Raw genomic sequence first — 143,721 nt, forward strand, 5'->3', positions numbered from 1 at the left:
ACGGCACGGCACGGCACGGCACGGCACGGCACGGCACGGAGGAGCAAGGAGGAAGTGTTCGTGTCCGGGAGAGGCTAGAGGCTAGAGGCCCACGGAGACCGCGTCTCCTTCATTGTATTTAAGTTGTACTAAATAAATGCCTTTAGCGGCGTATCCGCACGCAAAAAATGTCGTTCATCCGTGGAACCTGGCCCAACCGAGCACCGGGTTACCACTGTGTGTGTGTGTGTGTGTGTGTGTGTGTTCATACCGTGATCAGCATTGAGATATTTCTTAATGTCTCCAAACCACACATGCATCACATTATTATTATTTGTTTTAAAAGGTCCATTCTTTTATAGTCATAAATACATGGCTTTGAAAGGATAAGTATCATATGTTGACGATACCTAAAGACCGACCAACCTCTCTCTCCTCTTCATGAATGTTAAACATGGTCAACATGTTACTTCACATAGAAACATTTTATAAATCCATAAAATGTGCACTACCTGCTAGTAGCACACTACTTGATCAGTTAACAAACTAAACTTAATACTGTTGAAGGCATTGCCTGTACTTGTGAACAGACTGTACATATAATTTGCCCTCTTTAACCTGATCAGCTTTGCGTAGTTGTAACAGGTTTGCCCCTTTTTTGTACATCTTCACAAGCGCTTGCAAGCGTCTTTTATTTGGTTAGGGCTGGTTTTATTCCATGCTGTCTGTTTCAATATACACATTGTTTGTCCTAATGCTTCCCTTGTGAAATGAAAAAAACTAATTTGGATTTTTGGGGCTAGCCAAATCTGTCTCACTCAGCCACCGAAGTCGGCAAGTCTGCAGAAACCAAAAAACTGCAACTCCCAGGGGGAGGGGCCGGCTGGTGATGACATCATCACCACCTTGGGCCCAGCCCCATTAATCACAGGTCCTGCTGTTGTTGTTAGTCATCTGAGCAGATATAACTGCACACACACACACACACACACACACACACACACACACACACACACACACACACACACACACACACACACACACACACACACACACACACACACACTAACACACACCCAAACAGCCACAGACACACACACACACACACACACACACACACACACACACACACACACACACACACACACACACACACACACACACACACATACACACACACACACTAACACATACCCAAACAGCCACAGACACACACACACACACACACACACACACACACACACACACACACACACACACACACACACACACACACACACACACACACACACACACACACACACACATACACACACACACACACACTAACACACACCCAAACAGCCACAGACACACACACACACACACACACACACGCACACACACACACACACACACACACACACACACACACATACACACACACACACACACAATAACACATACCCAAACAGCCACAGACACACACACACACACACACACACACACACACGCACACACACACACACACACACACACACACACACACACACACACACACACACACACACGCACACACACACACACACGCACACGCGCACACGCACACGCACACACCCGTGCCCGGATCCCTCTGTTGACTAAGCAAGAAAGGGTAGAAGCGTCTTCTTGTTAAATCAATGTACCTTTCCTGCTCTCAGATGATGAACAAATGAGACTTGTGCTTTGACGCGTGAACTACTTCATGCAAGATTTGATGGCACATTTTAAGTCTGCAAATATTTCTACCTGCATTAACATGAAATAATTGCACTGCAGAAACTGATAATAGGAATAATAGTGGTTGTGGCTGGAGGAGTGAATGCTAATATGAGCAATAATTGATTATATTATTCTATATTTACAGATATATATTCTATATATATATATTAGTGCTGTAGAAGCGATTGAAATATTTAATCGTGATTAATCGCATTAATGTCATAGTTAACTCGTGATTAATCGCAAATCTTTTTTCTACGCTAAGTATCTCTTGATTTCTTTGTCCTATTAATTGTTCTCATTTTAATGCTCTTATCAACATGGAGAAGTGCATCGGCTTGCCTTGTGCAAACGTTTTTTTATTGATAACATTGGCATATACTGATCAAAACAGGACGATACAAAAGAAAAGCCTATAGTGCAATTAAATGATGAACATACAAACATACTGCCTTGAACATAGCAGTCAGGCTACTGCCTCTTTGTTATTATTATTTTTAAATAATAATTTGCATTAATCGCGCGATAAAAAATTAACGCTGTTAAATTTTTTTTTAACTGACAGCACTAAAATATATATATCACCAACTTCATTTAACGGCTACTTCTTCATTGATTCACTTTATTTAATTTTTCTCCATTAATCTGTTGAGATTAGAGTAAACTTCAACATGAAGCAAAATGACTGATGTTATTGCATTGTCCTTGAGCTCAAATGAACACGTCATGAAGTTAGGGAAAGACGTGAGGTCGATTTAATCAGGACTTCGGAAAAGACAGACACACCTAAGAGTGTCCGACTTCAACACCAGGCTCCATAATGACGCGTTTATGGACGTGGGTCTGCGTGGTCAAACCTCAATGTTCCCAAGATGGACGACTTGTTGTTCTGTGTCCTTAATGGTCATGTTGATCGTTGGTTCTCGCGAACGACTGAATTGTGCCACGCTTTAAATGTTGCTGAAGCAAGGAAACATGGGACTGTATTATCTCCATCAGGGCCAGTGTGCCCTAAAGGAGATACAAGAGCAAGCATTGAATCACCTTTCCTCAGCATTTAGAAAACTTGAATAGCTCTTATTCTGCCTGTCACTTAGATCCTTCCGGGGCAATTCACCCAGTTAGGAACCTTCCTAAGCAAAAGACAATTTGATCATCACTGAAATAGTTATGCCCATTTTATTTCCTGTATATTTCCTGTCCCTTGATGCAAAATTCCCACGTAAGAAACACACAAAGCAACAAGTAACCAGACAGGAAGTTTCCAGGGCATTTAGAATATATTTATGCTAATTCACCCAAGCGTGTGAACATCCAATTACCTTGCAGGTAGCCGTGAAAGGTTGATCATGAAGGTGAGGTATACATCTGTAAGTGTGAAGTCTCTGTAGTACTGGTTGTCCTGAAACAACTCTTGTAATAAATGTTGCGCTCCCTCTCAGAACTCCCACTCTCAAACCGAACTCCCCTTCCCGTCCGCCTCAATCAAAGCAACCACTTTCTGTTGCCTTGGGGAACTAATTAACAAGGTTGTGTTTTTAAGACCCCCTTGCATAATGCCTGTCAAAGTGGATTTGTATATTTATTTATATTTCTCCCTTGCAGTTAGCCCAGAGTAGGAGGGCTAGTCACTTTTAGCCAGGGCTATAGCATTTAAATCATCTCTTTCATTTGCATTAAAATTTCTCTCCTTGCCGAAGACCACTCTAGACACCCTGTTGTCTCGATCTGTAACTAATGTAGAGTTTACTTTTATGAAACCCTAGCACAAATGTCTGATTTGTTTTGTGTTTTTCCTTTGCTGGTTTTTCTGCAGTACTTACTTTGCCGTCATTCTCTTAGTTGCTGTGCTAAAGATGATGCTGAAGAGGATGCTCCAAATCATTCAATTGAATGCAAAAGACAATGCTCAAGAATTTCCCTCTTCCTTTTTTATTTGCATTTCTTTCTGTATGATATATTTGTTACCTTGGCTTAATAAATATGACTTTAAACCTTTTTAATCATGTGTGAACGAGCCAGAGAGTGCTGGAATGATATTACAAAGTATCATCCATCTGTCTGTCTATCCATCCATCAACTCTTCCTGCTCATTGCTGTTTATGGTGAGGGCCTTTGGCATCATGCACACGCATCACATTATAGAAAACAGCATTGGTATCCTACCAATCATAAACTGCTACTAGTTTGACCTACTCCAGCAAGGCCTTTTGCTATATTCACAAAAACGAAACGCAAAAAAGTCCAAAAGCCACAAGATGCACAGTGGATGACTCCAAACCAGCCATCATATGAATGGAGCATATATCGTACCACATCCGATCTGAGTAACATTTTACCCCCAAACAATTTGTAACGCATTATGTCCTCCTTAACCCCCCTGGTCAAATCTAAAACTAATTGCCAATGCTATCACTCATTCCTAATTTGCTGTTAAACTTTACCTAGCCTAAACACAGAGCCTCTGGGCATGCCGCATCCAGAGTTCATTCTTCATCTGTGTCAATGCATGATAAGTCCAGAAAGGCTTTTGGAAGGGGCAGACAAGAGGAGTGGTTCAAGGTGAAGATACACTAAAAGGATACAGCATTAGCTGGATAAGGCAGCACTGCTCCATTGCCCTTATCTGTTATCTGAGATCAGACTAACATTGCTTATGGGTCCACAGGAGCCCAGGGCAGAGAGATAGAAAGAGAGGGAGAGACAGAGATAGAGATAGAAGAAGAGAAACAGAGAAAGACAGAGGCCATGTTTTTGATATATGATCATGTATGAAAATATAATTCAACATTGTACAGTATTACTTTGACATTGAATGTAGACGACCATGTCATAATGATGAGTCCCAGACCCCCGCCAGGAGCTCCATCACCTGCCTCTTCCAGGGTAACCTTTCAGTGGAGGGCCAGGTTCTGCATCCACATTGGAGTAGAGCCATGGTGTGTTCCTGAATCCTGGAACGCCTGACTTCCGAGTCGAAAGTCGAAGATCTCCCAGCTTTCTTGCGGCATTTCTCGAAGGTACGCCCCTTTTTTGTCTTCATCTTTCGAAAACCTTAGAGTAGACCAAGAGCAGTGATGACGCTCTCAACAAAATGGCAGCGTCCGTGGAGAGATAATTTTTTTGGGGATTTGTACCACGTAGGTCATTTTAATCTCATCTCATCTCATCTTCATCTGCTTATCCGGGGTCGGGTCGCGGGGGGAGCAGCTCAAGCAGGGGGCCCCATACTTCCCTTTCCTGGGCCACATTGACCAGCTCTGTCGGGGGGATCCCGAGGCGTTCCCAGGCCAGTGTTGAGATATAATCTCTCCACCTAGTCCTGGGTCTTCCCCAAGGTCTCCTCCCCACTGGACGTGCCTGAAACACCTCCCAAGGGAGGCGCCCAGTGGGCATCCTTACCAGATGCCCGAACCACCTCAGCTGACTCCTTTCTAAGTAAAGGAGCAGCGGCTCTAATCCGAGTTCCTCATGGATGGCTGAGCTTCTCACCCTATCCCTAAGGGAGACGCCAGCCACCCTTCTGAGAAAACTCATCTCGGCCGCTTGTACCCACGATCCCATCCTTTCGGTCATCACCCAACCCTCATGACCATAGGTGAGGATAGGAACGAAGATCGACCAGTAGATTCTTTTCGGTGTGGTAAAGCGAACGCAATACCGCCCCCGTTGCTCCGATTCTCTGGCCAATCTCACAATCCATCGTACCCTCACTCGCGAACAAGAACCCGAGGCACTTGAACTCCTTCACTTGGGCTAAGGACTCATTTCCTACCCGGAGTAAGCAATCCACCAGTTTCCTGCTAAGAGTCATGGCCTCAGATTTAGCGATGCTGATCCTCATCCCAGCCGCTTCACACTCGGCCGCCAGCCGATCCAGTGAGTGCTGAAGGTCACAGGCCGATGATCCAATGAGGACCACATCATCTGCAAAAAGCAGTGACTAGATCCTCAGACCACCGAACTGCAACCCCTCCCCACCACGACTACGCCTCGATATCCTGTCCATGTATATCACAAACAGGATTGGTGACAAGGCGCAGCCCTGGCGGAGACCAGCACCCACTGAGAACGAAACTGACTGGCTGCCGAAGACGCGACCACAACTCTCGCTTTGGGAGTACAGAGATTGGATGGCCCTGAGGAGAGACCCCCTCACCCCATACTCCCGCAGCACCTCCCACAGTTTTTCCCGGGGGACCCGTCATACGCCTTATCCAGATCCACAAAACACATGGAGACCGGATGGGCATACTCCCAGGTCCCCTCCAGGATCCTTGCGAGAGTGAAGAGCTGGTCCGTAGTTCCACGTCCGGGGCGAAAACTGTATTGTTCCTCTTCAATCTGAGGTTCGACGATCGGCCGAACCCTCCTTTCCAGCACCTTGGAGTAGAATTTACCAGGGAGGCTGAGAAGTGTGATACCCCGGTAATTGGCACACATTCTCCGGTCCCCCTTTTTGAACAGGGGAATCACCACCCCAGTTTGCCACTCCTTTGGCACTGTACCCGACTCCCACGCAATGTTGAATAGAAACACCATCAACCTCGAGCTCTGCCTCCAACATAGAGGGCGTGATATTCGGATTCAGGAGTTCCTCAAAGTGTTCCTTTCAACGTCCGACGACCTCCTCAGTTGAGGTCAGCAGAGTCCCATCCTTACTGTACACAGCTTGGATGGTTCCCTGTTTCCCCCTCCTGAGGTGCCGGATAGTCTTCCAGAAACACTTTGGTGCCGACCGAAAGTCCTTCTCCACCCGCTGCTTAGCCTCCGACACGGCGGCAGCTGTAGCGCTTCGAGCCTGTCGGTACCCTGCAACCGAGTCAGAAGTCCTCCAGGATATCATATCCCGGAAGGCCTCCTTCTTCAATCGGACGGCTTCCCTGACCACCGGTGTCCACCACGGTGTCCGAGGGTTACCGCCCCTTGAGGAGCCTAAGACCCTGAGGCCACAGCTAGCTGCCGCAGCTTCAGCAATGGAGGCTTTGAACACCGCCCACTTCGGCTCAACGTCCCCAACCTCCACAGGAATGCCAGAAAAACTCTGCCGGAGGTGTGAACTAAGGTCCCTTTAACCGATTAAAGGGACCTTAGTTTGAAGGGCCAGTGGTAGGGCTGGCCCTTCCCTTCTATCCAAACAGGAAGTAGGACACCCTACCTCAAGGCCTATAAAACAGAAGGGTACGGCTAATGGTAGGGCGAGGGGGGAATGTATAAAACAGAAGGGTAGGGCTAATGGTAGGGCGAGGGGTGAATGTATAAAGCAGAAGGGTAGGGCTAATGGTAGGGCGAGGGCTGAATGTATAAAGCAGAAGGGTAGGGCTAATGGTAGGGCGAGGGCTGAATGTATAAAACAGAAGGGTAGGGCTAATGGTAGGGCGAGGGCTGAATGTATAAAGCAGAAGGGTAGGGCTAATGGTAGGGCGAGGGCTGAATGTATAAAGCAGAAGGGTAGGGCTAATGGTAGGGCGAGGGGGGAATGTATAAAGCAGAAGGGTAGGGCTAATGGTAGGGCGAGGGCTGAATGTATAAAGCAGAAGGGTAGGGCTAATGGTAGGGCGAGGGGGGAATGTATAAAGCAGAAGGGTACGGCTAATGGTAGGGCGAGGGGGGAATGTATGAAGCAGAAGGGTACGGCTAATGGTAGGGCGAGGGGGGAATTGGGATTTGGCCTAAGTATACCCAGTGGGGTGAACACACTGAACGTAACAAGTGGTTCCACTGTCACTGGCTCCGCAGAGAGCCGTTGAGGGCACCTTGAGGCATGTACCTGTTATAACGTGTGACCTTCTACTGCAGGAACAGCTGTGTAATGAATAGTTATGCTTGAGGCGTTGGCACCAGTCCAAGTCCAGATGTGCACTTTTTAGATCAGGATAGGAGGAATTTATGGAACATTGAATTGACTACACTGACTAAAGATAACATTCAAATTCAATGTAGGATTTATTGAGTAAAGAATGTCGCCATTCATGAATGATCCTGCCACTCAGTCGAGTTTGTTGCCTGAAGCAGGTATTCCATATTTATATAATTGAGTTTTCTAGGTTTTTAACATCAATTTGCATATATTTGTTTATTTACAGACCGAAATCTCCAAAAGCAGAAATAAAGAAAACTAAAACCCTTCAATAACCCTGGGCATGCTAAAAGATCAAACTACTGCAAACATTGATACATGTACACAAACACACACACTTGCACACATACTTGCACACACACACACACAGACAAAGACACACACACACACACACACACACACACACACACACACACACACACACACACACACATACACATACTTGCACACACACACACACACACACACACACACACACACACACACACACACAGACAAAGACACACACACACACACACACACACACACACACACACACACACACACACACACACACACACAGAGACACACACACACACACACACACACACACACACACACACACACACACACACACACACACACACACACACACACACACACACACACACACACACACACACACACACACACACACACACACACACACACAATTACAAGTCCTGCACCTCAATAGTGCTCCTCAAGTCTTGTTTCCAAGACAACTGCCTCACAGTTAGCCACTTATGGGAATGCTTTATTTTCTTTGTTGGTACATCAAGGACACTGACATGTTTGAGCTTGTGCTTTGACAGATTTTTGTTCTTTTTTATTTAAATATCCAAATGAATTACAATACAATATCCCCTTGGTATCAGCCAGACTTCCGCTAACTGATATATGGGAGGAAGTTTGTTGCCTAGAAGCTCTTCTCCAAAATGTAGCCCATTGTGTTTAAACAACCCAGTCGCCAAGAAAAAACGTCAGTGGTGTACGTTTCCATGAACACTGGATACGCAGCATTTCAACGTAAAAAATAGCGTGTTATACCTACAGTATCCACGTGTGCCGCTGTGGAGGCGGGTTTCGGGGTTTGGGTTTCACGGCTTTCGCGGCAGATTGTGGACACGATTGTTTAGGGGGGGGGGGGGGGAGACTGTTGTTGACCGGGGAGGGGGGGGGGGGGGGGAGACACGTTTGTTGAGGGGGGGGGACGACACACGATTGTGGGGGGGGGGACGACGACGACGACACGTTAGTTGAAGGGGGGGGGGACGACACGTTTGTTGAGGGGGGGGGGGACACGTTTGTAGGGGGGGGCACGCTCGACAACGAGAGTTGGTTTTTATTTAACGCTCGACAACGAGAGTTGGTTTTTATTGAACGAGACTTCAACACGGAACAGCTGCGCGAAACGATGGTCACGTCAATCTCGGTGACGGTGTCGACAATAATGAACGCACGGACAATGTTAATAGAACAACACACAACCACATAACATCCCGAACCCATTAACCCCACTTAATCCTAACAACAAAACAAGTTAACAAAAGCCCCATTTGTCAACTGAGAACCCCAATTCCCAGAATCCCCCGCGGCTCCGGAACACGGCGTAGCTTATATTAATCTTTATTATCTGAATGGGAAATGCAATATTTTAGGACAGATACACCATTAAACGCGTTTCTAATGACATTTCTAGCGAGAAATGTACATTCTCCTTACATAATCTTCAGTCAGTGAATGTGTATGATCTTTATTAATCTTTATTATCTGAATGGGAAATGCAATATTTTAGGACCGATTCACCGTTAAACGTGTTTCTAATAACATTTCTAGCGAGAAATATACTTTTTAATTGCATAATCTTCAGTCAGTGATTGTGTCTGATCTTTAGTTTTATAGTTATTAGGAGTTGATCGGCTCGCTCGCATGTTTCAACGACGTCAGGTTGCTTTCGCTAAACTAGCAGCTCACGTGCTTCCTGCGTTTGTGTTATTAAACTGTTACTTTATGTAACTTTTAATGATATCATCTTGTTAGAAACACGTATATCTGAGAGCCAACCCAGTCGCCAAAAACATACCTACGTTGACAGTGTAGGCCTACGTTTCGTGAACACTGGATTACGTCACATTTCAACATAAAATAGCGTGTTATACACACACACACACGCACGCACATGCACAGACACACACACACAAGCACACACAAGCACACACACGCACGCACAGGCACACAGACACAGACACAGACACACACACACACACACACACACACACACACACACACGCACACACGCACACGGTGCATTTCGCTGCTAAAACAACAACAAAAAAATATTCCCTCAAATATTATTACTTTCAAAACGTTGGCCAAAATGGCCAATAATATCTTTTTTTTTTGGGATGCTTCTAGGACATTTTGGGTGGATTTTGAACGGTATGTGGGGGGCACGTTTTTTGCAGGACCTGGCAACCCTGCGCTGTTGCCCGAGATCTGGCTCCACCCCGGCGTGGTGCTGTCTCCTGTTGACCTTTTGACCCCAGACTTCTGGGGGAATAGCTGAATCAATTCATTAGTCAATCAGAAGCATGTAAATATCTTTCCGGTGGGGTAAGAGGACGAACAAGGTGTCCTTCAACATCTACGGACACCTTGTTTGCTCTGTTGCACCACCGGGAACATATTTTCATACTTCTAATGGATTGATTCATATTTTAAGGTTCTCGGAGTGAGACTGTAAGTGGCTGCAGCAGAAGTGTTGAGACGAAAGATGATATCAAGAGATTTATAGAATATTCCCATTCACATTATGATTCTTCGTCGTAACATCCGACCAAACATCCTTCACATTCACAGAGCGAAGATTATGAAAGTCCAGGCTCAGCAAGTGCTCCATCTCGTTGCACCTGCACCCAGCGGCTCGCTTGCAAGATTTTGGCCTGAAGTTCTTCCCAGACCAACACCCTAGCCATCCAACATGCATATCTGAGAATCAGGCCTCTCTTTAATAATGACATAAAGTTATGAGAGAAACACACATTAACTTTTTGTTATCTCATAAGCGGCGTGGTGCCGGCTCCTTTTGACCTTTTGACCCCCGACTTCAAAAACGTGGCCACAGGCCAGCTGTGTCTACACACCTTTAGCCACAAATGTACACCTCGATCCCACAAAAAATGGGGACTAGAAACTAACCTCTGTCTTATGTACATTTACTGTACTGTTGGAGGTCACGCCCCTTTGCCGACCTTTTCGAGATAGCTAGGGATGCTAAAATGTTTACACACATTTCCCGGGGCCCTGTGTACGACATATCCGAGATTTGGAGTTCTAGCCCTTAGAGAAAAAAAGTTTTCCCAAATGGAGTGTCATTTGGACAAAGCCCCTCAGAAGTGTAGCCTGCAAGACCTAATGGTTCAGAATGTGGTGGAAAAACAGTTTTTGAGATAGGAAGGTCCTACCGCCCTGAAATTTTAATACCTTATTCTAGGGCCTAACTGGGACCTCCGCACCGAAACTTGGCCCGGTCGGACCCCGAGGGGAGGAAGGGGGGGCCCTTCCTGCCCGAGACTTGGCCCGGTCAGACCCCGAGGGCAGGCCCCCCCTTCCTGCCCTCGGGGTCCGACCGGGCCAAGTTTCGGTGCGGGGGTCCCAGTTAGGCCCTAGAATATGGTATTCAAATTTCAGGGCGGTAGGACCTTCCTATCTCAAAAACTTTTTTTCCACCACATTCTGAACCATTAGGTCTCGCAGGCAACACTTCTGAAGGGGCTTTGTCCAAATGACAGTCCATTTGGGAAAACTTTTTTTCTCTATGGGCTAGAACTACAAATCTTGCATATGTCGTTCTCGGGGCCCCGGGAAATGTGTGTCAACATTTTAGCATCCCTAGCTATCTCGAAAAGGCTGGAAAAGGGGCGTGACCTCCAACAGTACAGTCAATGTATATAAGACAGAGGTTAGTTTCTAGGCCCCATTTTTTGCGGGATGGAGGTGTACATTTGTGGCTTAATGTGTGTAGACACCGCTGGCCTGTGGCCATGTCTTTGAAGTCTGGGGTCAAAAGGTCAAAAGGAGCCGGCACCACGCCGCTTATGAGATAACAAAAAGTGAATCTGTATTTCTCTCATTACATTTTGTCATTATTGAAGAGAGGCCTGATTCTCAGATATGCATATTGGACTGTTAGGGTAGAGGTCTGGGAAGAACTTCAGGCCAAAATCTTGCAAGCGAGCCGCTGGGTGCAGGTGCAACGAGATGGAGCACTTGCTGAGCCTGGACTTTCATAATCTTCGCTCTGTGAATGTAAAGGATGTTTGGTCGGATGTTACGACGAAGAATCATAATGTGAATGGGAATATTCTATAAATCTCTTGATATCATCTTTCGTCTCAACACTTCTGCTGCAGCCACTTAAAGTCTCACTCCGAGAACCTTAAAATATGAATCAATCCATTAGAAGTATGAAAATATGTTCCCGGTGGTGCAACAGAGCAAACAAGGTGTCCTTTGACATCTACGTTTCGAGACGATTGCAACAGTGCCACACATGATCATATTTGAATATGTTTCGGGGTAGTAATTAGCTGTCGATTTTGGAGGCCTTTATCAATAATGACCAGCTATAGATTTGCTTCCCGATGGAGATTTTTGACAAATTACATGTTAATTAGCATCTACACGTTAAGCTGAGTCCAATGAGATCAAGCTCGGCCTCTTGCTACACCGAGATCATGTCCTAGACCTAGGTGTACCATGTAAAATACATGTTACCATTAGCTAGAGTGTCGTTCTTGGTGTCATTGGACTCAGCTCAACGTGTAGATGCTAAATAACATGTCATTTGTGACAAATCTTTATCGGGAAGCAAATCAATAGCTGCTCAGTATTGATTAAGGCCTCCAATTTCGACAGCTAATTACTACCATTAAACATGTTCGAATATGCTCATGTGTGGCACCGTTGCAATCGCCTGGAAGCGTAGATGTTGAAGGACACCTTGTTCGTCCTCTTACCCCACCGGAAAGATATTTACATGCTTCTGATTGACTAATGAATTGATTCAGCTATTCCCCCAGAAGTCTGGGGTCAAAAGGTCAAAAGGAGACAGCACCACGCCGGGGTGGAGCCAGATCTCGGGCAACAGCGCAGGGTTGCCAGGTCCTGCAAAAAACGTGCCCCCCACATACCGTTCAAAATCCACCCAAAATGTCCTAGAAGCATCCCAAAAAAAAAAGATATTATTGGCCATTTTGGCCAACGTTTTGAAAGTAATAATATTTGAGGGAATATTTTTTTGTTGTTGTTTTAGCAGCGAAATGCACCGTGTGCGTGTGTGCGTGTGTGTGTGTGTGTGTGTGTGTGTGTGTGTGTGTGTGTGTGTGTGTGTGTGTGTGTGTGTGTGTGTGTGTGTGTGTGTCTGTGTCTGTGTCTGTGTGTATGTGCGTGCGTGTGTGTGCTTGTGTGTGTGTGTCTGTGCATGTGCGTGCGTGTGTGTGTGTGTGTATAACACGCTATTTTATGTTGAAATGCGACGTAATCCAGTGTTCACGAAACGTACACTGTCAACGTAGGTATGATTTCGGCGACTGGGTTGGCTCTCAGATATACATGTTTCTAACAAGATGATATCATTAAAAGTTACATAAAGTAACAGTTTAATAACACAAACGCAGGAAGCACGTGAGCTGCTAGTTTAGCGAAAGCAACCTGACGTCGTTGAAACATGCGAGCGAGCCGATCAACTCCTAATAACTATAAAACTAAAGATCAGACACAATCACTGACTGAAGATTATGCAATTAAAAAGTATATTTCTCGCTAGAAATGTTGTTAGAAACACGTTTAACGGTGAATCGGTCCTAAAATATTGCATTTCCCATTCAGATAATAAAGATTAATAAAGATCATACACATTCACTGACTGAAGATTATGTAAGGAAAATGTACATTTCTCGCTAGAAATGTCATTAGAAACGCGTTTAATGGTGTATCTGTCCTAAAATATTGCATTTCCCATTCAGATAATAAAGATTAATATAAGCTACGCCGTGTTCCGGAGCCGCGGGGGATTCTGGGAATTGGGGTTCTCAGTTGACAAATGGGGCTTTTGTTAACTTGTTTTGTTGTTAGGATTAAGTGGGGTTAATGGGTTCGGGATGTTATGTGGTCTTGTGTTGTTCTATTAACATTGTTCGTGTGTTCATTATTGTCGACACCGTCACCGAGAGTGACGTGACCATCGTTTCGAGCAGCTGTTCCGTGTTGAAGTCTCGTTCAATAAAAACCAACTCTCGTTGTCGAGCGTTCAATAAAAACCAACTCTCGTTGTCGAGCGTGCCCCCCCCCCTACAAACGTGTCTCCCCCCCCCTCAACAAACGTGTCCCCCCCCCCCCCCCCCCCCTTCAACTAACGTGTCGTCGTCGTCGTCGTCCCCTCCCCCCCCACAATCGTGTGTCGTCGTCCCCCCTCAACAAACGTGTCTCCCCCCCCCCCCCTCCCCGGTCAACAACAGTCTCCCCCCCCCCCCCCCCCCCCTAAACAATCGTGTCCACAATTTGCCGCGAAAGCCGTGAAACCCAAACCCCGAAACCCGCCTCCACAGCGGCACACGTGGATACTGTAGGTATAACACGCTATTTTTTACGTTGAAATGCTGCGTATCCAGTGTTCATGGAAACGTACACCACTGACGTTTTTTCTTGGCGACTGGGTTGGTTTAAAACACAGTCCTACATAGGCTATTATTAAATGTGCTCAGCTGTTGTTCCCGACACTTGGATTGTGTTTCTATTTGTCTGTATCTCGTGCCCTCAGGGCATAGGTACAGAGTCCCTTGCGTAAAGAAAAGCATCTATAAAAAATGTTTTGTCCCCGTTGCCGTAATCTATATTAATCAGTAAGGACTAATTCATTCACTGCATGAAGCCAGCCTGCTACTCCAGCACACAGCCGTCTGCCTCTGTTTCTTTACCCCTGATCCAGTCCAGCTCTTGGGCCAACGGGGAGCCCTTGGACCAGGTTGGATTTAAGTGGTGCAAGAAAAGGGGAAAGGACAATGAGACAACTTGAAAGAAACTGGATAGTTTCTTTCAGTCTCAATCACTCACAAAATTGTCCTCTATTGGAAAGAACACGACGTGGCAATAAATAAACTGAGTGTCTATTCGCGCCCCTGGTACTTTTAACCTTGGTCACACAGTTTGGCTAAAAACCCAACTGTGTGACCCAACTGTGTGACCCTTTGCGATGCGCATGCGTTCGCAAAGAAAATGTGTTTATTTATGTATTTTGGGCTTTATTACTGTATTGGTTAACACAATAAATTAATCTTTGTGTTGTAAGTACATTGACTTTGTCTTGCGCGTTCTATTGAGAAGGCTAACAATGCAAAATAGTATAGCTATTCCCTATGCTGTCCTAGGCAATCAGGGTTTTTAGAAATGCATTTGAGGAGTCTGATCGCCGCACTTAAAAATGTTCTGAGAAGATCTTGTCAGGGATACCTTGTCTGTTTTAATAGAACACATTTCTAGGCTATTTATAGAACACATTTCTGTGTGCATATATTGAAAATTGAACCCTACAAATAGAATTCACTTCTAATTGGACAGGGTACAAATAGCATACACTGATAATTGGACCAGAGGTGCAAATAGCCTCGCCCATAGATAAAAAACATATCGAGTAACATTTATGCATGTATCATCTATATATTATGCAGCATATTTCATATTAAAAATTACTTCACTGGCTGACTGGTTATTATTCATTAACCCAACAATTCCTTTAGATATTAATTATGAATATTTCAGGGAGTCGAAGAGTCGATTAAAAAATGAATGAGTGTTGGACTACATTAACTTGAAATTGAATACAAATTTTCTCAAATATGTTTTGTTTTGTGCCGTATTTTTGAGAAAAACGCATTCAATTAAAGAGTCGACAAAATGTCTCAGAATGATTTTAATGGCATGCATATTCATCTCGAATATCTAGCGCCATGCTGTGGTTGGAAAAGGTGTTACAAATACATGAGCACTGCCTTCAATTAGTATTGTTTGGTTATAATATGTAATGAAATTGAGTCTCAGTTTAAATGCTAATTTACTGTAATAAAATACAATAAAACCCAGGCCTCTTAATTTTAGCATATCCCTTTATGCATCAAAAGACACAGTTGTATTATTTTTCGTAGGCGATAATTCATTCAGAGTTTTTGTAAAATGCTTTATCCCTAGAGTAAGCTAAACACAAGACACAACCAAAACAATTTTTTGTATCTTTAAATAGGTCTTCTACAAAATAAAATTCCCCTCTTTTTAGAAAAAGAAACAAAATACAAATGCCACTCTTAAGAAAAAGAAGAAAAAACTGTGATTAAAGGGTTCAAATAGTATATTATTTTTGAACGTTACTCTCTGCTGTCTTTAATGACTTCTCGTTGAGTCGTCCCTCTGGCCTCGCGTCGGTGAAGAGAATAGACTCATTCCTGAGATACGAGGACCTTGGCTGCAGGTCAGTCTCTCTGTCTCTGGTCCACCTTTGTTGTCTGCATGCGGTCCCTCCATATCAGTCAGCACATCAGTGGAGGGCACCGTTACCATGGCGACGGTAACTTCAACCCATGCAGCTCTAATACTTCTTCTTTGACTTCTTCATCTTCTTCTTCAAGAAGCTTTACAAGGAATACTCAGGCCCCGTTATAATTCAAATAGAACGTTGAGTCTCGCATTATTACAATGTTTTCATGTAGCCATGCTTAGGCAAAGCAAGTTTATCTGTATCCAAAGACTCCCCCCTGAAGTATAAAACATTCAAAACACTTTAAAACAGACGTCTATTCTGTTATGACACGTGTTCACCGGAACCGTTCAAAGTGTAGTCAGATAACGAATATAAACTGTTATATATGCATATTAATAAAAACATAGGGTAGGGGTTATTGTTGGCTGGTCTAACCCGGGCAAGGGAAGACCACACCCCCGGCATTAGGAGTCTGTTCAGTTATCTTCCACAGCTTGGGGACCGCCACTCGGAGCCATCAAGGCTAACAGACAAGAGCAAAGCAACATAGATAATGGAATGGAATGGAATGTACATTGATTTATATAGCACATTTCATACAGCAAGGCCACCCAATGTGCTTCACAAAAGACATACAAAGCAGCAGAAAAAATAAATAGGAGAATCACAAGTATGAAAATGGATCAATAAAATATTTCAACAAATTGAATAAATATATACAATTATTACTACATCTATATTATTACATTATATTACATACATACATACATACATGCATACATACATACATACATACATACATACATACATACATACATACATACATACATACATACATACATACATACATACATACATACATACATACATACGGATACATACATACATACATACATACATGCATACATACATACATACATACATACATATACATACATACATACATACATACATACATACATACATACATACATACATACATACATACATACATACATACATTCATACATACACAAAAGATACATGCACAGAAAATTGGAGCTTTACCAAAGGATAGGTTAACATTAGGATTTAATCAGTAAGGAAACGAAAATGAAAATAATGATGTCATGAATCCAAGGCCTTCCATGCTGACAGTAAGATCGCGTTGCACGAAAACAACCACCAGGTGGCAGTAATGATCTCCTCGGGTGGAAGGATTAGAAGTGGGCGGATAAGGAAGTAAAACATAACAAGAAGAACTTGGAGACCACCGCTCGGTGATAACAGCACCCCGAACAACCTGAAGATCACAACTAACAAGAAGAGCCACGGGCTGAAGACCACTGCTCGTTACTTTATATATATATATATATATATATATATATATAGATATATATATATATATATAGATATATGGATATAGATATATAGATATGCCATAACGTTGTGAAAAATCAACTGACGTGAAATTGCAAGGATGTGACTTCCTTTCATTCTTCTAGTCTGGGTCTCTGCTGTTAGTGAGCCGTCAGCTTAGAGAGCAAAGCCACCAGTAGATGAGTCCTCACTAAGAGATGTGTCTAACTCTAACCCAACCAGGAGCCCTGACCCTGGGGGTAACCCCCGAACCCTAGTCCAACCAGGAGCCCTGACCCTGGGGGTAACCCCCGAACCCTAGTCCAACCAGGAGCCCTGACCCTGGGGGTGACCCCCTAACCCAACCAGGAGCCCTGACCCTGGGGGTAACCCAGGGATCTGCAGAGCTGTGATGGAGAGAACCCTGTCAGGTCTCCGATCTCCATTGGAAGGTATGAGAACTATGTACCTTATAAAGAACTATGTACCTAATAGAGAACTATGTACCTAATAGAGAACTATGTACCTAATAGAGAACTATGTACCTAATAGAGAACTATGTACCTGATAGAGAACTATGTACCTAATAGAGAACTATGTACCTAATAGAGAACTATGTACCTAATAGAGAACTATGTACCTTATAGAGAACTATGTACCTGATAGAGAACTATGTACTTTATAGAGAACTATGTACCTAATAGAGAACTATGTACCTAATAGAGAACTATGTACCTGATAGAGAACTATGTACCTAATAGAGAACTATGTACCTAATAGAGAACTATGTACCTAATAGAGAACTATGTACCTTATAGAGAACTATGTACCTGATAGAGAACTATGTACTTTATAGAGAACTATGTACCTTATAGAGAACTATGTACCTAATAAGGAACTATGTACCTTTTAGAGAACTATGTACCTAGTAGATAACTATGTACCTAATAGAGAACTATGTACCTAATAGAGAACCATGTACCTAATAGAGAACCATGTACCTAATAGAGAACTATGTACCTGATAGAGAACTATGTACCTTATAGAGAACTATGTACCTAATAGAGAACTATGTACCTAGTAGAGAACTATGTACCTAGTAGAGAACTATGTACCTAGTAGAGAACTATGTACCTAGTAGAGAACTATGTACCTAATAGAGAACTATGTATCTAATAGAGAACTATGTACCAAATAGAGAACTACCTTATAGAGAACTATGTACCTAATAGAGAACCATGTACCTAATAGAGTACCATGTACCTAATAGAGAACTATGTACCTGATAGAGAACTATGTACCTTATAGAGAACTATGTACCTAATAGAGAACTATGTACCTAATAGAGAACTATGTACCTAATAGAGAACTATGTACCTGATAGAGAACGATGTACCTTATAGAGAACTATGTACCTAATAGAGAACTATGTACCTAATAGAGAACTATGTACCAAATAGAGAACTACCTTATAGAGAACTATGTACCTAATAGAGAACTTTGTACCTAATAGAGAACTATGTACCTAATAGAGAACTATGTACCTAATAGAGAACTATGTACCTGATAGAGAACGATGTACCTTATAGAGAACTATGTACCTAATAGAGAACTATGTACCAAATAGAGAACTACCTTATAGAGAACTATGTACCTAATAGAGAACTTTGTACCTAATAGAGAACTATGTACCTAATAGAGAACTATGTAGCAAATAGAGAACTACCTTATAGAGAACTATGTACCTAATTGAGAACTATGTACCTAATAGAGAACTATGTACCTAATAGAGGACTACCTAATAGAGAACTATGTACCTAATAGAGGACTATGTACCTAATAGAGAACTATGTAACTGTGGAGTGTGTGTTTGTGTCCGTCTTAACACTGTGGAGTGTGTGTGCGATGTGTCACACTTTAAGCTGTATTTAAGGCTTTCAGTTTAATTGATCATTGCGGTCTTTGATTAGATTTTGAATATCTAGGCTTGAAATGATCTTTCACTTACACCGTAGTTTCCCCAGGCTTTCATAGGGAGGCGGTGTGTGTAAGTTGTGTGTAAGGTGTGTGTAAGTTACACGCGTTGGGTTGATCCTCAGGTAATCTGTGAACTAAGTACCTGTCAGGTGATCTGTGGACTAAATTCAAATCAGGAGTCTATGAGCTCTAATTCTGACTGTTCGGTTGGCAGTCTAAAGCTGTGTCCTCCTTCCTTTCTCTCTGAGTCCTAAAGCTTTGATGAACCTGTCACTGGGTAATTGTTTGGCGCTTTGTAGGGTAGCATTATTGGTTGCGCTAACTGAGCTCATTTCAACATGGAGATAGAAGAGCAGAGGGGCCCCGGCCTGAGACACAGGGTTAGGGTTAGGGTTAGGGTTAGTTACACAAACACTAATCCAGTGAAAGCCTACGAGTTAGTGTTCAGCAGGGGGTTCCTGGGAAGCCCCGATCGACTGAGGGAGCAGAGTGACGTGTGTCATCGAGGGGCAGGGTGTCACAGTCTGTGATCGTCCTCATGTTGCTCTAAGGGTTAGGGTTAGGACTAACTCGTTCTCCTGTGTCCTGATCAGGATACCGGCGCACCCGGGCGCCCATCACGTCGCCGGCCGAGCCGGAGGACGCGCGCCTCGTCCTCATCAACCGACCCCAACAGGGCCGCTTCTGCAACAACCTCATCTGGCAAGTGTTGGAGGGGTGTCCATGGAAGCACAAGTGTTAGGGTTAGGGTTAAAGCATCTAACCCTAACCCTAAACACAAGTGTTAGGGTTAGGGTTAAAGCATCAAACCGCATCGCAGTTTGATGCTTTAACCCTAACCCTAACCCTAATCCTAAACACAAGGGTTAGGGTTAGGGTTAAAGCATCAAACCGCATCGCAGTTTGATGCTTTAACCCTAACCCTAACCCTAATCCTAAACACAAGGGTTAGGGTTAGGGTTAAAGCATCAAACCGCATCGCAGTTTGATGCTTTGAATTGAGATCCACTGGATTATTATGTGTAGTGTGTTGAGGCTCAGATATGATGCCCGTTTACATCCAGATGAATGGTTCTGATGGACCCCTCTCTGTGTCTCTCCGTTTACATCCAGAGGAATGGTTCTGATGGACCCCTCTCTGTGTCTCTCTCTCTGCTCCGTTTACATCCAGAGGAATGGTTCTGATGGACCCCTCTCTGTGTCTCTCTCTCTGCTCCGTTTACATCCAGATGAATGGTTCTGATGGACCCCTCTCTGTGTCTCTCTCTCTGCTCCGTTTACATCCAGATGAATGGTTCTGATGGACCCCTCTCTGTGTCTCTCCGTTTACATCCAGGGGAATGGTTCTGATGGACCCCTCTCTGTGTCTCTCTCTCTGCTCCGTTTACATCCAGATGAATGGTTCTGATGGACCCCTCTCTGTGTCTCTCTCTCTGCTCCGTTTACATCCAGAGGAATGGTTCTGATGGACCCCTCTCTGTGTCTCTCTCTGCTCCGTTTACATCCAGAGGAATGGTTCTGATGGACCCCTCTCTGTGTCTCTCTCTCTGTGTCTCTCTCTCTGTCCCGTTTACATCCAGATGAATGGTTCTGATGGACCCCTCTCTGTGTCTCTCTCTCTGCCCCGTTTGCAGTACTGCCAAGTATAATGCACTCACCTTCATGCCTCGGTTCCTCTTCGCTCAGTTCAGAAGGGCCGCCAACTCCTTCTTCCTGGTCATCGCCATGCTGCAGGTAGGCTCATGGTCCCGCTGCTGTCATGGCAACCCAGCCAGCTCTGTAACGCCCTGATACCTGATTTAAAACAGTACGTGGTCCATGACAGAATGGCACCTCTCCAGACAGCGTTCCCACACGGTCGCTGCTCCTCTATTCGAACATGGGTTAGGGTGAGGGTGAGATCGTGAGAGTTAGGGTAAGGGTAAGGGTGAGGGTTAAGGTTAGGGTTAGGGTTATGGTGAGGGTGAGGGTGAGGGTGAGGGTGAGGGTTAGGGTGAGGGTGAGGGTGAGGGTTAAGGTTAGGGTGAGGGTGAGGGTGAGGGTTAGGGTGAGGGTGAGAGTTAGGGTAAGGGTGTGGGTGAGGGTGAGGGTTAAGGTGAAGGTGAGGGTGAGGGTGAGGGTTAAGGTTAGGGTGAGGGTGAGGGTGAGGGTGAGAGTTAGGGTGAGGGTGAGGGTGAGGGTGAGGGTTAGGGTTATGGGTGAGGGTGAGGGTGAGGGTTAGGGTGAGGGTGAGGGTGAGGGTGAGGGTTATGGTTGAGGGTGAGGGTGAGGGTTAGGGTTATGGGTGAGGGTGAGGGTGAGGGTTAGGGTTATGGTTGAGGGTGAGGGTTAGGGTTATGGGTGAGGGTGAGGGTGAGGGTGAGGGTTAAGGTGAGGGTGAGGGTGAGGGTGAGGGTTAAGGTTAGGGTGAGGGTGAGGGTTAAGGTTAGGGTGAGGGTTAGGGTGAGGGTGAGGGTTAAGGTTAGGGTGAGGGTTAAGGTTAGGGTGAGGGTGAGGGTTAAGGTTAGGGTGAGGGTTAAGGTGAGGGTGAGGGTGAGGGTGAGGGTTAGGGTGAGGGTGAGGGTTAAGGTCAGGGTGAGGGTGAGGGTGAGGGTTGAGGGTGAGGGTTAAGGTTAGGGTGAGGGTGAGGGTTAAGGTTAGGGTTAGGGTGAGGGTGAGGGTTATGGGTTCTCTGCCTGTGCGTCTCAACATCTCTCGTCGATCTTTCCTCACAGCAAATCCCAGATGTGTCCCCGACGGGGCGCTGGACCACGCTGGTGCCCCTGGTGGCCATCCTGTTTGTGGCGGCTGTGAAGGAGATCATCGAGGATACGGTATGGCCCTAACCCTACTAACCCTAACCCTACTAACCCTAACCCTAACCCTCAAAGCCCCCTGGGGGAGCCTCCATGAGGGGTCCTTCTAACAGTGTAACACAAATGTACTCAGCAATGCAACAAACTGTTAGTGTGTACTTAATATGTAACAAAGTTAAACCCTGACCACGTGCTATTCTATTACTCAGCATGTTGGGACATGTGGTTACATTTGGTTACGTTGTTTATGACATGGTCCTTTTTGACATGGTCCAGCACTGTTAAAGTAATTAAATCCCAAATAGTTGTTGTTACAAATAACAGACTTAGTGAGGGGTAAGATACAACAAAAAAAAGCTTGTTGATAGATGGCATTCAAATGAAATGACTCAATGTAACTGTGCCTTACAGAAACGCCACAAAGCCGACAACGTGGTCAACAGGAAGGAGACCAGGAGTAAGATCCTAACCCTAACCCTAAAATACCTAACCCTAACCTACCTAACCCTAAGATACCTAACCCTAAGATACCTAACCCCTACCCTAAGCTACCTAACCCAACCCTAGCCCAATCAACACCTAAAACATGACAATCCAGGGATAAGATCCACAGTCCTTTGTTTGTCTCTTTATGGTCACAGCGACCTGCTCCTACCAATCCATTAACACCTAAAACATGACAAACCCCAGCAATTATTGCATTTACTATGTAATGAGCATCCACTCATTTATTAATGTCACCATGAAATAAAATTAAGGCGTAACCAAACACACAGGGGCCAAAGAGGGAATCGTAGAAGCCCTTTTGAGGACCATGTTCCTGTCCTTCATGTTGAGATCAGCACCCTGTTTATGTGTTCACCTTTTGTCTTGTTATTCTTCTGATGACCATTCACCTTCCAGTCCTCCGGAACGGGGTGTGGGAGACCGTGGAGTGGGCCAAGGTACGTTTCCCAGCAGCGGTGTTAGCGTTCCGAGGAAGTGATACCGCACGTACACTATCTGAGTTATTTCCTTTTTGAAATTGTGTTTCTGCTGGTGTCATATAACCCTTAGGAATGTTCTTTCGCTAGCTTTAGATGGACTCTTTTCCTCTCATGCTAGTTCAGAGCACCATTCACCATAGACCAAGCATCTTCACCGATCCTTCTACAAGTGTTTCAGACAGCTGCACTATTGGGACTTGTAGGCCACGGGTCGACTATCTGTTCACCTTTCATTTGAATGTTAGCCAGTTGTGAGGTAAAGAACCTTGAACTACCTGCTGAATGTGTGAGCCAGTTCGATTTCACTGTGTGGATGAAGGCTGTACCTCTTGTATTTGATCTTTATCTTTCCAGGTCGATAACACATTGAGATTAAAAGGCCAAGCTTGTATTAGTGTTACAAGTGTTGCAACTGCAAACACTCCTTATCCCCAACCTGGTTCAGATGAACCTGACCGGGCTGTGGACACACCACGCAACGACCGCTGATCCACTTCTCAAGTCCCTATTTCCACCAGTTGTGCGTCCCCCTCTCTGCCTTCCTGTTGTCTCTGGATCTGTCTGACCCCCCCCCCCTCATGCTGTGGCCGTAACCGTAGGTAACGGTGGGGGACATCATCAGAGCTGCAGACGGCGACCCCCTCCCTGCTGACCTCGTCCTGCTTTCATCCAGGTCAGAGCTGTGTGCGTGTGCGTGTGCGTGTGCGCGTGCGCGTGCGTGTGTGCAGACGGAGCTAATGATTCACTTCCGTTTCACTTTCTTGTACTCATTCAAGTACTCATTGTCGCTTTGGATAAAAGCGTCTGCTGAATGCCCTAAATGTAAATGTAATGAGTTGTCAATCAGTTTCTACATTTAAATTAGCTTTTTTCTCTCTTAAATTAAGTCCTAATGTATTTAAGGAGTTTCCACCACAACCAATTCATTTTTCAAATGCTTCCTCGTTTATTGAGCCAATGTTATCCCAGTGGTGAATGGTGACCTGTCTGTGGCCCCACCAAACCCCATGCATAACGTACCTCCCATGCTTCGTGGTGCAGTCGCACCCCTAGCCCTCTTCCTGCTCTACTAACTCCAGAGGCTGATGGTTAGGGGGTAGCACCCCTAGCCCTCTTCCTGCTCTACTAACTCCAGAGGCTGATGGTTAGGGGGTAGCACCCCTAGCCCTCTTCCTGCTCTACTAACTCCAGAGGCTGATGGTTAGGGGGTAGCACCCCTAGCCCTCTTCCTGCTCTACTAACACCAGAGGCTGATGGTTAGGGGGTAGCACCCCTAGCCCTCTTCCTGCTCTACTAACTCCAGAGGCTGATGGTTAGGGGGTAGCACCCCTAGCCCTCTTCCTGCTCTACTAACTCCAGAGGCTGATGGTTAGGGGGTAGCACCCCTAGCCCTCTTCCTGCTCTACTAACTCCAGAGGCTGATGGTTAGGGGGTAGCACCCCTAGCCCTCTTCCTGCTCTACTAACACCAGAGGCTGATGGTTAGGGGGTAGCACCCCTAGCCCTCTTCCTGCTCTACTAACTCCAGGCTGATGGTTAGGGGGTAGCACCCCTAGCCCTCTTCCTGCTCTACTAACTCCTGGCTGATGGTTAGGGGGTAGCACCCCTAGCCCTCTTCCTGCTCTACTAACACCAGAGGCTGATGGTTAGGGGGTCGCACCCCTAGCCCTCTTCCTGCTCTACTAACTCCAGAGGCTGATGGTTAGGGGGTAGCACCCCTAGCCCTCTTCCTGCTCTACTAACTCCAGAGGCTGATGGTTAGGGGGTAGCACCCCTAGCCCTCTTCCTGCTCTACTAACTCCAGAGGCTGATGGTTAGGGGGTAGCACCCCTAGCCCTCTTCCTGCTCTACTAACTCCAAGCTGATGGTTAGGGGGTAGCACCCCTAGCCCTCTTCCTGCTCTACTAACTCCAGAGGCTGATGGTTAGGGGGTAGCACCCCTAGCCCTCTTCCTGCTCTACTAACACCAGAGGCTGATGGTTAGGGGGTAGCACCCCTAGCCCTCTTCCTGCTCTACTAACACCAGAGGCTGATGGTTAGGGGGTCGCACCCCTAGCCCTCTTCCTGCTCTACTAACTCCAGAGGCTGATGGTTAGGGGGTAGCACCCCTAGCCCTCTTCCTGCTCTACTAACACCAGAGGCTGATGGTTAGGGGGTCGCACCCCTAGCCCTCTTCCTGCTCTACTAACTCCAGAGGCTGATGGTTAGGGGGTCGCACCCCTAGCCCTCTTCCTGCTCTACTAACTCCAGAGGCTGATGGTTAGGGGGTAGCACCCCTAGCCCTCTTCCTGCTCTACTAACTCCAGAGGCTGATGGTTAGGGGGTAGCACCCCTAGCCCTCTTCCTGCTCTACTAACTCCAGAGGCGGATGGTTAGGGGGTAGCACCCCTAGCCCTCTTCCTGCTCTACTAACTCCAGAGGCGGATGGTTAGGGGGTAGCACCCCTAGCCCTCTTCCTGCTCTACTAACTCCAGAGGCGGATGGTTAGGGGGTAGCACCCCTAGCCCTCTTCCTGCTCTACTAACTCCAGAGGCTGATGGTTAGGGGGTAGCACCCCTAGCCCTCTTCCTGCTCTACTAACTCCTGGCTGATGGTTAGGGGGTAGCACCCCTAGCCCTCTTCCTGCTCTACTAACTCCAGAGGCGGATGGTTAGGGGGTAGCACCCCTAGCCCTCTTCCTGCTCTACTAACTCCAGAGGCGGATGGTTAGGGGGTAGCACCCCTAGCCCTCTTCCTGCTCTACTAACTCCAGAGGCGGATGGTTAGGGGGTAGCACCCCTAGCCCTCTTCCTGCTCTACTAACTCCAGAGGCGGATGGTTAGGGGGTAGCACCCCTAGCCCTCTTCCTGCTCTACTAACTCCAGAGGCGGATGGTTAGGGGGTAGCACCCCTAGCCCTCTTCCTGCTCTACTAACTCCAGAGGCTGATGGTTAGGGGGTAGCACCCCTAGCCCTCTTCCTGCTCTACTAACTCCAGAGGCGGATGGTTAGGGGGTAGCACCCCTAGCCCTCTTCCTGCTCTACTAACACCAGAGGCTGATGGTTAGGGGGTAGCACCCCTAGCCCTCTTCCTGCTCTACTAACTCCAGAGGCGGATGGTTAGGGGGTAGCACCCCTAGCCCTCTTCCTGCTCTACTAACTCCAGAGGCGGATGGTTAGGGGGTAGCACCCCTAGCCCTCTTCCTGCTCTACTAACACCAGAGGCTGATGGTTAGGGGGTAGCACCCCTAGCCCTCTTCCTGCTCTACTAACACCAGAGGCTGATGGTTAGGGGGTAGCACCCCTAGCCCTCTTCCTGCTCTACTAACACCAGAGGCTGATGGTTAGGGGGTAGCACCCCTAGCCCTCTTCCTGCTCTACTAACACCAGAGGCGGATGGTTAGGGGGTAGCACCCCTAGCCCTCTTCCTGCTCTACTAACTCCAGAGGCGGATGGTTAGGGGGTAGCACCCCTAGCCCTCTTCCTGCTCTACTAACTCCAGAGGCGGATGGTTAGGGGGTAGCACCCCTAGCCCTCTTCCTGCTCTACTAACTCCAGAGGCTGATGGTTAGGGGGTAGCACCCCTAGCCCTCTTCCTGCTCTACTAACTCCAGAGGCTGATGGTTAGGGGGTAGCACCCCTAGCCCTCTTCCTGCTCTACTAACTCCAGAGGCTGATGGTTAGGGGGTAGCACCCCTAGCCCTCTTCCTGCTCTACTAACTCCAGAGGCGGATGGTTAGGGGGTCGCACCCCTAGCCCTCTTCCTGCTCTACTAACTCCAGAGGCGGATGGTTAGGGGGTAGCACCCCTAGCCCTCTTCCTGCTCTACTAACACCAGAGGCGGATGGTTAGGGGATCGCTGCACGGTTCCCGCTGACGCTAACCGCCTGAGCCCTTGTGTCCCCAGTGAGCCCCACGCTATGTGCTACATCGAGACGTCAAACCTGGACGGAGAGACCAACCTCAAGATCAGACAGGCAAGGCAGCGCTCAGTCCCTCTCTGGGTTTCTTTCTTCTTCCTGTTTTCTGTCATTTGCGAACAGAATTAGCCTCAAGCGGCCAGATGTGCTTCACTCATGAGCTGTGCACCGTGGCGGTGTTCGTTGTCCGGCGTGCCCGGTGTTGTCATCACCCCAATCCCTTTTTGGGGTTCACTGATTGGCTGACTGTCGCTGCATTTGTTAGGCCGGTTCCAGATTAATATCTGCATACAAAACCGGAGGTCAGCTTGTGAGATTCTAGAAAAGCAAAAAAATTAACTGAATCTCGTATTCCATAGTCCTTTAGTGTCCCTCCTTTTCCCCTGGGATGAGGATGCAGAATTAGTTTAAACCTTTCTTTTTACCTTTCTTTACTTAAGCTAATCGGCGGAATGATTGCATCATGATGTCCACAACGACATTCATTGCGATGAAATTCCACCATACAGAATTGGTTCTGAAAATAACATCACATGACCAGTCGTAGTAATTGAATGCGTGGAATTTAGATAATGTTACAAGCACAACCCAAAGTCCCATTCTCTACTCATCAATTGTGGTGCCCTGTTTAAATGTTCATTCCAAAATGATCAAATTGGATTAGAACCCAAGATCCATTCATCCCAATGAATCAGTCATTGTTACCATGCGGGGCTATGTCGATTTGGCCTTGCCAGGAGCTCAGCTCGAATGAATTGGTGTCCCTCAGCCTGCCCACCAAGCACCTCTCACGTGCTCTACCAACGTGAACACACGTTAACACTACAGATTAAAAGATATTTTAAATATATTCCACTTCTTCCCTCCCTCAAATGTCACGTGAGGGCAACCACCTATTGTCATCCAGGCCATCGCAGTATAAAGAGCCTTTTGATGGTTATCTTCGTGGACAGGTCATTCGGTAACCCTAGTGCATGAGTCAACTTTTAATATACTGTTTGAGTCATGGTATTACTGCGTACAGTAAATCAACATGGCAGAAGTAACGTTCCTGCAGCACTTCTACATGCAGCTGTACTTCATTCCTTGAATTAGATGCATGTGCTGCACGAGTCTACATGAACACAGTGGTCTTATGTATGATCACACCATGTGTAATGAGACTGTTGCGTTGACAGGGCCTGCAGGTGACAGCCCGGCTGAAGGACCCAGAGAGTATGTCGGAGCTCTCTGGCCAGCTGGAGTGTGAGGGCCCCAACCGACATCTCTACGACTTTGTGGGTCGGATCCAGTTGGAGGGACGCTGGTGAGCCCCTGTACATTTACACTTTTATCCTAAGCCACTTACAATTTGCCTGACTATTGCCAGACCAAGCTCAATCCTAGATTGCATGTTGGTCTGGGGAAGCTGCTGTCATTTTCTTCAGCACAAGAGGCGTGATCAACGGGCCTAGTTCAACTGACTCTGTACGCAATTGGCTGCTCGCCGTCGCTTCCCTGTCGTCATTGTGTTAAACCAGCCAATAGCGCGCCAGGGGGATAAGCCAGCTTGGTGATTGGCTCCCACAAAAACGTATCAGAAGCAGAAAGAAATGCATTGCTCTTCTCCAGACCCTTGTGCAGAGCAAACTCAAATCGCCGGCAGAATGGGCGGGGCTACCCAGTCTAACTTACAATAAGTACGTTTGTCAGAAGAAAGAGAAACAACAATATATCGCAGTCGGTACAATAAAGATGTTCATTGAAACAAGTGGCAAGCACTTACAGTTGCTAGGTTAAGACCTTTGAAGAACCTTCTGTCTAGATGTTGGGAAATGGACGGAGAACCCCCCCACCGACTAAGAGAAACCTCACATTAACAATCCAACTAAGTTAAAGTCTTATGTTGGACGGCACTATCGCTGTTGGTCATCAGACACTTCCTGAAGGGGACATGTTGTTGCCTGTTATTTTCTTACAAAAATCCTCTATTAAAACTTTGCATATTGAAATGCCATATACTGTATAAAGGCTGCTATATTCATTATTCATTATATTTCATTGACCATACTACACATTTGCCATACCAAATGCTCAATACTATAGGGTACGTCTTAAAAATTAAACACAACTAGTTGCCAAGGCATTTGGCAACAACAGCATACTTTGTTTGACAGCAGCGTCCAAACGAAAGAGGCTGAAAGTGGAACCAATAAGGCGAGACAGGTCTGACCTAAACAACTCGTCTGAGTTTAAAGTTCACTGCTCACAGAACTGCTTTTGCACGTAAGACATTTTAGAACTGAGCCTTGAATGGAGTCCCTTATCAGTCGCCAACCCCCCCAGCCAGGTGCCGGTGGGCTCGGACCAGCTGGTGCTGCGAGGGGCCACTCTGAGGAACACCCAGTGGGTGCACGGCCTGGTGATCTACACGGGCCACGACACCAAGCTCATGCAGAACTCCACGCGGCCGCCGCTCAAGCTGTCCAGCGTGGAGCGCCTCACCAACCGCCTCATCCTGTTCCTGGTGGGCTGCCTGCTGCTCATCTCGCTGGGCTGTGCCGCCGGCCAGTCGCTGTGGAAGAGGCTCCACGGAGACCACGCCTGGTACATGGACCTCAACTGTGAGTCCTTAGGGCCACCAAGGCGTGCATGGGGATACATACCAGTATCTAAGGGACTGGACACTTTATATACTGGGATACCGACGGACCACCCCATGAATGGTAGTTGCAATGCCTTAGTTCGGCCACAGGGGTCGCTGTGGCTGAGGTTTGACTGGGGTTTGGTGACTAATAACAGCAGGCCTGCAGACCCGGGTTTAGCCGCTCTAAACAAGCAGCACAAGGAAACTTGACTGCTGGTCAATAAAGTTGGCTCAGAAATAGAAAAAGGCCTCAGGGTCTTCCATTTGTAATGCCTAGGCTATTCAAATACTAATGATGCTAAATGATAATAGTATAATGGAAAATATCTGTTTGGGGAAGTATTCTTAAGAGACTATCCTGATTTCACATTTATGTTTTGCAATGAATATCAGATTGGCTTTGGCTGGGCAGCGGTTGATTTCCAAATATGGTCACGGCCCTGCGTGGTTCAAACCAATCAGATGGACCCTTGGGCTCTCTTGGCTCTTGCCAGATCGAGTCTGAAGTTATAAACAAAGATTGATCAGAGGCATATTTTAAAAACAGAAACATATATAGGAGCACATATTTAGAGGAGCACCTATTGTGGACGTCATAAAACTCAAAAGGATCGATGTAAATATTTCTGGTTTGGAGTGTATGTTTAGAATTATACTTGAAACGACATTAATGTTTAAAGTGAGGGTTCAATCTGAATGCCATTTTTCCTAGTGATGTGACTTTTTGTTTTGCATTTCTGGGCCCTGGTATGTTAACAGCTCCAGGTACAGTACACAACAGTACAGTACTCCCCAGGTCCTTACAGTACAGTACTCCCCAGGTCCTTACAGTACAGTACTCCCCAGGTCCTTACAGTACAGTACTCCCCAGGTCCTTACAGTACAGTACAGTACTCCCCAGGTCCTAACAGTACAGTACAGTACTCCCAAGGTCCTTACAGTACAGTACTCCCCAGGTCCTAACAGTACAGTACTCCCCAGGTCCTAACAGTACAGTACAGTACTCCCCAGGTCCTAACAGTACAGTACAGTACTCCCAAGGTCCTTACAGTACAGTACTCCCCAGGTCCTAACAGTACAGTACTCCCCAGGTCCTAACAGTATAGTACAGTACTCCCCAGGTCCTAACAGTACAGTACAGTGCTCCCAAGGTCCTTACAGTACAGTACTCCCCAGGTCCTAACAGTACAGTACTCCCCAGGTCCTAACAGTACAGTACAGTACTCCCAAGGTCCTTACAGTACAGTACTCCCCAGGTCCTAACAGTACAGTACTCCCCAGGTCCTTACAGTACAGTACAGTACTCCCCAGGTCCTTACAGTACAGTACTCCCCAGGTCCTTACAGTACAGTACTCCCCAGGTCCTAACAGTACAGTACTCCCCAGGTCCTCACAGTACAGTACAGTACTCCCCAGGTCCTTACAGTACAGTACTCCCCAGGTCCTCACAGTACAGTACAGTACTCCCCAGGTCCTTACAGTACAGTACTCCCCAGGTCCTAACAGTACAGTACAGTGCTCCCCAGGTCCTTACAGTACAGTACTCCCCAGGTCCTAACAGTACAGGACAGTACTCCCCAGGTCCTCACAGTACAGTACAATACTCTCCAGGTCCTTACAGTACAGTACTCCCCAGGTCCTTACAGTACAGTACTCCCCAGGTCCTAACAGTACAGTACAGTACTCCCCAGGTCCTAACAGTACAGTACAGTGCTCCCCAGGTCCTAACAGTACAGTACAGTACTCCCCAGGTCCTAACAGTACAGTACAGTACCCCCCAGGTCCTAACTGTACAGTACAGTGCTCCCCAGTTCCTAACAGTACAGTACAGTACCCCCCAGGTCCTAACTGTACAGTACAGTGCTCCCCAGGTCCTAACAGTACAGTACAGTGCTCCCCTGTTCCTAACAGTACAGTACAGTACCCCCCAGGTCCTAACAGTACAGTACAGTGCTCCCCAGGTCCTAACAGTACAGTACAGTGCTCCCAAGGTCCTAACAGTACAGTACAGTGCTCCCCTGTTCCTAACAGTACAGTACAGTGCTCCCCAGGTCCTAACTGTACAGTACAGTGCTCCCCAGGTCCTAACAGTACAGTACAGTGCTCCCCAGGTCCTAACAGTACAGTACAGTGCTCCCCTGTTCCTAACAGTACAGTACAGTGCTCCCCAGGTCCTAACAGTACAGTACAGTGCTCCCCAGGTCCTAACAGTACAGTACAGTGCTCCCCAGGTCCTTACAGTACAGTACTCCCCAGGTCCTTACAGTACAGTACAGTACAGTTCTTCCCAAGTCCTCACAGTAGCCGTAGACCCTCTGTCTCCCGTGTTGGTCATACCTTGCATTAGTATTCCTAGTAGTGAGCAAGTAATCATGTGATCTTGTGTTTGTAGAAACACCTTACTTCGGCCCAAAAGGACATTTGTTTTGTAAATTAAATATGTAAAGATACTAATCTTTCTGTCTGGGCGCAGATGGCAGCGCGGCCAACTTTGGGCTGAACTTCTTAACCTTCATCATCCTCTTCAACAACCTGATCCCCATCAGCCTCCTGGTCACCCTGGAGGTCATCAAGTTCACCCAGGCCTACTTCATCAACTGGGTGAGGCGGACGCGCACGCACTCTCACGCACGCACTCACACACATGCACCACGCACATGCACTCACACACATGCACCACACACATGCACCACACACATGCACCACACACATGCACTCACACACAGCAGTGATATGAAGTACCCTAACAGGCCTTCTCTGGCTCCAGGACATGGACATGCATCATGAAGCCACTGATACGTGGGCTGTGGCCCGGACATCCAACCTCAATGAGGAGCTCGGACAGGTACTCGGATTTAATCCCTTCCATGGTCGTTTATATGATATGAATTTATATATTATATATATTGAAGACCAAAGATCTGTTCCATGTTCATGTCCTTCCGCTCTGTTGAACCTGACGGAGGACCCTTTTAAATACGACGGCCGTGTTTTGCAGGTTAAATACATCTTCTCTGATAAGACGGGTACACTGACCTGCAACGTGATGCAGTTCAAGAAGTGCACCATAGCCGGGGTCCCATATGGGTAGGTCGGAGGTCACCGGGGTCCCGTATGGGTAGGACCCTAACCCTAACCCTTCCTTCATCTGACTGAAGGTTATGTGCATCGTTGTATTGTATCCCAGATGTACCCTTTGGTTTTGGGACTGTTTGATGTGAAGTGTCCCTCAAACATCTCTTGTTGAAGACACAACATGGCGGCTAGGGAGCAGGAGGAAGAGGAAGGCTTTGACGACCCCATGCTGATCTCAAACCTCCAATCCGGCCACGTGAGTAGAGGCCGACCCTACCCCTACCCCTAACCCTCCCTCTACCCCTACCTCTAACCCTAACCCTAACCCTAATCCTACCCCTACCCCTAACCCTCCCTCTAATCCTACCCCTACCCCTAACCCTCCCTCTACCCCTCCCCGTACCCCTAATCCTACTCTACCCCTACTCCTACCCCTAACCCTCCCTCTATCCCTACCCCTAACCCCACCCCTACCCCTACTCCTACCCCTAACCCTCCCTCTACCCCTACCCCTACCCCAGCCCCATGTGAGCTTGTGCCCCCTGTTTCCCCCAGGCCTCGGCCCCTGTCATACAGGAGTTCCTCACCATGATGGCTGTGTGCCACACGGCCGTGCCAGAGAAGGTGGACGGTGTCATCGTGTATCAAGCCTCCTCCCCAGGTCTGACTCCCAGCTTCGGGAAGATGTTGAGCTGCTACAGCAGTCATTGTTGCATGGGCCCTGCCTGGAAGAGGATGCAAACGGTGCCAAGTTACAGTTCTTACAATGTCGGCCTTTGCCTGACTGTTTAATACCTCTCTCTTCCCTAGATGAGTCAGCCCTGGTGGAGGCAGCCAGAGACCTGGGCTTCGTGTTGGCTGGTCGGACACCAGATTCTGTCATTATTCAGGCTGTAAGTTTGCTCTTGTGAATGTTGTTGTGACAGGTTGTTAAATAAGCCACGTTAAGAGTTTCCCACTGCTGCTATCTACGGGTCTGAATGTACATTTATTTTCTTTTGTTGTTATAGGTGAATCAGTACGTTTATTAGGTTTTATTTATTTTAATATTTAAAGACGATCCATTGTATTCTTCTAGTGTTTACGCTGATCCTGATGATATGGAACAGGATTAGGGCCACGTTTAAAGTCAGAATCCTGTCTTTTATCTCCTTTATCTCTGTACAATGTAGTCAAACCTTCCATGAAAATACAGACCAAAACTCTGGGCCATTGTTACCAATTATTAGATACATTAAATATAATATATATAATAGATTAAACTCAAGTCTGTCCGACTGAATTTTCTCTTTGGAAAAAACCTTATATTATTCTACTGTATCTGTATGACATTGCTGCAACATCATGGTCCACTCGGTTAATATATTAATTCCTGTGTTCTATTTCACAGTTTGGGGCAGAGCAGAGTTTTGAATTACTGAATGTCCTGGAGTTCTCAAGGTAGGCACAAGGCATGGAGCTGTAAAACTAACGGATCACTTTGATGACAAACTAGCCATCTGCTAGGAAAATGCATCCTACTTGCACAACTCTGATCCAACAGCCTCTTTGTTTTTTGTACAATTTATTTATCTACTTATTGTTCAATATCATAACTCTTTGTAAGCTAAGTAGCTCATGTTCTTTCCATACCGTCGAAGCTGAATCCAAACTGGTCGTTAGGGTTAGTAATCCTAGGCCGTAGGCCCGTAGTTAAGGAAGAGGACTGCAGGAAGAGAACATCTACAGCTCTGTTTTCAAATACAATTGGATGCATCATTCACATTCCATCGTATGCTCATGCCAAATTTCCAGCCTATATCTGCAATTAAAATTGGATGCATTTGTTTGAAGCAGTCTTTCTGAACGGCGGGCTCTCTCTGACGCAGGCTGGGCCTTACAGCGGTACACACGGTAGTTGGGCTTTGACACAGTATGCTTTAGAAACATGGTTGGTGATTGTTTCGATATGTAAACTTCCAGTAAACCAGTGTTTAAGGCATACCAATGCCATATTACCATACCAACCAAGCTCACCATATGGAAGACTTCTAGTTCTCAATATATAGGCAAGGCAAGGCAATTTATTTATATAGCGCATTTCATACTCCAGGTAGACACAATGTGCTTTACACAGCTAAGGCATTACCTCAAATAGAAGTACACAAGTAAGAAACATATCACACGTATAAAACATATCACCGTAATAGTACAAGTAGAAAACATATCGCAATAGTAGTGATAAAAAGAGAAAAAGTAGAGATTAAAACAATGAATAAAATAAATTAAAAACAGGAAAATGCCATGGAGAAGAGGGTGGTCTTCAATTGGGTTTTAAAATTGGCAATGGTTGGAGCATTCTTAACGTGATCAGGGAGTTTGTTCCAAATCTGGACTGCATGGTAGCTGAAAGCAGCTTCACCCTGTTTGGTACGAGTATATGGTAAGCATAATACCTGGCTTTTCTGTGGCCTGAGAGGCCTGAGGGGGATGTAAAATGTAAACATGTCAGATATATATGTTGGCCGCATCCCATGTAATGCTTTAAAAACCAGTAGCAGTACTTTAAAATGTATTCTAAAATAAACTGGCAGCCAATGCAAGGACTTCAGTATAGGGGTGATATGCTCTCTTTTGCTGGTCTGTGTTAGCACTCGTGCTGCAGCATTTTGAACTAATTGAAGTTGTTTAATGGTCTTTTTTGGGAGTCCTGTGAAGAGACGGTTGCAGTAGTCTAGCCGGCTTGAAATAAAAGCATGGACAAGCTTTATATAGTCTAACCCTAACCCTATACAGTCTAGTAAATCCATGTAGCTTAGTGGTAATGCCCCCACTCATGACCATGGGGTTGGGGGTTAGGGGTTAGGTTAGGGTTAGGGTTACCTAACCCTAACCCTAAATCCATGTAGCGTAGTGGTAATGCCCCCACTCATGATCATGGGGTTGGGGGTTAGGGTTAGGGTTACCTAACCCTAACCCTAACCCCATGTAGCGTAGTGGTAATGCCCCCACTCATGACCATGGGGTCGCTGGTTCAAGTCGAACCTTGAACAACCATTCTCTGGGACATGGCAAGACATCAAATAATGTTGACTATCATGTAACCTGATGCCACCATACCCGCAGTGGCGTAAATGTCCTGGCGTAAATGTCCCCCGCTCTGAAGTCCTGTCGAGGGGCACAAAATAAACATATCACCATGATGTTACGCTACTGCTTACTCGTCATACTGTACGACCCCTTCATGGTTGCATGGAACTATATTTGTTATAATGCTTTTCCAGTTTGTTTACATAATTAGCCTGGGGCTAGCTTGTATGATTTGTGCCCCTCTTTTTTGCAGTGCAAGAAAGAGAATGTCAGTGATAGTGCGCACGCCCTCGGGCCAGATCAGGCTGTACTGCAAAGGCGCCGTGAGTACAAACAATCAAAGCCTTTTCCCTCTTCAGGTAGCATTTCACTTTCTTATTTGTATCTTGTAGGTCTGTGCAATATGCACAAAGTCTTCTATCACAACGTGGAACATGTCATATCTCGATAACGGTTTATATCACGATAGGGCATGTTTTACATAAATTCTATGTAGAACATTTCTATCCAAAATAATCACATACCTCAAGACTACTATTTTATAATCCTATTAATAATATAAAATGAAAGTCACAAAAGTAAAAGTAAAGTAAAATTGCGATAGATATACTGTATACATATCACATCGAACAGCCCTACAGTCTTGAGAATCAGATGTGATTTCTGAAGATATGAATATGCATATGTCTGGTTGTTCTTCTAGGATTCTGTGATCTACGAGAGGCTGTCACATGCCTCCAAGTACAGAGAGGTCACCCTGGAGCACCTCCAACTCTTTGCCACAGAGGGTAGGCTGTTAACCCTAACCCTGACCCTGACCCTGACCCTAAACCTGACCCTAACCCTAAACCTGACCCTAATCCTAACCCTAGCCCTAATAAGCTTTATCCATCTACACATTATTTTTTAAATCCCCCCTCTTCTATAGTTTACAATCTTACATATTTTCACACCTAATAATATAGATGTTCTTATTTTTGTTGAACCTTTATTTGATGTCATTGTGATCACAGTTTGGTCTGCCCCCCCCCCCCCCCCCAGGGCTGAGGACCCTGTGCTAACCTCATTGTGATCACAGTTTGGTCTGCCCCCCCCCCCCCCCCCCAGGGCTGAGGACCCTGTGCTACGCCGTCGTTGACATCTCGGACGCCGCCTACGGGGCGTGGAGCGAGGGCCATCGGCGAGCTGCCAGCGCCCTCATAGACCGCCCCCTGAGGCTGGAGGAGAGCTACCAGCTCATCGAGAGGGTCAGTGACCCCCCCACCCCAACACTAACCCTAACCCCAACCCCAACCCCAACCCCAACACTAACCCCAACCCCAACACTAACCATAACCCCACTGAGGCTGGAGGAGAGCTACCAGCTCATCGAGAGGGTCAGTGACCCCCCCACCCCACCCCAACACTAACCCCAACCCCAACCCCAACACTAACCATAACCCCACTGAGGCTGGAGGAGAGCTACCAGCTCATCGAGAGGGTCAGTGACCCCCCCACCCCAACACTAACCCTAACCCCAACCCCAACCCCAACCCCAACACTAAAACTAACCCTAACACTAACCCCAACCCCAACCCCAACACTAACACTAACCCTAACCCCACTGAGGCTGGAGGAGAGCTACCAGCTCATCGAGAGGGTCAGTGACCCCCCCACCCCAACACTAACCCTAACACTAACCCCAACCCCAACCCCAACACTAACACTAACACTAACCCTAACCCCACTGAGGCTGGAGGAGAGCTACCAGCTCATCGAGAGGGTCAGTGACCCCCCCACCCCAACACTAACCCTAACCCCAACCCCAACCCCAACCCCAACACTAACCATAACCCCAACCCCAACCCCAACACTAACCCTAACCCCAACCCCAACCCCAACACTAACACTAACCCTAACCCCACTGAGGCTGGAGGAGAGCTACCAGCTCATCGAGAGGGTCAGTGACCCCCCCCACCCCAACACTAACCCTAACACTAACCCCAACCCCAACCGCAACACTAAAACTAACCCTAACCCCAACCCCAACACTAACACTAACCCTAACCCCACTGAGGCTGGAGGAGAGCTACCAGCTCATCGAGAGGGTCGGTGACCCCCCCACCCTAACACTAACCCCAACCCTAACACTAACCCTAACCCCACTGAGGCTGGAGGAGAGCTACCAGCTCATCGAGAGGGTCAGTGACCCCAACACTAACACTAACCCCAACCCCAACCCCAACACTAAAACTAACCCTAACCCCAACCCCAACACTAACACTAACCCTAACCCCACTGAGGCTGGAGGAGAGCTACCAGCTCATCGAGAGGGTCAGTGACCCCCCCACCCCAACACTAACCCTAACACTAACCCCAACCCCAACCCCAACACTAACACTAACACTAACCCCACTGAGGCTGGAGGAGAGCTACCAGCTCATCGAGAGCCCCCCACCCCAACACTAACCCTAACCCTCACTTCTCCCTCACCATAACCCTCACCCTCAACTCACCATAACCCTCACCTCACCCTCCCCCTCACCTCACCCTCACCCTAACCTCACCATAACCCTCACCCTCACCTCACCCTCACCCCCCCTCACCTCCCCCCACCCTCACCCTCACCCTACCTCTCAAACCTCCCGACAATTCTTCTGACTTCACGGCCGACATGTTTGTCGTATTCTTACAAATCCCAATCTGATGGTGATGGTGGGTTATGTGTGTGTGAGTCTATGTGCGTGTATGTGTGTGTGTGTGTGTGTGTGTGTGTGTGTGTGATGGTGGGTTATGTGTGTGTGAGTCTATGTGTGTGTGTGTATGTGTGTGTGATGGTGGGTTATGTGTGTGTGAGTCTATGTGTGTGTGTGTGTGAGTGTATGTGTGTGTGATGGTGGGATGTGTGTGTGTGTGAGTGAGTGCATGTGTGTGTGATGGTGGGTTATGTGTGTGTGTGTGTGTGTGTGTGTGTGTGTGTGTGTGTGTGTGTGTGTGTGTGTGTGTGTGTGTGTGTGTGTGTGTGTGTGTGTGTGTGTGTGTGTGTGTGTGTGTGTGTGTGTGTGTCCCGGCAGCCCTCGGTTGTGTCCCCAGTGGAGATCTGTTTGGCCTCCTCAGAGAGATCAGCCTTGTGCTGTGGTTCTGTCTCAACAGGACCTCCAGCTGCTGGGGGCCACGGCCATCGAGGATCGGCTGCAGGACGGGGTGGTGGAGACCATCGAGACGCTGCTCAAGGCCCACATCAACATCTGGATCCTGACCGGAGACAAGCAGGAGACGGCCGTCAATATAGGTCCACACAGGTCCATTACTAACCTGACTCTAGCCTAACCCTAGCCTAACCCTAGCCTAACCCTAGCCTAACCCTAGCCTAACCCTAGCCTAACCCTAACCCTACAGGCCCAGCCTGTTGCGTGTACAGGTACACCCAGGTCATTGCTCTACATGCCACCCTGTTGAGAACAAGCCTCTCTCGTCTGCACCTGTGGGTTGAAGAACCCAACACGGTCTCAGAGAAGGAGACGTTTGTCCTCTAAACACACAGAATATATGACCCTAATTGGGTTAGGTATTACATTTTAACTTTTATTTTGGCATTGGCCGCCTCTACTCGTCAATTTGAGACTGCAACACGTTGTCATTGTGTGAGGGACAGCCACTATGTTGTTCTTCACATTGCTCTGTTGTGCGTTGTTCTTCACATTGCTCTGTTGTGCGTTGTTCTTCACATTGCTCTGTTGTGTGTTGTTCTTCATATTGCTCTGTTGTGCGTTGTTCTTCATATTGCTCTGTTGTGCGTTGTTCTTCATATTGCTCTGTTGTGCGTTGTTCTTCATATTGTTCTGTTGTGCGCAGTTCTTCTGTTCTGTTGTGCGTTGTTCTTCACGTTGCTCTGTTGTGTGTTGTTCTTCACGTTGCTCTGTTGTGCGTTGTTCTTCACATTGCTCTGTTGTGTGCAGTTCTTCTGTTCTGTTGTGCGCAGTTCTTCTGTTCTGTTGTGCGTTCCTTCCAGTCCTTTTGCGTCACTGAGGCCGCCATCTTGTCTCCTTGACCCTGGCCTCTCCAGGTCATTCCTGTGGTCTGCTGAAGGAGACCACCGCCCTCCTGATAGTGAACGGGGACACCCTGGATGTGAGTCAAAATCACAGCATCCCCGTTTGTGGAAACCTTGTCATTTAAATATTTTGACCAGGTGATTTACGTTACAAGCAACGTGTGTGTGTGTGTGTGTGTGTGTGTGTGTGTGTGTGTGTGTGTGTGTGTGTGTGTGTGTGTGTGTGTGTGTGTGTGTGTGTGTGTGTGTGTGTGTGTGTGTGTGTGTGTGTGTGTGTGTGTGTGTAGGCCACGCGAGACGCCTTAACCCAGCACTGTGGTTCGGGGGCGGGGCTCCGCGGGGGGCGGGCGCTGGTGATTGACGGCCGCACACTGGACCACGCCCTCAGCGCGGCGAGCCGCCGGGCCTTCCTCGACCTGGCGCTGTCCTGCTCCGTGGTCATCTGCTGCAGGTAGGTCTCTCCCCCGGGTTAGGGTGTGTGTATCTGCTGCAGGTAGGTCTCTCCCCCGGGTTAGGGTGTGTGTATCTGCTGCAGGTAGGTCTCTCCCCCGGGTTAGGGTGTGTGTATCTGCTGCAGGTAGGTCTCTCCCCCGGGTTAGGGTTTGTGTATCTGCTGCAGGTAGGTCTCTCCCCCGGGTTAGGGTGTGTGTATCTGCTGCAGGTAGGTCTCTCCCCCGGGTTAGGGTGTGTGTATCTGCTGCAGGTAGGTCTCTCCCCCGGGATAGGGTGTGTGTATCTGCTGCAGGTAGGTCTCTCCCCCGGGTTAGGGTGTGTGTATCTGCTGCAGGTAGGTCTCTCCCCCGGGTTAGGGTGTGTGTATCTGCTGCAGGTAGGTCTCTCCCCCGGGTTAGGGTGTGTGTATCTGCTGCAGGTAGGTCTCTCCCCCGGGATGGGCTGGCTTCAGTGGCAAACAAACCCTCCTCCAAGTAGGCGGGTCTAGACCCAGTGTGTCCCAGACACTGACTTCATCTAATAGTGAACTGGTGTCTCATAGTGAACTGGTGTCTAATGGTGTACTGGTGTCTCACAGTGAACTGGTGTCTCATAGTGAACTGGTGTCTCACAGTGAACTGGTGTCTAATGGTGTACTGGTGTCTCACAGTGAACTGGTGTCTCATAGTGAACTGGTGTCTCACAGTGAACTGGTGTCTCACAGTGAACTGGTGTCTCACAGTGAACTGGTGTCTCACAGTGAACTGGTGTCTAACGGTGTACTGGTGTCTCACAGTGAACTGGTGTCTAATGGTGAACTGGTGTCTCACAGTGAACTGGTTTCTAATGGTGAACTGGTGTCTCATAGTGAACTGGTGTCTCACAGTGAACTGGTGTCTCACAGTGTACTGGTGTCTCATAGTGTACTGGTGTCTCACAGTGAACTGGTGTCTAATGGTGTACTGGTGTATCATAGTGAACTGGTGTCTCACAGTGAACTGGTGTCTCACAGTGAACTGGTTTCTAATGGTGTACTGGTGTCTAATGGTGTACTGGTGTATCATAGTGAACTGGTGTCTCACAGTGAACTGGTGTCTCACAGTGTACTGGTGTCTCATAGTGAACTGGTGTCTCATAGTGTACTGGTGTCTAATGGTGTACTGGTGTATCATAGTGAACTGGTGTCTCACAGTGAACTGGTGTCTCACAGTGAACTGGTTTCTAATGGTGTACTGGTGTCTAATGGTGTACTGGTGTATCATAGTGAACTGGTGTCTCACAGTGAACTGTTCTCTCACAGTGAACTGGTGTCTCACAGTGAACTGGTGTCTAATGGTGTACTGGTGTCTAATAGTGAACTGGTGTCTAATAGTTACTGCTTAATAGTGTACTGGTTTCTAATAGATAGACCAGTGCTCCTTCTCGTAGTGAGTGAGTGTGAGGATTCATATGTCAGCAGAATTGTGAAAGGCCGGACAATGGGAAATAGAAGTGGTAGAGTGTGACTGTCTGTCCTCAAAGATACAAAGGATTATTTGTTTTAAAGGACAGCGTGGTGAGTAGTCCAGTGGTTTTGTGGCTCCTAAGGAGCCATCATTGAGAATCCCGGTTCCTTAAGGAAGCATGGGTTTTAGTTGAAGAACTCATATAAATCTCTAAATGAGTTAGTCTAATACAAGATATTACACCCATCGCGTTTGATTCCTACGATTCTGCCAGATAATCCAATATCAGCGAATCATTTTATGACTGATAGCCAACATTGGCCAACAATAGAGTGGCGAAGTCACGCCCCTTCCAGTAGAGCCCATGGGACTTATGAGATCGAAAAATATGAATGGGTTTCAATGGAGAGAAACCCATTCACAGGGGGTCACAGACGGTTGGATGGTGAGGGGGTTACAGACGGTTGGATGGTGAGGGGGTTACAGACGGTTGGCTGTGAGGGGGTTACAGACGGTTGGATGGTGAGGGAGGTTACAGACGGTTGGCTGTGAGGGGGTTACAGACTGTTGGATGGTGAGGGGGTTACAGACGGTTGGCTGTGAGGGGGTTACAGACGGTTGGCTGTGAGGGGGTTACAGACGGTTGGCTGTGAGGGGGTTACAGACGGTTGGCTGTGAGGGGGTTACAGACGGTTGGCTGTGAGGGGGTTACAGGCGGTTGGCTGTGAGGGGGTTACAGACGGTTGGCTGTGAGGGGGTTACAGACCGTTGGCTGTGAGGGGGTTACAGACCGTTGGGTTAGGGTCAGGGGAGGGGGTTACAGACGGTTGGCTGTGAGGGGGTTACAGACGGTTGGGTTAGGGTCAGGGGAGGGGGTTGCAGACGGTTGGCTGTGAGGGGGTTACAGACGGTTGGCTGTGAGGGGGTTACAGACGGTTGGCTGTGAGGGGGTTACAGACGGTTGGATGGTGAGGGGGTTACAGACGGTTGGCTGTGAGGGGGTTACAGACGGTTGGCTGTGAGGGGGTTACAGACTGTTGGATGGTGAGGGGGTTACAGACGGTTGGATGGTGAGGGGGTTACAGACGGTTGGCTGTGAGGGGGTTACAGACGGTTGGCTGTGAGGGGGTTACAGACTGTTGGATGGTGAGGGAGTTACAGACGGTTGGATGGTGAGGGGGTTACAGACGGTTGGATGGTGGGGGGGGTTGCAGACGGTTGGCTGAGAGAGGGTTACAGACCGTTGGCTGTGAGGGGGTTACAGACCGTTGGGTTAGGGTCAGGGGAGGGGGTAACAGACGGTTGGCTGACCTGGGTTAGGGTTAGGGTCAGGGGAGGGGGTTGCAGACGGTTGGCTGACCTGGGTTAGGGTTAGGGTCAGGGGAGGGGGTTACAGACGGTTGGCTGACCTGGGTTAGGGTCAGGGGAGGGGGTTACAGACGGTTGGCTGACCTGGGTTAGGGTTAGGGGGTTACAGACGGTTGGCTGACCTGGGTTAGGGTTAGGGTCAGGGGAGGGGGTTACAGACGGTTGGCTGACCTGGGTTAGGGTTAGGGGGTTACAGACGGTTGGCTGACCTGGGTTAGGGTTAGGGGGTTACAGACGGTTGGCTGACCTGGGTTAGGGTTAGGGTCAGGGGAGGGGGTTACAGATGGTTGGCTGACCTGGGTTAGGATTAGGGTCAGGGGAGGGGGTTACAGAGGTTAGGGTTAGGGTCAGGGGAGGGGGTTACAGACGGTTGGCTGACCTGGGTTAGGGTCAGGGGAGGGGGTTACAGACGGTTGGCTGACCTGGGTTAGGGTTAGGGGGTTACAGACGGTTGGCTGACCTGGGTTAGGGTTAGGGTTAGGGGGTTACAGACGGTTGGCTGACCTGGGTTAGGGTTAGGGGAGGGGGTTACAGACGGTTGGCTGACCTGGGTTAGGGTCAGGGGAGGGGGTTACAGACGGTTGGCTGACCTGGGTTAGGGTTAGGGTTAGGGGGTTACAGATGGTTGGCTGACCTGGGTTAGGGTTAGGGGGTTACAGACGGTTGGCTGACCTGGGTTAGGATTAGGGGAGGGGGTTACAGACGGTTGGCTGACCTGGGTTAGGGTTAGGATTAGGGGAGGGGGTTACAGACGGTTGGCTGACCTGGGTTAGGGTTAGGGGGTTACAGACGGTTGGCTGACCTGGGTTAGGGTTAGGGTTAGGGGGTTACAGACGGTTGGCTGACCTGGGTTAGGGTTAGGGTTAGGGGGTTACAGACGGTTGGCTGACCTGGGTTAGGGTTAGGGGGTTACAGACGGTTGGCTGACCTGGGTTAGGGTTAGGGTCAGGGGAGGGGGTTACAGACGGTTGGCTGACCTGGGTTGGGTCCCAGGGTGTCTCCTCTGCAGAAGTCTCAGGTGGTGGAGCTGGTGAAGACGGAGGTGAAGGCCATCACGCTGGCGGTGGGCGACGGCGCCAACGACGTGGGCATGATCCAGACGGCCCACGTGGGGGTGGGCATCTCGGGCCACGAGGGGCTGCAGGCGGCCAACTCCTCGGACTACTCCATCGCCCAGGTAACACTGGGTTTCTATATTCTACATGTATGCACTGGGAAGGAATGCTTTTAATCTCATCTGTGTATAGTTACAATAAAAAGCTTTCTATTCTATTCTTCTAACCCGCCCCAAATCCTTAGAGGTTGGAACGTTCTGTTTTTGCTAGAATATTATCGGAGACAAAGGCCATAAAGCCCATGAAAATGCTTGTGCCATATTCTTTTGTCTTAACTCACTTAGCCTTTCCTTTCCAATGCATTGTGTGGTTGCTTTAGGTCCATCCCTTCTCTAATGTTTGTTGACCATTGTCTTCCAGTTTAAGTTCCTGCGGAACCTGCTGCTGGTGCACGGAGCATGGAGCTACAACCGCGTGGCCAAATGCATCCTGTACTGCTTCTACAAGAACATCGTCCTCTACATCATCGAGGTTAGGGTAGAGAACATCACCCCCTACATCATCGAGGATAGGGTTAGGGTTAGGGTAGAGGACATTGCCCTCTACGTCATCGAGGTTAGGGTTAGGGTTAGGGTAGAGAACATCACCCCCTACATCATCGAGGATAGGGTTAGGGTTAGGGTAGAGAACATCCTCCTCTACGTCATCGAGGTTAGGGTTAGGGTTAGAGTAGAGAACATCCTCCTCTACGTCATCGAGGTTAGGGTTAGGGTAGAGAACATCCTCCTCTACGTCATCAAGGTTAGGGTTAGGGTTAGGGTAGAGAACATCACCCTCTACACCATCGAGGTTACCCTCACCCTATTCGTTACACAAGCTGACGTGATGAAGCTTCTGTCTGCTCTCATGACATGCTCCTCATTCTGTTCCTCAGATCTGGTTTGCCCTTGTCAACGGATTCTCAGGTCAGATCCTATTTGAGAGGTGGTGTATCGGACTGTACAATGTGGTAAGCCATCATTTCATCATTTTTTTTACTGGAAAATATTAGAGGCTTCTCAGCCAAATAGTTTGAACATTGGTAGAGAGAAAGGCGTCAGCGGGGGGGGGCTCCGGGCCCTGTCCCATGGTCATCCAACACCTCAGAGGGTTAGGCTAGACCGGAGACCACTCAGACAGACATCCCTCTGTAGTCAATGACATCAGTCTATTTCTCAGGTCCTTTAGATAATCAGTATACGTCTAAGTAAGCTTAACTTTAAGCATAAAGTATACAAGAATATAAGGTAAATATTGTTACAATGGAGCCAAATGTTAAACACTGTATCGATGTTACCAGGCCTTCCCTAGCCTGCATTCAAATGAACCCCCGAAGCCTCATTTACGTATAAATGGCCCCTAACAGAGACATCTGTTACCCCCTGTGGTTTCTCCTATCGTATGGTCTTAGAATGTTTATTCTGTAGGCTTCAACTTAGAAGTCTAATTTAACTAATCCATACCCCGGTTAAAATCAGACACTTCCAGCTTTATGATTGTGACTGTATATGCCACAGACAAATAAAGTGGAACTGTTAACCACTACAAATGCCTATTTTACTGTTTAAATTAATATTGCTTTCAGAGAACTCATCTCTTAAACACATGTGGTAAGTCATGGTGATTAAAGATCAGGTTAATAAACAAGGGATGAATGGATTTCAATCTAAGACCTCACTTCATATAACTAATGTATGATATGTAACTTCTTGTAACTATAATGTTTAATATGTAACCCCTTTGTACGTAATGAATGAATGCTAATGGAGAACGGAAAGGGCCTGTAGTCCAGAGCAGTGTGATTGGTCAAGGAAGTCACAGATGTTGGGGTTACCTCAGAGATCCCCGGTTTGGATGGGCCAGTTCTTTGCAAACCCATTCAGATGCTGCTGTTACTCTGTGCAGTGACAATAACGCCTTGATCATTCAATCCTAGTCCTTCTCAACCTCTCGCATTTAGTCAGAGTATTAGACCGTGGGTGTTCTCCCTGACACCAGCCTTTATTCACACGGTGAATTAATGTCTTCATCTTTGTTTAACTCTATTCATGCCACAGATATTTACTGCCATGCCGCCGCTAGCGATGGGTATATTTGAGCGCTGCTGCCAGAAGGAGACCATGCTGAAGTACCCGGAGCTCTACAGGACGTCTCAGGAGGCTCAGGGATTCAATGCAAAGGTTTAGATCTGAGGGAATGTGGAGGTCAAATGGACCTCTTGGCCATGAATCTGGTACCAAGGGTTAGGATTTTTTTTTTTGGTGTGCGGATTTAAAGGGTTAGGGTTAGGGTTAGGGTTAGCTAACCCTAACCCTAACCCTTTAAATCCGTGGGAATGTGGAGGTCAAATGGACCTCTTGGCCATGAAGCTGGTGCCAAACCCATAATGCTTGTTTTCAATGAAGTACTGTTTTCAGTATATTATATTTTAAACAATGCAAAAATAAATGTGTTCTAAGCAATGATTAGATAAGTTGACCTTCTCTTGTGCAGGTGTTCTGGTTCCACTGTCTGAACGGCCTGCTCCATTCTGCTGTGCTGTTCTGGCTCCCCCTGCTGGCGTTCAGACACGGTACACTCAGCCATCGGTTAACACCAGAGGCTTCCTATCGTGCAGTGCTACTGGAACTTTTAGTCATTCATTCACTTTATTCATTCTCCATTGAAACAGTAGTAAATATCTCTGTTATATCATTCAGACACGGTGTCGTAAGACCCTAACCCTAATCCTCCATTGAAACAGTAGTTAGGGTTAGGGTTAGGGTTAACCTTAACCCTAACCCTGACTACTGTTATATCATTCAGACACGGTGTCCTGGAATGGGAGGACTACCGACTACCTACTGCTAGGAAACATGGTTTACACGGTGAGTTTAAGAACGCCTGACCGATGACCGTTCATTGTCTCTCTCTAACCCCACTCTCTGCAGTGTGTCTGAACCCTCTCTCTCTCCCCCACTCCCTGCAGTGTGTCGTGGTCACGGTGTGTCTCAAGGCAGGCTTGGAGACGGCGTCGTGGACTGTGGTGTGTTCTGCTTTAAGCCGTCCCCTTCTGTTTCCTTAATATTGCCAAAATGTATAATTTGGAGAAATTATTATCATTAGTGATTATCATAAGGGTTTGACTTTAGGATTTACAATAGTATGTGCTACAGTCATCTTTAGTTTCACACATTTTCACATATTTCACATATTTAGTTTCTAGAGGCTCTTTAAAATATTGACAAAATGTGAATCACCATTAAAAATGACATTTTTACACCAATTTAGTATATTACTAACAATATTGGATTATATATATGTATCCCATTCTTATTACCAGCTTAAATCATATATCAAAGATCTATTTTCTTGACTGATAGTTGGTCGGACTCCGTGAGTGATGGACTTCAGGTGGGCTGAAGGCTAGCCCTAGCCCTAGCCCTAGCCCTAGCCCTAGCCCTAGCCCTAGCCCTAGCTCTAGCCCTAGCCCTAGCCCTAGCCCTAGCCCTAGCCCTAGCTCTAGCCCTAGCCCTAGCCCTAGCCCTAACCCTTCTCTCTGTAGTTCAGCCACGTGGCCCTGTGGGGCAGCATCGCCCTGTGGCTGCTCTTCTTCTGGCTCTACTCCAACCTGTGGCCCTCCATCCCTTTGGCCCAGGACATGCCCGGCGAGGTACGCCTAACCCTAACATTAACCCTAACCCTAAACCCTGACCCTAGCTCGGCGAGGTACGCCTAACCCTAACATTAACCCCAACCCTAACCTTAACCCTAGCCTGGAGAGGTTCTTCCAAACCTCACAACACACATTCATCTATAAAAAAAGGAACTGTTTATGTTTGGACCCTTTTGCTCCTCTTCCATGTAAAGGCATAATGTATGTGGTGTCTGTGGTGCTCCAGGCTGAGATGATGTACACCTCAGGGGTCTTCTGGATGGCCCTGCTCCTGGTCCCGGTGACCGCCCTCCTGCTGGACGTGGTCCTCACAGTGTGAGCCTCTCTCCCCCTCTCTGGGACATCTTGGGTCATCTCCATACACCTGTCATGGATAAACAATGTGGACCTAAATAGCTAAACATACACTTTATGGATTTATACTCTTAACAACTCTCGATTCTTAACTAAATCAGCATTAAAGGGTGAAAAAATCTGGTTGGACGTTATGGTTAAAAGATAGTATAGTACTTATGGTATAGTGTATATAATATGGTACAGTTCAGCATTACAACTACAATAAACTGCTCAGGACTACAATGAAGGCGAAAACGACTCTTGGTTGGAAGCAGTGTGGAATGTTGGCACTGACAGTTTTGGTTTCACATTACAAAGGAAGATAAGAGTGAATATTATTGATCTGTTCCTCTCCCAGAGTGAGGAGGTCTGTGTGGACGTCTCTGTCTGATGATGTAAGGCAGCTGGAGGCCAGCCGCCAGGACCCAGCAACTGTGGTACAAAACAGAAGGTGTGTGTGTGTGTGTGTGTGTGTGTGTGTGTGTGTGTGTGTGTGTGTGTGTGTGTCTGTGTCTGTGTCTGTGTCTGTGTCTGTGTCTGTGTCTGTGTCTGTGTCTGTGTGCTGTGTGCTGTGTGCTGTGTGCTGTTATTTACTTCCTGTTCCAGTCCTGGCCAGGCCATTATAATCGTTGTACCTGAGTCACTGCAGTTCAAGAACATGGCCTTAAAACTTGGTATTTCCAATTGGCACTTATGGCCAATCCTTCTATCATCAAGCTGTGTCAGTATGGGATCTACTGATTTTCCCGCCATAAGAAAAGCTTTGAGTACTGTCGTGGTCTACAAACCCCCATGTGTCACCATGTGTGATAAGAATTTGGTAACATGGCACAGCCAGCGTGGGATAAGGTTATCGACACATATGCTGCTTAACCTGTTTGGTCAGCAATTGTTCAGCTGAAACAAAGGTCCGAAACAAATGACCAAAGTACCAGTGGAGGATTACACGGCTAAGAGCAGTTTGGTGTGTTGGTAACATCTAGCTCATGTGTCGCCCCCCCCCAGCCTCTCAGAAAGAGCGCAGCTCCTGCGGAACGTGTTTGGGCGAGCGACAGAGCCCTCCTACAGCGAGAACTCCCAGCAGCAAAACCTTTTGCGTGAGTTGGACCAGCATCCTACGTTTAGTCTGCAAAACAATCCGACACCATTTACAATCCGCCACCTTGTGTTATTAACGTGTGACGGGCTACCAAGCTCATCTCCTGCCATGCAACTCTTGTTTCTCCCGCCACTCCGTCCACTAAAAGGCATGCAAGGGGTGACCTTGTCATCCCGGTCTAAAGGTCAGTCAGGTGGTTGCATAGTTGATGACGTCATGTGTTCAAATGTTTACTAAGGGGATGTAGACCCCCCCCCGTTTGTTTGGACAAAAACAGAACAGTCCGTAGAGTCGTCTGTCTAGTCTGTGATCTTCTTCTGAGTTTCGTCTCCCCCCGAGGTGTGTTAGCCCCCTTCCCTCCACCCTATAAAACTGGGATTCTCCACCGGGGTTAGGGTACCGGGGTTAGGGTTAGGGTACCGGGGTTAGGGTTGGGGTACCCGGGTTAGGGTTGGGGTACGAGGTGACCCTAGGGTTAGGGTACCGGGGTTAGGGTTGGGGTACCCGGGTGACCCTAGGGTTAGGGTACCGGGGTTAGGGTTAGGGTACCGGGGTTAGGGTTAGGGTACCGGGGTTAGGGTTGGGGTACCCGGGTTAGGGTTGGGGTACGAGGTGACCCTAGGGTTAGAGTACCGGGGTTAGGGTACTGGGGTTAGGGTTGGGGTACCCGGGTGACCCTAGGGTTAGGGTCGGGGTACCGGGGTTAGGGTTGGGGTACCGGGGTTAGGGTTGGGGTACCGGGGTTAGGGTTGGGGTACCCGGGTGACGCTAGGGTTAGGGTACCGGGGTTAGGGTTGGGGTACCGGGGATAGGTTTAGGGTTTGGGTACCCGGGTGACTCTAGGAGTAAAACAGCAGCTTCCATGGGGTACCTGTCAAGAATTAGATTTTGCTTTGTTAGACCCATAAACAAAATATATGATGTAAAGATTAACATTTGTTTAATTTGAATTGATTGTTTGCAGATCAATAAAGTATTCCCCAGCTTCTTCCATTTTACACGTCGAGGCCACTACAATATTGATATTGATACGAGTATATATACTAGTTTATATTTATAAAAGGAGGATCCTGGTTCAAAGGAAAGTTTTTGTTGTTTAGTGTCCACTGAATCTGTTCTGACGGGATATGGGCAGATATCTTTATCTATAGCTTTCCCTAATCTCTTCAAAGCATCCACCTATCCCTCGTTTTATGTTGAGGGGAATATTCTTTTAACACCAATTGTGTTGTTTTGTGTGGCAGACGGCTACGCCTTCTCTCAGGATGAGAACGGGGCGCTTTCCCAGTCGGACCTCGTCCGCTCCTACGACACAACGACGAACGACGCCGTACGGAGGTCAGCAGAATGAAGGATAAGAACCGTCCGCTCTCATTGCACTACTTTAAAGAACCCAGTCGGACCAGAGGTCAGCAGAATGAAGGATGAGAACCTTCCGCTCTCATTGCACTACTTTAAAGGACCCAGTCGGACCAGAGGTCAGCAGAATGAAGGATGAGAACCTTCCGCTCTCATTGCACTACTTTAAAGGACCCAGTCGGACCAGAGATCAGAGGAACAGTGTGCCTGAAGTCAGAGGCTCTTTTGTCCCTCCACAAGTGTTGCATACTGACCCCAATGGGTCTGTGTTTGAGCGCTCCACTTTTGAAGCTCATGCCAATGAAGGGTCAATCTTATCCACGGAGACCAGGATAATGTCGTACTACGCTATTTTTTTATTCAAAATGATTTTAACTCTTCTATTGTAGTTAAATATCTGTCACTGCTCTCTTAACTTCCAACACTTGACACGGACGTTACTAAACATGTCAGTTGGTTTTAATCACGTTGTTTCCACAGCTACTCTCTTCATACTTGAGTCCTTATGATGCTGCTTTATTGAAACGTTTTGTAACTGTATCAATGGAGGGTTAGGGTTAGGGTTATCCTAACCCTAACCCTCCATTGGTAGGGTAACCCTAACCCTAACCCTGTATCAATGGAGGGTTAGGGTTAGGGTTATCCTAACCCTCCATTGATAGGGTTACCCTAACCCTAACCCTGTATCAATGGAGGGTTAGGGTTAGGATTATCCTAACCGTAACCCTCCATTGGTAGGGTTACCCTAACCCTAACCCTGTATCAATGGACTTCATGATACTATTTCTATCTTGCACTTCAGGCACCAAGTTTAATATTTTAACGAGGAGTTGCCTCGTTAAAATATAATCATAATCAGCTCAAGTTACTAACCCTAACCCTAACCCATAATCAGCTCAAGTTACTAACCCCACTCTGACCCATAATCAGCTGTTACAGAGCATCTTTGAATTTGACTATATTTAGCACAATGGTGCTTACTAATAGTTTGACACATGTATATTGTACGTTTCTATGTTTTGGTTTGTTTTTAAATCATTTGCGTCCCATGTGAACTTGTATGTTTATTCACCATCATGTTTCCCCTCACGCATCCTTGATTTTAAAACACTAGCATACCAGATACATTATCATGAGGAAATAAATGATCACCCAATGACTGATCCATAACTTATTCACATTAAATGCATTCTAAAGCTGTAGTATAAAGTAACATCCTTGTATACAATCCATGTGTCAATAATACAAAAATATCTGTCATGTTTTTTGACCACGGTAACGCTGCAGCTGTTGTGGCGCTCTCGTGTGGCCACATACATTATTAAACGTTGACTACCGAGGGCTTTTATTGTGGTAAGACTTCCCATCACGGTAACCCGGAAGTATTTTTTCAGTAAACAAACTTATGAAAACTGCTCGAGACATATGGGCTTCTTTCAAGGAAAGTGACCAGCCGTTACAGGCCGTTTTGAAAATCTACCTCTTCTGGCATCAAAAGTGGGCGCGTCCACCTAGATGTGTGCTGGATCGATCAGTCTACCAGCCTACCCAGTAGCAAACGTTGCTCATCTATTCATCATACATCTAGGTGGACACGCCCACTTGATGTGAGAAGTGCTTTGTATCACTAATCACACTCACACCTGGTGGTATAATATGGGTCCTTTAAACAAAAACTCTTAAACCTTCTCAATCTTGTCCTGTATAGAATTGACCCATCATAAGGTTCCTATGAACATGTTGTAACTTCGTACTCTGGGATGTGTCTGAACTGTTCTAACGTTACAATCGTGTGTGTGTGTGTGTGTGTGTGTGTGTGTGTGTGTGTGTGTGTGTGTGTGTGTGTGTGTGTGTGTGTGTGTGTGTGTGTGTGTGTGTGTGTGTGTGTGTGTGTGTGTGTGTGTGTACTAATATAATGTATGTAGATCAGTTTCTACAGTTAGTTCTAAACACTGAACCAGCATTCAGTCTAGCCTAAGAGTTATCTATAGAAGCAACTCAATACTGGTAAGTCCTTATCTTTATTGATGGAAGCACTTGCAAGCACAAAATGTACAATCTCTTTATGATCAATAGTTCAAAGGTATGTGTTTTATCATTGACAGAATGTCTTCATTCTCCCTATTGTCCTATCAGCATTCCCCAGCTTAATTCAATCACACAGAGCAATGAGATTAATGTTAAATGTGACAAGTAAATAGTGTAAAGTAGTAAAGTGTCTCAAACAGCATATTATCATAGTATTTGTGGCGTCAATATTTGTGAAAAAATAAGGTTAATTACAGACACACAATGATGAAACTTTTCATTTCGACTGTTACTGTTAATACTGCTTAAATGCTCTACAAACCAACGTCCCAATAAGTTATTAATTAACAGCCTTTGAAAAATAAAGTCTCCTCAAGTTGCCCTCTCATAAATGTCAAAATGCCAGTTAGAATCCAATACTTTTGGATACTTATGGCACGTTTCCACCGAGCGGTATGGTTTGGTGCATCACGGTGCGGATCGGTACGGTATCGATGTCACTACGCTTACGTTGCTGCCGCGGCTATCGCCATCCGGCTTAAACCCCGCCGGCCATAAGGGAACTCTCTGCGGGGGAAAGGTGAGCTGCACCTAACCGCACCGGTGGGCTCAGTGGAAACGCACCACAGGGGTCGTACCTAAATAGTGTGTCCGCTATCCCTCATCCAAAAGCAGCCCAGCAGACGGCTCTGACTGCTGACTGCCAGCTGTGTGGGCAGCGGCTCTGCCACTGTCGCACCAAGGACTGGATCCTCAAACGACTCAAAGTGGCCTGCAGAGAGAGAGCCGGTTACCTGTTCTCCATCAATACAGAGCAGGGCCTGGCATTACAGACAGGGTTAGGGCTAACCCTAACCCTAACCCTAGCAGATGGCTCATTGGTTTGCCTTGGTGTAGTCTGTGGGTTAGGGTTAGGGTTAGGACCTGTTGTATGGACCCCCATAAGGGTCATTTGGGGGGTCGTTTTTGTCATGCAGTTTAGTATATGTTGCAACACAATTTTGCGAATAAAGTAGCTTAGAAGAAAAATCCCCATCATGACCCTTTGGGGTACCGTATATTCAATGTGGTCTTTTATTTTTCCTAATGATCAGAACTCTCCTGAAAATGAATTGTGAATGACAGATACAACAATATACAGTATATATATATATATATGACGGTCTCCTTATTCCACACTCCTCCTCACTGTCTTCAAATAAACATTGGGTTCTCATGGTAGTTGCTCCATCATTACACAAACCATATGACTCAATGATGCTGCCTTTCCATACTTCAAATGTAGTGTTTTCAAAAGTATATATATGATTTGAAAAATATATTTACAAATATCTTTTTAAGCTTATACATTGAGCCCTCTGTAATATTAGGGTAGGGGTTAGGTTACCCTACAGTGCTGAGAGCTATAGTCAATTTGAACTTTGAGTTGTCCGTTATTTATCTTTAGGCCTCTGCAGGATTTTGTGGAGGAAGGTGGGATAGACAGAGGGGGACGTTATAAAAGACCCGGATGAAGATGTTTCAGCCAGTAGAGTTGGAGGACGCAGAGAGAAGACAGCGTGCATTTTATTGAATGTTTTCCTTTCCTCTATTGCCCGTCATGGGGGGCATCAAGCTGTTCATGTTGCTCCTGCTGAGCAGCTATGCCTTAGCTCGTAAGTTTAGCACTATCCTCACCTCGGCACAACATGGCTGCCTTAACCATTACTGCTTACAATACTATTTTAATGAACACAATTTCTGGTAAATACTCAACACACTAATGGTAAATAATGATTGATGTGTAATGGAACAAAAATCTTTATATCTACATCTAAACTGGGCTGTTTATCCTAAAAAGATAAAAACATGTTTATAGTCATAGATGTCATATACGTATACATTGATTGGCATTGTCATTGCTTTAAATATATCAACTCAGTTTACATTTAAATTACTTTGTGGTCACATATTTAACTTTAGTCACCTATTTCCTAATTAACAAGCCTTACTTTTGTAATTCATTTTCTCATCTTCAAGAGCAAGGCAACGAGAATGCGGAGCAGACATCAACATGTGTCTGTAAGTCGATTTAAATCTGTTATCTGTTTTTCACACATATCTTGACATTTCTTAGGTTTATATATTTAAATATATATTTATGTATTTATGTGTGCAAAATTTCATGATTTCAATGCCGGTTCTCATTTTATGTTTGTAAAAATATTGGCTTTAGATTAGTTTTACAAATATGTGGCAACTACATGTGACACATTGACATCTGCTTGTGCTCTAAAGTAGACACAAATTGACCTGTTTTTTCAAGATTGCAGAGGCCAATGTACCCTGGTCCTCTCTGTAAATGGGTCAATGTGATAAAGCTTTAACAGTCAGTAGAGTTAGGGTTAGGGCTAACCCTAACCCTAACTCTAAGATAGAGCCTCAACAGTCAGTAGAGTTAGGGATGGGTTAGGGTTATGGACCCGGGTGAGGGTTATGGACCCTAGGTTGATAGTTAGGGCTAGGGTTATGGACCCTGGGTTGAGGGTTCATCAAATACATGTTATCATAACAATCAAGCTGACGGAAAAAGGGGTTTGATCACCACAGAATCTCCTAGATCGCAAAGGTGAAAATAAAAGACTGTTGAATGGAATATAAACAACAGATATGTAGAATACAATTAGTATGGGATAAAATACTGAGAAAATGAAGAGCAAAGAAAATAAACCATAAACCAATAATGCAATGATAACTGTGGCTCGTGACTAATTGTGACTGTGTTGTACTACAACAGTAATAGAATAATATTGCCCGTGTACCTTTTCCTTTATACAGTGGCCAGCCGATACAAGGCCTATAAAAAATATGTCTACCAGTATAGCACTCAGAGCCAGAATGGGGTGGTGGGGGCAGACAGCCTCAGGAACGGGCCCATGCTTACTTGTCAGGTAGGCATTCTTTTTTTATATAAAAAATACTATAATCATTTTTAAATCTATTTGATGATTTGACTTGGCTCAGTGAATTAAAACAGCAGTTATCTATCCCCCTGGTCCCCCTGGTTATCTCTCCCCCTGTGTCTTCACCACCCCCCTGCAGGTGGAGGTCGAAGTCCCCCAGGTTTGTAAATTCATTCTGCACACCAGGTCCTGCGCCCTCAGTGAGGTGTCCAGCATGGACGCGGGGGGGCGGCCCGTCTACGGCCCCGCGGCCACCTCGGACGCTTTTGAGGCTGCCATGGCAAAGTGAGTGCGATGTGTTTCTGAGGCTGGCATTGGACACACAGCAGGACACTCCAGTGCCATATCATTGACTGGTTTACATCCCAGATACGTTTTCAAAATGATCTCCCAGTAGCAATGCTGTACCACAAATACAATGAGTGGTGTGACTTATCTAAAATACTCTAGCAAATTGAATTTCTTCATATAATTATCTGGAACTCGATGCCATGATCCATTTAAATCATGGACAATGCAGTTCTGGTGTATAATGTTTGTGAAGAAATAGCATAAACAAAAGAGCCTAAGAACATTTTGAACGTGTTGTGTTGCTCCGTTCTCCATCGTCATCCAGGAACCCATTGAAGTTCACCGTGGAGCAGGTCACCACGGTGCACCTGTACCCTGAGCCAGATGAGCAGGACAACCTCCTCAACGTGAAGAGGGGCATCGTCTCCGCCCTGCTGGCTCCGGTGGAGGAGGAGCAGCACAACCGTCTCATGGTGAGGCATCCTTCTTCAATGTTCCGCCCATACTCATAAACATACATAAAAAACACCATACATCTAAATGTTCCACTTGATTTTCTTTTTTCAATATCACATATCATAAGTGAAATATTCATGCATTCACAGTATGTTCCTTTTAAACATAACAGACGTATCCTTTCCTCTCTCTTTGCCAGAACACTGTTCATGGTGTGTGCGCAACAGAGTACACCATAAACGCCCAGAAGGACATCGCAACTGACGTGTCACTGTCCAGAGACCTCTCTGGATGTGACCAGTTCTACGGCAGGGTGCAGGACAGCAGTCCCTTGGCCCTGATTCAGAAACTGGTAAACACACCCCCAAATTCAAATGAAGGTCAACATAAACATTAGACATGCAGCCAGTTGTGTCATATTGGGGGCGTATTAATTGATTCAAAACACATCATTGGGATCCTTTGCAATATGCTATTGCAGCAAGTGATGATACAACAACAATGTCAATCAACAGTGATTCAAGTGATCATACTTTACCTTCTCAAGGTTGCAGTGTTCATCCAAAGAATTTTAAATTATTTTGACTTGCACTGAAACTCACAAAACATAACATATCGAGTGGAACAAAGGTTTAATTTAGTTAGAAAAAAACTAAACATTAATTTCTGTATGGACCATTGTAGTTAGTAATATGTAAAATGTACAGGTGTTCTTCATATCAAATAGGCGTCAAGATATTGTACTCTGATTGTTTAACATTGCTAAATGGCTAACAATAGGGGGCCCTACAAACTTAAAATATACAAACAAATTATTTTACAACATAATTAATTTCAAAAGAGGAAAAAGACTGTTTCTTTATCTGTAGCATCAACCCATGGCTAAGTTGATCAGAAGCACCCAACATTGTAACTACCAGTTTGACAACCGGAGGAAGCACATGTCGGCAGCTGAATGCACAGAAACTCATGTCTTCCTGCCCTTCTCTCACAAGTAAGTCCCATCCACGTTAGAATCTATGTTGAGCATTGAGGCACAGAAAAAGGTCTCACCATTGTTGATTTATTTTTGGTTGCCTTGCAGAGACAATGGGATGTCATCTGTGGTCACTCAAAGGTTGACCTTACAAGAGTCTCAGAGGATTAATAGCAGAAACTTTGGTGAGGACAGCTTGGAGTCTTGATTAAACCTGCAGCATGTAACTTTGGTATTGCAGCTAAGAGGATGGATTAACATCCACGAGTCAATCCATCCAGAAATGTTCGCTAATGTTCTATGCTTGCATGGTCTGTTCTGCGTGCGTGTGTCTGTTCTGCGTGTGTGCGTCTGTACTGCGTGTGTCTGTTCTGCGTGTGTGTGTCTGTTCTGTGTGCGTGTGTCTGTACTGCGTGCGGGTTTGTGTACAGAGGTTGAGCCCTGGCGCAGCAGCTGGCTTCACTTCCAGAAGGCTGAGGGCAAAGCTCCGGTTCAGACCGGGGACGGTGTGCTCCGCACGCTGGAGGACTTGAAGGAGCTGGCTGGGACAGGCGGGGGCCAGAGGAGGGCGGGCCTGTTCCACATGCTGGTGTCTGGGCTGCGCGGGCTGCGGAACGAAACACTGAGCAGCGCGCTGCCCCGAATGCTGGACGCGTCCGCGGCACTGACCTGGCAGGCCCTCCTGCAGTGCGGCACGGCGGAATGTGACAGCGCCGCCCTGCAGGCGGTCCGGACCGTGGCAGGGATGCCCCTGGAGATGGACGCCCTGGTGCACGGGCTCAGCCTGCAGGGCCACGCTGACGCCGGCCGAGTGAGAGACATGCTCAGCACGGCCAAGTTCAGACAGAGCAAGGCCATTATGTATGCCCTGGCCTACACTGTGAGGAGGTACGGTACAACTAGCTCCTCCTCCATGTCTGTGCTCTGTGGTCAATGGGTTCATACACACACCGACACAGTCACTTTAACAGAGTTATTTGATTGGATAACAGCCCTGGGACTTTTAACTTTACGATATATATAACGATATAATGATCGTAAACTGTTAAACACATCTGAATCACACATGCCACCAAAACTACCGTAAAGAGACTCTTATTTTACTGGTTGGACAATAAATGGCAAACTACAGAAATGTACATGATCCAAAGTTGGGCTTCCCAAATCAGCAAGTTAAGGTCAGGAAAACGATTGTGTTGCTTGGTAACCCTAACCCAAATCCGTCTTTTTGCGGAATTATTTCTGTTGGCAGAGTCAAATAAATATTAAATAAACAAACAACTCACAATCTGTTCTCGCTAATGAATGGCACTTGTAGAACTGTTATTATCTGTGTATTAACGAATCACAGTATGATATTCAGTAAAACAGCACTCCCTCTCGTGTGATATTGCTTAATTGACGTACCTTACAGGTTCTACAGAAACAGTGAAGGACTCCGGATCCCAGAATTGACAGAAGTGTCAGACTTCATGGCGACTATATTAGAAGACTGCTCAGTGAACCCAGAAGAGTCCTTCCTTGCATTGCAGGTATGTGTTCAGACAATGTCTCATATCGTCAGGTCAACATTGTTGACAGGATGGTCCCGCGATATGTTCTCCCACTCATTGTTTTCTAATTTAAACACAGAAATCAACTACATTTGTCCAAGTGTTTGTTACATGTGAAATGAAGCAAAAGAATACGCTCTCTTTCTCCGGTGACAAAGTCGTTTCGCAACGCCTTTCTTCTTCGTCGTTTCTTCTATTTGTTTCTAACTCATGCTCCAATAATTGGTCGATCGATGCTTCGGATTTTGTGGATGCAACGGAATACATGACTTATCATTCTAGTAACATTTAAGATGATCGCAACGAGTTCTGCCCGTTCTGCCTCCATATTGTCCATGGTCAAATCAAAACAAACTACAGGGACAGCGGCCACACTTATCCCGCCCCTGGCAAGCCCCCCCCCAAACCCCCGTTGATTCTACTGATGTCTAAACAACATAGATGTCTGCATATAAAGCATCAAGTGGGAATCACCCTCAGGGACCACATCTCCTACAATTGAGGCAAAAATGTGTGAAAAAAAAGGCCTATAAGTGGAAAATTATTATGCTTGCTTCATAACCTAAGGAGGAAATTATTATGAGCACTTTATTTCGTAATACATGAACCAAAATGTTATACGTTGTAACATTATAGGCAAAATGTTATCATATTATGCAGTCAGAAATTTGTTACATTATCGACTGGGGTTTCCACATTATAGCTATGGGTTTAACTAGAAGTTGAGGTTGTGTAACCAGTATCAATTATAAAGTGGCCCATTGCCAGTATAATTCACAGTATAAAGTAAGAAATAGGGAAATTAAATACAGAACACAGGGAACAGAATAAGCAATCAACACAGATGACACATAAGTGAAGACACACTGGGAATGGGATGAAGAGTGACGAAAACATTGTTCTGAAATGAATCCCTTACCGTAAACTACAGGTAGTCGGTGTCATGGGTCGAGTCATTCAAAAAGATGGCGACCAACTGATTCCGTCCATCCTGCGGTGCGCCCAGAGCGACACGGCTCCGCAGTCCAACCAGAAGGCGGCCATCCAGGCCTTCAGGCGAATGAGCATCACTGATGAGGTACAGTAAGAAGATCACTGCATTAGCGTGCTCCACACCTTCTGTTCAATTCAAGGATGAGGATCTGAGCGTTAGCAGGCAAGACAACGCTGTTGCATAAATTAATTGTTGCACACACAGGAACAACATTAGGTTGAATTGTACATTACAGTGTCCTTGTTACAGAGTAGTTATTACACATGTTATGTGTGATGTCACAACACGTTATCACATGCACTTTTAACATGTAATAAAGTTATGGAAGAGCCCAACCTTAAACTTGTCATCTTGAAGTTCTCCATTTCCTTCTCTTTGGCTGTTCCTCACATTAATAATTTCCCCAAATGCAAAGGCTTTCATCAGTGGAGCATAGGCTAAATCACTATTGTGTTACATCATTTTGCGATAGATAGGGACTTAACTGACATGTATTAAGCTAAAAACGTTGGAGATCTTGAAGATATCCACTCAAACCATACTGGGAAACTTTTTCTCCCATTCCTAAACCCAGGGGCGGATCTAGCCATTTTGGGGCCCTAGGCAAAATATAGACATGGGGCCCTCATTTTTGAAACACGTACACAAAACAAATAACCATCCCAATACTCTTAGAATCGCAATAAACCCATAGTGCACTGCCACTCAACTCTCCACAGTAAAATCAGTTTCAGATTTCTCCAGCCTTTGCCAAAATTACATGTTTATTACTCAAACGAGAGAGAGAGAGAGAGAGAGAGATTAGAATTTCCATTCTCTGCCAGAGATACAAAATGATCTTGCACTTAACAGAACTAAAATACAAAATGGATATGAGTCTATGAAAACCACCATTTACATTTAAACAGGACCAATGAAAAGATTTTGTCTGTGGACAGGAATAACAGTGGCTGTGTGTGTGAGTGAGAGACAGGCAAAGCAGTGGTTCAGTGTGAGTGAGTGATTGACAAGAGAGAGAGAGAGAGAGAGAGAGAGAGAGAGAGAGAGAGAGAGAGAGAGAGAGAGAGAGAGGGGGGGGGGTGTTTAGGTGTGCAAGTGGTTAAGTTCTCCATCTTCAAATGTCCATTTTCCCTGTTGCCTTCACCATTTCATGTGAGTAAAACAGTGTGTGTGTGTGTGTGTGTGTGTCTGTCTGTGTGTGAGTGAGAGAGAGAGTATGTGAGTGAGTGACTGAGTGAGTGGCAAAGCTCTGTGTGTGTGTGTGTGTGTGTGTGTGTGTGTGTGTGTGTGTGTGTGTGTGTGTGTGTGTGTGTGTGTGTGTGTGTGTGTGTGTGTGTGTGTGTGTGTGTGTGTGTGTGTGTGTGTGTGTGTGTGAGACAGAAAGCATTTGTAAACACAAAGTCCTACTGTTGTCGTCTTCTCAAAAGGCTTCATATCAGAGAAAAGTGGTGAGCAGCAGTATAGAACCCCAACAGCAGAGCCTGTCGCAAGTTCAGCAGCGGCTGCTGTGGCAGCAGCAGGTGTAAAAAATGAAGTAAATTTCGGCAGTGTATCTGCAATTCTTTTCTTCTCAGCTTTTTGTTTTCGTTTAGCACAACCACTATCATAATTCCGCCGCTTCATTTTCACCGAGTCGCATCCCTCTGCTTTGGTTTGAAGTACGTTATTTCGCGCTACGCGCGTTACTACGTAATCATATTCTGGACTAGTCCAATGCACAATGGAGGGGGGCATGTGTGCTGGAAAATTATTATTTAGGCATTAGTTTGGCGTTATGTTGATATTTTTGTTTTTGTTTTTTACTAGAAATGTTGTTGTTTTTTTTACTTTACATAAGTAATGGCTGGGGGGGGTCAGATTTGGGGGCCCCTAATAAAGACAGATTTGGTTGGGGCCCTAGGCACTTGCCTAGGTTTGCCTAATGGAAGATCCGCTTCTGCCTAAACCAAACCCCTTACTGTCACTGTTGCATGATGCTGCAAGTTCTTATTAAAGGAGACATATGATGGTGTGTTCCCAACAAGTAAACATGCTGAATGAGTTCCAGAAAACATGTTTTTGATCGAGATGATTGCTAGAAATAGCATTTAGGAAGAAAAAAAACGCTATTCTCGCCTACCGATATTCCCCTCTGTTTCAGTCCCTTCAGAATGTTATGTTTCTGGCGTCTCTAGCTATAATGCAAATGAGCTGTCAGAGTGAATCACAGCGTGGAGGAGAAGTGATTGTTGCCGTCTGCGGACTCCCCGAGCTCTATATCCAAATAATATAACATAATATAATCTAATAATAATATAATATCTAACATTATATAATATATAGGTATCTATATTATATAATATAATATAATATAAAGGTATCCATATAATATAATATCACGGCCAAAAGCTATGTGTGCCTCAGATGATATTATGAATCATAAAGACTGCGTCTGACGTCTCTGGTACTTCCACAACAAGTGACCACAACAAGACTCGTAGTCGGGGTTATCTCGGCCATGGTGGAGAAGAATTGGGGGAAAGGAACTTTGGCTTTGACTCTCTGAAGTCCAGATTGAACCGAGACATGGAGGAGAAAGGGATTATACTCCCGGAGCTGATCCACAAAATCGTATCTATGCTGTGATTGGAGGGGGTGGGGGAAGTGGGTGGTAATATTCATATGTGCCTGCTTCCTACGCAGGAGTCGGGCCGAAACTGACTCGGCCATCTGGAGACTGTAGGTGGGGTACTTTCAGAAATGCATATCTACCTAAAAAAAATAATGCACAGACTTATTTCAAAGTTTGTATGCTTTTGGCTGCACGCATACAAACAATATAAATCGCCTTTATTTTTGTAAGTACTGACAATGGCACTCTCTTCCAAATACCTATGGAACACTAAGGCCGTTATGAGGGGCCTTTAACCCTCACCCTAACACTGAAACTGACATGACTTTAACAAACTGGTTGCAACCCTTGTGCCACAGATTCAGAATGTCCTCATGGAGATCTGCAGGAACCCTCAGAGCCCTGTGGAGCATCGCGTGGCAGCCTACCTTACCCTGATGAAGAGGGCAGATCAAGCCATGATAACACAACTCCTCAACTCCCTGGCAGGAGAGGAGGAGCCACAGCTCAAGAACTTCGTATTCTCTCACCTTGACAACATCCGCAATTCCCTCGACCCAGATATGCAGCGGTTAGGGTTCAATAATCATTTATTCATTTGTTCATTCCTTCTTTCATTGTAAAACAATGTTGTGAAAAGGCTATGAATAGCAAAAGATTAGTTTAATATAGATTGTTTTGTTGCCGTGGCCTAAATGTTTTGGTTACCAACTTCTCTATCCCTCCTGAAGAATGAGGAGCAACGTTGAGGCGGCCTGGCGAGGCCAGCCGTCCTCCTCGTTCAGGGGTCCCAGCACGTCGGGCAGCTACAGGCTGGAAACACCCCTGGGCTCAGTGCAGACTAACCTCATCTTCGATGGGGCCGACACGCTGCCAAAGGAGCTGATGCTGGAGACGACCCTCAGGGTCCTCGATTTCAGGGAGGATATCTTTGAGGTATGGCTGACATTTTATTACCACAATCATTTATTGTACAAGATTATTTTGGCGGGGCAAATTATTTAAGGCTATGATGTATTCATCTGTTAAGAATACTTATGTTTGTAAAACTATTTAAATATAGAAATTATGACTATGCTTATACCATTGCCAGGATGAATACTCAATTGTTTTTACTTTTGATAAATGCACAGTTTTTATGTAGTTGATGTACCAGTATATCTTTGTGCAGTAATGAATCACAAAAAAAAAAAAATTAAGGTCATATCTTCCAAAGTCTTCATCAGAATCTGTTATGAAGCCTGACAAAGACGAAGACCCTACAATGCTAACTATCTCTACTTACTGATCTGTTAAGTCACATTTTCTACGGTTCAGTATCTTGAATGAACAATACCACATACTTGTGGGAGTACATCAGTTACCAAAATCTTCCTTTTTCCACTTTACCCAATGGCATGGTTAATATTTCCTGATTAACTAGTTTTTATTTTCCTTTGATCCATTTTTGTAATCTTTACGTTGAAAGGTGGGCGTAGAGGGAAAAGGATTTGAGCCGACCCTAGATGCTCTCTTTGGAGAGAGGGGCTTCTTTCCTGAAGCCGCATCCAACTCCATGTACAACTCCGGAGCCTACAAAGTCCCCAAGGTGCTCCAAAGAATTTTCGACCGATTGGCCCCTGACGGAAACAGAATGAAAAGACAGGTAACGTGGTATCAGGGACCCATCATAACATCATTATGCAGAAACATAAGATATACATTAAACTCTGGGTAACCTCAACCTGAAACACCTGAAAGCCCACTCTTTATGATCCAGCTCCCACAGGACCTACTACTGGACATCAAGAACAGCTTCAATGCCCTTCTTCAAGACATCGGCTCCTACCCTCCCCCAGAGGCCACTGCCTACCTGACGCTCCTAGGAAGGGAGATGGGATACATAAAGTCCAGTGAAGTGAAGCAGATGGCTGATACTTTGTATACATACTATCAAACTTTCTTCAAGCAGCTACCCGCCAAGGTAAAAGCGTTTCAGCAGCTAATAAATATTACATTTTTTAATAAGAACATTTATTATTTATTGAAATTGGCTATGTTATTGTATATTTTCTCCGAACAGGCAATTGCTGCACTGACTTCAAGCACTGAAAATGACCTCTTTGCACACTACATCTTTATGGAAAATGTAATGTCATTGCCTACGGCTTCTGGCTTACCTCTCAAGTTCTCGCTGGCTGGGGTGATCAGCCCTGGCGCACGCGGAGGTTTGAATTTGGCTCCTGGCATGGTAGGTTTCTGCTGCTTGATGTAATCTAATGAAAATATCTGAAGATAGAAAAAGAGGGGTCGCAAAATACTAGAATCCTGTTTCTTGTATGTAAATTAATACAAAGCTAATATGATGTTATTATTCCTCTTTTTCACATTTTCTATATCTTACCATCATGGTATTCCTTGTAGCAGCAATTGTCTTTCATGCCTTCAGTTGGCTTGGAATTCATTACCCAAATGGGAGTGCATCTTCCAGATTTTGTTGTGGCCGGCCTCGAGATGCACACAAACATGCACCATGAGAGTTCCTTCAACGCCAAGGTCACCATGACCAATAACCAATTCAAGCTGTCTATCCCTGCCCTAAAGACAAACACTCTTTTTAGCTTCAGGTATGTGGTAAACCCGCTTCAAGTTATTATAAATGTGTTCAAGGAGCAATGGCATGGCTCAACCTCCATCCCAGAAATATGTAAATGTTGCTCATGATTTAAATGTAATTCTTCAAAATCAGCAACAAGGTACAATCAGTCTCGTCCAGTGGGATGGCCACTGTGCCTTCCATGGTGGAAGATAAAGTTGAATCTATGGAATGTGATGCCCTTTTCCCTGGTCTGAAGCTGTGCACTGCTGCGCGTTACCCTAACGTCAACTCCACAGATGAAACCCCCTACTACCCTCTTACAGGAGAAACCAGGTAAATGCTTATCTGTGTTATGATAGTGGATGCTTATTAACTTAAAAGTTTGTCAGAGAAATATTGACACACACTGGATGTGTCAAAGTATTGTCTACTAAAGGTTAGAAATACCCCCAGAGTCAAGCAAGAAGGCTCATCTTCATTTAATGTCATGTTAGTTTAAGACTTCTAGTTGGATAATCTCTGAAGATTTAATTAACCTAACACAAACAGGATTCACAAGATCAAACACTGAAAAGGGTTAGATGGGAGCAAACATAAAATAGCCTAGTTTATCCTTATTAAGATGTTCAATCGATGTCTAAACTGACCAAATGATAATATGATCTTTGAAACCTTTATTTCACTGTCAGGTTCGCAATAGAGATCCAACCCACAGGGGAAGTTTCAGAGTACATTGCCACCCTCACCGGAGAAACACTGCGTGAGGGTAAAGACGGTCGCCATAAAGTGGACTCTTTGAAGCTCTCTTTGAAGGCAGAAGGTAGGGAAATGGAATAATTAAACTCCAGCTTTTTAATATAATAGCACTGTGTACTAAATTCAAGTTTCAGCATCTACAGATATTTAAAAATATACCCTTTTTACATAGATTTCAACGTGGGACATTACATATTTTTTTTGCAGTTATTTTTTAAAGATGCTTATCACTGGGTATTAATGACGTGGTCAAAATAAATCTTTTCAACACTAAGGGCCCTATCTTGCATCCGGCGCATTGACTTACTCTCTGGCAACTGGCGCAGAGCGTTCTTTTCCCTCCTGCGACACGTGTCGGTAAATTAGGGAATGATCTTGCGCCCCAAGGGGCGGTTCGGCGAAAGGAGGAGGCGTGTTCTGGCGCAAACGTTCCCTGGTGCTATTTTTCAGTTTTTGAAACCACTTGCGCCACAAACCAGGAAATACCTGGTTTAAAGTCAGTGGCGCGTTGGTCAGATGCTATTTTAAGGGCGCATGCATAATGTTGCTTGTGCACCTCGCGCATACAGTTTGCTTCTCTCATCTACCTAGCCACACATTCTTGGGAAATTATTTGGGAAAGAACAGCTGATACCGCGGTAATGAGTTGTACTTTTAAATCAATGCATCTGCAAACACCGTACAGCAAACACATATTATCCTGACACAGTCATCGTGTACATGCCCATAACTGTTAGGATTGATGAGTATTTGATCGTGAGAAAACATTGTATTACCGCGAGTGAATGTTGAAAAGAATGAATGAATTGTGTGCATGTGTTAAAGAATTAATGAATGCGGGCGCGCGTGTGTGCATCCATCTGTTTAACAGACGAAAACTGAACACGTAACGCATAATACAGTCCATGGCAATGTATATTAACGGGGGGACACATATAAGGGAACTGAAGTCGATGATGATAATGCATACAATACTGATAAGAAACAATGTTTATAATGTATTGCGTATATCATTCCACAGTTGCCGCATATCATATGTGTGTTAAGTTTTCTTTGCTGAAATTTATTTAAGGACTTTGTATTTCTGAAGTTGTGAAAGAAAACCTTATTCTATGTGTGAATTAGGCCATATTATTTGGCAATTATTTGTAAACTGAGCCATTTGAAGTTTGAAATTCATGTGCATCTTTCTCATCGGAGACTGCAGACACGCTGTCGAAATATCAACTAGTCAGATTCAAATGTGCTCAAGGCTCTTAAAGGGGATGGGAGGTGGCACTCTCATTGGTTTATTGCACGTTACGCCCAAACCACACCTACGGGTAATTAGGCTACTTCAGACCAACCCTTTTTAGATTTGCGCCGGGCGCAAGAGTAATTTTTGCGCCGGTAAAAAAGCGACATCGCCTTGGAACCGGCCACAAAGCAACTTGCACTTGGCGCTTCTCACTTGCGTTTCAGACCGTTAAAATAGGGCCCTAAGGATGTGGTTGAAGAGCTAGTCACCTGGTTTGTTGCTATGATTTCTATGGATGTTCTGCCAGTACATGCAATGATTATTAAAACACATTTCAGAATTCCCTATGTCAACATAGATGGAGGAAACCTAGGCTTAATTTAAGTAGAGATTTTGTAATGAGTAAATATTCTCTGAATCAACCAGGCACTGAATCAAAAGAAGCAACAGCCATTCTGAAGTACAACCGCAACAAGAACATTTTTACAACTGAGGTCAACATCCCTGATTTTGACATGGAGCTTGGTATAAAGCTAGCTGTGACCGACACTAACGTTAAGGGCAAGAAGATGAAAGGCGTCACCTTTGACGTAACCAACAAGAACATCCCACAGCTGACCCTGGTGGCACGAACCAGGTAATTCTGGACTTCAAAGGTAAATTGACGGTTGGTATGAGATTTTATGACACTGTCTGACATGGAATGTCTTGTTTTGTTTTTTTTACAGGCTTGAGATGATGAAGAACGCAATGTTAGAACTCCAAATGGCTATTCCTTCCCTCAAAGCAGACAGCGCTCTCACACTGACCCTGAAGAACGACGATGCGGTGATCATGGCTGTAGAAGCTGCCCTTAACCTCCCAGAGACCACCTCTGTGCAGAAAGTGACCCTGATATATGGTAAACGTCAACCTGACTACGACAATCCGGAAATTATGAAAATGTATGTGCAAATCAATATTTCTTATTCATACGTTTTTTCAAATTTCCTTTTTTGTTCCTCTGTTGGATTGTTTGTAACCCTTCACAGATGACAACAAATTTGAGGTTGAAATGAACTCTGATACAAATTCAGACATCCAGAAACTGATTCCAAATATAGAGAACTACCATAGGCAACTGCAGCAACACATTGATGCCCTTCTGGACCAAAGGGTGGCCCAGACTGACATGAAGCTGCGTCACATTGTCACAAAAGGCATTGAGGTAAATTCTTGAATGAAGAATTATTACATTTTTTATTACAATTATCACTCAGTTTATTAAAAAAATTGTAATATTAGTATTTATTTAGTGATCTGTTATTTATTGTAATGTACCCCATAAAGGCAGGTAATATTTGGCTGGACAAGTTGTCTGCAAGCATCCCCTCGATAGAAAAACTACGGAGCAAGAGAAGCATCTCAGATCTTACCTTGCCTGCGCTGCCTGAAAGATTGTTTTTTCAAGCGTAAGTTTTCACTGGATTGAGCTCTTACAGGGTTATGTTAATACCACTTTGATGAATAGACTAACTTTGAAAAAACATAGCATGTTTCAAATACATGAATTGTTAATATTTGTATTGAAATGATGTGTGTTTTGACTTCTTAATAGAGACAGTTTATTCAGATACCAGTTCAACAAGGACAAGATGGATGTGAACATTCCTTTACCCCTTGGAGGGAAGTCCTCAGAGGAGATACATTTCCCAGCCACCTTATCCGTACCGAACATTAATATACCAACACTCGGGGTCCACATTCCTGCCAAAACCTATCCAGTACCAACGTTTACCATACCACGATCCGTGGACTTCACTGTCCCTCTCCTGGGTCTTTTTGAGGCATCCACAAAGATAAACAGCAACCTTTACAATTGGGAAGGCAGCATCGCTGGGGGTAACAACACCATGGATGTACCCAACTACATTGTCCAGTACAAAGCTATGGCCCAGTCCCCTTTCAACCCATTGTCATATACAATTGAAGGTAAGATAACACAGAGTTAAAATTAATAATTGAACAGAACCATTTGTGCTTTGTTACTCGATAGAAAAGGTTAATAAGATGTCAGCCTTAACCTTTTCTGTTCATTAATACTGACATTACTCTCTTTTTTGTTTGCTGTTGAAGGTACCGGGATGGTGTCTGGAAAGGTTGATAATGTAAAGTATATCTTGAATGGCTCCCTTAGCCATAGCCTCATTGATGCAAGCTTCAGCATTTCTGAAGGTTTAAGAATGATAGACAATCTAATTGCAAGGGTAAACTACAAGCTCCTAGTATCAAGTCCTCTGGGGCTGCAGAGCTCTCTTGATTACTCTGCCATATCGACCTCCACTGCAGATAAAGTCACAGGAGATGGCAAATTGGATGGATTGCTTGAAATAGGTCCATTGCATACCACTGCCACCTACACACAAAGCTACATCCTCCTTCCTCAGGTCAGAGAAGGCAGGGGAGAGTCCAGCCTGCGTATCAGCTCACCGCTAATCCAACTCAACAACATTATACAGGGAGTTTATGCAAACAATGAATTGAACATTGTATCCAAAACAAATGTACAGGATCAAGTACTGCAGCATGTGTCAGAGCTTAAGTACAAAGGTGCACAGGTGACCCTGAAGAGTAATGTGGTTGCAGCAGCTCTGGGTAAAATGCTTAACAACAAACTTGAGCTTGGCTTGTCCAGTCAACTGGTGATTTTCAGAATCGAGTCCCAGGCAGATGATGCAACAAATAGGGCATTCTCCCTCTTAACTGGTACTGTGACTTCATATGGACTCGAAGTCAATTCGGAAGGTTCACTAACCTCTAATGTAGGTCGCGCTCTGCACAAAGCTTCGTTAACAATTAACCAAAATGGTGTAACCACCAGTGGAACTAATAACATTCAGTGTAGTCCTGTAACATTTGAGAACGTCTTTAACAGCAACATAGACCAGAGTGGAGTGACCCTCTCATCTCTATCAAAGGCAATGGCTGAGGAAGCTAGGGGAGAGCTGAACATTGAAGTCAAAGTCACAACTACAGAAGCATCACTGAATGGCGTCTTCAAGGGCTTTGCACACGATGCAAGCACAAGAAACAACCTTAATTTCCTGTTAAACCGAAGGACTTTGAGCATTTCCAGCAACTCAATGGGATCACTGAAGCAGCGAAAAACTGAAAATAGCCACACACTAGTTCTCACTCTATGGACTGCAGATCTCCACTCCAAAACAGACAACTTTATCTGTGAAGATGTTTACTACAAACATGATATCAAGATTAATATGAAACCATTTGTCATGTCAATAGATGTAACCAATGATTTGAAGCTCCAAAGTTTAAATTTCAACAATGAGGGACACCTGCGACTGCAGCCAATAATGATGGACCTAACGGGAAGCTTGAAAGGAGCCAATGGAGAGGTAGATCAAATCAAACATACATACCAAATCAAATATGCAGACATGGCAGGGACCATGAATTCGAGTACATCTGGGAGAATAATGGATGTCAAGCTGAGTCACAACTGTGAATTTGAATTTGCTGGACTTGCCTCCAAATCCATATGTGAAGCACAAGTCACCTCTGAATCCTTACGCTTTGATGGCAATATTCGCACCATGGCTGTGCCATTTAGTTTCACCCTGGATGGACTTATCAATAGCGATGGAGAATTAAATCTATTTGGAAAACACACTGGACAACTTTATAGCAAGCTGCTGATCAAGGCTGAACCAGCCGCCTTGGCATATTCCCATGACTGCCAGGTATCAACCAAGCATACGTTAGAAAGTGGCGTGTCCTCTGCTCATATTGATAACAAATGTAATGGGCTATTAACGCCCAGCAAACAATCTCTGAACTGGAAGTCTCAATCCAAAATGAATAGGCACGATTACAATCAGGAAATCAATACTTACAATGACCCTGCAAAAATTGGATTTGAGTTTTCTGGCGTACTTCTTACAGACCTTTTCAGTCAATTGAATTACATTAGAGAAACAAAATTGCCAGAAATACAAGAGTTCAAGACCTCCGGTTTTCTAAAGTATGATAAGAACAGTGACTGCCATACTGTTGAGATTCCTTTCATAGAGAGCCTGCCTGCTGCGTTTGACATTGTGAAAGAAGCTCTTCTGAAAGCTTTAGAATCTCTGCAACAATATGTCAACAGAATTGATGTTAATTTGTTGATTAAACAATTCAGAACCAGGCTAAATCAGATACCTATGGAGGTGAATGATCTTATAAGACAAATGGATCTAGAGATCAAAGTAAAAGAGATAAAAGAAAAGGTAACTTATTTGACAAAGGACTTTTCTGTAACAATAGATGACCTGGAACTTGCTGTGGAAAAACTGAAAACCGACTTTGGAAAAACAGTAATTGAAATTGCCCACAAAGTCCAAAATGTAATTTGTACAATCAAAGACTTTGTATCATCAGGAGACTTTTATGATTTCATGTCCAATACACTCTCAAAAATCGGGAATAAACTCATGGACTTTGATCAAAACTACAAAATTCGACTCACACTTATCAAAGCATTAAATTCTATGGAGGATATTGTAAGCCAGATTGATTTGAAAAAACTTACAGAAAGCAGCCTTGCTTGGCTGCAGGATCTCGATGCTAAGTACAATATCTTGGAAAAAATTAAGAAAACCATCGCTACATCAAAACACATAGTTGAGACTTTTGATGTCAAAATGTTTTTCCAGGATTTAAGAGATGATATTATTTCATTGGATATACCTCAGTATGTTCAGCAACTTTCTTACGACATACCCTACTCTGATATAACAAACGTGATTGAGTCTATGAAAGATATTCTTATCAATTGGATTGATGAATATGAAATACCAAACAAACTCAATGCAGTGTATTTCTACATTAGGGATCTTATTGTTAAATATGATCTTGATGAAAAATTTAAGGACTTATTAGATCAATTAGTGGTGCTCATTAAAGAATTAGAAATTGAAAAAACTGTACAGTTAGCAGTTGATCATTTGAAAGCTCTATGCAATAAATGTCAATATATCTATGATGAAATTATGCAATTCATTTTTCGTGTAACTGAGCAATTTAAATTAATTGACTGGAAGCAAATCTTTCAGGAGCTAAATAGAAGCATCTCATCAATACTAAATTCAATGAAGAAATTTGATTACAATTCATTTGTTGACGAGTCTAATGAGAGGATAGCTGAAGCAATTAAGTACCTTAATGAGCAGATTAAAACATATGGAATAGTTGATAAAATAGAGGCCACTAGGGACTTTATAAGAGAAAGACAGACTTCAATTATCAAATATATTGAGGAGCTCAAAAACACTAAAGTTGCTGAGGTTCTACAGAAGTTCTATGATGTGATTAACACCACAGCTTACATTGACATGAAGATGAAAGTGAAGGAAATCTTAGAAGACACCAGGCAAAGAGTCCTTGGAATGGACATCAAAGATGAAATCTACATCCACCTTCAAAGGCTGAGTGAGTTCTACTCTAATATGATCACTTTCATCTCTGAAAAGTTGAGTAAACTAATGGCACAGATTCACAAAATATCAAATGAACAAGACATCATTCATCAAATTGAAGAGGGCATGCTTGGTGTTCTGGATGCTCTGAAGAGAGTTGAAATTGTAGCGCCATCTTTCAAAGTACCACTTACGGACCTGACCATTCCCCAATTCAAAATAAAGCTGAACAAACTACAGGAGATCAGCATACCAGATAGAATTTCAGTTCCCGGATTCACTATCTTCAATTTCGTAATTCCTTCATTTACCATTGATTTTAAAGAGATCAAAACAGACATAATTGCAATAATAGACCGCATCAGAGAGTATGAGATCCCAATGATTGAGCCTGATGAAATCTTTGGAGATCTTAAAGTTCTCTACTTGTTTAATCTGCCAGATTTGACTTTGCCAGAAATTACTCTTTCAGAAATCAAATTTCCTGTGATCAACATTCCCAAATTGAATCTGGGAGACTTTAGTATTAAAATGCTTCCCATTCCAGAGATCACAGAGATTCCTGAGATACCCAGTGAAATTTGTCTTCCAGTTTTTGGCAAGCTCTATAGTGAGTTTAGACTGGACTCTCCCTTTTACACCCTTGTAACAACAGTACTTATCCAGAACTCAACAACTACTTTCAAAACCCCGCAGTTTACTGCCTTTTTAACCTCCAAGGGAATGTCAAATATAGATCTCCTTGACTATTCCTTAGATGCCATGGCTCGTGTAGAAGCTCCCAGAATGAAGAAGTTGATGTTGACAGAGACTTTAAAAGTCACTCATGTAGCCTTTTCTATTGATCATGAGGGGTCATTGACCATAACTGGACCATCTGCTGAAGTAGCTGTAACCACCACTGCCAAGATAACTACTAAAATGAATTCATGTAACTTGGTCAACAAGGGAAAACTTACACTAAATAGTGGAGTCACAGCAGCAGTGGAAACCACCTACAATCATAACCTGAACATTCCAATGGCGGAAATCTCAAGCGAAGCAACAATGACACAATATATGGAAACCAAAATAGAATCTGGTATTGTTTCTGGAAATATTAAAAACATCGGAAATGGAAAATGGTCCATTCAAGACTATTCTGATGAAGGCACACATAAATGTGATCTGGAATTCACTGTCAATTTTGGCACTGCTACCTTAACCATAGAGGGAGAAACTAAAAGTAATGCCATACAATTTAAGAAATATATCACTGCTGAATCAGTAATACTAAGTCACATCATTGTTGATGCAAAAGCTGAGGCTGAACTTCCATTTCTTAAAAGCAGCGTCTTTTCTTTAAAGGGCGAGGCACATGTTGAAGACTTGAAAATTGCACTGACAACGTTTTATGATGCTGAACTCATTGGAAGATTGAGTGGACCAGTGTCTCACTCTTTGGAATTCTTGGTTCAGCCTTTTGAAATAGTGTTAAATTGTAAGAATAAATGCAATGCCAAAATCTCTCTTCCGCTCAAACTCACTGGAAAGTCAGACTTCCAGCATGACTTTGGCCTAATCCTTAATCCGGAACAGCAACGGCTTGGTTGGGCTGCTTCAACCAGATTTAACCAATATAAGTACAATCACAATTACACAATGGAAAACAATGATATGGAATTGTTCCTACATGCCACAGCATATGGTGAGGCTAATTTGGACTTTTTGACTCTTCCCCTCAGTATCCCAGAGATAACCGTTCCTTACCTAGAAATTAAAACACCTGAATTGAAGGAATTCTCTATTTGGGAACATGCTGGCATAGGATCCGTGTTAACCACTCCCCAGCAAACATTTGATATGAACCTGGACCTTCATTTCCATAAGAACCCACAAATGCAAAGCATCAATGTCGATTTGGGACCAATTTACAGTGCAATTGGTGATATTCTCCCTGGTACCTTTGAAGATTATAGAGATATGTTGGTTAATTGTCTGAAGGATTCCTATAACCAAGCAAAGAAACATTATACCAAGCACAATATTGAAACTCCTCGCCAGCCTCCTCGAAACTTCATGTTCCCTCAATATACAGTACCAATACTTAATATTGAAGTTTCTGCCTTTACGGCAGAGATGCCAGCTTTCAGCTACTTTGTTCCAAAAGCGTTCAGTACACCAAGTTTTAAAGTTCCAGTCATAGGTTTCTCTGTGCCATCCTATGCTCTTGTTCTGCCATCGCTAGAACTGCCTGTCATCCATCTCCCTGAGACGCTGAACAAACTTACCCTACCTACTATTACTCTACCTGCCATTCAAAACAAAATCTGGATTCCATCACTGGGTAATGTGTCTCATGAGTTCTCTTTTAAGTCCTCTCTGATTACGCTGCGGGTGAATGCTGACCTTTTTAATCAGTCCGACATCGTGGCACAATTCGGAGCTTTATCAACTTCGGTTTTTGATTTTTTAAATGGAAAACTGGACGGAGCTGCTAGTTTGACAAGAAAGAGGGGAATTGAATTTGCTACATCTCTGTCTGTGGTTCACCAAAATCTAAAAGCAAATCATGTCTGTGCTGTAAGCCTCACCAAACAAAGCATGGAAAGCTCAATGGCCAACACTGCAAAACTTGATCTACCCTTCCTTACTGTGGAAGTGGATCAAGAACTCCTTGGAAATACCAGGACGAAACCAAATGTAGCCTCCAAAATGAAGCTGAAATACATGTTTACAATTCCATTGATTCATTCTGTGGCAAAGGGTAACATAGATCATAATTTGATGCTAGAAGCTCTTACATCATATGTCTCACTGGACACATCTACTAAAGGAAAAACAGACGTTTTAGCGATGGACAGTTACAGTTTTGAAGGAGATCTAGAAAATGAAGCCAATTTCTACATTAATGCAAATGGATTGCGTTCAGCTTTTAAATTTCTTCTGATTTCAAACATTGACCGCCAACAAGAGCTGCGAAGCAGAACAAACATCTTTCATTTAGATATAGACAAGAGATCTGCACTTGAAGTGTCTTTGCAGCGGCTTTACGCGACAATGGAATACACCAGCCATAATAATGCCAACTTTGCATTTGTAGATACACTGGGGAAACACACTGCTAAAGGTACACTGGAGTTTGTTCCACTGACAACCCTAAAGGCTACATTGGACAGTGATGCACTTCAATCATCAGCTGCACTCATTCAGAACCTCAACCTAGCCATTTCAAGGGAGAAGCAGGCCTTCACCTGGCATAGCGGAAGACAGCTGGGAGCCTTCAGCAATGCCATTGATTTAGTGATCTCCAATGATGAGGCTGAAGTACGAATGGACATGACTTGCTCAGTTGAAGCGTACATACAGTTCCTGAAGTCCCTGAGACTGCCTGTGTATCATCGGTCCCTCTGGGATGTGCTCAGGTTTGATCACGCTCAAATAAACGATCCACAATTATTTAATGCGTCTTTCAGCATTGTGTACACAAAGAGCCAGGACGGAACACTGTTTTCCATACCATCTCAAATATTAGACAACGGAGTCACTTTCAGCATTCCTGAGCTTACCCTGGCCATGCCTGGCTGGGTTAAACAAATTCCATCTAGCATACGGAAAATTGATATGCGAATTGAAAATCTTGACTTTCCTGATCATTTTATACTACCACCCGGAATCTCAATTCCAGCCTTGGATGTCCCATTTACAACCTTGCAAGTGCAACCTTTCATTGTTGATATGAAGAACTTGAACATTCCAAAGACAATCTCTACTAAAGCTTTTTACATCACGCTGCCTGGCCTGCCAACAATTTCCATTCCCCGCTATAACATAGATACCCAGTTTCTTCCGGGAAAAATGTCCTTCCTTTCACTTAAGATACCCCAACATGAAATTTCCATCTCAGCCTTCCAACTCCCAAGTGAAAGTCCATTCATCACTATTCCACAGCAAACTATGGAAATTCCTGAAATTGCCATATTTCTGCCATCAAGTGTGTTCATCCCAATGTTTGGTGCCCTCACTGCCACATGGAATATTTCTTTACCCGGATACAATGTGGCAACAACCGCCAAAGTGGAGAAAAAGGATTCCCACCTTGTTACAGCAGCAAAGTCTACCTGTTCTTCCACAATGAACTTCTTGGAGTATGATCTCGATGGTATGATATATTTCTTTTGAATGATTGTTATAATCAGTTTTCATTCATAAGATTGAGGGATATTAGCCTGAATTGAATGTCATTCTATAATATTTTTGCAGCCGCAGCAACTCTTGGATTTGACAATGGACTCATGGATCTTAATAGCCATTGCAACTTCGTTCACAGTGATGTAAATGTAGCCTGGCAACACACATTTGCTCAAAATATGAGGTGAAAACACAAAATATACTGCAGATATGTTGGCCCTTAATGTCTTTGCTTTAAAAAAGTTAATATATTAATAATATGAATATGTATTGTAGTAGAAGGCATGTCCAAAATATTATAGTGAATATCTCAGAATTGAGTCCTAAAACATGATTTGAAGTTATATTTGTGTCCTGTGTGCATCTTAGTTATGAATGTATTTCTTATTGTGGATTATTTTCTTTTTAAGGGTTAAGCGTCAAACTGCTGAGGCTGTGTAAGTTCTCAAATTGCTGACTGTTGTGAAAAATAATTAGTAAAATTGTACATACAACATGAAGCTCATTTTACCATGTCAATGTAATTATTATGTTCCAATGGATGGGCGACAACCTCTAAGAATGTATTTTCCCCCATGTAACATAATTTTGTATTTCTTTTTAGGGTGTCTCATCATACAGTTAATGTTGACATCACCAGCCCAACCTTTGCAGATTTGAGCTTTCGCTATGCCTCACGCAAAGATGGAATCACAGCATCCATGTCTTCTCCATCATCAGGCTTCCTTGGACTGTATCTTCAGCGAAGGTCTCTATCACAGCTACATGGAAAATTGTTCAGTCGGTATTTGGTAAGATACAGTTAAAAAAAACTATGTTGTGGGCATTTCTATCAATATGCTATGCCTATCCTTTCTTTTAAAATCGATCTTTTCTACTTTTACAGAGGAATCCTGGGAAGGATATTGATATTCTGAGTGTCAAAGCCACTATTAAAAACTCAGAAAAGCTAAGCATGATAACCTCTTGGAACATAGGAGTCCTTGGTGATTTTATTGAGGGCTTAAAGGGTAGATTGCCTGCCATTACTGAAGCAGTTCTCAAGTTCATTAATAAATACCACACTGCCCACTTTGGTTTTGACCTTAATCGTGGTGGAATAAAGTTTAGGAACACACTCACTAATGCCATGGAACAAGCTCACAAGGACGTTGCTGAGTCTGTCACTGCACTTCAGGAATTAATTGATAAGCTTGGCTCTCAATCAATGGCTTTTGACCTCAATGTGCACATTTCTAACAGCATTAGAAAATTAAGCAAATATGCTGAGCAGGTTGTTGAAAACACAATTGAAGCCATTTTGACCTTCCTACGTAACGTGGAGATCCCTATGCCTGGATCTGATCAGAAGCAGACCGGTCTGCAGGTCTTCCAGCGGGCCTGCCGCTATATTTCAGATGGATTTGACAGAGCCATGCAAAGGTTTTCAAGGATAATGAACACTGTAACTAGTAACATTCGAGGAATAGAGTTTACAATCCCCGCAACTGATGTTGTTGTTAAGGGACAAGAGATCCGGGAAGAACTAACGTCTGCTTGGAAATCCCTGCTTGAACGGAGAGTGCAGGCGCTTCAGATCTGGAGGGAGATATCTTTGGAAAAGCTATTCCAGAGCCTTAGTGATTTCTTGCAGATGTTTGTTCAAAAGGCAGACGAGCTCATTGCTTCCCTCAGAGCTGAAAACCCAGAGTTGGCCTCCCGAATGGATGGGATCTATGCGGAGGGGGAAAACGCATTGATATCTTCAAAACAACACATTGAAGACGCAAAGAAACACCTAGCTCAGTATAAAGACCATGCAAAACTGAACATTCAGGAAGTATATAATGGCATGAGTATGGAACGTATAAACAGTGATCTTGAAGACCTCATTAACATTGTCCAGTTACATCTTTATGGAGGATTGGAGGAATTTCTCGTTTTTTTGGAAGATGTAATACAGGATACAGGAGCATTTAGGTTCAGTCATAAAAGTTTGAACATTGATATTCCTCTTCCTTTTCTTTGGACTTCTTTTGCTGAATGGCCGATGATATTTCGAACCATGAGATGATTTTATTTCAATTTATGGAAATAGAGAGTATGGATTAGGATGTAGCAGAGATTTTCATTGTTTATCATAATTAAGGGTAGGTAATTAAAGATGGTGTTATCTTGTATCACATTGTAATAAAATATGAATCTAAACTGAATTAGTAAATTTATTTAATGCAATCAAATAAGAAATGTATGTTTGTGCCCAGCCTTGGATCGTGAATGATTGATTAATATATCTCAAAGTATGAACTGTTTTCCTCTGTTGGTGATTGCTTAAATTTAAACTAGTCCCTTTCTTGATATCAGATATAAATGCCTCGCTCTTTAAGTTTTACTGAGGAATGCATTTCATTGAAAATTCAAATCCACATTTCTAGCTGGTGCTAGATAACAAACATTATTTTGAATACTATGACTATGACATGTTTGGCAAAAAGAAAGGTATTATTTAACGCAACAGTATAATCAGTACGTTTTTGTAAGGATTTAGACCTACCAGGTTTCGATAGACAGTTTATACAGTGGAACTGTGATGGCAAACATTTTTGATTAGTAATGATTTCTGTAAAACGCAGCGCAATGATTTGTGAGTGAAATAATGTAACGGAACCGGTCAGGAGTAAAGCAATATATATATATATATATATATATATATATATATATATATATACACACACACACACACACACATCTAACAAACATTACAATGCATTGTAAATCCCTACGACCCACCCTGGTCCCTGCCATCAACCAGTCATCTTCAGAGGATTGAAAAGTAGACCGAGAGAGGATCCTGCTTGTTAGCGTTATCCCGGACTACCTCAACGAAACTTCCGTTTTCGTCCTATGAGCTGTGTACGCCAGTTAACAGCCGCAAGAGCGGCTGATAAGAACATTAAAATAATCACAACAACCACAACGACAAGGACATTTTTAAACAAATTATTTGACAAAGCAATTCCGAAACATGTAACGGAACTGAGTATCCCTTTATCGGAGAGCCATCCCCTCTCTCACCACTATTGGCAGGCACTGAAAGTCCCGCCCTCTCCCTCGCCTTTCACCATCCGGTTTCCGGTTTGAGATTAGAACGCCTACTGGGTAGGAGTGGGAGTGGCCTATCTACCAACCAGGAAGCCTCTGCGCATATCATATAGTCACAACCTGACCAGGTGACGCTTTATATCTTTATAATCAAAACCAGAAAGGTAACGGTTTATACATAATATCTATATACAACCTGACAGGTAACGCTTTATATCTTTTTAGGCACAACCAGACAGGTAACGCTTTATGACTTTATATCAAAACATGACAAGGTAATGCTTTATATCTTTATAATCACAACCTGACCATGTAACGCTTTATATTATCTTGTTAGTATATGCTACACGTGAACCTCGGGCTCCGACAATTCTATGCTATTCCCCACTATTCACTAGCGCTTTATATTTTTAGAGTCATATCTGACAAGGTAACGCTTAATATCTTTATAATCGCAACCGGACAAGGTAACGCTTTATAACTAATCTAAAACCTGACTGGTCCACTCTGTGTTTGGTAGCCTACTTGGCTGAGTCATTTCCGACTGCTGCTTGATGACATAAATGAAAAAGTCTCACCTATAATCGATATATTAATGTAGCTGCTTCGTATGACATAAGTAGTATAAGATGTATGTACAATAACCTCCTTGAAGCGATTGATATATTAAGCTGGAAATATTTAATTCGATGTAACATTTGACAAACGTGTGATACCTCATCCTTATCTTTATTATCACCTCAACTAATTTGTACTTTACCATGTTCTGTAATAAATAGAATTGCACACTTTCGTGGAGATACTTGTTCTGTAATTAATAGTATAACACAACTGGACTCCTTTGTATTCAGACTATTACTATGTTATTAGTTGCAAGCTTGCATTATTGTCTTTCAATCTTCTATCCACCTATTAAACAATTGATTCACACCAATCCATGCAAATACTGGCTGGTTAATGAACACTCATTTATGATGTACTGAGCTGAAAACATAGATAAAAAAAGAAAAATCCTTAAGTGAGGAATGTTTCGTCATCAACCACTTACCAATCTCTTCTGTTGTGTAGGGTGGGTTATGGAGTCTGCTGGGACAGAGGGGAACAGCCTATCACAGACTGAGTTCATCTATTGCTGCGGTGCCGTCACAGAGGTCCTCCGATTTGGCCCGGCTCACCTGAACCATGAACACAAGGTTCTGTTTCTGGTCATCCCTGGTTAGTTTGCCCCATGTTTAGATTCTGACCTGCTGTTTGTTAACTCTTATTGCTACATGATGAATTTATGTATTTATTGTCCTGTTTATGTATTTCAGCATTATTTATTAATTATTTTTGCGGTCACTAAAAAAAAAAACATGTTTATGGCGAATGTCAAGAATCCCAGAAGTCGAAGTCGTGAATGGAAAGAATGGGAAATGGAAAGAATGGAAAAAATGATTCAAACGAGGTGGGTGGGTAGGTCTATCACAGGATGCAGTCTAGTAATTCCTACTGGATGATCGTTATTAAAGTGCATATTGATTGTACTGGCCAGTTGTTTCGTTGTCAGTTGTTTTAGAGGATTTAAACTGTATAAATGCATGCTATGGTAGAAAAATGATAGACAACTGTCTCCAAATGAGTATGCCGCATATCACACGATTAACATGGAAGCTGAGTTGTCTGAATAAGCTAGTCCTGAATGTGACTACTTGCTTTTTCTACAGTTGTATTTATCATGATAATGCCTGTTTACTCTTAACTGAACTGTACATAAGGGTTAACAACCCCGTCTGGGGACAAGTGGACACCATGCCTTACCGTATCCTCATGGTTTGACATCCATCATCTTGGCTTTAATAGTGAAGCCTTATTGTCTTAAGTGTGTCCTGATCAACCCATGGGAATTAGTAGACTTCATGAAGCTGCCCACCGTATTTGCATAATAACATATTTTTGACGGTCGTAATTCTTGTTATTCCCCATTCTTGACTTTCCGGATTCCCTTTGGCCAAGAAATAGACTACAGAACAAAAATAAACAGGGAATCATGCATGGGGAAACGTATACAAAAACAAAATGTGACTATATACCCTGCTTGGCTGTAAATAGTTTCTGTCATACATGCTCTATAACATGCAGTTTTTAAAGTGCAATGGTCAGACATTTAGCAATGTTGTCCAAATGTCCACCTCTAACTCCTCCAGGTAACCCTGGCATCGTGGGTTTCTACAAGACCTTTATGCAGGCTCTTCATGCTTCTTTTGGCTTTCGACATCCAGTGTGGGCTGTGAGCCATGCCGGCCACTGCGACCCTCCAGTCTCCATGGACATGGTTGAGGGTAAGGTACCACACATCGTTTTATCCTTATCAGAGTATGCATATCTGTGCCAGTGGAGTGTGAAATAAGCCCTTTATATCTATGAGGCTGGTTCAGGGGCCCTACCTCAGTGAGGGGGCTGGTTCGGGGGCCCTACCTCAGTGAGGGGGCTGGTTCGGGGGCCCTACCTCAGTGAGGGGGCTGGTTCAGGGGCCCTACCTCAGTGAGGGGGCTGGTTCAGGGGCCCTACCTCAGTGAGGGGGCTGGTTCGGGGGCCCTTCCTCAGTGAGGGGGCTGGTTCGGGGAGCCTACCTCTGAGGGGGGGCTGGTTCGGGGACACTACCTCTGAGGGGGGGCTGGTTCGGGGGCCCTACCTCTGTGAGGGGGCTGGTTCGGGGGCCCTAGCTCAGTGAGGGGGGGTTAACCTGTGCACTCTGGGTCCTCAACAGGTGTGCAGCCTCACCCAGCCCGGGTCAGTCTGACTCTGGCCAGGTGAGGCTGCATGGAGCAGCCTTCATCCACACACTCCAAAGTTACTGGTGCTTTTCTGTGTCTTTGTTTAGATGCCTCTATCATCGAAGAGGGCGACATATTCGGGATCAATGGGCAGATTGAGCACAAACTGGCCTTCCTAAGAAAGCATGTTCCCAAGGAAACCCGCCTGGTTCTACTGGGTCACTCCATCGGCTGCTACATCATTCTGGATATGATGAAGAGAAATCCTGAGCTCCAGGTCAGTTGAAGTTCTGCCATAGAATCACCACATGAAACTAGTTTCACTTCTTGTTCTTCATATTGCAGGTGTGTACAGTTATAAAAGCCTTCCTGCAATAGCATGCCCAGATTAAAATGGGCACCTAAACATAATTTATTTCATTGTAACATTGCTATAAAGGAGTATATCAGGGCTGCAATATTAATTGTTTGGCAAATTGAACCGATAATCTGTTAATCGCAATGAATAATCGTAATACCAATATCTTACAAAATAATCACAATCATTTTCGTCAAAATGGACAAAAATAACTCATATTTCCATCCTAACTTTTCCTATCAGGCTACAGCCAATCTGCACAAAGCAGCTCTGTAACCGTTGATTCCACCCCCACACATTGATGATGATTCCATATAATACATTGCACACATATACAGTGTTGGGAAGGATACTTTTAAAATGTATCCAGTTCTAGAATACAGAATTCATGCCCAAAAATGTAATATGTAACGTATTCCGTTTCATCACTCAATCTGAGTATTTTATTCCGAATACTTGGATTACTTCCACATTGAATTGCATTTTATAAGTGTAGGAATGCAGCACCAAATCCTGCTTACTAAACAGGCCTATTCTGGTGTGTTCTTCTGTTCAAACTGGCTGAATGTGTTAGGCCCAAGTCTCCCTGAAAGGTCACTATTTTATCTAACTTTCTGTAGTGGAAGAAAGACTATAAGGGTACGTTAATGCGAAAGATATTTGCTATTACATCAAACCTTTTTTTCACTGAAAAAAGTTATGAATCGTTCAATCATTGGAAAAAAAGGTCTGTGGCGGGTAAAGATAAGAAAGTTGGGGAAAGCGTCTGTGAAAGCAGGCTAAATAATCATGGATATCCAGTGGGTGGCACTCGTTGTGATAACCCTCAAACTCCTTCTCCCTCATTCTGTTGCTGAATGTGTGAAATGCATCGCCATTTTTATGTGTGTTTTCCGGCATATGTTTTCTGTTGGGTGTCTGTCCAAATTCCCAGACGGTCCGAAAATTTGCTGCTAGTCTTGGAGTTACCGCCAATCACACAATAATTCCCATAATGCGCGCAGATGAGTGGGTGCCTGTTGTGTCCAAAAAGGCGTATTCTTTGTAGAACTGGATCGGACCGAGGTGCGTTCGCTTTCACATCTCAAGCAAACCGTACCAGGGTTCGTTTGGAAGCAAACCGAGACCAGCTGTTCAGGGAGGTCTCGGTCGGCTGATTTGGTTCACATCGAAGTGAGGTGGCTGCATTCACACCAACGCAGACGTACCGAACCAAGGGACCAAACTCGTTTAGAGCGTACTAAATGCTGTTGGTGTGAAAGCACGAATAAACTCCTGAAACAGAAGTATCATCATGTATTCCATTGATTTCAACAATGCAACTGTATTCTAAATACCAACAATTTAAATTGTAACTAACGGAATACAGTTAGCTAGAATTTGTATTCTGAATACGTAACGCCGGTACATGTAATCCGTTACTATCCAGAACTGCACATATAATACTTAATACAATACTAACCCTAACCCTATAATACTAACCCTAATACTTCCAACAAACTGCATCAGTCCAACTCCAGAGTTCAATCTTTCCATTTCATTAAAAGGTTCCCAGACGGTACTGATTAAGATTGGTTTCATCCCCCTGGATCTAACCATGGCGGATAAAACCCAGAGGAATGTACTTGGCATAGTTGTAGAATATGTGGAATACCTGACCTTCCTCAATATTCTCCTTGATATCATCTCCCAGGTCCTTAAGGCTGTCATGCTGTTCCCCACCATCGAGCGCATGGCCCAGACCCCCCAGGGCCGCATGATGACCCCCGCCCTGTGCCACATGCGCTACCTGGCCTACCTGCCACTCTTCTTGCTCTCGCTGCTGCCTGAAAGGCTCAAGACCGCCCTGGTGAAGCTGGCCTTTTGCCGCATCCAATCCCTGGACAGCACCGTGGTGGCTCCCACCGTTGACCTGCTCAGCGGAGACTGCGCAGGTTGGTTTTATTACAACATAGCTTTCACTCCAGGGAATACAAAATGGATATATTTTTTTATAGGAAGTACAAAACATGGGTAAAGGCAGTAAAATAATAGCATGTGTTTTTATTGCTCTATTGATCTGTTCTGTCTTTTTCAGCCAATGCTATGTACATGGGCAGTCAGGAGATGAAAGGTGTTTTGGAAAGAGATAACCTGACAATTAAAAATAATTTGAAAAAGGTAAGGGAAACCCATTATTTCAGATTTTATGCCTGTGCCAATTTATTTAATTGCAAAACCTGAGTTTGGGACTTGGTATAAAATTGCATGATTCAGTATTCGTTTTGTGGTGGTCATTCCCCATGCATGTTTTACTGGTATCACACAGAACAATTGTAGTAATGTAAATAGTATAAAATCACAACTTATGGGCCACTGTATGTTACTGGCATAATATTGGAAACCACTTCTCCCTCTTCAGCTTGTCTTTTACTACGGGGCGGTGGACCACTGGTGTCCTGTCCAGTATTATCATGACATCAAGAAAGACTTTCCCAGTGGAGACATAAGACTTTGCAGAAATGGCTTCCGCCACGCCTTCGTACTGGACACGGGAAAGGACGTTGCAGGGATGGTTATCGAATGGCTGTCCAATGATTTGAGGACATGAGTTGGTCCTTGATACTAATATCATATAGGGAATATGTGACTGAGGAACTCGATGACTCCATGTACCGGATCCAATAGGAAAAGCAAACTTTGATTGCATCAATGATTACTCGCCTTAATGGGTTTTGTTATTTTTGGACTGTGCGGGTAAAATCTGAAGAAGTCTGATGACTGGAGACTGTTTTTTAAATACAGTGCTGTATAAATTAATTTATTAAATTATCTTCTTAAATCGAGAGTTGTAAAGAGGGAGAGAGCAGAAGAAAGAACGGAAAAACAAGTGAATCAGTGAGGGAATAGCTGATGGAGGGCAATGCCATTCCTAACAAATGATTCATAAATGATAGCGCCTAAATCATACAGTCAGACGTATTTACAGATTAAGATAAAATAAAATTGTATTTTATTAATCCCGAATGGGAAATTTGGATAATTAGGATGTGCATTATGATGATTATGGTAATGTGATAAACTTTGATAGACTGGACTGCCTAAAGATTACTGCAACCAAATTTATTACGCCAGTCAGCTCCAGCCTTAAAGGGGTAGTTAGGAATTTTGGACATAGGGCCTGATTCCAAAGTTAGCCTTGGTGTTCTTCATCATTGGAGACAGTTTTCAACACGTTTCATTCAGTCCTTTTAGTTGCAGAGTTCGCTCGTGCTAGGCTAGCTCACGGCAACGGGCAATACTGGCCTGCTAATAAAACAGTCTTACCCTCTCCACACTACACCCGAGGTAAATCAATTATAACGCCAGACTATAGATGTAAATGTCTGTGTTGATAGAATAATGTTAGAAATAAAACTAACCTCGCATCGCATGAATCATCGCATTTTGAGGGACTACTTTCTCAGCAGCAGCGGAATTTAACCTAGGTATCAGTCCGCCGCTGCCGTAGCCTACTACCAGGAATATAACACTGCTGCTGGGACACAGCAAGTCCCTCAAAATGCAACGCAATGCAAGGTTGGGTTTGCAACATACAGCTGCTGCCACCTAGTGGACCAGAGGTTTAACATGTTTTAATTACATTTTTATAAATATATATAAATTATAAAATGAAATGAAATGAAAGGCTGGGGTTTTGTTTTATATAATTTGTTTAGATTGTTAAGGAGTAGTAGTATTGGTGCGTTCACATCACTGGAAATTATGGTGAAAACATTTTTGCGGAAAGTTCTCGTGAACGACACCTTATGACGCTCTTATTATTCTACTTAAGTTCGGCTACTAGGGCCAGATTTTGATAACGGAGTTGCCCAGTTGGTGATGTATGGTTTACTAGTGACGCGTATGCACATGGCGGACAATGAACATTTTAGTCAATATAAAAGATTCAACCATCATATCACATCCTCTGATTGATTTACGTTGTAACCGTCTGTTGGCATCGACCTCGCTCAGTTTTAAACGTTGTGTACCCCTCCCCTACTGGTAAACCAGCTCTAGATAGGGCAAGGGCAGCCTTCCATACAGTGGCAATACAATGTGCTTTTTTTAACAGATAAAAAATCCCTGCGGTGAAGCACTTTTAGATTCCCAACGCAGTGCACATGAACGGTCACTGCCGGGAACAGCGGCCGTAAGCGTGAGCGTCATCACTGGCGAGCGGTCTCGTTATCACTATCACGATGAACGCGCCTATAATGCCTACATGAGGCCGTAGCACAGTTAATGCTGCCTCAAAACAGCTACAAGGTTCGGAAGCTCTTACGTGTCTTTACGTAAACCTTCCCTTCTTCCAAAATAATAAAGGCGGCTGCATGCTTCAGCGTTGGTGTTACGTTGTTGCGCAAAATGTACTCAAAGCAATTCATGCTCCCTTTTAGGTTGCGCGTGTTGCCAAGCAATTTACCGCCAGAACAGTAGGTGGAGTAATATGTGGAGTAAAGTTTTTCGTTGAAGACGACCTCGAGAATGACGTCTTTGTCTGTGGGAGTCGTTGGTTTGTTTATGTGCCAGATCGTGTTCTCCCCATACACAGTGAATGATGGCAACAGACAGAGGAACAGGGGTGATGAAGTTGTTGATCATTGGGGTTGTATACATGTGCATATCTCTCTACATTTTAAAACGACATAATGTGTTGGCAGCAAAGTTAACTTCACTTCACGTTAATACTTTTGTATATGAGCCTGCCGGGTCGTCCTTGCCTTCTGGCTTTTAAAAATGGCGGTATGAAAACAGGAAATGTGATACTCCAGACAGGAAATAGTAACCAGACCAGCAGACCAATCACAGCCTTGCAGGCTGCGTGGCTCGCGTAAAAGCTTACGTAAAAAATTACGTAAGTCGAGAAAAATCGCCCGACGCACGCAAGACGTGAGAAGTCGCGCAAGGGGTGCGCAAGGGCCTCTTGCGCTTGCGCTTACGTAACTGAGCATAAATCGGCCTTAACCCTTCATTTGATAAAAACGACAGTGTCACCCCTTATGTTTTTTTCCCATGATGACTGATTTAAAAAAAAAAAAACAGTGTTACCCCTTATATTTTAATTGACAGGAACAATTTTTTTTTTTTTTATATATGTTTTTTTTCATGACGACCAATAAAAAAAAAAAGTGTTACCCCTTATGGTTTTTTTCAAATGACCAAAGAAAAACGACAGCGTCACCCCTCATGTTTCATCTGATAAAACGACAGTGTTACCCTTTCTGTTTTTTTTCCTGACGACCAATAAAAAACAACAGTTTTACCCCTTATGTTTTTTTGACAACGACAACAGTGTTACCCTTTATGTTTTTTTTCACGACGACCAATAAAAAACAACAGTGTTACCCCTTATGTTTTTTTTCATGTCGACCAATAAAAAACAACAGTGTTACCCTTTATGTTTTTTTTCCTGACGACCAATAAAAAACAAGAGTGTTACCCCTTATGTTTTTATTCAAGACGACCAATAAAAAAACAACAGTGTTACCAATTATGTTTTTTTGACAACGACACCAGTGTTACCCTTTATGTTCTTTTTCATGACGACCAATAAAAAACATCAGTGTTACCCCTTATATTTTTTTTGAAAAAGAGAACAGTGTTACCCCTTATGTATTTTTCATGACGCCCAATAAAAAACAACAGTGTTACCCCTTATGTTTTTTTTCATGACGACCAATAAAAAACAACAGTGTTACCCCATTTGTTTTTTTTCGTCACGACCAATAAAAAACAACAGTGTTACCCCTTATATTTTATTTGACAAAAACAACAGTGTTACCCCTTTTGTTTTTTTTTAAAAAGTTAACAGTGTTACGCCTTATGTTTTTTTTCATGACGACCAATAAAAAACAACAGTGTTACCCCTTATGTTTTTTTCAAAACGGCCAGAAAAAAACGACAGTGTTACCCCTTATGTTTTATTCAATACGGCCCGAAAAAAACGACAGTGTTACCCCTTATGTTTTTTTCAAAACGGCCAGAAAAAATCGACAGTGTTACCCCTTATGTTTTTTTCAAAACGGCCAGAAAAAAACGACAGTGTTACCCCTTATGTTTTATTCAATATGGCCAGAAAAAAACGACAGTGTTACCCCTTATGTTTTTTCAAAACGGCCAGAAAAAAACGACAGTGTTACCCCTTATGTTTTTTTTTAAAACGGCCAGAAAAAAACGACAGTGTTACCCCTTATGTTTTTTTCAAAACGGCCAGAAAAAAACGACAGTGTTACCCCTTATGTTTTTTTCAAAACGGCCAGAAATAAACGACAGTGTTCCCCTTATGTTTTTTTCAATACGGCCAGAAAAAAACGACAGTGTTACCCCTTATGTTTTTTTCAAAACGGCCAGAAAAAAACGACAGTGTTACCCCTTATGTTTTTTTCAAAACGGCCAGTAAAAAAACGACAGTGTTACCCCTTATGTTTTTTTCAAAACGGCCAGAAAAAAACGACAGTGTTACCCCTTATGTTTTTTTCAAAACGGCCAGAAAAAAACGACAGTGTTACCCCTTATGTTTTTTTCAAAACGGCCAGAAAAAAAAACGACAGTGTTACCCCTTATGTTTTTTTCAAAACGGCCAGTAAAAAAAACGACAGTGTTACCCCTTATGTTTTTTTCAAAACGGCCAGAAAAAAACGACAGTGTTGCCCCTCACTCTACCTCCTGTGCTAAGCAGACCCTGACCTCACCTTTCAAATTGACATATATAATTACAGCATTACCCCTTACGTTTATTTCGAAACGACAGTGTTACCCCTTATGTTTTTTAGGGTCGTCGCCCTAAAAAACCCGAAGAGAGCCTCCCCGCCGCGCCGGAGGGTACGCTCGACCAGCCTACGGGGCCACGCGGCGCCCGGCGGCGACGTCAGCCGAGGACCAGGTCTCTGACGGGAACGGACCCACCCCTCCAGGTTCCCCGGTCCACGCCGCAGGGGCGGTAGTTTTTGGAAAGAAGGAGGAAAGGCAAAAGTACTCTGCCTTACTCGAAAGAAAAGGCCTAATAGCAAAAGGTGTGGTAAAAAACCTCGGTGTCCTTATAGATAACTTAAATTTTAGCAGTCACATTAAATCAGTCACAAAATCAGCATACTTCCATTAGTGGGCAACTAACACAGTATTAAAAGACGTTCCCGGAATTCAGCCGTGGTGCAGAGGTACAGCCACTCCGAGCTAGTGGCATATTGAGCTTCCCCCAAATGCGCTGTTTTGGTGTCTGTAGCTATAATGCAAATGAGGAGCGAGGCGGGTCAAGGAGGAGGGTGGGGGTGTGGCCCTGAGCGGCTTGCAGCCAAGGTACCATGCGCTCTGTCTGGATGTATCGCAATGGTGAGGCGCACACAGCCTTTAGCCGGCATGTCGCAGTTCATGTACTTCAGCGAGTCAAAGCCAAAGTTCCTCTCCCCCAATTCCCTATTCCAACCATGGCTCAGATAACCCCCACTACAGTCTCGTTGTGGAAGTACAAGAGACGTCAAAGAACCGACAAGAAACACTTGCGTTAAAGTGTGTGCATTCACACACACATGTGGCGCTCGCATGGTCGTGTCTCATTGGCGGGCCAACGTCTCTGGGCGGGCCAGGCAGAGTAAGGGGAGGAGCTTAGATGCTTTGTGACAACATACCTAAAGACATTCCAAATCAGCGTGCTTGAGCCTCCGTTTTTTCAAAGGCGAGCAGAACAGCTAGTGCTCGTTTTACACTAAACGTAAGTTTTAGCCACTGGGGGACCATAGGCAGGCTAGGGGAACTCATCTTTATGTTAGATAACTTAGAAAACATGAAAAAAATGTCATGTCATGGGACCTTTAAAAATATCAACAAACTTAGAGGATATATGTCTAAGGAGGATCTGGAAAAAATCATAGATGCATTCATCACTAGTAGGATTGATTATTGTAACGTTCTTTTCACAGGACTTCCCAAAAAATGTATAAAACCACTTCAAATGATGCAGAATAGTGCAGCCAGGGTCCTCACTAAAACAAGAAGGAGAGATCACATCACCCCAATCTTAAGGTCCCCGCACTGGCTCCCAATTAGTTAAAGAATTAATTTTAAAGCGCTAGTTTTTAAGTCTTTGAAGGGGGTTGGGCCAAACTACTTGCATGACATGTTTAAGCAATATTCCCAAATAAGGTCCCTTAGATCACAACATAAACAATTACTACTGAAACAGACCGTCAGAACAAAGCAGGGTGAAGCAGCTTTTAGTCACTATGGTGTCCATCTCTGGAACCAGCTTCCAGAGACCATCAAAAACTCCCCCACTGTCACCATTTTTAAAACAAGAGTTAAGACCAAACTCTTTTTAGATGCTTTCGGAAGTTAATGCACATTGTTTTTATACATCTTTTTTCTATTTTCTCCATTTTTACTTTTAAATCAACTCTTTGCTGTTGGTATTCCATCTATATTTTACATTTGACTTTGCTAAAATTGTGTATGGTTCCAAATTTGTACTTTATTTTATTTATTCATTTTATTTTTTCATTTTGCATTTGTTTGAAGCACATTGAATTGCCACGTGTATGAAATGTGCTATACAAATAAATATGCCTTGCCTTCCCTTGGAATGTCTTGCCATCAAGTGGGCATTGGACAGCCTTCGGTATTATCTACTTGGACGGAACTTTGATTTGGAAATGGACCACCGGGCATTGAGCTGGATCAACTCCATGAGGGATAAGAACTCCTGTGTCACCAGATGGTACTTGGCATTACAGCCATATTGCTTCAATATTACTTACAGAGCTGGAAAAACGAACTTGCTTGCCGATTACCTGTCCCGCCTTCCTGAACTTGCAGTTCCTGGAGAGGAGGGAGGTGATGTGACAGTTTGACCACTGTCCCTGTCTGTTTAACTGCCTATCAATAGCGCACATTGATGGATAGTGTATGAACAGCAAACCTTCAAGCATACAGTATATTCAAGCTATTTATTCAAGCAACACTCACAAACAATCTCTCCCTCTCATCATGGCTCTGTACTGCAGACTAAAAGAGTCAGGGTGGGGCTGAGGGCTTTAAATATGGCGTCAGGAAACACCTGCTGGCACTGATTGGCCCAATTTGGGCCAAACCAATTTTCCTTGTGTCAAAGGAGTACACTGGACATTGACATTGGACATTAATGAGCAACTAGCCTAAATGCACTTGTGAAAATCACTGATCTACAAGATGAAATGAACTTTAACACGCATGCTGTATTTTTGATGAGTTTATTCATGGTTGATTTGCAAAATGCCACAGTATTATAATCCCCCTGTTGATTGGGCCTGTCTAGTGGGAGGGGCCATGAGGTATAAAAGGGGTGAGCTGCTGTCTTTCTGAAAGTCTGCTGTATGCTGTTGCCAGAAGAGGTTGTCTGTGATGCTATCTACTGAGGTGATTATGCCATTATGTTGTAAATTATGGTTAAATGCATTCAGTGATTGAGTTTAATGTGCATTTATTTTACTCTGCAATAACTTGACTGGAACTTTAGATGTTTGGGTATAAACAGCATAGGAGTCAGGTAGCTATAATAAACCGTGTATTTCGTTTATTTAGATAAAGCATTATGAAAAAGTTTGAATGCGCAATAAAGCATCCACTGGGTAGGCTGGTAGACTGATCTATCCAGCACACATCTAGGAGGACACGCCCACTAGTGATGTCACAATGCTGCACATTTTCAAACCTGCTTGTAATGGCTAATCAAACTCACACCTGGTGGTATGAAAGGTCCCCTATAACCAGTGAATTAGTCTCTCTGGTCTCTTTGATGAAAGCTTCCTCCTCACTCACGCACACAAACACACTCACTCGCGCACACAGTAAGGTGAATTGAATAAAGATTTTTTTAGTTTTGAAGTATGAATCTAAATCAGTCAAATCCGACTCATCCCTTTAATTAAAATGAGGGAGTTCATTTAAAATCAAACACAGAGCTGAAATAGCCTCCCTGTGTTACCAAGGCGTCCAGAGGGCGCCGAACCTGCGTTGAGTTTTACTAATTAGCTCACCTGTCGCAGCTCGCCTGCCTGGTTTTCTTAATTAGTTAATTGGTTGCCTCTGGTGCGTTTAACTTGAGAGGGAACCGGACAGTACGTTGGTGTCCTCCACTGTTTGGCAGTGCAGCGTCTCCCAAACGTATGTTGTTGTGTTTCCAGAAACCAGAACGTGTGTGTACTGTTTTGAGGTCTGTTGTGACTTATTTAACATCTCTTCCTGTTTCACAGGTTAAAGACTTTTTGAAGTAAAGAGGAGCATCTCATTTGAAACTGATGTGAGTAGAATTGTGTGGAAAAGCACAACTGATGTGATGTGTATGTTGAATATAAATCACTGATAATGTGTGAAGGGGATTGTAGTGGTTTAACTCATTTGAAATTTGGACCTTGAGTAAACTGTTCCTTCCTTCAAAGGTCTATCATGGATATTTAACTGAAGTTCTGTGAGTATCCCAACTTAACCATGAAGATGAACTGCAAACTGTAAGTCATTAATTTCTCATTACTCTTGGGCACATTGATGTATTTTTGCTTCCTGGTGAGTTAACCCGTTGGCTAAAGGTTGATCTGAGTAGTAAGGATGTTTTATTGGTTCATTGGTTTCTTAGGTGTTTGGTTTATGTTGGTTTTAATGGTTTTTTTAAAATGGTTACGAGATCCAAGTTATTGTTGTAAGCTGGAGTAATTGGTTGGGTTCTGATGTCTTAAGTCTTCTTTCCAGCTACTTTCCTGAGCTCTGCATCTTCAACACACGAGTGTTGCTTTACTGATGAGGGTGTGGTCTGAGTGAGCGGAGGTGCATACTGGGATACAGAGCTGTCTGAATTCTACAGGTCTGTAGGCACGCCCCCTCAGGGGAAACCAAGTGTTTCAGAAACCGTCGTGACGTCAGTTACATGGACTGGAATTTTCTTTAAGATGGAGACGGGATTCAGAAGGAGAAACGCCAGGGGGAGATGAGGGGGCTCCTCATCTCAACAGCTGAAACACAACTTCAGTCTGACAGAGAGAACCATGGAACACATTCAACAGTCCCCTCCATGCATCGTGAGTCCTCATGAAAAGTTTAATTTCCAAGAAGGTCTTATTTGGGGCCATCCCCATATGGATCCTGCTCCTCAAGAGCCAACCCCCCTCCACTGAGTGGTCTTCTGAAGAGATGACTTCCTTCCTGTCCTCAGGCTGATTAAAGCTGCACTGTTTGCATCTGTGAAGGCCCCTCATTCAGGAAACCACTGGACTACAAAGAAATGACTTCAGAAACGTTGAATCAACCTGGGACACATTTTGGAGACGCCAAGCATAATCTATCACCAATGTGGGACGCCACTGAAAAATGTTGCACACAATTAACTTCTCTGGAGACATTGGTTGTTCTGTTCTGGGTGCCCTGGCAGGAGAGCTGGGGTTGGATGATGGAACGTTATTTGGCATGAGGTTTTTTACCCTGCATGATTGTTTGGCCTTTTATGGATCAGTGTTGTGTGTGTGTTTGGGTTTGACATGAGATGGATTTTTTCATCGCTAGGGTTCTACTGTGTGTGTGGGTGTGTGTGTCTCCCACTCACACCTGGTATGGGGTTCTACGTGCCTGTCCTGGGTTCTGTGTGTGTGTGTGTGTGTGTGTGTGTGTGTCCGGCTTGCTTTGACAGTGATAATGTTCATACGGGGGTCTGTGTGATTGGCTTGGGATATTGGAGTGGGCAAATAAATCATACCTGATGGACGGCCACACGTTTACTTAAGGGCCTCCAGTAGACATGAAGAGCCCTGAGCGATGCTCCGGAGCGAGATCCAACACACTGGGCAGGAAGGAGAGTATCCAAATCAAGGGTAAAGGATGCAAGCGGCGTGTTCAGATCAGTGACTTCAAACTAGGACTACACCAATCAGGATCAATGGAGGATGGACACCAAAAGGAATTCCACAAGGAGAGTGTGACGTTGGAAAGGGACCTAAATGGATATTCAAGATGACCTTCAGACCTGTAATGAGACGGCTCTTCCTACCAGCCTGGATTGATGGAGAGCCCTGTGGATCTTGTCTTGCTCTCAGTTGCACGTCTTCTCAGGCTGAACTCTAATTGTCTCGGACAGGACTAGCTGAACAATTGGTTCCCTTAAATCAGAACCAATCCGGGAACTCCATCTAGTGCGCTCTTCGAGCTGAAGTTGTGCTCTTCAGCTGAGGAGGTAAGGAAACCTTCACTGGGGCTTCAAGATGTAAAGAGGAGAATGTTTCAAAGTGTTCCATGGTACTCTGATGAAGACCGTTGGTGTGTTCCACTGGCTGAGAGGAAGAACCCACACATCTTCCTCTTGGCCTTTCTCCTCTCAGAATCCTGGCGCCATCTTGAAGGATATTCCAGCTCATGTAACTGATGTCACGACAGATTCACAAACACTTGGTTTCTCCTGAGGGGCGTTTCTATAGAACTGAAGACTTCAGACGGCACTGTATCCCAGCATGCATCTCTGCTCACTCAGACCACACCCCCATGAGTAGGATGCAACACTCTTGGGATGGAGATGTAGTGTTTTATAAGTAACGAGGGAGCAGACTAAGGGGATTAGAACGTAATGGAATGTCAAGTCTAAATCTTTAAACCATGAAGATGGTTGGAAAAGTCAGGAATTTGGCTTATTTTTAATATGGGCAGTCCTTTCACTCGGATGCTCACTTGAAATGTACATGCGTTGGCTGGCTGGCATGATTTGCTGTCGGCTCTCTGTGAGCTCAACGTTTAGATTTTCTCTGGTTTGTACCCTGAATAATCTAGATAATTGTAAAATGTAGACACGGTTTTGCATTGAATGATTCCAGGATTTTAGGTTTAAAGTTGTTGTGCATGGTAGTTTGGTTCTTCGTATGGTTTTGAGTGATTATAACTTGTACACACTGGGTGCATAATAATGTAATGTTACACTGAATAGTATTAATGACCAACAGCAACAAACAGATCCCCTCAAGGTAAGTCTGTTGGCTGTATTTTAATGAAGACCATCGCTGGACTTCAGGATCTTCCTCCGTTCAGCTCAAGGTGAGGCACTGGTTACGTTTTTTCTTTGGTTGGTTCCGGCTGGAATGTTCGGATTCCAGTCGGACGGTTTGTGCTTCCCGCCGTGGAAGGTTCTGAGTGCGGTCACTTGATTTAGTCCCAATGGTTAGCATAGAAAGTTGTAGTCTTGACAACCATAAGAACACTGACACGAATTTCGTACAATATGTTAATTTCCGATGGTTGCGCCGTACTTTTAACCACGTTGACGGGACTCTCGCTGCGTACAAAACGGCGTTCTACTTGCGGCCCAATTTTTGGTGAAGGCTGAAAATCATTTCAAGGTGGAAGACAAGTTGAGTAAATTTGATTTAATATTGATACTGCTTAGTGTTCATTGTTACTTCACTGTTACTTGCTGATATAAACCTCCTGCTGTAGCTCAAAGGTGAGGCTGAGAGGCTTGGGACCGGAGGCTTGTGGTGCCAGGATGGACCGGAGACTGAGGCTGGAGACCAGGGGCCTGCAGCACCGGACCAGAGGGTAACCATCACCAAGCTCATCTGAAACACTAAAATCCTCAGAGGTTTAGGTCTGGTTTTGATCAACTTATGACTTTACATCTGTGCCAAGCTGTGATTTGAGTTAATTCATACCGGTTTTGTGTAGGAGTCATATGAGCCATTATTGTTTCTGGTGCTGCTATGACCGTAGTGGATGAATTGCTGAACGCAAAAATCTGCAGACGTTGTCTAATTTAAGTGTTTAAATATGTTTTAAATTAGTCTTCCATTTTACAAGTGAACCTCAGATGCAGGAGGTGGGGTGTATTGCGCCCCAAGGTGATTTACTGCTGAGACCAAGTGTGTTTGTAACCAGACCAGGAATCCATGGCTGAAGGAGCTGATGGAGGCCCTGCCTGGTGGAGGAGCCATGCTGAAAGCCCTGCCTGGTGGAGGAGCTGACGGAGGCCCTGCCTGGTGGAGGATGTCTGTCGTGGGGTAGAAGTGACCATCACACTCACTGCCACTTCTCGTAGAATACCGCTACCACAAACCACCGGCGTTTGTACCAATATACCAGACGACTACATCCGTTTTACCACACATTGAAGCAAGACTTCTGCTCTTTGTTCCAGACCAGGACTCTTTCTGAGGAGAGCAGATGGAGGAGCTGAGACGCTGGAGGACAACTAGGAATAAACCAACAAGGATTCCTCGTAAGTTTGTATTTGCTTACATGGTTGAACTAAAGGGCAAAATAGAGCTGTTACTTTGACATGCGTTAACAAACTACCGCTGTGTTTTCTTACTAGAACGTGTTTCTGAAGCGGAGGCGAGCTGATGGGGGAGCCGTGAATCTGGAGGATGACGTCACTCTACCAACAAAGATTGTAAGTTTGTATTAACCTGTATCCACAAAGTGGAAATAAAGGGCTTAAAATTAAGACAAACTACAAGTTTGTTACCAGACATTGGGACCAGACTTGCGCTTTTTGTTTCAGACCAGGACTCTGGCTGAGGAGAGCTGATGGGGGAGCCATAAAGTAAGCAGAGTGGACTTAATGCAGGATTAGTTTGTCCAGTAGAAGTTAAGGCGTACTAGTACTGTGGTTGGTTACCAGACAAACTACAGCTGCTACTTTGTAACGCGCCATTAGATCCCAACTACTCCTGTGTTTGTGACCTTACATTAGAGACCAACTACTACTGTGTTTGTGACCTTACAATAGAGACAAATTACGTTTGTAACCAGACCAGGAATCTGGAGGACTGACGGAGAAGCTGTACATCTGGAAGGCAAATCCTGAGGACGATCAGGACTCTACCATCAAGGATTCCTCGTAAGTTTGCATTATCTGGATATAGTGGACTAGGTAGGGGGTTGGGGGTTCAACTCTCAAACCAATGGTGCCGGGTTCAAGTCCTCAGAATACAGTGATACGTCCTTGAGCAAGGCGCCCTAAAGCCTGCCTGCTCCTTAATGACGTCTCTTTGGTTCAGATAATGTTGCATCTTTTGAATATTGAACCTAATCAATGTCCTTGTTTGGTCCGGGCAGACACACATGAGCTGAACCTCACCTGATCCTGTTTGGTCGGGGGCAGACGCACCTGAGCTGAACCCCACCTGATCCGGACATCCTGCTGGTCCCGTCTCCTCAGTTCATCTGAGCCTCTTCCTCCAGAAGACATGCTGAGCTCGGCGGTCTGAGGCTGATGTATCAATGACCTCCAGTGGGAGTGATCTTCTTGACCCCACATGTAGCCGTGTGCTTCCACACGCCTTTCCCTCACGTCTGTCACTAACCTCATTACTTCACTACTCTCTACTCCTTCTCCTTCTTCTTCCTTCTCCGTGGTTCGAACCTTTACTCTGAAGGAGAATCTCCTTGAACCTTTACACTGAAGGAGCGTCTTCCTGTCCTCAGAGGGTTCAGCGTTAGGGTTGAGAGTCAGGGTTTAGAGTCAGGGACAGAGCTGGTCAGGGAGGGCTGGTTTTACATAAACCTTTTCACTTGCTTTCTGAATGGTGGTGACATTTTGAAAAGATTAATTTGGGAAAATGTTTTCCTCTTTTTTTGCTTTACAAAAATATGTATTAAACTTCTGTGTTTGTAACCAGACCAGGTATCCATGGCTGAAGGAACTGATGGTGGAGCCGTGCTGAAAGAGCGGATGGAGGAGCCGTGCTGACGGCCCTGCCTGGTGGAGGAGCCGTGCTGACGGCCCTGCCTGGTGGAGGAGCCGTGCTGACGGCCCTGCCTGGTGGAGGAGCCGTGCTGACGGCCCTGCCTGGTGGAGGATGTCTGTCGTGGGGTAGATGGAGCCTGACTCTGTGACATCACACTCACTGCCACTTCTCGTAGAATACTGCTACCACAAACCACCGGCGTTTGTAACAATATACCAGACGACTACATCTGTTTTACCACATGTTGAAGCAAGACTTCTGCTGTTTGTTCCAGACCAGGACTCTGTCTGAGGAGAGCAGATGGAGGAGCTGAGATGCTGGAGGACAACTAGGAATCGACCAACAAGGATTCTTCGTAAGTTTGTATTTACTTACATGGTTGACCTAAAGGGCAAAATAGAGCTGTTACTTTGACATGCGTTAACCAACTACCGCTGTGTTTTCTTACTAGAACGTGTTTCTGGAGCGGAGGCCAGCTGGTAGGGGAGCCGTGAATCTGGAGGATGACCATCACTCTACCAACAAGGATTGTAAGTTTGTATGAACCAAAACAAAGGGGAAATAAAGGGCTTAAAAATCACTCAAACTATATGTTTGTTACCAGACTTTAGGGCCAGACTCGCGCTGTTTGTTCCAGACCAGGACTCTGGCTGAGGAGAGCTGATGGAGGAGCCAAGACTCTGTAGGACGACATCACTCCACCAACCAGGATCCTCGTAAGTTTGCCTAAAAAAAAAAAAGAGTGGACTTGTTGTAACGCAGGATTAGTTTGTCCAGTACAAGTTACGGCATACTATCGTGTTTGTTTACCAGACAAACTACAGCTGCTACTTTGTTACGCGCCATTAGAGCCCAACTACTCCTGTGTTTGTGACCTTACATTAGAGACCAACTACTACTGTGTTTGTGACCTTACATTAGAGACAAATTACGTTTGTAACCAGACCAGGAGTCTGGAGGACTGACGGAGAAGCTGTACATCTGGAAGGCAAATCCTGAGGACGATCAGGACTCTACCATCAAGGATTCCTTGTAAGTTTGCATTATCTGGATATAGTGGACTAGGTAGGGGGTTGGGGTTCAACTCTCAAACCAATGGTGCCGGGTTCAAGTCCTCAGAATACAGTGATACGTCCTTGAGCAAGGCGCCCTAAAGCCTGCCTGCTCCTTAATGACGTCTCTTTGGTTCAGATAATGTTGCATCTTTTGAATATTGAACCTAATCAATGTCCTTGTTTGGTCCGGGCAGACACACATGAGCTGAACCTCACCTGATCCTGTTTGGTCGGGGGCAGACGCACCTGAGCTGAACCCCACCTGATCCGGACATCCTGCTGGTCCCGTCTCCTCAGTTCATCTGAGCCTCTTCCTCCAGAAGACATGCTGAGCTCGGCGGTCTGAGGCTGATGTATCAATGACCTCCAGTGGGAGTGATCTTCTTGACCCCACATGTAGCCGTGTGCTTCCACACGCCTTTCCCTCACGTCTGTCACTAACCTCATTACTTCACTACTCTCTACTCCTTCTCCTTCTTCTTCCTTCTCCGTGGTTCGAACCTTTACTCTGAAGGAGAATCTCCTTGAACCTTTACACTGAAGGAGCGTCTTCCTGTCCTCAGAGGGTTCAGCGTTAGGGTTGAGAGTCAGGGTTTAGAGTCAGGGACAGAGCTGGTCAGGGAGGGCTGGTTTTACATAAACCTTTTCACTTGCTTTCTGAATGGTGGTGACATTTTGAAAAGATTAATTTGGGAAAATGTTTTCCTCTTTTTTTGCTTTACAAAAATATGTATTAAACTTCTGTGTTTGTAACCAGACCAGGTATCCATGGCTGAAGGAACTGATGGTGGAGCCGTGCTGAAAGAGCGGATGGAGGAGCCGTGCTGACGGCCCTGCCTGGTGGAGGAGCCGTGCTGACGGCCCTGCCTGGTGGAGGAGCCGTGCTGACGGCCCTGCCTGGTGGAGGAGCCGTGCTGACGGCCCTGCCTGGTGGAGGATGTCTGTCGTGGGGTAGATGGAGCCTGACTCTGTGACATCACACTCACTGCCACTTCTCGTAGAATACTGCTACCACAAACCACCGGCGTTTGTAACAATATACCAGACGACTACATCTGTTTTACCACATGTTGAAGCAAGACTTCTGCTGTTTGTTCCAGACCAGGACTCTGTCTGAGGAGAGCAGATGGAGGAGCTGAGATGCTGGAGGACAACTAGGAATCGACCAACAAGGATTCTTCGTAAGTTTGTATTTACTTACATGGTTGACCTAAAGGGCAAAATAGAGCTGTTACTTTGACATGCGTTAACCAACTACCGCTGTGTTTTCTTACTAGAACGTGTTTCTGGAGCGGAGGCCAGCTGGTAGGGGAGCCGTGAATCTGGAGGATGACCATCACTCTACCAACAAGGATTGTAAGTTTGTATGAACCAAAACAAAGGGGAAATAAAGGGCTTAAAAATCACTCAAACTATATGTTTGTTACCAGACTTTAGGGCCAGACTCGCGCTGTTTGTTCCAGACCAGGACTCTGGCTGAGGAGAGCTGATGGAGGAGCCAAGACTCTGTAGGACGACATCACTCCACCAACCAGGATCCTCGTAAGTTTGCCTAAAAAAAAAAAAGAGTGGACTTGTTGTAACGCAGGATTAGTTTGTCCAGTACAAGTTACGGCATACTATCGTGTTTGTTTACCAGACAAACTACAGCTGCTACTTTGTTACGCGCCATTAGAGCCCAACTACTCCTGTGTTTGTGACCTTACATTAGAGACCAACTACTACTGTGTTTGTGACCTTACATTAGAGACAAATTACGTTTGTAACCAGACCAGGAGTCTGGAGGACTGACGGAGAAGCTGTACATCTGGAAGGCAAATCCTGAGGACGATCAGGACTCTACCATCAAGGATTCCTTGTAAGTTTGCATTATCTGGATATAGTGGACTAGGTAGGGGGTTGGGGGTTCAACTCTCAAACCAATGGTGCCGGGTTCAAGTCCTCAGAATACAGTGATACGTCCTTGAGCAAGGCGCCCTAAAGCCTGCCTGCTCCTTAATGACGTCTCTTTGGTTCAGATAATGTTGCATCTTTTGAATATTGAACCTAATCAATGTCCTTGTTTGGTCCGGGCAGACACACATGAGCTGAACCTCACCTGATCCTGTTTGGTCGGGGGCAGACGCACCTGAGCTGAACCCCACCTGATCCGGACATCCTGCTGGTCCCGTCTCCTCAGTTCATCTGAGCCTCTTCCTCCAGAAGACATGCTGAGCTCGGCGGTCTGAGGCTGATGTATCAATGACCTCCAGTGGGAGTGATCTTCTTGACCCCACATGTAGCCGTGTGCTTCCACACGCCTTTCCCTCACGTCTGTCACTAACCTCATTACTTCACTACTCTCTACTCCTTCTCCTTCTTCTTCCTTCTCCGTGGTTCGAACCTTTACTCTGAAGGAGTGTCTCCTTGAACCTTTACACTGAAGGAGCGTCTTTCTGTCCTCGGAGGGTTCAGCGTTAGGGTTGAGAGTCAGGGTTTAGAGTCAGGGACAGAGCTGGTCAGGGAGGGCTGGTTTTACATAAACCTTTTCACTTGCTTTCTGAATGGTGGTGACATTTTGAAAAAATTAATTTGGGAAAATGTTTTCCTCTTTTTTTGCTTTACAAAAATATGTATTAAACTTCTGTGTTTGTAACCAGACCAGGTATCCATGGCTGAAGGAGCTGATGGTGGAGCCGTGCTGAAAGAGCGGATGGAGGAGCCGTGCTGACGGCCCTGCCTGGTGGAGGAGCCGTGCTGACGGCCCTGCCTGGTGGAGGAGCCGTGCTGACGGCCCTGCCTGGTGGAGGAGCCGTGCTGACGGCCCTGCCTGGTGGAGGATGTCTGTCGTGGGGTAGATGGAGCCTGACTCTGTGACATCACACTCACTGCCACTTCTCGTAGAATACTGCTACCACAAACCACCGGCGTTTGTAACAATATACCAGACGACTACATCTGTTTTACCACATGTTGAAGCAAGACTTCTGCTGTTTGTTCCAGACCAGGACTCTGTCTGAGGAGAGCAGATGGAGGAGCTGAGATGCTGGAGGACAACTAGGAATCGACCAACAAGGATTCTTCGTAAGTTTGTATTTACTTACATGGTTGACCTAAAGGGCAAAATAGAGCTGTTACTTTGACATGCGTTAACCAACTACCGCTGTGTTTTCTTACTAGAACGTGTTTCTGGAGCGGAGGCCAGCTGGTAGGGGAGCCGTGAATCTGGAGGATGACCATCACTCTACCAACAAGGATTGTAAGTTTGTATGAACCAAAACAAAGGGGAAATAAAGGGCTTAAAAATCACTCAAACTATATGTTTGTTACCAGACTTTAGGGCCAGACTCGCGCTGTTTGTTCCAGACCAGGACTCTGGCTGAGGAGAGCTGATGGAGGAGCCAAGACTCTGTAGGACGACATCACTCCACCAACCAGGATCCTCGTAAGTTTGCCTAAAAAAAAAAGAGTGGACTTGTTGTAACGCAGGATTAGTTTGTCCAGTACAAATTACGGCATACTATCGTGTTTGTTTACCAGACAAACTACAGCTGCTACTTTGCTACGCGCCATTAGAGCCCAACTACTCCTGTGTTTGTGACCTTACATTAGAGACCAACTACTACTGTGTTTGTGACCTTACAATAGAGACAAATTACGTTTGTAACCAGACCAGGAATCTGGAGGACTGACGGAGAAGCTGTACATCTGGAAGGCAAATCCTGAGGACGATCAGGACTCTACCATCGAGGATTCCTCGTAAGTTTGCATTATCTGGATATAGTGGACTAGGTAGGGGGTTGGGGGTTCAACTCTCAAACCAATGGTGCCGGGTTCAAGTCCTCAGAATACAGTGATACGTCCTTGAGCAAGGCGCCCTAAAGCCTGCCTGCTCCTTAATGACGTCTCTTTGGTTCAGATAATGTTGCATCTTTTGAATATTGAACCTAATCAATGTCCTTGTTTGGTCCGGGCAGACACACATGAGCTGAACCTCACCTGATCCTGTTTGGTCGGGGGGCAGACGCACCTGAGCTGAACCCCACCTGATCCGGACATCCTGCTGGTCCCGTCTCCTCAGTTCATCTGAGCCTCTTCCTCCAGAAGACATGCTGAGCTCGGCGGTCTGAGGCTGATGTATCAATGACCTCCAGTGGGAGTGATCTTCTTGACCCCACATGTAGCCGTGTGCTTCCACACGCCTTTCCCTCACGTCTGTCACTAACCTCATTACTTCACTACTCTCTACTCCTTCTCCTTCTTCTTCCTTCTCCGTGGTTCGAACCTTTACTCTGAAGGAGTGTCTCCTTGAACCTTTACACTGAAGGAGCGTCTTCCTGTCCTCAGAGGGTTCAGCGTTAGGGTTGAGAGTCAGGGTTTAGAGTCAGGGACAGAGCTGGTCAGGGAGGGCTGGTTTTACATAAACCTTTTCACTTGCATTCTGAATGGTGGTGACAATTTGAAAAGATTAATTTGGGAAAATGTTTTCCTCTTTTTTTGCTTTACAAAAATATGTATTAAACTTCTGTGTTTGTAACCAGACCAGGTATCCATGGCTGAAGGAGCTGATGGTGGAGCCGTGCTGAAAGAGCGGATGGAGGAGCCGGGCTGACGGCCCTGCCTGGTGGAGGAGCCGTGCTGACGGCCCTGCCTGGTGGAGGAGCCGTGCTGACGGCCCTGCCTGGTGGAGGAGCCGTGCTGACGGCCCTGCCTGGTGGAGGATGTCTGTCGTGGGGTAGATGGAGCCTGACTCTGTGACATCACACTCACTGCCACTTCTCGTAGAATACTGCTACCACAAACCACCGGCGTTTGTAACAATATACCAGACGACTACATCTGTTTTACCACATGTTGAAGCAAGACTTCTGCTGTTTGTTCCACTTCTGCTGTTTGTTGGAGGACAACTAGGAATCGACCAACAAGGATTCTTCGTAAGTTTGTATTTACTTACATGGTTGACCTAAAGGGCAAAATAGAGCTGTTACTTTGACATGCGTTAACCAACTACCGCTGTGTTTTCTTACTAGAACGTGTTTCTGGAGCGGAGGCCAGCTGGTAGGGGAGCCGTGAATCTGGAGGATGACCATCACTCTACCAACAAGGATTGTAAGTTTGTATGAACCAAAACAAAGGGGAAATAAAGGGCTTAAAAATCTCTCAAACTATATGTTTGTTACCAGACTTTAGGGCCAGACTCGCGCTGTTTGTTCCAGACCAGGACTCTGGCTGAGGAGAGCTGATGGAGGAGCCAAGACTCTGTAGGACGACATCACTCCACCAACCAGGATCCTCGTAAGTTTGCCTAAAAAAAAAAAGAGTGGACTTGTTGTAACGCAGGATTAGTTTGTCCAGTACAAGTTACGGCATACTATCGTGTTTGTTTACCAGACAAACTACAGCTGCTACTTTGTTACGCGCCATTAGAGCCCAACTACTCCTGTGTTTGTGACCTTACATTAGAGACCAACTACTACTGTGTTTGTGACCTTACAATAGAGACAAATTACGTTTGTAACCAGACCAGGAGTCTGGAGGACTGACGGAGAAGCTGTACATCTGGAAGGCAAATCCTGAGGACGATCAGGACTCTACCATCAAGGATTCCTCGTAAGTTTGCATTATCTGGATATAGTGGACTAGGTAGGGGGTTGGGGGTTCAACTCTCAAACCAATGGTGCCGGGTTCAAGTCCTCAGAATACAGTGATACGTCCTTGAGCAAGGCGCCCTAAAGCCTGCCTGCTCCTTAATGACGTCTCTTTGGTTCAGATAATGTTGCATCTTTTGAATATTGAACCTAATCAATGTCCTTGTTTGGTCCGGGCAGACACACATGAGCTGAACCTCACCTGATCCTGTTTGGTCGGGGGCAGACGCACCTGAGCTGAACCCCACCTGATCCGGACATCCTGCTGGTCCCGTCTCCTCAGTTCATCTGAGCCTCTTCCTCCAGAAGACATGCTGAGCTCGGCGGTCTGAGGCTGATGTATCAATGACCTCCAGTGGGAGTGATCTTCTTGACCCCACATGTAGCCGTGTGCTTCCACACGCCTTTCCCTCACGTCTGTCACTAACCTCATTACTTCACTCTCTACTCCTTCTCCTTCTTCTTCCTTCTCCGTGGTTCGAACCTTTACTCTGAAGGAGTGTCTCCTTGAACCTTTACACTGAAGGAGCGTCTTCCTGTCCTCAGAGGGTTCAGCGTTAGGGTTGAGAGTCAGGGTTTAGAGTCAGGGACAGAGCTGGTCAGGGAGGGCTGGTTTTACATAAACCTTTTCACTTGCATTCTGAATGGTGGTGACAATTTGAAAAGATTAATTTGGGAAAATGTTTTCCTCTTTTTTTGCTTTACAAAAATATGTATTAAACTTCTGTGTTTGTAACCAGACCAGGTATCCATGGCTGAAGGAGCTGATGGTGGAGCCGTGCTGAAAGAGCGGATGGAGGAGCCGGGCTGACGGCCCTGCCTGGTGGAGGAGCCGTGCTGACGGCCCTGCCTGGTGGAGGAGCCGTGCTGACGGCCCTGCCTGGTGGAGGATGTCTGTCGTGGGTTAGATGGAGCCTGACTCTGTCACATCAAACTCACTGCCACTTCTCGTAGAATACTTCTACCACAAACCACCGGCGTTTGTAACAATATACCAGACGACTACATCTGTTTTACCACATGTTGAAGCAAGACTTCTGCTGTTTGTTCCAGACCAGGACTCTGGCTGAGGAGAGCTGATGGAGGAGCCAAGACTCTGTAGGACGGCATCACTCCACCAACCAGGATCCTCGTAAGTTTGCCTAAAAAAAAAAGAGTGGACTTGTTGTAACGCAGGATTAGTTTGTCCAGTACAAGTTACGGCATACTATCGTGTTTGTTTACGAGACAAACTACAGCTGCTACTTTGTTACGTGCCATTAGAGCCCAACTACTCCTGTGTTTGTGACCTTACATTAGAGACAAACTACTACTGTGTTTGTTACCTGATATTGGAGACAAACTACTCCTGTGTTTGTTACCTTGCATTAGAGCCCAACTGCTGCGGTGTTTGTTACCTTACATTAGAGACAAACTACTACCGTGTTTGTTACCTGATATTAGAGACAAACTACTACTTTGTTTGTTACCTTACATTAGAGACGAATTACGTTTGTAACCAGACCAGGAATCTGGAGGACTGATGGAGAAGCCGTACATCTGGAAGGCAAATCCTGAGGACCAGCAGGACTCTACCATCAAGGATTCCTCATAAGTTTGCATTATCTGGACAAAGTGGCCTAGGTAGGGGGTTGGGGGTTCAACTCTCAAACCAATGGTGCCGGGTTCAAGTCCTCAATACAGTGATGTGTCCTTGAGCAAGGCGTGCTAAAGCCTGCCTGCTCCTTAATGAATTATCTTTGGTTCAGATAATGTTGCATCTTTGGAATATTGAACCTAATCAATGTCCTTGTTTGGTCCGGGCAGACACACCTGAGCTGAACCTCACCTGATCCTGTTTGGTCGGGGGTAGACACACCTGAGCTAAACCCACCCTGATCCTGACATCCTGCTGGTCCAGTCTCCTCAGTTCTCCTGAGCCTCGTCCCAGGCTGATGGATCAATGGCCTCCAGTGGGAGGGATCTTCTTGACTCCACTTGTAACCGTGTGCTTCCACACGCCTTTCCCTCACATCTGTCACTAACCTCACTACTTCACTACTCTCTACTGCTTCCTCTTTTCTTCCTTCTCTGTGGTTTAAACCTTTTATACTGAAGGCGCGTCTTCCTGCCCTCAGAGGGTTTAGCGTTAGGGTTGAGAGTCAGGGTTTAGAGTCAGGGACAGAGCTGGTCAGGGAGGACTGCTTTTACACAAACCTCTTGACTTGCTTTCGGAATGGTGGTGACATTTTGAAAAGATTCATTTGGTAAAATCTTTTCCTCTGCTTCCCTTTACAAAATTGTATCAAACTTCTGTCAAGTGTTTTTGTTTAAATATTAAAATCCCACATTGACTTCTACATGTTTGGTGCGGTTCATTTATTTGTCCTTTTAACTTGGTTAATGTCAAGCTAAACTCCTGCAATACATTGATATACATGATTGTTATTCAACAATGTTCACATAATCCATTTTGTAAAAATAGGAAACCCCAATATTACTACTAAATTCAAGCCTATTCATGTATTTAAAGGCCCACTATGCAAGATCGGGAATTTCTTCGCTGTTTTCTTGGTTTGGCACGCACCTTTCTCTACACAGCGCCCCCTACAGCTTCGTAGTAGATATTTTACAACACTGTCGTAACAACTCGTTGACGACCCTTCCCCATGCACTTCTACGCTAGCCATGTGCATTTGTTTTCAAAGAAGCCGGCGAATGCGTGGAGCTGTCATGCCAAATTGTACCGGCTGCCAAATTTGTACCGGGCGCGTCATCCATACGTAATCCATTCCAAACCTGCCTGGCAACAGATGATCGCGTTGTCCGTTGCCTGGCAACGGACGATCGCGTCGAATGACGTGAAAGGTTCCCGAACATTCGCGAACCTTCAAGCTCGTTCATTCGCACTAGTCCGTTATCTGTATTGTGCTATTTCGTCCTTGACCTGCTTTAAACACTCAGTTTACTTGGTAAATTTAATTAAACAATTAAATACAATACAAATATAAAGTAAAAACAAGTGTTATCTAGCGATCCGTTTTCTGTATTATGTTATTTCGTCTTTGGCAACATGAGCGCGAATGTTTTTTGAAACCCGCTTTAAACACTCAGTTTACTAGCTAAATTTGATTAAACAATTCAATACAATACAAATATAAAGTAAAAACAAGTGTTATCTAGCCATCCGTTATCTGTATTATGTTATTTCGTCTTTGGCAACATGAGCGCAAATGTTTTTTTGAAACCTGCCCGGCAACGGACAACCCTTACGTAATCAGTTGTCCGTTGCCTGGCAAATTTGGCAGCCGGTACAAATTTGGCATGACAGAGCCATATCCGAAGTAGATGAAGTGCGGACAAGGTTATACATTGTTAAAACTGTATTTGTATTGCAATAAACATAAATCCATCCTTTTTTATAGTTGACGGGGAGAATTTATATCCTAGATTATAATTGTTTTATTTTAGGTTGAACAGAACAATCAGTGTAAGAGTGTTGGCCAACGTAATAATCTAAATAAACAAGAACCTGGATTCGGGGATTCAGCCTGTATCTGGGGGACGAGACAGACGAACGGCAAACACCCATGGAAACAAAGGAAATGAAACACACAGGGCTCACAACAAAATGGTTGAGCAAACACATTTGTACAGAGACTATCAACATCAAGAACACCACGAAGACAAAGTTCGCAAAGTTTGCAGACTTCTTTTCCTTTCAGTTCACTCTATTCCTGAAAAGCTTGCCCAATGTTTACTCGTGTCTGGCCTCTCTGTCGGTCAGTCTCCCTTTTCTCTTATTCTGTTCCGCCGACATTGGGTTTCTCTGTCTCTTTTTAGTCGGCTGATCTATGATGAATGTAACAATCCCATTTAGTTACTTGTATTTATATCGAGCCGGTTCCGTGTTTGGGGGTCTGTGCCGTAAAGCAATTCGTTACTTCGCGAGACCCGAGACTCCCACGAGAGTGGGCGGCGGGTTGCCGGCAGAAAACTATTCCATTGCTCCGCCAAGATGCGCAAGGGGGAGTCGAAACAACGAACAATCGAAGAAAAATGTATAATAGAACCATCGCAATGACTCTTAGCCTGTTATATTAAGGTAAATCAAGCCAAAGAAGTTGCATAGTTCCCATTTCACTCGTGTCTGGTCTCTTTTCTGGTCCAACTTCTTTTTATTCTTCTTTTGTTCCACCGACAGTCGCCTCTTGGGTCCCTTATCAGTCGATTGATCCATGATGAATGCAACAATTGCCTCGCAACTGGCTGTTTATATCTAGCCGGTGCCATGTTTGGGGGTGTGTCTGTGCCGTAAAGCATTTTCGAAACTACAATCTGACTACATTTTCGAGGCGCGATTGGATACTTCCGCTGCGTCACATCCGGATTGTGTCGGTCCGAACAGAGCAAGTTCCATATGCGCTTTTTCCTTGGAGAGGCGACATGGGGCAATGACACACCCACCAAACGACCCAGAAATAGTTGCAGAACCATCAGAATAACTCTCAACCTGCATAATTAATGTAATTTTGGCTAGAAAAGTTGCATAGTGGGCCTTTAACAATGTACATACTGCCCCGCAGGCCATTCTCTGCTACTACAACACGTTCAATCCAACAACCCGTCTCACATCAACGTACTATAGCTAGTTGGTTCAAACGGAAAATGTAGTTTGGTGTGAGACTGTTGTCCAGCAGAGGGAGCTGTCATACACCTTAATTATACAGGAATGTCTGTATTTACATTTTAAAATGTTCATGGGCGGGTCTAGTTTGTCTGCAAATAACTATGCCTCCAGCAACAGGATTGGTCGAAATATATGAAGTGAAAGAAATAAAAGCCCAGTTCACCAGATCTGAGGTCAGCTGCGGTCAGTTTTTGGCTCATGAATGTATTGAGTGAACGATGTCTGAGCTAAATATTAACCACCTGGAACTTGGTTTCCTGGAGCTCGGAGGACGGCAGGACGTGTGTTTACCTGGTCGAGTAGGCGCTGAACGCAGACATCCTAATCACAGACCCTGTGTTTAATTAGCCCTGAATATAATTTTTGGGTTAAAAAAATAAATAAAAGTAAAAATATTTATAAGTACTAGCCTAGTCTAGATAGTCCTTCTGGCAAGAGAATAAAAAGATTATGTTTAAAAACATTACCTTTTTACCACCTCAAGTGAATTAACCTATCCCCAGTCAGAATAGTGTGTGTAAAGTCTGTCTCACTTGTATTAATTTTACTCGATAACTCGAATAACTTGAACGGAACTTTAGACATTTGGGGATAAGCAGCACAGCAGTCAGGTAGCTATTTTAAGCTATAATAAACTGTGCATTTTGTTTATATAGGTGAAGCATTATGAAAAATGTTCATGCAAAATAAAGCATAGAAATCATTTTGGCATTTTCATTTTCCGTCTGGGCTAAGCCCCGGATGTTTATGAAACCTAGAAACACCCCTGGTGTTAGCTGAGAGTGAAAAGGATTTAAAGGATAACTACAAATAACCAATGTTAGGGAAATGGGTTTGTTTTGTTGCGCGTTTATGGATTATTTTTTTTATATGTATATATCGGCCGATATATCGGCATATCGGTTTTTTAAATCACAAAATATTCGTATCGGTATCGGCCTTAAAAATTCTATATCGGTCGGGCTCTAGTGAGGACCATTGAATCATGTAGGGCTTGTACTAGCAGTGTTTCATATTTAACAGTGTTCGTTTGTTCAACGTTGTTATTGCACGCTTGCTCTCTCTTTATGTTTTCAGGTGGTACTAAAGGACCAGTAGTTGTCTCAACATGCCCTACTCTACCTCTGTCATGAGTTTCGCTCCCTGCAGCTTCAGAGTACACTCTAAGTTTAGCAGCCATTACTTGCAGATCTCTCTGATTTTCCAGTCTTTTAAGTTCTTGTTTTTGAGCAGCTATTGCATCCTCCATTTGTACTTCTGCTTCTTTTGCGGCTAACTGCGCAGCATACTCTGCTCTTTTGACGGTGATGCTCTGCCGCTCTGATGAACAGCTTGACTTAAGGCTAGGGGCTGTACGGTCGATCACGGATGCCTCAAATATAGACTGTGCATACTCTCAATCAAGCACCATGTGAAGTCTAGCATTTTCACCCTTTTCATTGAACTCTTCTTGACCCACTTCAGTCATACGCACTTTCAATAGACCCATCAAATCTACTGTTACTGCTACACAAGAATCAATATTTCTTCGAATCTGATGAGGAGGTGCTAATTGCAATCGTATGTTTTCATATGCATCTTTAGATTAGATTAGATTAGATTCAACTTTATTGTCATTGCACAAGTAAGGACAACCAGTACAACGAAATACAGTTTAGCCTCTAACCAGTAGTGCAATCAATAAAACGTTTTTGTTAAAGCAGCGCAATAAGAATAATAATAATACATAGAACACAGATAGCAGATAGCAGCTGAATATAAAGTGCAGTAATACATAAATGGTTAATACAGTTAATACAGTTGATCCTCATTAATTGTAAAGTGCATAGGTAAAGTGCATAGGTGGTTTGAGGTAGTCAGACTGACCATAGTCCATGTTCTAGAAGGGGGGGGGGGGGGGGGGGGGGGGGCTAGTGTAGGGTCTTTGTGTTGAGCAGTGTTGTAGTGTTGTGGAAAAAGCTGTTTCTGAGCCTGCTGGTGCGACTCCTGAGGCTCCTGTAACGTCTCCCGGACGGGAGGAGAGAGAACAGGGCATGCCTGGGGTGTGTGTGGTCCTTGATGATTTTGTTTGCACGTTTCAGACACCGTGAATGATGAAGATCAGTGAGGGCAGGGAGTGATGTGCCAATTATTTTCTGAGCAGTTTTAACGACTCGCTGTAGGGCTTTCCTATCAGCCATAGTGCAGTTACCATACCACACCGTGAAGCAGTTGGTGAGGATGCTCTCAACGGTGCAGCGGTAGAAGTTCCGGAGGATCTGAGGGGAGAGTCCAGCTTTTTTCAGTTTTCTGAGGAAGAAGAGGCGTTGTTGAGCTTTCATGATCAGAGTGGAGGTGTTGAGTGACCAGGAGAGGTCTTGTGAAACATGGACACCCAGAAACTTGAAGTTGGTGAACCGTTCCACTTCAGCCCCGTTGATGTGAATGGGTGAGTGTATGCTTGCCTTAGATTTCCGGAAGTCAACAATGAGTTCTTGGGTTTTGGTGGTGTTGAGCACAAGATTGTTACTAGCGCCCCAAGCTGCCAAGTGCAGGACTTCCTCCCTGTAGGCTGATTCATCATTATTCCTGATCAGGCCGAGCACTGTTGTGTCGTCTGCGAATTTGATGATGGAGTTGGAGTTGTGAATGGGGGAGCAGTCATAGGTGAAGAGGGTGTACAGTAAGGGGCTGAGCACGCACCCTTGTGGCACACCAGTGTGTAGAGGAAGTGTAGTGGAGGAGAGGTTGTTTAACCTTACCGTCTGTGGTCTGTTGATCAGAAAGTCCAATATCCAGTTGCAGGTGGATATGCTGATGCCAAGCTTGTGTAATTTCATGATCAGATCAGATGGTACGATTGTGTTGAAAGCTGAGCTGAAGTCGATGAATAGCAACCTAGCATAGGAATTGCTATTGTCCAGGTGGGTGAGGGCAGAGTGAAGGGCTGTGGATATGGCATTCTCAGTCGATCTGTTGGCACGGTATGCATACTGGTGGGGGTCTAATGCAGGAGGAAGGCTGGGCTTGAGGTGAGCTAAGATTAGCTTCTCAAGACACTTGGTGATGATGGGGGTCAATGCTACTGGTCGATAGTCATTCAGACACGCTGGGTTAGATTGCTTGGGCACGGGGACGATGGTGGTGGTCTTGAGGCACACGGGAACAACATCCTGGGCCAGTGACAGGTTAAATATGTTGGTGAAGACTCCAGATAGTTGCTCAGCGCACGTTCTCCAAACGCGCCCAGGGATGCCATCCGGGCCAGCTGCCTTCCTTACATTCACCCTGCTCAGCACTGACTGCACGTCAGAGGCAGTAAATCTGAGGGGTTGTTCGCCAGGTGGTGGGGTAGTTTTGACAGGCGTAGTGCTGTTGTCACGGTCAAAGCGGGCATAAAAGTGATTACGCTCGTTAGCAAAGTCGGTAGTGGTGGTAAGGGGGGTTGAGTTTGCTCTTCTGTAGTCTGTGATGGCCTGTATTCCTTGCCACATACACGTAACTTGATTTACAAGTCCCTCTACCGCATCCATCATGTCTGTGCGTCTTCAGTACAATCATTTTTAAGTTTGTCACGCGTAGTTCTAACTTCCCTTTTCGAGCATTCATATAGCTTGGTGAATTTGTGCTCCCTTTGACCTATTTCTTGTTCCTTTAGTTCTAGCATTTTGGGGGTTGATTTTCTTTCCCTACTAGATTTTCTTTGCTCTGGGCCAACTGTTATTGAAGTGGCATCAGGTTGTAAACACTGTTCACCACTCTTGAGAGGATCTTCTAATTTATCACCTTCTGACTTTTCTCCATGAACTGACATCTTAACTTAAGATATCTATTTTAAACTTGTATAGGGTACACTCAAAATATCTTAATGAACTACATAAATGCTTAACTTGTATAGGCTACACTCAAAATATCTTAATGAACTAGTTAAACGCTTAACTTTAAATCAAAATGCAAAATAATGTAGGAACAATCATTAAGCTATTAATGTCTCTGGTAATATCAACTGATGTATCAATCAAGTCCACTCTAATTTACAAATGTCCATTCTCAAACTTCAGGGCAGCATGGTCAAACCTGATGTCGTCCGTTGTAGCCTACACCGAAGATCAGTCAGAAAGACCTTGTAGACTAGACTGGCATTGCTTGGCTTACTGCGGCGAGGTGGGATGAAGTCGTGCTGTTTGCGAACGTCGTTCTCAGCTGGCTGAGCCGAATCTTATCCTGGTGCAGGGTAGCTGCTTGCGAACGGTGCTCTCTGCTGGCCGAGCCGTGAAACAGCCGCGCCGCCTGTGGACGCCGCTCCCCGCTCGTCGAGTCGTGAAACCGGTGTGCTGCTTGCGAACGTCGCTCTCTGACACACGCGCCGGTCCTCTGCGAACGTGTCCCGTGTCCTTGCTCTCTGTCCAAGAGCCAACAGCCGATGAAAGCTGCTGTAGGCTAGGTCAACTCTGGAGCCGTGGTGTGAATGTTAGCCGGTTGTCAGCTACGTCAAAGCTCTCCTCCTTCTCCGATAGTAGACCACTCTCTCAACGTCTCTTACGCGCTTTTATTCTGGTCCACTTGTTGTTGGCTTGAACTGAAAGCTAGGCTAACTCTTTCTACCTAGCCTAGGCCTACTTAGCCACATTCGCGGGTTGTTGTCACTGTAGCTGCATTGGTTCAATAAACGGCCACGCTTCATACTGATGTCTTTTTGAATATTTATTCTCTTTTAAACTCTCTCTCTAAAACGGTAAACTTTAATAAGCAGAAAAAACACCGTGACAGCGTTAGCGCCATAAACCTAATACAGAGTCCATCTTCTGAAACCCATGTGTCCGTGACTGGTTTTATATCTCTGATGGCGCGTTTTCCCATAATTCCCTGGGATAGATATTTAAACAAACTCTTAACACAAAGCAATGACACAATATCTATTTTTAACAGTACAACTTAAATCATGAATTCAACAAATAATAAAATCATGAATTAAACAATTAATGTAAATACATATTTAAATCTCTGTAATGTCCAGACTGTCTCTGAGACAGTTACACAGGTACTATCTGCCTCAGGGAAGGAGCTTTCTGAGCCGGTTGTAAACAGTCTACGCTGATTGGATACGGTTGAGGCGGGAGCCAAAACAATGAGCCGCTTTCCAAGAAGTCCCTCAGTTGGAACGCGCCTATGATGAACACACAGATACACACTGAACTGGTGCTCATTTATACCTCCTAGTTCAGCTGGACACAGTATTTATACATAGATATATATATATATATATACAGCTCTCTAGTGGTAGGAGAAGGGGCCACCTCCTGCACCGCTTTAAGGGACAGGCTGCAGCCTGGCAGCCCACGTGTGGGAGGAGCCTAACCCGTCCCCTGGAGGACCTTTAGGAAGGTGGAGCTCCTCCTCCGTCCGGACCTCCCCCTCTCCTCCGTCAGGACCTCCAACTCACATCCAACAGGACCTCCACCTCTCCTTCGTCAGGACCTCCAACTCTCATCCAACAGGACCTCCACCTCTCCTCCATCAGGTCATCCACCTCTCCTCCATCAGGACCTCCACCTCTCATCCATCAGGACCTCCACCTCTCATCCATCAGGACCTCCAACTCTCCTCCATCAGGACATCCACCTCTCCTCCATCAGGACCTCCACCTCTCCTCCAACAGGACATCCACCTCTCCTCCATCAGGACCTCCACCTCTCCTCCATCAGGACCTCCACCTCTCATCCATCAGGACCTCCATCAGGACCTCCACCTCTCCTCCCGTCCCCTGGAGATCCGTTAGGAAGGTGGAGCTCCTCCATCATCTTTCCCACTCTAGTTGAAAGCATCTCTTCCCGTTGAGAGTGGGGATCAAAACGACGAGCGGTATCGTAGAGGTATGTGTTCAATGCCAGGCGGTGAGTGTAATGGTACATGCGTTCTGTTTAAGGGTTCTTGAGCCTCCTGTAGGCCACTGAGTAGAATGCAGCCTATTCCTGTGAATTTAGAGGTTTGCATTCTCATTGGTTGTTCAGGTCAAATGTTAATTGCTCTATTGATTGGTTAAGAGTTTGCCAGCCTTGTACTTGTCAAGCCAGCCATGTTCAGGATCTATGTTCATTTGGCTCTACCTGCCTGTGTAATTTTTTGAGAAGCTTTGTTTGTAAGTACATAAGTTCATCAATGTTTAAGGCCACGTTTATACATAGCAGGGTATTTCTAGAAACAAACATTCCCCCCCTCCTTTTTCAAAAATAACATTGTGCACACAACATCGTTTTCAAACTAACCCTGAACGTTTTCAAACATTTTCCACTAACCCTGATAGTGTAGTGCGTCGTACGAGCATCGTACAGCTTTCACACCGTTTCCCGAAAGCATCGTTGGTAACGAACGTCGTGAAAACGCTCGTAGCTAACGAGGACTCCAGGGGTACTCGTAGGACGCTAAGAGCATCGTTGGCCTACTATAGCCTCAGTGGCGTCACCAGCGGACATTCCTAGTATTGGATGCGTTTTATTAAAACACATCCAATACCACGGAATGCCCAGCTTCAGCCATTTCGCAACCAAAAACAGTGGTTACCGCCGATATATTACTCATAGACTACTGTTAGATTTTCTTTGGGGGGTCTATGACGCTAACAACAGAAGCCTTACATCTACGGAACCTGCATCACCCACAAAGCAACCAGCCTTGTGCGTGACCCCAGCCACCCCTCCAGCCCCTCCAGCCTCCTGCCGTCTTAGAGACGGTTAGCAGCCTCCGGGCCGGCTCCAGCACACTGGGAAACAGATTATTTCACCAGGCTGTAAGGAGGCTGGATTCTCTCCCCTCTCTCACTTCCCTCCCACTTGTCCCCATTAACTTTAACCCTAACATCCTCTTTGCCAGAATGTGTGTGTGGGACACACTTACTAAGATGCATATTAATAAAGACATTTCCACACCCACACCCACCCACCCATACCCACCCCCCCCACCCACCCATACCCACCCCCCCCCCCTAACCCACACACACACACACACACACACACACACACACACACACACACACACCCCCCCCCTAACCCCCCCCACACCCACACACACACACACACACACACACACACACACACACACACACACACACACACACACACACACACACACACACACACACACACACACACACACACACCAGCTGAGGAAAAAAACTTTCATGTTTGTGTTTTGCTGCCTGAATCAAGGCTAATATTAACTAACCCTAACCCTATCCCTCCCCCTAGCCTTTACCTCTGCTATCCCTCTCTCTAACCCTAACCTTATTCTCTCCCTAACCCTAGCCCTAACCCTCTCCCTAACCCTAACCTTAATCTCTCCCTAACCCTATCTGCACCTACCACACTGACCTCCAACACGCCATAAGCACACTTTTCTCAGCACTTAGGACACGTGGTTCCAGTAAAAGGTTTCTCAGGTCAATCAAAACAAGCACACTATCACAACTCGCTCCCACTCGCACCCCACCCTTCTCACACACCGTTCCATACACCACACCCGACCCTCTAGGCACCTACCCCAACCGCAATCATCCTTCCCCCACCCTCATTCCCTATCCAAACTCCCTCCCTCTCCCCAGACCCAACCCCGACCCCAACCCATACCCTAACCCCAACCCCGCCCCCTTCCCTAACCCCAACCCCTATCCCTTCCCTAACCCCAACCAAAACCCATCCCCCTCTCCCAAACCCAACCTCTACCCCCCCCCCCACACCTATTCCTAACCTTCCCCCTTTCCCTAACCCTAACCTTCACCCCTCCCCTAATCCTAACCCTAACCTCTACTCCTTCCACATACCTAACCCTCCCCCTTCCCCTAACCCCTACCCCTCTCCTAACCCTAACCTCTACCCCCTTCCCACACCTAATCCTAACCCTAACCCTAACCCTAACCTCTACCCCTTCCCTAACCCTAACCCTAACCCCAACCTCTACTCCTTCCACACACCTAATCCCAACCCTCCCCCCTCCCCCAACCCCTACCCTTTCCCTAACCCTAACCCACTCCCCACACCTAATCCTAACCCTCCCCCTTCCCCTAACCCTAACCTCCACCCCTCCCCTAATCCTAACCCTAACCTCTACTCCTTCCACATACCTAATCCTAACCCTCCCCCTTCCCCCAACCCCTACCCCTTTCCCTAACCCTAACCTCTACCCCCTTCCCACACCTAATCCTAACCCTAATCCTAACCCTAACCTCTACCCCTTCCCCAACCCTAACCCTAACCCCAACCTCTACTCCTTCCACACACCTAACCCCAACCCTCCCCCCTCCCCCAACCCCTACCCTTTCCCTAACCCCAACCCTAACCCACTCCCCACACCTAATCCTAACCCTCCCCCTTCCCCTAACCCTAACCTCTACCCCTTTCCTAATCCTAACCCTAACCTCTACCCCTTCCCTAACCCTAACCCTTCCCCTTCCCCTAACCCTAACCCCAACCCCCTCCACACATCCAATCCTAACACACAGATTCCCCTCACTATCATCCTACCCTTCGTCACCACCTTCTCCCATAGAACCCTCTCCATACACCGCAGCATCAATTCCCACTTCACCACCACACAGCAACAACACACACCACTCCAACCATACAAAATCATCTCTGCATACAGGAAAAACAAAAATCTCAAGGATCTCCTGGTCACCTCCACCTTCTCCCGCAAACCCATACAACCACCACCGTCTATTACACATTATTTCAAACCACACAAATCCATCACAAACCCACACAGCCACACCACTCTACCCATTTTTCACCCCCCATGTATTGATTCCCCCAACAGGGGAATCAATACATGATTCCCCTGTTGGAATCATGTATTGATTCGTATGCATCTGCATACCCTAACCCTAACCCTAACCCTAACCCTAACCCTAACAAACTCTTTTTAACCCTAGACCTAACCTTAAGCTCTTTCTAACACTATCCCTAACCATAAGCTCTTTCTAACAGTATGTTGTTAATAAATAACATAATGTTTACATATTACATGTTAATGTGTTAAACAGTTGGGTCCAGGGTATTGTGCTGATGTTAACGTCGATGCATCTATTGAATAGTCTATTAAGATGGGGTGGGCGAGTGTTGTGATGAACGGAGTCTACTATGGGGTGGAGAAAGTTAGTGAATAATGCGACACACCTGGTTGAACGCGAGAGGGAGATTGATAAACGAGGGCAGCGAGACCATAGATATATATATTAACTAGATACCCTACGGCGGCATCTAGAACGTCACCGTAGGCCGCCATTTTACCACAGTAAAGCCTTCTGGTGGAGTCTGTTGTAGCGGACGTAAGTCAATCATCTGCACAAACGCTAATGCTCTTATCTCGCTAAAATCTTGACGGATTTACAAACGGTTTGGTTTCTTACAAACCTTATTAACGTGGTTATAATTCTGGATGCTTGAACATGTTTAAATTGCAGCTTTTCTCTTCGAAAAACGACGTAATCGTGCAGCTTAGTTGTGTATCACGGGTAGGCTACTATGTAATTTTACATCGATGGGAGAGGCAGAATTGCTATTTTCAATATAATTTAAGTTGAACATGATTAAACTGAAGTTGCACATGATTTACAATCGGGTTTGTTTGTCTTACATTATGAATTCTACAGGAAATTTCTGACAAGTGAAGATGCCAGACTTTTGTGCATCCTACGGATGCGTTAACCTGCGAACACTCGAAAGGAGAACCTGTGGGATCACCTTTCACCTGTAGGATATTACAATATTCTGACTTTTATTTTTAGGATAATTGTTAGTTACTTAGTGGTCAATACAGGTCCTGTTACACAGGAACAGCGGGGCTAGTATGACGTATTGCTAGATTTTTGTTGACACAAGGCTTTTTAGAATATGTTTGTTAACACAATCACTGAATGAAATTTTGGACACCTTTTTATTGTTTTTAGTGTGGTTAAACTTAAATACTGATTGAAATTGTTGACAATAATTAATATATCTGGGTGCATTTGTTTATTGATAACATACAAGCTGTTTGACATCTTGAACAGTCGCAATCCCAGAGCCAAAGGGTTCAAAGCCCCCCTTGGTTCCAGGAATTGGACAAGCACCAGGGAGTTCTTGATAAAACCCAGGGGGTACTTGCTCACTTTGAAGATGGAGGATGGCAAACCCCTTTACCGAACAAAGAGGTCTTTTAAAATAGTGTCAATTAGTGATGCACTTACACCATTTGTAGTCGCCAATACCCAGTTCAAATTCTTGATTCTAATTAAATTATTGTCTGCTCAATTAGAAAATAAGTGTTTATTTTATTATTCGTTAGATTTATACAAGTAGTCAATTTACAAATCATTAAATGATCTAAGGTAAAACTCTACTGGTTTCAGTGCATCCCTCAAGTCCATGATATAAGTTCAACAGATGCTCTGTTCTCTTGTTTATCTACAGTCTCCTGTGTCTTCTGCATCGAGTTCAGATGCTCTGTCCTCCTGTCTGCATCAAGTTCATAAGATGCTCTGTCCTGTAAAATGTTCTGTCCTGTCTGCATCGAGTTCATGAGATGCTCTTTTCTGTTCATGTATTGCATGGTCTGCATGTTACGGTGTGAATTGATGGTGAATTTAAGGTCAGGGATGCAAACTAGTCAGCTTTACACCCCCCCCCCCCTTGTGTCTGCCCTGAGAAGTGCTGCTCTGGGAGCATTCACTATTTCCACCCTATATTGTTAGAATCATCGTAGTAATACAACATTTGCTTTTGAAGGTTCCTCTCTGTACTGGGCTTCCTCATAAACATTGACCCATTGATGTCTATGGTTCCTGTGCTGCTTGAAGGACAGCGATATGTCCTGACCTACAGATTCAGCCAGGACCATTTGGAACTTATCTCTTTTCTTTTCTTCTTTTTTTAATTCAAGTTTTTTTATTAAATTTTCGCTTGGGTGACGGAACAATGTTACATATACAGAGACATTCGTAACTACGGCACAAATAAAGTCTTTGGCATAAAAAAAAAAAAATAAATAAAATAAATCAAATTAATAATAAAAAATAAAGCTGGTGCTCTATCCTTGCTTATAGTATTCAGCTTATTAAGCATGTGTTCATATGAGGCTGTTTTTATCATGACGTTAGCCCATTCTTTAAACCCTGGAGTTGTAGGTGTTTAGGGTGAATTTCCCTTTGGCTGTCCTTATGTACTTTCCAGTGTCAGATATACTTTTACAACCATGTACTGTCCTCCATTATACATCCCAAATCTTTCTCCCATATTACTTTTCGGTTTTAACAGTCATAGCTAGGCAATTGCACTCCCCAGGTAGTTTGAAGTAATCCATGATGTGGTTCCCATCTCTGTACTGAATGTTGTAGGTAATACAGATCCTGATTTGAAGGTACTTCCAAAAATTGTCTTTTCTCTGGAGCTTCTCACCAAGTCAGAGTATGATATAAACACATGATCTTCAATTAGATCAGCAATGTTACATATACCACTACTATGCCACTTCTTCCAAAATACTGATGTCCTTCCAATTTTAATCATTGAGTTATACCATAAGGAGGAGTAGGATTGCTTACAATGTGACAATTTAAACATTTTATGTACTTTGGTCCATATCTGTTTGGAGTGTGCCATGATAGGATTGGGTAAATTAAGGGAACACTGGGAGAGTCTATCTATAGGTGAAAAAGGGAGTGCCATCTTATATTCAATAGCAACCCATTCTAATGTATTATCTTTATTCCAGTGTCTGGTTGTTTTGGCCATTTCGAAAGAGATGTAATACAATCTTGGGTCTGGCAATCCCAGTCCGCCTTTGTCTCTAAGTGAGCACACTTTGATAAACTTAATTCTGGGTCTTTTCCTTCCCCATAAAAAGTCTTCAATTATTATGTCATATCGTTTGAAAATCTGAGGGGATATAGTTACTGGTACCATCATGAGTATATAATTGAATTGCGGCGAAATCACAATTTTTTATAAGATTAACCTTTCCCCATAATGTCAGATTAATTTTCCCCCATTTATCTAAATTATTTTTTATTTTTTGTAGTACTGGTTCAAAGTTTAATGCCGGCATTTCTTCCACAACCTGGCTTAGTTTTATTCCCAAATATTTCATCCCTTTTGGTACCCATTTAAAACCAAAGTTTGTCATTAAGTTTGAATTGAGTAATCCCGTAATAGGCATGGATTCCGATTTTGTCAAATTAATCTTGTACCCTGATCATTTGGAATACGATTTTTTTGTGTCCATTAAGTGGGGCGTCGAATTCAATGGGTCTTTTACCAGCATAAAAATATCATCCACGTACAATAACAATTTGTGCTCTTTTCAGGTGATCAAGAACATGAACATACAGAACCTTAACATCTCTAAAAACATTAACGTATAGAGAAAAAAACCTTAATTTAGGAAGGGCCCGCCTAACACATCTGGCTTTTCTCCAGCCATAAAAAAAAGAAAAAGAAAAAAAAAAAGACAATAAACCTAACCTTTTGGTCCGTGGGGTATGTACACCTAACCAGTAGAGACTCACTCCCCGGCTTTGTTGCTCAGGCAGAACAATATGAAGCTCAACCACCCAACTCTTTGTCCACATGGTCCACTTTTAAATCAGCCTCTTTTTTCTTAATATTGTCCAAGACAGTCTTCCTTATAGGCCTATCAGCTAGCTCACCCATCTGTATTGCAGTTCGCCCTGATGAACTGCTCTACCTCCTTGGCGCTTGCGAAACTCCGGTTCCTCCCCTTCCATGTGAATTGCAGGGACCCTGGATGCGCCAGCGTGTATCTCATGTTGAGCCGTTGCAGCGACCTCTTCACAGATTTTTTTTTCTCTGCAAGCTTCTGTGTCATGTCAGTAAACACGGACAGTCTCATGCCTTCCCATTCGATCCCACGCTTTTCTCTGGCCGCTCTCACTACTTTATCTCTTGCCGATTGTCGCAGGAATCTGATCAGCACTGGTCTGGGCGGTTGTCCGTCATTGGGCACGGGAGCGAGCGAGATTTCAAATTCACCGCCAACTTCAAGTCCCTCGTCCAGAACTGTCTTTACACAACTCTCCATAGTGCCGTTTGTTTCGAAGGTTTCTTTAAACCCCACCAGTCGCACATTATGTCTCTTACTGTGATTTTCAAGCACCTGCATGCGGTTCCACATAGCGTCCATCTTTTTCTCATCGTGCTCTCTGTTGCTCATTAGGCACTCGGTTGTGTCCTCCAGCTGTTGGATACGGCCCTCTGCTTCTTCCAGCTTTTCCTGTATCCCTTCCACCGTGTTCTTCAGCTCAGAGGTTGTGTGTTTCATTGTTAAAATATCTCCTGCAATCCCCTGCAGCATGGTGCTCATTTTGACGATCTCGGCATAAAGATTATCCATGTTCGGTGTAGTTTGGTCGCTCTGTTGCGTTTAGCTAGCAGTTCCCGCATCGTCATTTGGAGACAAACTATTCCTGTCAACCTGCGGCCCGCAGCCTGTTTTTTTAAATATTTCGAAGTAGCCATTCGGGTTCAGGTGAACTCAGTTACTTAGGAAGCTGTTTTTAAAAAAATTAGTGGACTACGATGTATGATAATTAAGTAAATATATTGGTGGGCTAGCGGAGATCTTTACTGAGCTGCCATCTTGCTCGACGTACCCACGTGATTCCGGAACTTCTCTTTAACTCCATCAGAGTGTGACCGGTTCGTTCTGCGTTGTGTTTCTTTCTAGCAATGAATGACGTGACCCACGATGTGTCTGGACTCGGGCACTCCGACGTCCATTTATTCGATCTGAATACACACATGTACAAATAGCTTCCTCTTAGCACTTGTGCCCTTACTCCAACTCCTCTCTTCCCAAGGGTATCGCAAACAAAGGGCTCACATACAATATTACAACAGAAATGATTGAAATAAAAGGAATAAAAGACATACCTGAATACACACATGTACAAATAGCTTCCTCTTAGCACTTGTGCCCTTACTCCAACTCCTCTACGAAACACACAGGGGGGGAAGGGGAACTAGCATGACTACACGAGGGTCAGGTGTATGCTAGGACATCGCAACAAAACACAAAGTTCCCCAAAACACTGAAATCTATCTAATAACTATGGATAGATATATACCCCAGACTTCCAATTAAACAATCTATAATCAAAATAACTAATATAAATAATGATAAATTATAAGATGGTCAAAGATTTGATTACAATATAAATGTACACACCTCTTCCCAAGGGTATCGCAAACAAAGGGAAGAGGGCAGGGGGCGCGGGAAACTTATCGGGTACTCTGGAATGTGGGCGGGAGTATAGAAGGAAGTGGAGCCAAATCAAATAAATAAATAAAATAGAGCTTAAGGCGGCATGGAAAGCTAAACTTCAGGTAATACAGAAAAACAAAGGCAATTGTGTAATTATAATTTAAAGGATATAACACACCCTGTTACAAGAGCATCTAGTATGTTTCAAATTTTATTTTTACCAGCCACAACACTAAGTGACAAAGTTTCAACAATACTTGGAATGTTTTCAGTTTTTCGGTCCATATGTTTTTTTTTTTTTTTCATTTTTGGTAAAACATTTTAAAGCATAAATTGAATATCTGTGTGATATACTCGTATATCTTGTGTTTTTTTAAGGTGGCTGGAATAACAACCCTAATGCTGGCCAGTTCAAATACATCTTCAGAAAGCTGATGGCCCAGTGTGGAGTTGTTAAACCATGCAGAGGCAATGTGACTGCACCGGATGAGACAGAGTCCCTATCAGCGGTCATCGACACCTCTACAAGCCTGTCAGCTGTAGATATGTCCTCTCTAGCAGGAGGAGAAGATCTTCCATCCCCGTTTGCTGACATTCCTGCCCTAGTACATGACCACAGCTACCTTCCCGTCCGCTACGATGGTCTTGTGGACAACTCTCTTGTGTACATTTCAGGTAAAGGCTGACTATAAGTCGATTTAGCCTATAACCGTTAATGCCAATAGTCAACTCTGTGAGAGAACAATGTTGACGGTCCAGAAAAATAAATGTCTCCTTAATTTCCCCACGCATATTATTATAAGTTATGATATTATACTAACCCAAATTTCAGGATTTGAGGTGAGACGGGCTCTGAAGAAGCTGTCCTGAGATGTCTGCCGTGCCAGCCTGGTGACAGACGCTGCATCTGCCATCAAGGACCAGGGGTCTCATTTATAAAACTGTGCGTGGGATCGTTACTAAAAATGTGCGTACGCCCAGAAGCCAAGTTTTGCGTGCGCCAAAAAATATTCCGATTTATAAAACCCTGCGTACGCACACCGTACGCAATGTTTGCTTTATAAATCACTTGTGAGCGCAGCTGAATCAGCTTCACGTTCCGCCCTGTACACGCCCCTTTTTAACCATAAATGGTCAATGCAAATGACCTCATGAATTCGATCTGCATATAAAACATACTCAGATGCAAGTATTATGTCTTGTCGGAAACAACGGCAGAAGTACTGAGAAAAGCAAAAAAGCGAAATTTCACGGAGGTTGAAGTGGAGACACTTGTGGGTGAGATGGAGGCCCGAAAGGTAGTTTTGTTCGGCGGCCACGGGATTGGGATCGCCAACAACAAAAAGCAGAGTGAGTGGCAACATTTGCTGCAGCAGTGAACTCTGTCAGTAGCACGGAGCCCACAGTCCCAGAATTAAAAAAGAAGTGGTCTGACGTAGAGTTACATATTTTTATGTAGCCTACCAATAAATCGTTAATGTCCCTAAATACCCTCTCCCTCCGAATCCTGCCATTTGCATGGTCCGCCAGAAGTGCCCTATAGTGCAGCATTACCACGGCGCAGACCTCTGTATTTATAGGGTTACGGTAATAAGACTGACGGAGAACACCTTGGATAATCAGTTTGTAATCACCCAAGTAAAATGTTCTTGAACATAACCCCTTTTTAATGCGTGATTTGTCATGAAAAGCATCAAGAGTAACGGACAACGTTTGTGATGAGGAGTGTGGCTTGGTTTTCCACACTTGGGATTTAATTGACATTTGATTATGTGTTTACAGCGTCACATACAAATATTATGTTATTGACTCGTGTTGGACAGATGCTTTATTCCATGCAGTCGCGCCGTCAGTGGACAGTATGGAGTGACGGGATTAAATATAGAGAATTTTTTTTTATGTTTCTGGAGTAATAACTGAGAAATAACGCAGTTGACTTAAATGACTCTGATTAGGATTTAACGCATGATACGGGTTGAAATTAAATTTATGAAGGGCGATGATAAAACATAATGGTTCTTCTCACTCTACAATTCTTTGGTCTGACTTCAGTTCACCACCACACCATCTGTGTCGCCAATTCTCCTTTGCCTCCAAACCATGCGTACGCATGGGTCAGAGTTTGCTTAGGGCTGCGCACATTTTCCCGTCAAGTTGTTTTTTTATAGATCACAACCTTGGCGTGGAAAGTCACGTACGCCAATTTCAGCCCCGTTTTGTGCGTACGCAACGGTTATAAATGAGACCCCAGAGCTCCCACCTGCTCTGTCTAAGAAACAATGTAGGCCTGGTGATTCCATCAGAGGGCACAGTGAGGGTCGTCAGGGCAGCAAAGTGGCTCATTCACCAGGCATCAGCTAGCTTCAGACCATCACAGCCCATCAAACTGCTAGAAGTCTTGTACATTGTACGGAGGAGGATCGGGTCAGAGGATGTGTTTGTGCTCAGGGAGCACATGGGCAACACGCAGATGGACACTAGGGTTTCAGCGGCCCTCATACCCCCTTCCCGTGAAGACAGACACTGGGGTTTCAGCGGCCTTCAGTGTGCATATTGTATCTAGTTCTCTCCTATGGTGGCATCATGCCTTCAGTGTGCATATTGTGTATAGTTCTCTGCAAACCTATGGTGGCATCATGCCTTCAGTGTCTCTTGAACAGCCACAAAGGTTGCACAAATGATATTCATATTTTATCGTATTTGCCTAAATGCATACTTGACTGTAGATAGATTTGAGTGAAGTTACCAACACAATAGATTGCTGAGTTTTAGTAGTCCCTATATTGATTTAACATAAATAATATGAATACCTTGTGCATGTGTGTATTTATTGCACCCATCTGTTCTGTTTAATGTTAATTTCATATGAAAACACATGGTTATAATTACATAAATACATCTCTGTACAGGGTGGGGATTTCAACATGCAGCCTTTCTTGATGTATATTTGTAAAGGGAAATCTTGTACCTATTTTAGAACATTATTCTATTTTTCTTAGAACCTAACAATTATTCCTCAGTATGTACTGTCATACCTACATCTCTGACGTTTAGGACAAAGCAAACTGTTTGAAATTCGGTTGGAAATTGAGCAAGTTATGGTTATTTAAAAAGTACATGAATCACTACCAACCGACAGACAGAGAGACAGAGAGAAAGAGAGACAGATGCCATTTCTTTAAGCTGTGTGTGTGTATTTTTATCTTATCACATATTTTTCACTTATCTGTGTGTGTGTATTTGTGCATACATACCCGAAAGCAAAATCACAATTCTTGTCATGTTTTATGTTCATTTTTTGCCTAGCATAAATAGGAGTCCACACACGCATAGTCAAAATAACAAGCAGTTTATTGCTGCTTAGCACACAAACGATACACATAACTGAAAATGAAGCTTCTCTTCGGAGTGAAATAAGGCGAAAATAATTAAACAAAAGAAACTCGATTTGAAAGGGAAGCTACCTAAACCCTATGTCAAAGTAAATAATAAAAAAGACAATTACAAAAACTAACTTCCTAAACTACCAAAATACATGAGAAAGCGAGTCAAAAGAAAATGCAGCTGACTCATACTGCTTCCAGGTACTAACAGTGACTATATACAAAGATGGAAAAAAGATTACAATTTAAAGTGACTATGTACAACAAAAGTGACTAGTGAAACAAACTAAGGTAATACTTAACATGCAAATTTACTCTAAACTAACAAAGCACAGGTCACCCTTGGATGCAGAAACATGAACAGAAACATTAGCGCAAACATCTTAAGGACATATAAATATGTATATATTTACAGCAATAACAGTTTGATGAGATTTTCCAAATTATTCTCAAAAGTACATTTGAAAGTCCAACATGTGACAGTTGTCACGGATTAATGTCCTCTGGGCACAAACGGGTGTCTGCTCCTCTCTACGTGCAGGGGCTGGAGGACAGGCAAGAGGGACATCTGCAACAAGCAAAGATGTGCAGATATAGTGTCAAGAAGTTACGTTTGTAACAGACATACAAGGTATCCTCCTGCCCCTTAACTATGGAACAGCGTGCCACTGCATATTAAATTGTCCCCCTCTGTAGCTATTTTAAAATCAAATGTTAAAACTCATCTCTTCTCTATTGCCTTTAATTCAGTAGGCTATAACCTTTTTTTTTACCTCATCTTTATCACATCTTTTAATCTTTTGATCCTGATTGTACATTGATTTATTGCATTGTGGCAACGTCTGTCCAATATTACCCAGTTATTACTGTCATTATTATTACTCTTGTTACTGTTATTATCGTCTTTTCAAATGTATGAATGTTTTATTATTTATTGTTTTATTGGTATTTTTTTTTTTTTAGCGCTTTGGTCAACTGTTGTTGTTTGTTAAATGTGCTTTACAAATACATTTACATGACATTTTATTTTGAAGTACTGTTGAAAGTTAAATAGCCTACCTGCCACAGCCAGGACTTTAATTTATTATTTCTGACCTGGAAATCTAGGCTAAAAGCCGACTTATTTAGGATGTCTTTTAATACCCAGTAGTATGATAACACTTTTATTCTATCTTACATCTAAACGACATTTATTTTGAAGTACTGTTGAAAGTTAAAGTTAAGTGAAGTTAATTGAAACTGTGTGACTTACCTTTTATTGTGTATTTTATTGATGCCTTGATGCCTAACCCTAACCCTATTGATGCCTTCCGAATCACTGCCTTTCTGCTCTCTGGTTTGGGGCTAGTGTTGGTCAAGGTGTGGTGAACACTATTTTGTAGGAAATACTTAATTTCTTGGTAAAATCTTTCCATAGCTGCTGGCAATCACCGAAACAGCGGAAAAAAACTCTCCGACGTACATCGTGTAGTTACATGTGGTTGATATGACTACAACCAAAGCTATAGCGTAAAACAGCCAATCACAACTCTCCGACGTACAGCCAATCACAGCCAATGATATTGTGTGAAGTAATCAGCAGACGACGAGCTGTCTGTTAACGCTGTCCAATTCGGTACAGGAAAAGCACTGGCAGGGGTTATGCCCAGTGGTGTAGTCTATTTTATTGTAGTGGGTATACTGTGATGATTCCCTCACAGCCTCGTACAAACCCGTCCCACCGGTACGTGTACGTGTGTGGCACTTATGGGATGTCGCACCACACTCACCAACGCAGGGGTCTACAACCCGCTGACCTTTAACGATTATCAACAATCATGTAATGCTGAGTAGGTTTATCCGTTTTAATAACAGTATGAACAAATAGAAGACAAAAATGACAAGTTGTGCTTTGTATATCTATAGTAGCAATAGCACATGCTAAACAAGGACAAAATGTACTCCAAATAATTGAATGAACTGTTTAAAACCCTGGCTATGAGAAGGAGATGACAGGAGACTAATGTTTCACTCTTTCAATTGCTCTAATTTGAGCTCTTACTGTTGTTATCTAACATACCATACAGTAATTGAATTGTGTAAAAGTGTGAAATTACTGCACCTTAAAAATGACCACGAATTAGCTATACTCTCATTTGCATAGTGATTAACATTATGAATTTCAATTGTGTATACCAACTGTATGTTGGCTGACATTTACCTAACTTGTTTTCCCTCCACTCTAACCAAGGATGGCTGTTTTTAAATTCCCTAGCCTGACACCCAGTCCGAAAGGCTGGCCAGGGGTTCTCATCTAAAAGTAACAAGGAGATATAAAGTGGGATTAAAACATTGTCTTCTGTTGACTACTTGTTATGTGGTTTACACATTAATATGGGAGGACTAGACACACACACACACACACACGCACACACACGCGAGAAGGAGGGGCTCGGCCCGCCAACTAACGTGCAGAGATGCAGGGGCAGCTTCGCGCTTCATAACAGAGACAGGGCAGAGCGCGAGCGCGCAGGGGGAATTTTATGAATGTGTGAATGTAGGAGATAACTTCCCCTTCTTCGAGTATTTTATTGCAGTTATACCCAACCGGTATTTGCGAAAAATAAACACAGAAGTGAAAGATCTGTCACAAGACGATTGATACGTATCCGTGCACATTTTTAAGTGGGTATACGCAAATCCTGGTGCGTTCCTAGTGGGTATACGGCGTATACCTGCGTATCACGTAGACTACACCACTGGTTATGCCCATCGAGGGATGGGCATTCGATGAATAATATGATAATAATAACTGAGTCGGATTACTTTGTTCCTTATTTTGTTACTTTTTGCCTTAGGAACGGTGCAGGATGAGTAGAAGGAGGAGCTGTTGAGTACGATGATAAAATTACCAAATTTTCTTTAATTTGTCGGGGCGGCAATTAGCTCAGGTGGTAGCGCGGTCGTCTGGTAATCGCAAGGTGACCAGTTCGATCTTCGCTCAGAACCTAGCTGATCGTCGAGGGTCCTTGAGCAAGACACCTAACCCCGAGCGCTCCCACGCGCGCTGTCGGCCCTGTTTGGCCGGCACCGCCGTTGGCGAGATTTTTATAATGATGTAAGGTTATTCGAATGTTGAAAAATGGCAAATTTGAAAGAGTTGAGAATATAAAATGTGCAATTTAAGAAGTAAACCAAGAAGTGTGAATTGTGCTGCTCTACGCTGACCTAAATATCTGCTGTCCAATAATATAATAATAGGCTAAATAGGAAAATTGAGAAACGAATCTCATACAATCTTTTTCAAGCTTATATGTAGGGTACAGCTGGCTATTAACATACTATATAGGCCTATATATCAAAATATTTTGATATAATACTTATACTTTATATAATTTGTTTATATTGTTGTAGTAACTCACGGGAGGCTTCTTATTGCACAATTAAGGAGCTTTATTTCGTTCCTGACGAACACAGTGTGCAGCATACGTAACATGGTAAACAAGGGCACATGGCTGACTGAACTTCTGTGCCTCACTCATAGGTTAACTCAACCGTAAAAACAAATGGTTGCTGCCACCTAGTGGACAGCGGATTAACATCTTTTAAATACTCTGCCCAGTTATAACAATTGTTCAGTAGTCATATGCCTATCGAGTCCGCTGCTGTTCCAATTCCGTCCTCGGAAGTGTTTACTTGAAGTCCGAACTTGCCAAGTACGGAGTGGTGGTTGAAAAGCCCACCAACAGTCTAATAATCAGTCCGATAATTTCCTGGACCCATGAAAGGTTACCTTCCTCCTGCTATAAGCTGGAACTGATGTGGCTGAATCTGAATATACTGTGGTTCGTGAGTTCCTGGTTAAGGAAATGAATGACACCACGATTCCCCCTGAAGACGGCAAATGGACAATAGCAAACATCCTTAGCACATTGAACTGTGCACTCCAGGCTATGCCGACTGTTGTCACAGCCTACACCCTTGCCCTAACTTTCGGAGCTTCCACAGCAATGTGTGAAAACTAATTTTCCACGCTGAAAAACGTCTTCCCGCTGAGGACAGGCCACCGTGTGTGTCTGTGTGCGTGTGTGTATTGGCAATGCATAGCTCTCTGTTAACTGCTTTTACACCTAATATGTTGTATAGTCCCGTGTTTTATGGATATATATTCATAGCATTGCTTCTATGTAATGTATTGCTTTAAATGATGAGGAATGATGTGATGTCGTAGGCTATAGGCTACGGGGTGATATTGCTGTTGGTTATGTTTAACGTGATGATTATGTGCTGCGCGAATAGGAATCATTGTAAGCACGTAAAACGCGAGTCTCTTGGTTTAGCTTAAATGGGGTGCAATAGCTTAAATGTAAAGTCAACCGTCAAATTGATAACATTTAAATGTATCAATCCTGCTACTCCCGCAAGATTAGAGACACACCCCTCAAGGACTGAGCGGGAGTTATTGGAAAGTGCAATATTAATGAATTGAAATATGTCTATTTTTTCTATATCTATATATTTTGTGTGATTACTGCACGTAGAGAAAGGCAAGGGCTGTTGACTTTTGTCAACCGCTCAGAGGCCATTTCGCCTACAGCTCTTCTGATGGTGATGTAGGCTAGGAACGGAGGTGTGTGTGTGTCAGTCAGCACCCGCGGTGGTGTGTGTGTGTTTGCAGTCAGCACCCGCCGTGGTGTGTGTGCGCGCAGTCAGTCAGCACCCGCCGTGGTGTGTGTGTGTTTGCAGTCAGCACCCGCCGTGGTGTGTGCGCGCAGTCAGTCAGCACCCGCCGTGGTGTGCTCATTGCGACTGATCAAAGTATTTCATTTTTTATTTAATGCACGTTATTTTTGTCTTCAATGTCAACTTTGAAACACCTTGCTCAGTAGGGTATTTCTGTATGGTTGTATAATATGCGTTTAGTTGTGTATTTTGTGAAAGTACGGTCAGGTATAAAAGAACAATGGCGCCATCTAGTGCAAAAACAAAGACAGTAAATCAATTAGATTTCTAGTCTGATCTAAAAACAACAACTTGACATTCAAAGGGTTAGGAATATTGAAAGATATCTATTTGGCTGACTGGGAAGAATCAGCTTTCCTCAAATGCCCGTCACGCCCGCTCTTATCTTATCTTATTTCGTTATCTCGATGACATTTTCAGTCTATGGGACAAGTCGGAAACTGAGTTGAATCACTTTATTTACATCCTTAATTCACATCACCCCCGCATTACTCTTAAACACACCCTTCATTTCCAGCTCACCAAATGGTTACCTCAACCCAATTGCAAGTAATATAAACAACACATATGTTAAATTTGATCCCTTTACCTTTGTTAAATCACATTTATGAATAGAGGTGCCACTCGTTTTTGTTTCTTTTTGTATTAAAATGCAACAAAATAAGGAAATGCCTCATAAAACAGGCATAACTGGGAAATAATCAACATCATTAGAAATTGAAACATACTCAATAACATCTGTCTGAACAACACATTAAAGCCTTTGAACACAGCCATTATACGTATATCAGACTATACCACACATGAGGGGCAGAGTCTCACTGTGTGTGTATTGCATATGTATTTTTTGCACTGGTTGCATGTATATTGTGTTTTTCTGTCCATCATGGGTCCACACACTTCACAGCGTTTCTTTTTGGCTGACGGGCTGGTCCTACATCTGGCTGCTTGCGGGTTGTTTCTGGGGCTGACTGCCCACGATCACGTGGGGGAGGTGCACGGTCCATCCAGCCCTCAAACCCCCAGCATCCCTGACCCCAGGATCCATCCCCATCAGGTCCACGGGAACGATGTTGGGGCCTAGGCGGCGACGGCGAACGCCAAACCGGTGGCGCGCGGGGACGTCCAGCCCTCTGTGGAGGACCACGATGTCTGTCTCGGGGTGGAGAGTACCAACCAGGTGGTGGGTATCTGTCCGGTGGGCCCCGCACTGGGCCTGTGCGTGGCTGCGGCAGGCGCCGGTCATTACGCGGCGAATGAAAACGTCGCCTAGCCTGCGGCGATAATCCACGTTGATAAGATGAGCGCCTACCCCAGGCTGGCGATGGGGGACGACGGCCCCTGGGTGGAGAGTAACCTCTTCCACGGTGGATCTGCGGAGATCGGGCCTCCCGGCGACGTCTACCGTAACGGACTTCAGTCCACTCGCTCATACTAAGCTAATAATACCATAAGGGTATGAGAAAAAAAACTAAACTAAAAAAGGCTGTGCTAATATTGAATGTGTAAAAAAGAAGAATCCAGGTTGGAGTTCCAGAAATGGTTTTATTTTTAAACCCGAACAACGTTTCGACCCGTCAGGGTCTTCTTCAGGTTCAACTGAATAGCATTATACACATTCAATAACAACAGAGAGAAATCCCGCCAAAGGCGTGTGACAGCTTCCGGGTCCAGTCACTGAAGGGTTAGGGTTAGGGTTAGGGTTAGGGTTAGGGTTAGGGTTAGGGTTAGGGTTAGGGTTAGGGTTAGGGTTAGGGTTAGGGTTAGGGTTAGGGTTAGGGTTAGGGTTAGGGTTAGGGTTAGGGTTAGGGTTAGGGTTAGGGTTAGGGTTAGGGTTAGGGTTAGGGTTAGGGTTAGGGTTAGGGTTAGGGTTAGGGTTAGGGTTAGGGTTAGGGTTAGGGTTAGGGTTAGGGTTAGGGTTAGGGTTAGGGTTAGGGTTAGGGTTAGGGTTAGGGTTAGGGTTAGGGTTAGGGTTAGGGTTAGGGTTAGGGTTAGGGTTAGGGTTAGGGTTAGGGTTAGGGTTAGGGTTAGGGTTAGGGTTAGGGTTAGGGTTAGGGTTAGGGTTAGGGTTAGGGTTAGGGTTAGGGTTAGGGTTAGGGTTAGGGTTAGGGTTAGGGTTAGGGTTAGGGTTAGGGTTAGGGTTAGGGTTAGGGTTAGGGTTAGGGTTAGGGTTAGGGTTAGGGTTAGGGTTAGGGTTAGGGTTAGGGTTAGGGTTAGGGTTAGGGTTAGGGTTAGGGTTAGGGTTAGGGTTAGGGTTAGGGTTAGGGTTAGGGTTAGGGTTAGGGTTAGGGTTAGGGTTAGGGTTAGGGTTAGGGTTAGGGTTAGGGTTAGGGTTAGGGTTAGGGTTAGGGTTAGGGTTAGGGTTAGGGTTAGGGTTAGGGTTAGGGTTAGGGTTAGGGTTAGGGTTAGGGTTAGGGTTAGGGTTAGGGTTAGGGTTAGGGTTAGGGTTAGGGTTAGGGTTAGGGTTAGGGTTAGGGTTAGGGTTAGGGTTAGGGTTAGGGTTAGGGTTAGGGTTAGGGTTAGGGTTAGGGTTAGGGTTAGGGTTAGGGTTAGGGTTAGGGTTAGGGTTAGGGTTAGGGTTAGGGTTAGGGTTAGGGTTAGGGTTAGGGTTAGGGTTAGGGTTAGGGTTAGGGTTAGGGTTAGGGTTAGGGTTAGGGTTAGGGTTAGGGTTAGGGTTAGGGTTAGGGTTAGGGTTAGGGTTAGGGTTAGGGTTAGGGTTAGGGTTAGGGTTAGGGTTAGGGTTAGGGTTAGGGTTAGGGTTAGGGTTAGGGTTAGGGTTAGGGTTAGGGTTAGGGTTAGGGTTAGGGTTAGGGTTAGGGTTAGGGTTAGGGTTAGGGTTAGGGTTAGGGTTAGGGTTAGGGTTAGGGTTAGGGTTAGGGTTAGGGTTAGGGTTAGGGTTAGGGTTAGGGTTAGGGTTAGGGTTAGGGTTAGGGTTAGGGTTAGGGTTAGGGTTAGGGTTAGGGTTAGGGTTAGGGTTAGGGTTAGGGTTAGGGTTAGGGTTAGGGTTAGGGTTAGGGTTAGGGTTAGGGTTAGGGTTAGGGTTAGGGTTAGGGTTAGGGTTAGGGTTAGGGTTAGGGTTAGGGTTAGGGTTAGGGTTAGGGTTAGGGTTAGGGTTAGGGTTAGGGTTAGGGTTAGGGTTAGGGTTAGGGTTAGGGTTAGGGTTAGGGTTAGGGTTAGGGTTAGGGTTAGGGTTAGGGTTAGGGTTAGGGTTAGGGTTAGGGTTAGGGTTAGGGTTAGGGTTAGGGTTAGGGTTAGGGTTAGGGTTAGGGTTAGGGTTAGGGTTAGGGTTAGGGTTAGGGTTAGGGTTAGGGTTAGGGTTAGGGTTAGGGTTAGGGTTAGGGTTAGGGTTAGGGTTAGGGTTAGGGTTAGGGTTAGGGTTAGGGTTAGGGTTAGGGTTAGGGTTAGGGTTAGGGTTAGGGTTAGGGTTAGGGTTAGGGTTAGGGTTAGGGTTAGGGTTAGGGTTAGGGTTAGGGTTAGGGTTAGGGTTAGGGTTAGGGTTAGGGTTAGGGTTAGGGTTAGGGTTAGGGTTAGGGTTAGGGTTAGGGTTAGGGTTAGGGTTAGGGTTAGGGTTAGGGTTAGGGTTAGGGTTAGGGTTAGGGTTAGGGTTAGGGTTAGGGTTAGGGTTAGGGTTAGGGTTAGGGTTAGGGTTAGGGTTAGGGTTAGGGTTAGGGTTAGGGTTAGGGTTAGGGTTAGGGTTAGGGTTAGGGTTAGGGTTAGGGTTAGGGTTAGGGTTAGGGTTAGGGTTAGGGTTAGGGTTAGGGTTAGGGTTAGGGTTAGGGTTAGGGTTAGGGTTAGGGTTAGGGTTAGGGTTAGGGTTAGGGTTAGGGTTAGGGTTAGGGTTAGGGTTAGGGTTAGGGTTAGGGTTAGGGTTAGGGTTAGGGTTAGGGTTAGGGTTAGGGTTAGGGTTAGGGTTAGGGTTAGGGTTAGGGTTAGGGTTAGGGTTAGGGTTAGGGTTAGGGTTAGGGTTAGGGTTAGGGTTAGGGTTAGGGTTAGGGTTAGGGTTAGGGTTAGGGTTAGGGTTAGGGTTAGGGTTAGGGTTAGGGTTAGGGTTAGGGTTAGGGTTAGGGTTAGGGTTAGGGTTAGGGTTAGGGTTAGGGTTAGGGTTAGGGTTAGGGTTAGGGTTAGGGTTAGGGTTAGGGTTAGGGTTAGGGTTAGGGTTAGGGTTAGGGTTAGGGTTAGGGTTAGGGTTAGGGTTAGGGTTAGGGTTAGGGTTAGGGTTAGGGTTAGGGTTAGGGTTAGGGTTAGGGTTAGGGTTAGGGTTAGGGTTAGGGTTAGGGTTAGGGTTAGGGTTAGGGTTAGGGTTAGGGTTAGGGTTAGGGTTAGGGTTAGGGTTAGGGTTAGGGTTAGGGTTAGGGTTAGGGTTAGGGTTAGGGTTAGGGTTAGGGTTAGGGTTAGGGTTAGGGTTAGGGTTAGGGTTAGGGTTAGGGTTAGGGTTAGGGTTAGGGTTAGGGTTAGGGTTAGGGTTAGGGTTAGGGTTAGGGTTAGGGTTAGGGTTAGGGTTAGGGTTAGGGTTAGGGTTAGGGTTAGGGTTAGGGTTAGGGTTAGGGTTAGGGTTAGGGTTAGGGTTAGGGTTAGGGTTAGGGTTAGGGTTAGGGTTAGGGTTAGGGTTAGGGTTAGGGTTAGGGTTAGGGTTAGGGTTAGGGTTAGGGTTAGGGTTAGGGTTAGGGTTAGGGTTAGGGTTAGGGTTAGGGTTAGGGTTAGGGTTAGGGTTAGGGTTAGGGTTAGGGTTAGGGTTAGGGTTAGGGTTAGGGTTAGGGTTAGGGTTAGGGTTAGGGTTAGGGTTAGGGTTAGGGTTAGGGTTAGGGTTAGGGTTAGGGTTAGGGTTAGGGTTAGGGTTAGGGTTAGGGTTAGGGTTAGGGTTAGGGTTAGGGTTAGGGTTAGGGTTAGGGTTAGGGTTAGGGTTAGGGTTAGGGTTAGGGTTAGGGTTAGGGTTAGGGTTAGGGTTAGGGTTAGGGTTAGGGTTAGGGTTAGGGTTAGGGTTAGGGTTAGGGTTAGGGTTAGGGTTAGGGTTAGGGTTAGGGTTAGGGTTAGGGTTAGGGTTAGGGTTAGGGTTAGGGTTAGGGTTAGGGTTAGGGTTAGGGTTAGGGTTAGGGTTAGGGTTAGGGTTAGGGTTAGGGTTAGGGTTAGGGTTAGGGTTAGGGTTAGGGTTAGGGTTAGGGTTAGGGTTAGGGTTAGGGTTAGGGTTAGGGTTAGGGTTAGGGTTAGGGTTAGGGTTAGGGTTAGGGTTAGGGTTAGGGTTAGGGTTAGGGTTAGGGTTAGGGTTAGGGTTAGGGTTAGGGTTAGGGTTAGGGTTAGGGTTAGGGTTAGGGTTAGGGTTAGGGTTAGGGTTAGGGTTAGGGTTAGGGTTAGGGTTAGGGTTAGGGTTAGGGTTAGGGTTAGGGTTAGGGTTAGGGTTAGGGTTAGGGTTAGGGTTAGGGTTAGGGTTAGGGTTAGGGTTAGGGTTAGGGTTAGGGTTAGGGTTAGGGTTAGGGTTAGGGTTAGGGTTAGGGTTAGGGTTAGGGTTAGGGTTAGGGTTAGGGTTAGGGTTAGGGTTAGGGTTAGGGTTAGGGTTAGGGTTAGGGTTAGGGTTAGGGTTAGGGTTAGGGTTAGGGTTAGGGTTAGGGTTAGGGTTAGGGTTAGGGTTAGGGTTAGGGTTAGGGTTAGGGTTAGGGTTAGGGTTAGGGTTAGGGTTAGGGTTAGGGTTAGGGTTAGGGTTAGGGTTAGGGTTAGGGTTAGGGTTAGGGTTAGGGTTAGGGTTAGGGTTAGGGTTAGGGTTAGGGTTAGGGTTAGGGTTAGGGTTAGGGTTAGGGTTAGGGTTAGGGTTAGGGTTAGGGTTAGGGTTAGGGTTAGGGTTAGGGTTAGGGTTAGGGTTAGGGTTAGGGTTAGGGTTAGGGTTAGGGTTAGGGTTAGGGTTAGGGTTAGGGTTAGGGTTAGGGTTAGGGTTAGGGTTAGGGTTAGGGTTAGGGTTAGGGTTAGGGTTAGGGTTAGGGTTAGGGTTAGGGTTAGGGTTAGGGTTAGGGTTAGGGTTAGGGTTAGGGTTAGGGTTAGGGTTAGGGTTAGGGTTAGGGTTAGGGTTAGGGTTAGGGTTAGGGTTAGGGTTAGGGTTAGGGTTAGGGTTAGGGTTAGGGTTAGGGTTAGGGTTAGGGTTAGGGTTAGGGTTAGGGTTAGGGTTAGGGTTAGGGTTAGGGTTAGGGTTAGGGTTAGGGTTAGGGTTAGGGTTAGGGTTAGGGTTAGGGTTAGGGTTAGGGTTAGGGTTAGGGTTAGGGTTAGGGTTAGGGTTAGGGTTAGGGTTAGGGTTAGGGTTAGGGTTAGGGTTAGGGTTAGGGTTAGGGTTAGGGTTAGGGTTAGGGTTAGGGTTAGGGTTAGGGTTAGGGTTAGGGTTAGGGTTAGGGTTAGGGTTAGGGTTAGGGTTAGGGTTAGGGTTAGGGTTAGGGTTAGGGTTAGGGTTAGGGTTAGGGTTAGGGTTAGGGTTAGGGTTAGGGTTAGGGTTAGGGTTAGGGTTAGGGTTAGGGTTAGGGTTAGGGTTAGGGTTAGGGTTAGGGTTAGGGTTAGGGTTAGGGTTAGGGTTAGGGTTAGGGTTAGGGTTAGGGTTAGGGTTAGGGTTAGGGTTAGGGTTAGGGTTAGGGTTAGGGTTAGGGTTAGGGTTAGGGTTAGGGTTAGGGTTAGGGTTAGGGTTAGGGTTAGGGTTAGGGTTAGGGTTAGGGTTAGGGTTAGGGTTAGGGTTAGGGTTAGGGTTAGGGTTAGGGTTAGGGTTAGGGTTAGGGTTAGGGTTAGGGTTAGGGTTAGGGTTAGGGTTAGGGTTAGGGTTAGGGTTAGGGTTAGGGTTAGGGTTAGGGTTAGGGTTAGGGTTAGGGTTAGGGTTAGGGTTAGGGTTAGGGTTAGGGTTAGGGTTAGGGTTAGGGTTAGGGTTAGGGTTAGGGTTAGGGTTAGGGTTAGGGTTAGGGTTAGGGTTAGGGTTAGGGTTAGGGTTAGGGTTAGGGTTAGGGTTAGGGTTAGGGTTAGGGTTAGGGTTAGGGTTAGGGTTAGGGTTAGGGTTAGGGTTAGGGTTAGGGTTAGGGTTAGGGTTAGGGTTAGGGTTAGGGTTAGGGTTAGGGTTAGGGTTAGGGTTAGGGTTAGGGTTAGGGTTAGGGTTAGGGTTAGGGTTAGGGTTAGGGTTAGGGTTAGGGTTAGGGTTAGGGTTAGGGTTAGGGTTAGGGTTAGGGTTAGGGTTAGGGTTAGGGTTAGGGTTAGGGTTAGGGTTAGGGTTAGGGTTAGGGTTAGGGTTAGGGTTAGGGTTAGGGTTAGGGTTAGGGTTAGGGTTAGGGTTAGGGTTAGGGTTAGGGTTAGGGTTAGGGTTAGGGTTAGGGTTAGGGTTAGGGTTAGGGTTAGGGTTAGGGTTAGGGTTAGGGTTAGGGTTAGGGTTAGGGTTAGGGTTAGGGTTAGGGTTAGGGTTAGGGTTAGGGTTAGGGTTAGGGTTAGGGTTAGGGTTAGGGTTAGGGTTAGGGTTAGGGTTAGGGTTAGGGTTAGGGTTAGGGTTAGGGTTAGGGTTAGGGTTAGGGTTAGGGTTAGGGTTAGGGTTAGGGTTAGGGTTAGGGTTAGGGTTAGGGTTAGGGTTAGGGTTAGGGTTAGGGTTAGGGTTAGGGTTAGGGTTAGGGTTAGGGTTAGGGTTAGGGTTAGGGTTAGGGTTAGGGTTAGGGTTAGGGTTAGGGTTAGGGTTAGGGTTAGGGTTAGGGTTAGGGTTAGGGTTAGGGTTAGGGTTAGGGTTAGGGTTAGGGTTAGGGTTAGGGTTAGGGTTAGGGTTAGGGTTAGGGTTAGGGTTAGGGTTAGGGTTAGGGTTAGGGTTAGGGTTAGGGTTAGGGTTAGGGTTAGGGTTAGGGTTAGGGTTAGGGTTAGGGTTAGGGTTAGGGTTAGGGTTAGGGTTAGGGTTAGGGTTAGGGTTAGGGTTAGGGTTAGGGTTAGGGTTAGGGTTAGGGTTAGGGTTAGGGTTAGGGTTAGGGTTAGGGTTAGGGTTAGGGTTAGGGTTAGGGTTAGGGTTAGGGTTAGGGTTAGGGTTAGGGTTAGGGTTAGGGTTAGGGTTAGGGTTAGGGTTAGGGTTAGGGTTAGGGTTAGGGTTAGGGTTAGGGTTAGGGTTAGGGTTAGGGTTAGGGTTAGGGTTAGGGTTAGGGTTAGGGTTAGGGTTAGGGTTAGGGTTAGGGTTAGGGTTAGGGTTAGGGTTAGGGTTAGGGTTAGGGTTAGGGTTAGGGTTAGGGTTAGGGTTAGGGTTAGGGTTAGGGTTAGGGTTAGGGTTAGGGTTAGGGTTAGGGTTAGGGTTAGGGTTAGGGTTAGGGTTAGGGTTAGGGTTAGGGTTAGGGTTAGGGTTAGGGTTAGGGTTAGGGTTAGGGTTAGGGTTAGGGTTAGGGTTAGGGTTAGGGTTAGGGTTAGGGTTAGGGTTAGGGTTAGGGTTAGGGTTAGGGTTAGGGTTAGGGTTAGGGTTAGGGTTAGGGTTAGGGTTAGGGTTAGGGTTAGGGTTAGGGTTAGGGTTAGGGTTAGGGTTAGGGTTAGGGTTAGGGTTAGGGTTAGGGTTAGGGTTAGGGTTAGGGTTAGGGTTAGGGTTAGGGTTAGGGTTAGGGTTAGGGTTAGGGTTAGGGTTAGGGTTAGGGTTAGGGTTAGGGTTAGGGTTAGGGTTAGGGTTAGGGTTAGGGTTAGGGTTAGGGTTAGGGTTAGGGTTAGGGTTAGGGTTAGGGTTAGGGTTAGGGTTAGGGTTAGGGTTAGGGTTAGGGTTAGGGTTAGGGTTAGGGTTAGGGTTAGGGTTAGGGTTAGGGTTAGGGTTAGGGTTAGGGTTAGGGTTAGGGTTAGGGTTAGGGTTAGGGTTAGGGTTAGGGTTAGGGTTAGGGTTAGGGTTAGGGTTAGGGTTAGGGTTAGGGTTAGGGTTAGGGTTAGGGTTAGGGTTAGGGTTAGGGTTAGGGTTAGGGTTAGGGTTAGGGTTAGGGTTAGGGTTAGGGTTAGGGTTAGGGTTAGGGTTAGGGTTAGGGTTAGGGTTAGGGTTAGGGTTAGGGTTAGGGTTAGGGTTAGGGTTAGGGTTAGGGTTAGGGTTAGGGTTAGGGTTAGGGTTAGGGTTAGGGTTAGGGTTAGGGTTAGGGTTAGGGTTAGGGTTAGGGTTAGGGTTAGGGTTAGGGTTAGGGTTAGGGTTAGGGTTAGGGTTAGGGTTAGGGTTAGGGTTAGGGTTAGGGTTAGGGTTAGGGTTAGGGTTAGGGTTAGGGTTAGGGTTAGGGTTAGGGTTAGGGTTAGGGTTAGGGTTAGGGTTAGGGTTAGGGTTAGGGTTAGGGTTAGGGTTAGGGTTAGGGTTAGGGTTAGGGTTAGGGTTAGGGTTAGGGTTAGGGTTAGGGTTAGGGTTAGGGTTAGGGTTAGGGTTAGGGTTAGGGTTAGGGTTAGGGTTAGGGTTAGGGTTAGGGTTAGGGTTAGGGTTAGGGTTAGGGTTAGGGTTAGGGTTAGGGTTAGGGTTAGGGTTAGGGTTAGGGTTAGGGTTAGGGTTAGGGTTAGGGTTAGGGTTAGGGTTAGGGTTAGGGTTAGGGTTAGGGTTAGGGTTAGGGTTAGGGTTAGGGTTAGGGTTAGGGTTAGGGTTAGGGTTAGGGTTAGGGTTAGGGTTAGGGTTAGGGTTAGGGTTAGGGTTAGGGTTAGGGTTAGGGTTAGGGTTAGGGTTAGGGTTAGGGTTAGGGTTAGGGTTAGGGTTAGGGTTAGGGTTAGGGTTAGGGTTAGGGTTAGGGTTAGGGTTAGGGTTAGGGTTAGGGTTAGGGTTAGGGTTAGGGTTAGGGTTAGGGTTAGGGTTAGGGTTAGGGTTAGGGTTAGGGTTAGGGTTAGGGTTAGGGTTAGGGTTAGGGTTAGGGTTAGGGTTAGGGTTAGGGTTAGGGTTAGGGTTAGGGTTAGGGTTAGGGTTAGGGTTAGGGTTAGGGTTAGGGTTAGGGTTAGGGTTAGGGTTAGGGTTAGGGTTAGGGTTAGGGTTAGGGTTAGGGTTAGGGTTAGGGTTAGGGTTAGGGTTAGGGTTAGGGTTAGGGTTAGGGTTAGGGTTAGGGTTAGGGTTAGGGTTAGGGTTAGGGTTAGGGTTAGGGTTAGGGTTAGGGTTAGGGTTAGGGTTAGGGTTAGGGTTAGGGTTAGGGTTAGGGTTAGGGTTAGGGTTAGGGTTAGGGTTAGGGTTAGGGTTAGGGTTAGGGTTAGGGTTAGGGTTAGGGTTAGGGTTAGGGTTAGGGTTAGGGTTAGGGTTAGGGTTAGGGTTAGGGTTAGGGTTAGGGTTAGGGTTAGGGTTAGGGTTAGGGTTAGGGTTAGGGTTAGGGTTAGGGTTAGGGTTAGGGTTAGGGTTAGGGTTAGGGTTAGGGTTAGGGTTAGGGTTAGGGTTAGGGTTAGGGTTAGGGTTAGGGTTAGGGTTAGGGTTAGGGTTAGGGTTAGGGTTAGGGTTAGGGTTAGGGTTAGGGTTAGGGTTAGGGTTAGGGTTAGGGTTAGGGTTAGGGTTAGGGTTAGGGTTAGGGTTAGGGTTAGGGTTAGGGTTAGGGTTAGGGTTAGGGTTAGGGTTAGGGTTAGGGTTAGGGTTAGGGTTAGGGTTAGGGTTAGGGTTAGGGTTAGGGTTAGGGTTAGGGTTAGGGTTAGGGTTAGGGTTAGGGTTAGGGTTAGGGTTAGGGTTAGGGTTAGGGTTAGGGTTAGGGTTAGGGTTAGGGTTAGGGTTAGGGTTAGGGTTAGGGTTAGGGTTAGGGTTAGGGTTAGGGTTAGGGTTAGGGTTAGGGTTAGGGTTAGGGTTAGGGTTAGGGTTAGGGTTAGGGTTAGGGTTAGGGTTAGGGTTAGGGTTAGGGTTAGGGTTAGGGTTAGGGTTAGGGTTAGGGTTAGGGTTAGGGTTAGGGTTAGGGTTAGGGTTAGGGTTAGGGTTAGGGTTAGGGTTAGGGTTAGGGTTAGGGTTAGGGTTAGGGTTAGGGTTAGGGTTAGGGTTAGGGTTAGGGTTTAGGGTTAGGGTTAGGGTTAGGGTTAGGGTTAGGGTTAGGGTTAGGGTTAGGGTTAGGGTTAGGGTTAGGGTTAGGGTTAGGGTTAGGGTTAGGGTTAGGGTTAGGGTTAGGGTTAGGGTTAGGGTTAGGGTTAGGGTTAGGGTTAGGGTTAGGGTTAGGGTTAGGGTTAGGGTTAGGGTTAGGGTTAGGGTTAGGGTTAGGGTTAGGGTTAGGGTTAGGGTTAGGGTTAGGGTTAGGGTTAGGGTTAGGGTTAGGGTTAGGGTTAGGGTTAGGGTTAGGGTTAGGGTTAGGGTTAGGGTTAGGGTTAGGGTTAGGGTTAGGGTTAGGGTTAGGGTTAGGGTTAGGGTTAGGGTTAGGGTTAGGGTTAGGGTTAGGGTTAGGGTTAGGGTTAGGGTTAGGGTTAGGGTTAGGGTTAGGGTTAGGGTTAGGGTTAGGGTTAGGGTTAGG

General features: G+C 44.9%; 3 protein-coding genes and 2 long non-coding RNA genes across 34 annotated transcripts; all 5 read left to right on the top strand.

The window, feature by feature from the left end:
* The first annotated feature begins 17,366 nt into the window (after positions 1–17,366).
* Positions 17,367–52,518, top strand: LOC130383230 (phospholipid-transporting ATPase IA-like). Its single transcript, XM_056591331.1, has 35 exons — positions 17,367–17,920; positions 20,039–20,147; positions 21,080–21,179; positions 22,160–22,258; positions 22,652–22,697; positions 23,144–23,184; positions 23,826–23,899; positions 27,111–27,180; positions 28,302–28,429; positions 29,449–29,726; positions 32,223–32,350; positions 32,517–32,594; positions 32,748–32,836; positions 32,999–33,080; positions 33,380–33,485; positions 33,635–33,717; positions 34,215–34,264; positions 36,147–36,216; positions 36,597–36,681; positions 37,001–37,140; positions 39,026–39,164; positions 39,939–40,003; positions 40,214–40,377; positions 44,165–44,348; positions 44,647–44,757; positions 45,161–45,235; positions 46,323–46,445; positions 46,759–46,837; positions 47,071–47,132; positions 47,234–47,290; positions 47,810–47,917; positions 48,147–48,235; positions 48,615–48,707; positions 49,262–49,353; positions 50,600–52,518. Exons 1-35 carry the CDS (start codon positions 17,881–17,883, stop codon positions 50,704–50,706), a joined length of 3,444 nt encoding a protein of 1,147 aa, XP_056447306.1. The 5' UTR covers positions 17,367–17,880; the 3' UTR covers positions 50,707–52,518.
* Positions 52,519–54,245: 1,727 nt separating this feature from the next.
* apoba (apolipoprotein Ba) lies at positions 54,246–79,151 on the top strand. 2 transcript variants are annotated; one of them, XM_056591329.1, is made up of 29 exons: positions 54,246–54,397; positions 54,762–54,803; positions 55,560–55,672; positions 55,824–55,969; positions 56,301–56,448; positions 56,631–56,783; positions 57,301–57,425; positions 57,516–57,592; positions 57,839–58,295; positions 58,822–58,939; positions 59,892–60,038; positions 62,925–63,136; positions 63,297–63,501; positions 64,034–64,210; positions 64,325–64,528; positions 64,628–64,795; positions 64,972–65,171; positions 65,294–65,476; positions 65,833–65,963; positions 67,563–67,773; positions 67,865–68,037; positions 68,168–68,343; positions 68,466–68,587; positions 68,734–69,107; positions 69,252–76,733; positions 76,835–76,946; positions 77,173–77,199; positions 77,367–77,553; positions 77,649–79,151. In XM_056591329.1, the coding sequence occupies exons 1-29, from the start codon at positions 54,316–54,318 to the stop codon at positions 78,813–78,815; spliced, it is 13,119 nt and encodes a 4,372-aa protein (XP_056447304.1). In that variant the 5' UTR covers positions 54,246–54,315; the 3' UTR covers positions 78,816–79,151. The 2 variants fall into 2 exon arrangements, with proteins under 2 accessions (XP_056447304.1, XP_056447303.1); XM_056591328.1 differs by having other exon boundaries at positions 54,247–54,397; positions 64,969–65,171.
* Positions 79,152–79,765: 614 nt separating this feature from the next.
* Positions 79,766–88,805, top strand: ldah (lipid droplet associated hydrolase). 3 transcript variants are annotated; one of them, XM_056590779.1, is made up of 7 exons: positions 79,766–79,971; positions 80,912–81,058; positions 82,030–82,164; positions 82,707–82,876; positions 84,651–84,891; positions 85,035–85,117; positions 85,359–88,805. In XM_056590779.1, the coding sequence occupies exons 2-7, from the start codon at positions 80,920–80,922 to the stop codon at positions 85,545–85,547; spliced, it is 957 nt and encodes a 318-aa protein (XP_056446754.1). In that variant the 5' UTR covers positions 79,766–79,971; positions 80,912–80,919; the 3' UTR covers positions 85,548–88,805. The 3 variants fall into 3 exon arrangements, with proteins under 3 accessions (XP_056446754.1, XP_056446752.1, XP_056446753.1); XM_056590778.1 differs by having other exon boundaries at positions 79,769–80,007; XM_056590777.1 differs by having other exon boundaries at positions 79,767–81,058.
* A 3,522-nt stretch (positions 88,806–92,327) lies between these two features.
* On the top strand, positions 92,328–97,367 carry LOC130382850 (uncharacterized). The gene is made up of 6 exons (XR_008895652.1): positions 92,328–92,368; positions 93,205–93,251; positions 93,391–96,517; positions 96,854–96,975; positions 97,113–97,193; positions 97,290–97,367. It is a non-coding gene; the product is annotated as an uncharacterized LOC130382850 (long non-coding RNA).
* Positions 97,368–97,535: 168 nt separating this feature from the next.
* Positions 97,536–108,035, top strand: LOC130382848 (uncharacterized). Of its 27 annotated transcripts, none has more exons than XR_008895644.1 (21): positions 97,536–97,817; positions 98,036–99,022; positions 99,119–99,197; positions 99,272–99,383; positions 99,612–99,699; positions 99,917–100,903; positions 101,000–101,078; positions 101,153–101,264; positions 101,493–101,580; positions 101,799–102,785; positions 102,882–102,960; positions 103,035–103,146; positions 103,373–103,460; positions 103,679–103,838; positions 104,243–104,431; positions 104,918–104,996; positions 105,224–105,311; positions 105,530–106,252; positions 106,403–106,481; positions 106,829–106,972; positions 107,156–108,035. It is a non-coding gene; the product is annotated as an uncharacterized LOC130382848 (long non-coding RNA). The 27 variants fall into 27 exon arrangements; XR_008895647.1 differs by having other exon boundaries at positions 101,799–101,957; positions 102,362–102,785; positions 103,679–104,431; XR_008895643.1 differs by having other exon boundaries at positions 103,679–104,431; positions 105,530–105,688; positions 106,090–106,252; positions 107,156–108,034.
* The last annotated feature ends 35,686 nt before the right edge of the window (positions 108,036–143,721 follow it).

This window comes from Gadus chalcogrammus, chromosome 5, assembly GCF_026213295.1.
Source record: "Gadus chalcogrammus isolate NIFS_2021 chromosome 5, NIFS_Gcha_1.0, whole genome shotgun sequence".
Lineage (NCBI taxonomy): Eukaryota > Metazoa > Chordata > Actinopteri > Gadiformes > Gadidae > Gadus > Gadus chalcogrammus.

Coding starts and splice junctions, on each gene's coding strand:
- LOC130383230 (XM_056591331.1), top strand. CDS start 17,881: ATGGAGAGAACCCTGTCAGGTCTCCGATCTCCATTGGAAG. Junction 23,900..27,110: donor CTCGTCCTGCTTTCATCCAG/GTCAGAGCTGTG, acceptor TTGTGTCCCCAG/TGAGCCCCACGCTATGTGCT. Junction 32,595..32,747: donor TCAATGAGGAGCTCGGACAG/GTACTCGGATTT, acceptor CGTGTTTTGCAG/GTTAAATACATCTTCTCTGA.
- apoba (XM_056591328.1), top strand. CDS start 54,316: ATGTTTTCCTTTCCTCTATTGCCCGTCATGGGGGGCATCAAGCTGTTC. Junction 54,804..55,559: donor GCAGACATCAACATGTGTCT/GTAAGTCGATTT, acceptor TCCTTTATACAG/TGGCCAGCCGATACAAGGCC. Junction 60,039..62,924: donor GAATGAGCATCACTGATGAG/GTACAGTAAGAA, acceptor CTTGTGCCACAG/ATTCAGAATGTCCTCATGGA.
- ldah (XM_056590777.1), top strand. CDS start 80,869: ATGTTTCGTCATCAACCACTTACCAATCTCTTCTGTTGTGTAGGGTGG. Junction 82,877..84,650: donor AGAGAAATCCTGAGCTCCAG/GTCAGTTGAAGT, acceptor ATCATCTCCCAG/GTCCTTAAGGCTGTCATGCT. Junction 84,892..85,034: donor GCTCAGCGGAGACTGCGCAG/GTTGGTTTTATT, acceptor TGTCTTTTTCAG/CCAATGCTATGTACATGGGC.